This window comes from Elgaria multicarinata, chromosome 3, assembly GCF_023053635.1.
Source record: "Elgaria multicarinata webbii isolate HBS135686 ecotype San Diego chromosome 3, rElgMul1.1.pri, whole genome shotgun sequence".
NCBI classification, from domain to species: Eukaryota; Metazoa; Chordata; class Lepidosauria; order Squamata; family Anguidae; genus Elgaria; species Elgaria multicarinata.
In genome coordinates, this window is record NC_086173.1 from 80,355,025 (window position 1) to 80,499,203 (window position 144,179).

The following is a 144,179-nucleotide window of genomic DNA, read 5'->3' on the forward strand; positions in this document are numbered from 1 at the left end:
AGTTCTGCTACATCTTTGGAAGGAGCCCATTTCCTGTAGGGTAATACTTATACTCTGTGCCAAATGATATCTAAAGGCATGTAATTAGCCCCATGAGGGACAGTTATGTGACTCTAGAGGTTTACCTAGAGAATAGAGAATTCAGGAAGAGCAACTGCTTTGCATATGCAATATTTTGTTGTTGCTGTGATTGAAAAATCATTATGTTTTTTGGTTCCCAATGAAGAAAATACTTGATCATCAATTTCTTCAAAGTCTGTTTTGGATGAACAGAGCTGTGATGAATTATGATACAATATTAAGGAAGTTACATAGTAGTGGTAAGCAGAAATTGTCATTCTAAGTCCTTTAGCTAATTCAGAAATCCTTATTCTAAGGGAGTGATTCAATAACCACATGAGTCCAAAGGGAGTACATGCAGAATACACCACCACAAGTGGTCACTGTATCATTTCCTGAACATTACATCACATATACTTACACACCAACCATTCATTTCGCACATTGGCTGGGACAGCTAAGGGGGCAGGGAGGAGGATCTATGGAGAAATTAATAGTTGTAGCAATTGCCCTGTATGGCAAATAATTACCAGTTTATATCTAATATAAGATGGTTGACTTATACTAAATATGTATGGCACAAAGAGGTTGAATTATATTAAGCTTTTTGCACAAGCCTGTTAATTAGCTATTAATTGGATGTATCTACTTTTAGTTTCATCCCAGAATTGTGATAAGAGCACTACATGAAGAGCGTTTCCTTTCCTGCTACATAACCGCTAGGTGGAACTGTGATATAGCAGAATAGTACAAATACACAAATGAAAAAAAAAGGTTTCTTTCAGTTTTATAATGAATAAAGGCCGCATTTCCCCTGCTCTAAAAAAACTCGCCAAAAGTGCTTGTTAGATAGAAAAGCAAAACTGGAGGGTCACATGGTTGACTAAAGAACCCATAAATAATGGTGTGTAAGGAATGAAGAGTGCATGATAAATGCCTCGTGTAGAAAAGTCCATTACGTACACCAAAGGCTTTGTGCCATTTCAGTTCCTTCAGAAGCTGTTCTCACCACCAAATTTGTTTAGTGCTCACTACTATGCATATTTAGACAAAAAAAGCATAGGATTGTGCCCTTAAACTACTCTGTGCATAACTTCAAGGAGAAAAGAGGAAGGGGTGCTGAAATTACAATGAATGAAACCCCTTAGACATGCTCACATAATAGGCCCTGCTGGTTATCTAGTGGTTTCCTGGGGCCGATCTACACCAAGCAGGATATAACACTTTAAAAATGTTATGAAAATGGTATATGTAGTGTGTCCTGGGCCTGAACAGTTGTCATAACCATTATAAACCGTTATAAGCAGTAGTGTAGATCCTGCCATGGTGAGATATGCAACACAGCCTCTTCTGTTCCAACTCACTGTTAGCAGCAACCAAACTCCAGCTAAATGACTGGCAGGTGTGCAAGACTCTTTGGAGAAACATGTCTAAAAATGTTAGGAAAGAGCAAGAACCAACATTTCCAAGTTCCAGATGCTCTTTGCTATGTGTGAGATAGCATGATTTGTACTTGTTTATACTCTTTGGACCACCTATCATGTTAATAGCTTCTCTGTGCAATGTCCTGCCCTCTGCTCCTTTCAGATTGTGTTTGTGGTTTTCAGAATGCTGATTCCGGTCATGACAACATGGGCAGGAAACAGAAGCTAGCTGATCACATCTGGATGCCTTTTGTTCTTTATTGCCACAAAAGAAAAATGGAAACACATACTTTTAAGGCATGAACAAACAATGCTTTTCTAATTCCAGCAAAAACAAATGCCCTGATCCAGCTAAAGAGAACAGTTCATGTAAGCTGGCTTCTGCATATATAACTCCTGGATCAGGAACTCAGCAAGTACATTCTACGTGTATGCAAAAGTACGCCAGAATGCACATCTGAGTACATATGTCACTTGCGCATCATCCCATCACATGCCCATGCATATTCTGTCACAACCAGTCACATGCAAATACCTTTCTAAGCATAACTAGAATTAAACCTGGATAACTGACAGTAAATACTAAATCTAGCAGAATGTTTTACTAATATATTAATTATTGCCACCAATTTGTTCTATGCAATGAATAATGCAGCAGGGAAAAGTGTGTGTGTGTGGGTTGATCCTCTCAAATTCTAGCCAGATCTCGTGGCCTGCAGAATTTTACAGACAAGTAACCGAGGCTTCAGGCATGCAGTTACCACATCCCAAGCCATGGTTTTTTGGTTGTGTTGTCTAAATGTTGGATGTGACAAATGCATATCCAGGAGACTGGAGCAGGCAGAGACCGTCAGAGCCTGCTTCAGTTGGACCACCCCACCACCACAAGGCTAACACCTTCACCCTGTGGGGAAGAAGAAGGAGCTGTTGATCTGCCCCTCCATTGGGAGATGAGAGGACAGAGTAGGGCCTTCCCACCAGCCTGAACAGTCTCCTTAATTTCTTTTTATTTTCTCCCTCTTCCCTCCCCAACCCCTTTTCCTTGTGTGTAATGTCTTTTTTTTTTTTTAGAATGTAAGCCTGAGGGCAGGGACTGTCTTCTTTACTGATCAAGTGTAAGCCGCTCTGAGAGCCTTTTTGGCTGAGGTGCGGGATAAAAATACTCTAAATAAATAATAAATAAAAATATCCAAAGCAACTGCAGGCTTTAATAGGAACATTAATAAGAACATGCGAACTGCCTATGCTGGGTCAGACCAAGGGACCTTCTATTTCAGCACTCTGCCTCCAATAGGGGCCAAAGAGATATCTCTGAGAGCTCACAAGCAGCATGAGATGGGCATAGTCACGCCCTCTTGCTTGCTTCCAAGTGGAAATGAAAAGTTAATTGTGCCTGGAATGCTGTGGGCACTCCTTTAACATACAGCCATACCAAAATTATGGTGTGTGATAGAATTATGGAGAATGAAGGCGGGAGAGGGAGAAAAGCAGAGCAATTGTACAATCCTTTGCCCGTTGGCAGCATTAACAATAACGTCATAGCAACAAACCAGTGAAACACAGCCTGAAAAGAGTTTGTTTCTACAAAGTCTCCTCAGAATCCTTCTTTGTGAATTTTTAATGTCAATTAGTCTCCGTACAGCCTCTGCAGGAGCATCTATTCTCAGAGTAGGTCCCTAGACCAAATCATCTCTTTTGGTTTCAAATTGTACGGACTGCAAAACTATGTGCTGATAGGAAGATGTGCCCCTAGTGGCTGAAGGTTTTATGGCAAGCTTCAGCCACATGGACACATTTAAATTTATATATATATATGTATGTGTGTGTGTGTGTGTTGGGCTGGAATGACCCCTTTATGTTAAAAAATAATAATGCTAAAAACAGTGCCGTGTGTTAGAAATACTTGAGAACAATATTTTAGGATTAAAACCCTTGCAATATTATATCACTATTAACCCAATAACTCCAGTCCTTGCACTGGATGGACAGACACACATCTTTCACTACTAAAGGTGCTACAGTAAAAACAACAACAACCCTACTCCATCTGGGATGGGTATGGATTTCCAGCCTGAAATGCATCTCAAGTCACTTTAAAGGCCAATCTAGTTTAATTCCTCCCTCATATCGTCTTCAAGCCCAAACTCAGCACTTCATTGCACGCTGACGCTTTGTGCTCCATTGACTTGATGGCAGATTCATTTCACGCTTACATGTTTAAAAACTGAGAATATACATTTCCCACACAAAGTTAAAATCAAACTCGCATGATCAGCTCACGTTTTGCATAATATGCCAAGTCAGCCGCCCAGATTTGGGGAAATGGAACATGGCAACTCTGCACTCAACTGCTCAAATTTATAGCAGGCCTGGCCAATCCGGAAGCTTCAAATTCTGTGCTGGAGCAATCCCACTGTGAGGCCAAATGGAAACTACTTCCCTGCTCAGGCTTCTATTTTCTGTCTGGCCATTCCCAGGAGACGCAGTCCATAGTCTAACCTTTTGGGTCGTCTTCCCTTTTTTGGCATCTTGTCCTCCTGGCTGCCCTTAGGAAGCTGTTCCACATTCCCCAGAGTCAACAACAATGGCAAAAAATAGTAAATGGGTGGTGACAGAGCCTGAGACAGCACAATGTAGTCAGCCAAACATGAAGCGATAACAGGACGGCTAAGAAATTCATGCCTTTTTATGCAAAGCACGTCCTCCCCTCGAGGGGCGGCTGCAACAATGTACCCAGGGTATGTAGAAGGGAACTGGGGTGAGGGTGGAAGGGAAAGCACAGCACAAAAGTTTCTATGATGTAATTTACCTCGAGGTCCTGGGAACAAAAACAACAACAACAAAAAGGGAATGCTGGAAAAAGTCCCAAGTGGAAGCGAAACTGTTCTCGAGGCTAACCCAGCAGTCACAGCGATGTGCCAAGTGCAGCTGATCCCCTTTGAAAGCTTATTAGTTGCATCAGATAATTGCTTTGAAGCCAACAATGGCATGTGCATTCCCAGTAGGGCAGTAAAAAGCAAGCGGGACCTTTCGGTTGGCTCAACTCCCCAGCCAGTACCAGGCCTTGGCAAGCAGTCCTGGCATGGCAGGACGAAGGACAAACAGCCAGTCTTGCATCTCTGCTCCCAGCTGCCGGTTGCTATCGGGACTTTATGAACTTGTTCCAGTGTCTGGAACAGGGGCTTATTATATTAGAGAGACAGCTCATTAAATCAAAGGGTGTTTTTCACAGGAGAGGCTTATGTACTTTTTGTGCCGCTGCCTCCTGTAATGTGATTATTTGCTACAATGTACCATCGCATTCTGTGTTCTCGGTTCCCTACAGCAGGGGTGGGGAACTGAGGGCCCGAGGGCCAAATCCAACCTTCCTGTGGTCCTAATCCAAGGTTCCCCAGATGGCCACACAGCCTTCCACTGCCCTTGTTTCACCAAATACTGATAGTTTGTTGTTTTCCCAGCTTCTGTGCAGTTTCCCTCCATCATTCTAAAAAGCTGAAATGTCTCCCTTAAAGCTTAGTCACTGGCAATATAAGAGCTTTAAGCTACAATATGCTGGCATTTTTTATTTTTATTTTTTGTATTTTTGGCCTCAGCTCTTTTGCCTTTGGCCCACCAACCACTAGAATGTGGCCCTCGAGAGCTTTTCCGAAATTGTATTCCGCCATTGGGCTGAAAGAGGTTCCAGACCTACAGCCTTCATGATGATTGCACATGATCCAAATACCACAAGAAAGGTTCAGGTTTGTTGCGAAAATAGTCACAAAGCTAAACAAACAAACAAATCCCAAATTGCTTAGCAATTTACTGTTACTATTTCGAATTTATTGAGCTGTGCACTAGATAACGTAAAGAATCACCATGTGATGTATTGCCAGATTTTGCATTGGAGGACAAACTCTACTGTTGCAGTTTTGCAAGTTGAGATCTATCCAAAGATTTCATGAGCAGCAAATTTTCTACTCATCTCTAATGCACAGATACTGCAGAAGATTGTTACCACTAAATGAACTATATATATATATATATATATATATATATATATATATATATATATTGAATGGAAACATGTGCGGAAACAGTGAATGAGGCACGTACTGTAAAATAAGCACATGAAAGGAGCCATAATGCTCATTTGGAGCAGAGCACCTGGAAGTCTTACGTTGTGGACAACTGCTATAAATATCAGATTGTGCTCTAGTTATCAGTGCAGTTTCAAAAGCTCAAACTATAACCCATTTTAAGAGCTTTTCCAGACCATCAAGTTTATACCACCAAAATAGGCAGTTATTATTCATATATTTCACAGGATTCAGAAGTTTTCCCTCACATGAATAGCGTGTTTTCTCAGCATTGATACAGCAGTATGTTGTCACTAGGAATTTGCGGCTATTTTCCCCAAGGTAGTTCATCCATTCCTGTTGCAAGCACTGTGAAATGCTGTTGTCCTGCCCCCTATTGTATAGTACCTAGAACCTCACAAAAATGAGTATAACAGAAATGGCCATGTGCTTTTATGATCATTCTCTCTCTTTTTCTGCCCTTGATTGATGGAGGAAGCACTCAACGGTAACCAAAAAGCCTTTTCTTTTATTGTACTGGCAGAGGCATGTAAAATGGCATTCTGGTTTTAATAATTTGTTACAAGAAAAGTCCAGTACAGGACAAAGATTACATTTAGGAAAAAAATCCACTTTGCTACAGGATATTGGGCAAAGTGGCTCTATTTTAAGTGCCTTGGGTAAATCGAGTGAGCTGTCATCTCAATAATAATAATAAAAAAAAATAGCCAGGAGAGAAGTTTGTAGAAATTCTGATTCCTAAGAACTTGCGTGTAAGGCATGGAACATTTTGCTCCCTTGCCAGTATTGCTGTTAGTATAATAACTGAAAAAGATCAGTGAAGAATACCCACACAAGCAGTTATATGTGATTTATAATGTCAGCACTCAGCGGTAATGAAACCATTTATGCATTTCCAAAATGTACCATATGTTTTAGTATTATTGCAACTTATCTAAGATAGACAGTGGACACCTAGAGAGTGAAAAATGCCCTTTGAAATGAAGCTGAATAGGAGACAAAAAGCACTGTAAAGTGATCTATGGTCTCATGGCATCATAGAAGAAAAGACTGGTTACTTCAAGCTTGTGATGCATTCTTCAATCCAGATGTAGCTGGACTTCTTTGGTTTACACATTACTCTTCCACTAGGCTTTCTATTTAAGGTCAAGCAGCTATTTGATTGTTATTACACAGGCTGGCATATGGGCCTTTTAGCTCTCATGCTCTATTGCAGCAAATACTTGAAAAACAGGGAAGTATGTAGATGAAAGTGAGTTATATGATAAGCTTTTGTAGCTTTTAAACAGATAATTAAAATATGCAAGAAGGAAAAGTAGGAACAGGGTCTACATGTTTAGACTAGAGAAGATAAGATTGAGGGGAGACATAGGCCATGGCTAGACCAGGCCTATATCCCGGGATCATCCCAGGATCATCCCTGTGCATCCAAATGACACACAGGGCATCCTGGGAGCAGGTAGGGACAACCCCTCCATTTGCCTGGGATAATCCTTAGGTCTAGCTAAGGCCATAATAGCACTCTTCAAATACTTAAAAGGTTGTCACACAGAGGAGGGTCAGGAACTCTTCTCAATCATCCCAGAGTGCAGAACACGGAATAATGGGCTCAAGTTACAGGAAGCCAGATTCAGGCTGGACATCAGGAAAAACTTCCTCACTGTCAAAGTAGTACAACAATGGAACCAGTTACCTAGGGAGGTTGTGGCCTCTCCCACACTAGAGGCCTTCAAGAGACAGCTGGACAACCATCTGTCAGGGATGCTTTAGGGTGGATTCCTGCATTGAGCAGGGGGTTGGACTCAATGGCCTTATGGGCCCCTTCCAACTCTACTATTCTATGATTCTATGATAATTGAAGCAAATATGGTTATGTCACATAACATATGGGACCATGCTGTGAATTCCTTTAAGAAAGAATTTTTCCAAGTGGGAGGAAGGGAATCAAGCTTTGATGAAAGAGAAACAATTTTTGATTGAATCTTGTACTTGATTAAAAACAATACTGTCATTTCTGTATTGGCACTCAAAAAATTATTTCAAGGCATATTTCAAGGCATGTGAGTGAAATGGCCTCCCACCAACTCCTGTAAAATTGCATTTTTGCTATCATACTGACAGAAAATAGGACAACTAGATGTTTCAAGAGGTTTGCTCAAAGGACCACAGGCAGGCAGTCTGCAGCAGGGTGGGAATATTCCTGTCTACAGACAAAGTCCTATTTATAGTGAATAATGAGCATTTTGATATTATTTTCAATGGATTTTATATAATAACATCTAGCTCTCATGGTTATTGTTTAACAAGTTTGCTTTCTAATGTCACAGAGTAGTGTCCTTTGTTAGTCCTGTGTACAGTAAACCCATTGAAATTAATGAGACTGAAGTTAGTTCAATGCTAGTTCTAAATAGAACTAGCACTGATATTACCCAAAGAATAAAAGCTGCAAGATAAACTATAAAAGCAATCCTAGAATATGTGAATTATCAGGTATCTTTCAAGGTAAAGTGCAAGATGCATCTCTTTTTGAAGAGATTTTATAGAATTTGTAAAATTTCAGGTTCATATATTAATTACCAATGTGATTTACATGGAAACCACAAAACAGCATGATTGTGCCTGGGCCCTTGACCAAATTAAAATGAGTATCAGTGGCCATTGCAAAATAAAAATTCTCTGTATTAGGAGCCAGTTTCTAGATTATTATTATTATTATTATTATTATTATTATTATTATTATTATTTATTGATAAACTGCAATTATTTATATGTTTTCAGAGGATTGGTACTGATATGTCTCCATCCACACACAAAAAAACTAGGCTAGAAAAATTAGTGGCAAAGCTACTTCTTTTATACTGAAACAGTGAAATGTTGACAACAGTTTTGAGCTGGAATGTGAATACTTTTCATGATGGCGGATTTCCTTAGGAGACATAATGTGAACATATTTAGGGTTGTAATTGGTTAGACTATATTTTGGTCTGGCCCTCCTGGTGTTCTAATCTGGCCCTCCAAGGGTCCTCTGACAGCCATGCCCCTTTCCGCTGACCCCTCCTCCTTTTCCAACAGCCATCAATCATTTGGTGGTTTCCCAATCTTTGTGAAGTTTTCTCTAATTCTTACAGGTTGAAATGCCACCCCTAGGCCTTGGTTACTGTCAGTACAAAATTCAAGAATAATATAGTAGTATTTTGGGGGGATTTTTTTTCTCTCTACTTTTTTTGTCTTTGGTCCCACTCCCTTTGCCTTCAGCTCTGTCTACCACTGGAATGCAACCCCTGAGAGCTTCTCTAAAATTGAATTTAGCCTTTGGGCTGAAAGAGGTTCCCCACCCTTGATCTAGTTGTGGTCAATCCGCTTTAGATTGCTCTGTCAATTATTTTTACTACATGCACTAATAGCAACTGGAGATTACAAGTACTATCTTATAAGAGGCATCTCTCTTTTTTTTTAGAAGGAATGGCCTTTCTGAACATGAATTCTGTTTTGACAGATTTCTGTTCTGACTTCATTGAAACACAAAGTAGGTTGTGTTTCAGCCTCACCATTTGGGGTGAGTCCTCATTTAAGTGTTTCAGGCAGAAACTTATACAGTGGAGATCTGGGAAGAGCACTTCCTCCTTAGGAAGTGCTACCAAATCCCTGAAACCCAGCTTGATGAGAGGCTTTTTTGTATTTCAGCTGCATAGCACTTATGATGTGTTACCATATCATGACTTGGGAGAAAGTTGGCCACTGAACTGGAGCTAGTTCTTTGCCAATGCCATACTAACCATGCCAATAGCCCTCTGCTTCTAGAGAGTTGCCACATTTCCTAGGATGTACCCCACTCCTGCTATTAAAAAAAAGCCATAGAAACTCTTGCCAAAAAGCAATTGAGTCCTGAAGGTTTAAATATATAAAGTTTATTTCTTTCCCTTTACAATTCGGACTTAGCAACTTAGCTGTCCAAAGCAATGATTGTTTCCGAGTATGCTAAGGTCACTGAGTATTTAAATCTCTAAAAAATACATCTCACATCTGTTTTATTTTTTAATATATATAATTGACTTCAGATATTGACTTCAGTAAGATCTCAGTCATACCCTTTAAGTCACAAGCTGCAATGTTTTTGGGTAGCTCCATAATTAATCATGATTGGCAATGACATAATTCCTCTAAAGAAACAAACTATTCTTGTTCATCATAACAATTCAAAACTGACAAATGATTAACACATATGCAATTGTTGTGCTATATCATGATTGCCTGGATAAGTCTTTAGGTCTTGAAGCCTCATCCCAAAACGTATCTGCAAAGAATTCTTTTTCTTTTTCAACCTAGGCTGAATTCTAGTATTCTGTACATAGAGCTGAATACTCCAGGGCTGCTTCCAAATGAGGCTTTTATCATGCAATCACTCTTGCTCATTCATGGACATTTATGGAGTGGTGGTGGTGTCCAGATGTCATCAACCTTCTTCCATCTTTTTTTAACCACAAAATATTTGTTAAGGAGGGAAATCTATACAATGTCTTTGAATGGTAGCACTAGGAACCTTTTGTCTGCAAGCACCCTAAATCAGCTTCACTGTATCTCGAAGGAGTTTTCAGTAATGTGTCTAGTGCTGGAGTGTTCAAAGAGAAGAATGAAAAAAGACAAGAAGTGTAGGTGTCTGGATGATTCAGTATCAGAGAATATCCATAAGATAAGCCATGGTATCTCAAATAAAAGAAAAGGGAATCCACATAATGTATGAAAGGATTCTGTAATATACCAGATTCTTTGCAGTAAGTATACATTCGGGGCACATCAGTGGTTTACATACTTACAGTATTCTAAGCTATCCCTTCTCTGCCCCATTGGAATTTATATTAGGAACCTCTTGATCTTAACACAAGTGTATGCATTACATGCCCTGGAAAGACCCAAGATACATAACAGGTTCTGTATCATCATCAGTCTCCTTAGTATTATCAGCTAACTGGTGACCGAACATCCATGGGGCTTCCAATAATGTTTTCTTTAGGACAGCAAGAAGGGCAGTGTTGGGGAATGAACCCCAGTGCACAGCTTCAGCTGCTGCTGCTGCTGCTGCCATACATCACCAGAATGACAAAAAATGTTCATGAACATTCTTAGAAGGACTATATAATAGTGTTTGAAAACTGCAAGTAGGGCATCATTTTCCTAAGCAGTATATAGAAATGTATCAAAAAGGCAGCAATTTTAGAAACAACATTTTTTTTAAAAAAAGGATTTACTTGAGTCTTTAGGAGTCATTTCCCCAGGTTTACTGTAAAAAATCCTCTATCCAGATATATATTTAAAATTACATTAAATGTGGTCTCCACGTTCTATCACCCGAAAGCCACAAAGCAATGGCATACTTGTGTTACTGACAAAAGAAAAAAGATAATGCAATGCTTTAAAATGTCATTTTCATTTCCTTAAAGTGCCTTATTTCCTTTGAGCTTTTAAACTGTCCTCTTTATATTTTAAAATGAAACGGAATAAAAGAATACTGATTTAATATGAAACTATGCTTTTAAAAAGTATCCATATTTACACAGATTTTGGATTGGGCTCCGACCAAAACTATCTGCAGTAAAAAACAAAAAACCACCCTAAAGAACAACAACCAAATCCACCCACCCCACCCCAAACCCAAACAGCAACACAGCAACTCAAAAGCGAAGTGTCAAAAGGGAAAAAAAACCCTTTTCAGAGGCTTTCAGCACTATCCCCTTGAGATCCCAAGTGTAAACTGTTTTATCTCTGAAAAGGCATTTTACTGAGACTGGAGTAATCGGAGCTTGATTACAGCCATACATTAAAACAGAGCCTGTGCCTGTGGGTGGGTGTGCCACCTTTTGACCTCTCCGGGAAATAAGAGTATCTATTTAGACAAGTTCAACTTTAGCATTGGGATAAACAGCTACCACATCATATCCTTCTGGTGGCTTAACCCTTTCCTTGGCATGCGTTTCACAGTACAGCTGTTCCTCAATGAAGAAGTAGCCCCTTTGCTTCAGGTTGAGGCCGCAGTCATCACACATGAAACATTCCGGATGGTAGAGCTTGTCACGGGCTTTCACTATTGTGCCACTATCAGAATGCAGAAAAGAAGATAAGATTAGAAATTTAAATATTAAAAGTTACAAATACTTGCTGCAGGTTATATTAGTGGCTTGCCTTTTATGAGTCCCCCCCCCAAGGGATTGCTACAACCCCCCATCTCCATATCCCATTCACACACCACCTCTTTTCTTTTGCCACAAATAACCTGCCTTAAAGTGGTCTGGGACAGTGTAATTCAACGTGGGTTTAAAACAACAACGATCCAACTTTCCTCACTCACATAATTGTATTTCAGCGAGGCACACCTCTTTCTGAGGCTAAGAACTGTGCAAAGTCTATGGGGCTCTGTTGTACACTGAAGCTCAGCATGAGCAGGAGCGCCGAACTTTGGAATAAAAAAAACTATGTGTGAAGCACTACCTAACATACAAGTGAACAGAGACGTTCTTTCTAGTATGGAGCTCCATATGCGCTTTGGAGCTACCAAAGAACTTTGGATCAAGGCAATAACATACAGTATATTCATATCAAAACTCTGTGAAAGATGTAGTCATTCTACCTTGATATTTTCGCCCTGTATGTAACACCACCTTATGGTATACATTACGATGATATTTTAAAGTGAAGCAGATGGCATGTTCATTATTTAGCTTTTTCCAAAGAGTACATTAAACATTAAGGCTCTTGGGGGAGATTCATGTACTTACACAATTCCATTGCCACATCTGGTGCACTCAGGAAGCATCTGTAAGCCAGACATGGCCCCACCCAGTTTCGATACTGGAGATTTAACATGTCTTGGACTAGCCAGTCGGTCATGTTTTTCACCTGCCAAGAATTTAAGGCAATATTTTGGAGTTATCTATTTAAGGCATGTGGGATATTCCTAATATGAAAACATCTTAACTGATGAAATAATTTATTCTGAAATTCTACAGGTAAAAGTAGGTTGATAGAGCTATCGTGGAATTCCCCTCCCACATGGATTTCTACATCCGTTCCCACTGGAGAGATGAAAAAGTTCTAAAGCTGCACTCAGGAAGTATACTTACTTGGAAGTAAATCCCCTAGAAATCAATGGAATTTATTTCAGAGTAAACATGGTTAGGATGGGACTGTAAATGTGATGATAGATCACCTGGCTCTATGTGATAATAACATATCCACTTGAAAAATGGTGGCATGGCAATAAAAATAATAAAGCAATGAGAACATCTGGGCCATATGTGAAGTGGATTGATTTAATGGATTAAAACCAGAGCTTGACCTTTTGGGAAATGTAAATGGGAAATATTCCAAGAAAAGAAAGAACACTGGTAAGAAACAAAGACATGTATGAAACCATAGAAGAACAAAAGGCATTACGTGGCTTAATTAGATGTTTATATATGATCAACCCAATAGAAAAAAGCATAAACCTTTTTACTGAGCAAGGGAAATAAAGCCCAGCTTTAACACTATTAAAGTGCATTTTTACTAGTGTGGGGATTTATTTCTTTTATTGTATGTCATGGCTCAAGAAGGCCTTTGAGGGTCTGTAACATAAGTCAGATAGCATGTTAGAAGCTGGCTCTTTTTTGATGTTAGGTATGTATGTATCCATAACCGATCAAGGGGAAAGAGAAGCAACAAAAAGATCATATACAAGATATTAATGTATCCTGTAATGCTTAAGTATATGCAACCATACAAGTGCCCGTGTCCTGTTCACACAGATACACGACTTGGTGGGTACACATTTTATGACCAACATGCATCTAAGGGGGGCTTTAGTCAGAAGTGTGGTGTGTGCAGAGCTGATATATGCACTATGCTTTATTAAAACGGGGGAATATCTGCTTCTAAATCGCTCAAATGCTCATTAAAGTCCAAAAGCACAGACTTTATTTTTTTAACAGATTTTTACTCTTGAAACACATGCATACACATTAATTGCAGAAGAGAAAAATAGATTGGTTATTATACCTCCAAGCACACGGAGGTATAATAACTAGTTCATATACTAGTTCAAAGAGGCTTAACTAAGAAGAGATAACATGCTTTTCTACATGAGGCTTTTAACCTGTCACTTTATAAGGCTTCTGCTTCTGGATTCTTTGTGGGATTAAGATCAGCTCCTTTACACATTCCCATCCCCTGGTGGTTTTCTTTCTCTGCCATTCTATATGTTCCATTAAGCAGCCACTAGGTAGTGCTGTGATATAGCAGAACTGCACAAATACACTAGGGTTTCATGCTGCCATTTTATGGATATACCATTAACAGATAGCCCTCGTTAGAAAAAAAATCCCTGCTAAAATAGTTGGAAAGAACAGGAGAGGCCCTGGAGGATGACAACGATGTGTAAACTACCCACAAACTACTGTGTTACAGGAAACATGAGCTCACAATAAATGACTTGTGTAGAAAGGTTCAAAGAAATATGAAAACTGGGTACATTAGCATATTCCAAATAAGGGGTGGGATGTGGCACTATGAAAATGGCACAGCAGAAGATTAGAATGCTATGTGACCAAGGAAGCTCAGGTGCTGGTGGCAATGGTGGACCCCAAGTGTGGAAACATTAGGTTTAGGAGAAAAGGAAAACAAATGATTACTTGACTTCAGGGGAAGGGGAAACCAAAGGACTTTAGTCCCTTGGCTTTCTCAGCTTTAATTTCAAATTCAAAAAAGAGACAGTAGCTTCAAGTCAGTTAGGCACTACTGAATACCCTGTTGTCCAAAAAGAGTCAAAAGAATGGCTTCTGGATGGGTGAGGTTGGGGAGATCAAAGAGAGACCAAGCCATTTTTAAGGACTCCAGAGCATCCACAAAAACATATTTAGATGTGAGAACCTTGCCAATGGGACTTATCCTTCAAATTTCCGAATTCGGAATTCAGAGATTAAGAAAATACGTGTTCAGCTAAAGATTTTTTGGTAGCTGTTTCCTAGTGCCCGAGGTTACTTTTTTACCACATCCCTTGGACTCAAAGCTGTCAGTTCACATAGCGACTGCAGAGTGCCTTCATGGTTTCCTAGGTGATACTGAACTTCCTAGATCATACTGAACACATAGTTTTGGGTCTCAGTAGGTGCTTTACTCTCTGGGTCAGTTTACACATCATGGTAAATCATCCTGAAAATAAGCTATGGTGGGTTGTTTGTTTGTTTGCTAACCCACATTACTCCTGACTCTGTGGCTTGCTGTGTTTCCCACTTAGTCCTCCTGCCTGCTCCTGGCATATATCCCATAGACCTATGTGCTACAATCTTAGTAGTTTATTGCACTACTTGTCTAATAAGTGCAAATGCACTAATTAGTGGAGCAGACTTTTTTTTATAGATCTTTTTCACCTCCAAAGAAATTTGCACATATTTAAGGTAAATGTTTTAAACTTCATGAGATTTACACATATTTAAACTTCTTCCACCTTCAGGAAGATTTGCAAAAATTATTTTTTAAAAAATAATCAGGGAGATTTGTGCAAATTCACTAAAGCACCATAACTACTGTGAATAATTTGTGCAAATCTCCCCAAAAGTTAAACAAAACAGTCTGGGATATATAGTGTGAGGGGGGAAAACTAATATCGAGGTATACCTTAGAATACAGAATAGTGTTCTGAAAAGGAAGACTATGAAAATGAAGACATCTGCAAAAGTCTTCATTGGAACGCCAGTAAGAAAAAGCAATTCAAGTAATATTTTAGTGTTTCATTTGGTGAAGGACACTTTTTGCCTTTTCTTCAGTAAAATCAGTTGACTATTTTGATTTAGGTATGTGTGGGGTGGGATGGGGTGGAAAAGGTCAGTTGAAATAAACAAATATTGTGTGTGTGTGTTCAGTAAGAAGGTCTTCAAAATGGCACACAAACTACAACATTTAGAGGAAAGTGTTTCTCTAAAGAGAGAGCGAGGTTCAAAAGTTATGCTGGAATTAACTGCATTCATGGCGGTTTTTCTCCTCTGTTTCTGCATGCCCATGGCTCCCACCCCAAATTTATGTCCCTCAACTAGGCAGCTACATAACTTTGTAAAAAAAGACAGGAAAAAAGACTGAACATTCTTTTCTCTGCTTTGTGGTTTGAGGGCTCATCTTTCATGGTTCAGGGGCACCTACTGAGGTAACTGTTATGTTTCTTTACAAATTCTGTCAGATTCACTGCAGGAAACATAGCTTATTAGAGACTCAGTGTGTTGCTGATCATAAAAAAGAAAAACGAAAAACTAAAGCTCCTGAGAATAAAAGTATTTCGTAGAATCCTGTTTTCAGTGCAATGTGAACGTAAAAGAAGGAGATGCTTAACATTTTAGAGATTATGCACTGGTGCTTCACAGGTGACTTTGTATTTGAGTGCTGAGTGAATGAATGGAAGGTTTAGTTTTGAAGCAACAGAAATGGAAATCCATTTAAGAAAGTAAATTTAAATTGGTCCATTTAAGTGCAAACACTGCATGGGGTGTCATGACTCCAGAAAGCTTCCCGTCCACCATATTACAAGCAAGATCTTCTTTTTAACCAATCCTTTTAAAACTCCTGGTATATAGCTGGACTTGTAACTCACATTTCTATAGTAGGTTTAGTGCTACACTGGCCCTGGAAATGTGGGGTTAGGCATCACAGTGAAGCAGGGAGTTGTGCTTGGGAAGGACCATGAGGAACAATTTTTGAAGCCAAGCAGATTCCGAGTGAGCTGAGCTAAGGCCCACATGTGTGAAGGAAGCAAAAAGGAAGAAAAAAAGGCTGGTGCCCAAACTCCAGGGCAGCTATGGGCTTCAGAACAAAGAGTACAAAGAATTCAATGGCTCTGAACTCAGGGTGGATCAGAACAAAGGGAGCAATAGTTTGACTTAGGAGCGTTCAGGGACATTCTTTACTACTTCACTGAGTTTATGTTAGCTGGCTTATACTACAAGATCTTTACAGTGAGAGATGATTAACTATTGGTATTAAAAAAAAAAGTATCATGAGGAGTGCCCAAGTGGTACCTAAACCTGTTGATCTCTCGAGAGGGTAGGAACAGTTCAGGGCTGGCCCAAATTGGTCTAGATTGGCCAATTTAAAGACATCCTCATTGAATAGCTGGCAAAATGGTGACTTGGCAGTCAGGTAGGTACCCATTTTCTTAACCCCAAATGTCCTAGATAAAATGTCATTTGGGGGCAGGGGAAAGTTAATGGCAACTGCTGTTCTGATTTAGCCATACCAGGTATCCAGGAGATTAGCTGGGCAGGGGAGTAGTTCAGCACCATGGAAAGTTCTAAGGGAGCAACTTGGTTTCTCCAACAAAGGCGTAAGGTGAACTGAGGCCTTATGAAGAGTGTGAATCCTGAAGAGTGTGAATCCTTAAAGAGCCAAACCCCTGGCCTGCAGGTCAGTGTGTGGCCCATTGTGTTCTCTTTCGAGTCCTACAAAGAAGGGTTGATACCCTCATTGTCTCAAGCTGATGCCGCTTATGTTTACGTGAAACCGACTCCATAATGAATCAAGGATTGTGTTTCCCTGTTTGACCTCTCTCCTTTTTTTTCATAACATGATTGTAACATTGGAGACAGCCAGAAAATAGCAAGGCCATGCTGTTTTGCTAACTGCTGCCTGTAAGCCTCCAACAATCAATGCCTAGTCAAAACATGAATCTTATCTCTAGACGAGAGAATAGACTAGTTGCCTGGAAACTGAGGGGCAGACTGACCCTTTTGGAAATTATAAGAGGAAAATGAGAAGGACTGCAGGAAATGTTTTTGCCTGCCACCGGGGTGGGGGGAGACTTGTGCCTGCCTTTTTTTGCTGGGGCAACTTGTTTGTCTCTAAGTTTTGTGCTAGAGAGATTTGAATAGAGAGCGATGGACAATATCTGATTCATTTGTTATATTTATTACCTTTTCTTTATATTCCCCCTCTACAGGTTTTGGGAGATAGGTTAATCAGGCTGTTGATCAGTCTGTGTTCAGAAGAAATTCTAATTTACAACAGGACTTCCTGCAGCGGAGAAGAAAGTACTGTACTCTTCAGGTGAATTGGGCTTGGTTGTCCATAAACGGCCTCCATGAGGCCTCCATGAGGGACCTATCTCAGGTTACACAGTTTCTAGATCACTGTCCAGATTGATATCAGCAACCCTATCCAGTTCCTCAGTTGGGAGTACAGCAGCCCCAGATCTGGCTGGTCCACTCTTTTTTGGCCCCTGCGCTCAAGGCTAGGTTTGTGATACCTGCTATAAAACCATGCCAGTCACCACAGGTGACCACCATGTCTTTGAAGCATGTGGCATGTTTTTCCGACAAAACAAAACAAAAATCCATTTTTCCTCCCCTCCGCAAAAAAAATTATCAGGTGGTATCAGTCATGTCCCCCCCCACCCCAACACACACACACACACACACAGACACTTTCCTGGAATGACACTGTTTCCTAGTTATTTGGAGGTTAGAAAATGGCTAGGAGGCCGAGAGTGGAGCAGCACTGCTGGCACCAGCAGAAACAAGAAAAACAGAAGAAGCCACCCGGTCCCCAGCACATAAGAAAAGTCCTTCCACCCTGTCAAGCAATGTTCAATGCAAACTACTAAAAAACCCAGTGTTTTCATGCCCCTTGTTTGGGAGCCTAACTTAGGGTGACCATATTTGGGAAACCAAAAAAGAGGACACCTAGTGTGTGTGTGTGGAAGCAGCTTTCTGAGTCCTGCAGAAAGTACGTTATTCCCCCGCCACCTTAAAGAACCCGATTGGAGTAGAGGAGGGGAAAGGATTTCATTCTGCACCACCACCATCCACTCCAATTGGGGCCATTTCTATAATGTCCACGAATGACCCACTTTCCCCTTTAAGACCTCAATTGGAGCTTGGAGTGGGGGAATGTTGTGCCTCAAGAAAGCATGTCATTCCCTCCTGCCATGCTAATGGCAGCCTTAAAGAGGAAGGTGTGTCATTCCAGGACATTATTGAAAATTATAGAAAATATCCCCTGACACCATGGAAAGAACAAAAACCAGGACAAATCCGGGGAAATCCTGACAGTTGGTCACCCTAGCCTAACTTCTCTCCCCCACCCACAATGATCATCCAAACGATAACTTCAGTTGATCCGTATTCCATCCCTGCTGACTACCCTGGCGTATTAGACTTTATTGTTGGATGTAATCAAATTTCATGCTACGCCAATTGTAAGCCACGTTGAATTTTAAGATAAAGTGGGATAGTGCTTCTTTTTTTTTTAACATGTTTTTAAAAACAGGAATGGTTTATTTCTTACCATTCTCTCCAGCTTCCAACATGCCCTGTAGGTATCGGAAGGATCCTGACTGTTTAGGTTCTGAAACTGGCTTTTCATAATCCTGCAGCATTTTGTACACATCTGAGTCCATATCAATTCCGTTTCTGTTTCTTGGTAGGGACCTTGAAGGGTCAGCACTATTTAAATACAAAAGAGAGGCCAACTAACATCTGCACACACCAGAGAGGAACCAAGTCAAGAATTCAACAAAGAAAGAGAATCCTTTGTAAACTGTGAGGTTTTTAATCAACATTTTCTAGTACTTTTGTTTCACAAAACATTGAGTTTGATCATTACAGTTCACCCATAAACAAACCCTATGTTTATTTTAATGGGGATTCACTTAAGCATGGCTTCTTTTCCTGCATGAGGCTTTTCTTCCCATACATAGCCTACTATGCAGAAAGAATTGAACAAACTATGGAAGGCAAAGTGGTATGCTCCCCACTTCATTTGCTACTGTGCAACAGGGCTTAAGAGTGACCAATGAACATTTGCATTACAGACAGGGCAGCTGCTGCCACAATTCATTATGACTTATTGTGCCACACATGGATGATATTTTTTTTTAAAAAAAAATGCATTAAATTAAATTACTGAAGGTCTTGGAAGTCTTCCATCCATTGAAAAATATCTGGCATTTGTGCCACTGTTTGCTGTTGCCAAACATGGTCCCAAGTGTGCATGTTAAAAAATCTAAAACACTTCCATACAACCCAGTTCTGAAGTATCTATCATACATATTTTAGAAAAAGCCTCAAGGTTTAAACAATGCTGAAACACTAGATATAAATGATAACCATATGAGGCTTAAGAAGCCAGCCTCAAAACTAAAGCTAAACTGAAATCTCATTTTACCATCCCATTTGTGGGTGGTAAAATGTGTGTGTGTGTGTGTGTGTGTGTGTGTGTGTCATATCTTTGAATCTGGGAGGCTGAGGCCAAAATTCATGGGCATTTACCCCCTAGAGCCACTATACTGCCACCACCCGAAGACCCCAGAGTGACACTATTTGATGATACAGTATCACTCAGAGGGTCTTGGGGGGGAGGAATTGTCAACTGATAACTGGTGGCTACTGGGTAAGGGGCTTCAATGGTGATGAATCTGACAATCTTTCACCCCATGGTCCTGAAACGTGCTGGGCAATTTTTGCTCCCAAACTGATTATCACAAAAGGACACACATTTTATTGCCAATTTTTGGAACTACCATATCTATATTGCCCCTGAATTAGCTAATATTTAAATGGACTGTTTTGAGCAGGAAGGTAATATTTTTATAGAAAGAACTGTATTGGATCCATTCCTTGAAGACTAAATTTCCAGTAGGTCTAAATGAGAAGATGGACTGGATAGTTATATGCTAAAACAAAGTATTAATAACAATGCTGTGAATATTGTTTGAAAAACTTATAGGTGTTTAGCCATTATGTGTAATGTAGCATTTATAAAAACTTGTGAAATTGTTGTAATAGTTTGAAGTTATAGTTTTCTAGCAAATAGGCTTGCTGTTGTTAGCATGGAGGGAGGAAATGCGCAATTTCCCCAGCCTTGGGGAAGTCTCGCATTTCTCCCCACCAGCTGATGGGGGCTTCAAAGGCCCTATTAATGCAAGTGTTAATAGGGTCTTTAAGGCCCTCATCAGCTCTGTGGGAGGGGGGAACATGCAAAGCTGGGGAAATTGCTGCCATTAATGCAGTGGGGGGAAAGGGTGCAATCTGGAAGCCAGGGCAGACCTGTGCCCATGTGTTCTTGGGGGTTCACGAGCACTCAGGCACAGGTCCATCCCAGCACCAGGTGAGTCTGCCTGGGCCCATGAGGGCCGGACGCAGGGGGATCTGCTGCCTTTGAGGACCTGGGTGGACTTTCCTACTTCCAATTGACAGGATTGAACCCTAGATATATGATACCTTTGCACTTGCATCTTATTGTTGGCTTGGCAAGCTCCATGACTATGAGCTTGAATTGGTTGAATCACTGAAGTGGTTTACATTGTGAATATGTGTGAGACAAGTTTGTGTGTGTGTGTGTGTGTGTGTGTCTGCTTTAAAATAACACAGAAATAATTAAAATTGGCCCTGTGTAAAGTTGGTGTTGTGTTATAATACTGCCACTAGATGGCGATGTTTGATTGACATGAATGGAGCACACAAAGAGAGGAAGCATTCAAATGTAATGTCGCTGATCGTAATGCCAGAAAGAAAACGGAAGCAGAACCCTCAGTAAGGTAGTGAGCTTTTTTAAAAAGTAGACATGCTGTTAGTCTTGAAAGATAAAGACCCTATTTTGACAACACATTAAGCATTTGGAGCTAAACATTATGGCTTAGCGTGTCATGTGAGCCATGATTTATCACGTTGTGTGAACCATTCCTAACCATGGTGGCAACATAGCCACGGTTTGAACATGCTCACTAACCATTTGCTGCAAAAGTCTTAGCAGCCTAACCATGGCTTATCAGGTTGTCTGAACAGGCCCAAAGTTGCATTATTAGGCTTTTGGATATTGTACATATTTACTAGTTTACTTATTCCAACTGATTTACCGGTTTACTTATTCCATCTGGGGTTGAGGTGTATTTCCTGTTCTGTCTGGACAAACATCTAGGACCACAGTAATGTTCTTCACATGGTAGGAGTTAGGACAGAACTTCGAGTATGCATGCCTGGTACCCCACATGATTTCTGCACCTTGAAAATAGTGGTGTGTAAGTTAAACATGTGATTTGCCTCATCTTTGTGATCTTTCCATTCTTTTGTTTTTGAATTTCTCTGTTTCACACAAGATGGTATTTGTGTGATGCTCAGTGTTCAGTGTGCACACTTCTGTACTTGGTCCCAGTCTATTGCCATGTGAAGGATGTTACCATAGGCCAAAATGTCTAACTGGATCTATGCAGAACAGGTCGGTTTCACTTTCAAGCCTGAATATTCACTTATTTCAACAATATATGTCTTCTGCTATTTTAAAATAATTTCCCTATGTCCATTCTTAAAATGTGAAGATTTAGCATTCTTTTTGCAATTCTAGTTCATGTCAATTCTTTCACGTGGAAAGAATTTTTTACCTTTTAGAAAGCCCTTTGGCATGTTATTTTAGCTGTTCTAACACAGCCTTCCTCAACCTGACACCCTTCAGGTGTTTTGGAGTTCAGTTCCCATTAGCCCCAGGCAGCATGGCCAGTGGTCAGGAATACTGGGAGATGTAGTCCAAAAAATATCTGGATGGCCCCATGTTGGAGAAGGCTGTTCTAACAGCTTAAACAGGTTGTTTCCTTTAAACAAAATATGCAAGTATTTGCATGATTGGGTCTGTTGTGATATCAGAGTGGGAGTACTGGGAACACGATATGTTTCTAGTATACATGCATATCAGCTTCTTTCCTGCTGCTTTTTGAATTGAAGCAATAACAGCTTTGGTGTATGAGTGGGAGAGTGGATGAAAAGAAAGAAGAGTAACCGGGATATATAATTTGGAAAATAGAGCATGGGAAAGGATTAACACCTTTGCCCCCACAGTGTGGTCCTGCCAACCCCCATGACAGATATTTCTAAAAGCATCTCCATTGTCATGTCTAGTTTGGCCCTCCTACCTTGGGGAAGTTGTGATATGGAGGCCACTCATTTGTGAAGGTAAACTGGAGTCTGCATTGTTTGCATACAGTCGTGTAGGGTTATTGTACTGCAGGTTTGATATCTGCTTGTTGTCTGTTGGACTTCCTCCAGGAGAAAAGGTTGCTTGTCGTCTGTTTGGAACAGACCCATTATCCTAAGCAGAGAAAGAAACAGAAGTTTTGAAACATAGTTAGCATTGCCAACGTTAAGCAACCTCTCCTGTTAAATGTCACGCCTGTAACAGCAGTTTGTGTGCAGTCTCTCAACTGCTAACAAAACTTCTTTAAAATTATGTAGCCTGCTATCGGTAAAGAACCGCCAAAGAGAGTTTTGTTAGAATAAACAAGGAAATACAAGCTTGAGGAATACAGGACAGCTCTTGTGGAATGTCTGCTGCTATTTGCTTGAGTTGTGCTGCATTTCATTTAGGCTTTGACTGATGTAAATAGTCAAGATTTTTGCAGCAAGTGTCTTAGGTTAATCAGACCAGATCCAAATGGGATAAATTGAATACTTCAGGAATACGGGAAAGCCCCCCTCAGAAAACGTAGATACTTGTCAGTGTTGCTGTGAGACACCACCATGGCTTTAACTATGGTGGTTAAGGGAGAAAGCCAGGTCGTCTTCAGAAGCCACCTTAAACCACAGCTTTAACCACTGTGAATAAGCCTTTTGCTTTATTCACCATGGTTAAAGCCATGGTTTAAGATGTCTTCTGAACCCAGCCCTGCTTTCTGGCTTAACCACCATGGTTAAAGCCATAGTTTAAGGTGGCTTCTGAATGAGGCCAAAATTGTGCTGTTGTACAATGTTAACTACGTTCCTTCAGATTTGATGTGTAGAGAAGAGAGAACCTCTTCCTCTCACTTCTCTCCTTCCAACATACCCAGCTCCCTCTTCTGAATGTTCTAGTTCCTTCCTCCCATCTCAGTTGCAGAGATCTACAACACAGTTGCAGCTCGAGGAGCTCTCGCTGGCCACAGAAGTGGCTGCAATCACACTTTGTTTCCCCCACTCCCCCAGCCATCCACAAATCAATGGTCTGAGCAAGGGCGAGTAGGGAGGAAGACTCCCTAAGTTGCTTTGCTTCTCCCAGCTGCCCAGGTTGTTGGGACATGGTCTCTGCCCTGCCCCTAGCTTTGCTTGGCCTAAAGTGAGGGGGAAGTCAGGCTGCATCCTGCGTGCTCTGGTCTATGTTGCTCAGAGTTCTAGGTGAGAAAGGGGCATGAGAGAGGAAATAGTCACCTTCTTCCAATCCTCCCTTTCCCTAACACCACTTCTGTTATGCTTCAGCTCTAGCATGCAATGAGTCGGAAGTGGTAAACTGCAAGTTATGTATGTAGGTAGGTATGTACATATATAGAGAGAAGGATGGATAGAAATATAGTGGTTTAACATGTATTAAAATAATGTGTCATTTGATTAATTTAAACATCCAGTTTCCTATCATCAATGTTTCAGGGCAATCCAACCCAGAGTAGTCTTATAAGTTCTGAAGCATATTTAAAAATACCTAAGAGAAATAATGCAAGTAAAATGGTACAAACAAAAGGGATCCTAGAGTAGCCATTGTTGCAGTGATTTGGGTATTTATGTTCGCAGTTATATTTTAGTATACGAGTTGCATTTCCATCCATTTGGGCACAACTGGGATGAGCATTAGAGGTTGGCAATGTCAGGTGTTTGCCAAGGCCCCAACACCCCAACAGAGAACCCACTGCTGGGCTTCCGGAACCTGTTCCTCCTCCTCGTCTCCCTTGCTGTGTTGCTGCCTGTTCACCCAGCCACTCCAAGCATGAGGAATAAAAGGAGCAAGGAGAGAGAGCAGCAGGCCTCACCTGCCTTGGCTCCTCCCTGTGGGTAGTGGTAGGCAGAGGGCAAGCAAATGGGCAGTGGTGACAGTGGCAGGGAGGTGGTCTCACTCAGAAAAAAAGGGGCACTTTGGGAATCCCAGAATATAGAATATACAATACACAAATAGGGGAAACCTGTCTACAGAAAACTGCCGTGTGTATTTATTTATTTTTATTTTTTTTAAAAACTGCTGTGAGTATCTATTTTCTACAGGCTAGGTTACAGCTTCCCTCTCAACCCAAACTAGACTGAGAACCCTCCATACCTCCTTGACGAAGTGATGAAGAAAACAAAGTTGATCATTCTTTACCTCCTTTTTGGCTCCTCTTTGTTTTAAATAACCCAGAGGGCCACATTCTCCATGGTGACACTTAATCCTAGGCATTTTGTAAACCACTTAGTATTGAACAAAATGAATTCTAAATACACACTGAATTATTCTACAAAGCTGTAGTTTTTGCCTCAGTGCTTTACTGATAGGAGAAGACGGCATCAGGATGTTAAAGTAAAGTTAACATTAGACTGTTGAGATTCTTTTGGAGTCTTTGCTCAAATGTGCTACGTTGTGGCATTTTTGAAATATTTATCCATAAAGACATCCTAGGCTTGTTTTTCAAGAGATGGGTTCCCAGGGATGGTTTTTGTTTGAGAATGAAAAAGCAGACGTTTTGTAACTTTGTGGACCCTAAAGGAGCATTTCCTCCCAGCAGACATGACCAGCAATTTTACATCACATCCCAAATTTTATTTATTTATTAAAACATTTGTATCCTTCCCTATTTCATTGGGATCTCAGGGTGGCGTACAGATAAAATCAATTCAAGCAGTATAAAACAATAAATAATCTGCACAGCTAAAAGGTATTAAACCATTAACAAAGTAATACCAGCAGAAAATGTAAAACAATTAAAACTATGTGCAACTTTAGGCAAATTTTCGCCCTCAAAGGCTTTGATAAAAAGCCACATTTTAACTTGGTGCCAAAACCAAGCCATCGTCTGTGCCAGTCGGGCATCCAAGGGGAGGCCATTCCACAACCAGGGTGCCACAACAGAGATTGTTCGTCTAAGTCTGGCAAAAAATGTCATCATATGGTATCACACAATTGCTCTACCTGCTTATTGAAGTTTGCTCTGCCCATTATGCAGGAAAACTAACACTCTATGAGAAGTGAAACATTTTTCAAAGTGATCAGGATTGCCTTCCTGCTTATTGGGGTGGGATTGAACTGCTAGGACTAAGGCGTTCATAGAGTCCATCCAAACCAACTGCCCTGTGATGAAGAGAATAAGCAGCCAGCCAAGCAAAATGTCACCATTGCCACTTCTCTAAAGAGGCTATTTAAAGGCCACATGCACTTTTTACTATGCAATGTTTTGTAATTGTTTTTATTGAACTTATGGAAGTCTCTCTAAGAGCTGTATCGACTGAAGAGCTGGGTTAAAATTTTACTTATTTTATTTATTAAAAACATTTGTATCCCTCCCTATATCATTGAGGTCTCAGGGTGGAGAACTGATAAAATTAATTCAAACAGTATAAAACAATAAATATTTTCCGCAGCTAAAAACATATTAAATTATTAACAAGCTAAAATCAGTAGAAAATTTAAAAGCAATAAAACAATTAAAACTATGTGCAGCTTTTAGGCAAATTTAGCCCTCAAAGGCTTTGATAAAAAGCCACATTTTAACTTGGTACCAAAACGAGGCCAACGTTGGTGCCAGTCAGGCCTCCAAGGGGAGGGCATCCCACAACAGGGGTGCCACAACAGAGAAAGCCCTCTCCCGTGTCGCCATAATGTATGTCTCATGTTGGCGGGACACAGAGGAGGGCTCCTCCAACATTTCTCAAACCTCAGGCAGGCATATGTAGGGAGAGGCGCTCCCTCAAGTATCAAGGTCCTAAGCTATTTAGGGCTTTAAATGTCATCGCCTTGAATTCAGACCGGAAGTGGATGGGCAGCCAGTGCAATTCCTTTAAGACTGGTATAATATGCTCTTTACATGATGTTCTGGACAGCAGTCTAGCTGTTGCATTTTACACTAGCTGCAGCCTGCAACTTCCTTGTCATCTTTAAGGGCAGCCCCATGTAGAGGGCATTGCAGCAGTCTAATCAGGAAGTTAACAGCACATGCACTACTGTGGCTAGTTTGTCCCTGTCCAGGAAATGGATGGATGGATGGATGGATGGATGGATGGATAGATAGATAGATAGATAGATAGATAGGCAAATATGTGAGTGAGGGCCTTGCTAGACCTACCAGTTAATGCGGAGAGGAGAAGGAGCGAGGCTGTGCTGCAGCTAGTGTGGGCCGTCGTCCTTTTCTACATGTAAGACGCAACGGGGAAAGGAAAGCCCCATCGCATCCTGCATTTTAAAAAAACCTTAAAGGGCCATGTGCGCAGGAGTGCACCAATGAAAAGGTAAGTCCTTGTTTTTTTTAAAAAAAAAAAAGCGTTCCCGCTCCCCCCTGCCCCTGATTTCCCCCCAATGTATGATGCCCCCCGCTCGCCCATCCGTCCGCTCGCCCCCCACTCGCTCACTCGCCCATCCACCCCCCGCTCGCTATGTCCACCCCCCGCTTACCATGTCCACCCCCTGCTCGCTCGCCCACTCGCCATGTCCGATGCCCCCTCCGCCCCCCCCGTGATCTCCCCCCAGCCCGATGGGCACAGTGCAGAACGCTGTGCCCAGTGCGCGGCTTCTCCTGGCTACTTGCGAGTAAGCAAGCAGCCAGGAAAAGCCACGGAAGTAACTAGACCTTCTACAGCCCCGGGCTCAGCCCGGGGCTGCGGAAAAACCGGGCCATAAGCAGATCTGGTTATCCCGGGTCAATGGAGGGTTTAGCCTGGCCTTACCCTGGGATCCCCTGTGCGTTGTCTGCATGCACAGCAGGGAGCCCGGGCCTCGCTCCAGGCTAAACCCTCATCTAGCAATGGCCTTAGTTGCCTTTCCCAAACAGTTGCCATAAGCAATCATATAAAAAGTATTAGTTTTGCTATCAGTAGGCTCAGCTGAAATAATTTTGGTGGGAGGGAATAGCATATGGTGGTGCACCTATGAGAACTGATATAATTTGATTGTTTATCTTCCAGACTTGGAGGTGTGGATTTCAAGATCACATTTGGCCCCTTCTATCAGAAATATCCATTTTTTTTATCCTTTTCCCCATGGGTTCTGGCTTCCAAACCTACCATAGTCTTTTGGTGGTTCTCCTCTAACCTAACTCCATCTGTATACATTTCCTGTTCTTTGCCCCTATGATATTGCAGAGGATCAGGGAGGGGGAGTGGAAAGACATTGCAGAAGATGTGGCTTCTGATTATGGCCAAGTGCAAAGCTGGGTACACAAAGGAAAAATAAAATTATAATCTTTTCAAATGTTTGGGACAGGCCAATTTGCCCAGAAAAACTGGGGTTGTTCAAGGACCCTCCCCCAAATAAATCAGGTATTAAAGTATTCTTCTTGTATGGTTTACTTAGCCTTTGCTGAATGTTATAAAGCATGTATACAGATTTATTTCCTCCGAAGAAAACCTTTCTGATTTGTTATCGTATTTCCTGCTGAGTCATGTCAAATAGCACACAGGGCCTTTATAACTGCAATAGCTTTGCCAGATATTTTGCTTCTCAAAGGAGAGTTAATTTTTTTTTACTATAAAGCCAAATTAAGAGACTTTGTTTTCCCCTTGTCTTCCTCTTGACATCAACACTGACCTGATAATGCAACTGTTGAGATTCATGTAATTTTAGGTGCTGTGTAATTTTTTAAAATTGCATTTTTAAAATCTCACCTTTCTTTAAAAGATAACTGAATGGGGTTTACAACCAATACTTATAACTGCAAACACAGCGGTATGGTTAAAACTTATGCAACACATTATAAAACAACCCAAAGCCTGCTCTAATGGTGTTGTGCAAAAGGCTAACAGTCTCTTCTAATAGCAAAGGCAGGCTCCTTAGAGAGTGAAGCCCCTAACAATGAGGCCAGTATTAAATAAGGTCCAGTTCCGTGTTCTGGCTAATTTGGCTGGAAGGATCTTAGAGCAGGGTCTTTCCCTTGGAATCTTAAAGGTCGGGAGGATTCAGACACTTCCACTTGCTTTTTCAACTGCCTCTGAGGCTCTGCAAGACAGTTACAAGTCCATTGGTGAAAATTATGTTTCCCAGCTATTACTGCAGGTTACATATGTCATACTTTCTCCAGTATTGTTGAAAAGAACCAGTCCCCTCTATGCAATTCTTCATGAGCAGCAGGGCCAGTGTCAAGGGTAGGCACTGTTTGGGCACATGCCAAGGGCCCACATCCCAGCAGGGGCCGACTGACAAGAACCCCTGGACCTGTTCCTCTTCTTCATCATTGCAACCTGTTTGTTCCTTTGGCTCTTGCCCTGGCCCAGCCAATGGTGGGGATGAGACGGAGGAGCAGTAGATGCCACTGTCAGTTTGCTCCCTGGCCCTCTGCCTGTCAAGCAAGCAAGTGAGAGCAATAATGAAAAAGAGAATGAGCATGAGCAATACCAGGTGGGGATGATATCAGTGAGAAAGTAGCTTCTCTGAGAGGGAGGGGCTGCTGAGAGTGTCTCGCCCAAGGGCCCACAAAATCCTGGAGCTGGCATTGATTGCCAATTTGAAGCCTTTTTCATACCAGATCTCCACAACCTGATAAAACTAAGCACCAGTATATGATAGTGGAAATATTAAGGGGAAAATAATATTCTTTTAATACCCTTAGTGGAGTTCCCCACCCCTACCCCTACAATAGTCTGCAAGAGAAGTTGCTGAAGTTTTATCATGAGGAATAGAAGGAGATATTTTTCTAGGAAATGTGGTTTGTTAAAATACCTACCATCCTGTGAATACCTCCTCTTGGAACAGATTTGGGAGTGAGTGGGAAGGGAAAGGCAAAACCAGACAGACAGTGTTCAAGTCTGTACGATATGAAGCTGTATAATCTCATGGAACTTTATCAAATTTCATTTTATGTAAACTACTTTCTCACAGGCAGCAAGAGATAACATCTCTAGTACCCATTGTTCCATGTTCAGCCAAACCGGAATTGTACAGGCTTGAAGAATGAGGTGGTTGGCCACATGCCCCATCTTGGATAGACTACAAAACATCAATATTCCAGTCGAGCCCTTCCCAGAATCAGCTGCCTGGGCGTGTGGAAACAGACTGGTGGTTAGTGGTAGCCCGGGACACAGGCCCTAGTTGACCGTAGCATCAAAATTGTCATTCTCCAAGTAGAAGAGATACTGCTAGCAAAATATAAGTTACCTGTCATCTCCTCCCCACCCAACATCCTCTACACATTGAACTGGCTCCACAGTTCTGGAACTCCCACCCAGTTGACTTGTGCTTAGCTGCTTCAGTACAGACCATTCAGAAAGCCTTGAAAACCTGTCTCTTTACTGCAGCATTTCCTTTATACTGTGAATGATTTGTGGGATTGACAGCAATTTGCCTCTTAGTACATCTATCTGATCTTGTATCATTCTTCTTTGTACATCACTTTGTATGGGCTTGATCCTAAAAAAATCTTATAAATACTTTGAATAAAAAAATAAATAGTACCACTGGGGTCAAAATCATGATCATGAGGTATAAAGGCCTTCTTCACATTTAACATTAAGGGACACTATCCCATCATAAAAACAAAACCCAGTTACTCACAGGATTAAAAAAAACCCTACGGAATTCACACACTTCACACACAGAGGAATGCTCTTAAAATGTTCCTCTTAAAAGCATTCACATGATATGTTAGTCTATTCTGTACTAAATGGAAGTTTTTGGTAAACTGCTGAACCAAGGGGTTGTAAGCTGGAATGCAATATTCCTAAATGTTCCCATATGTGCCCCATAAGGTATTATTATCACCTAAAGTTTTGAAGGCATTAAATTAGGCAGGTCCAGAAGGGAACTTCTGGACCTCCAGTTATTTTGTTCTAGGCTAAAATTCACATCATCCCTCACCAATGGCTGAGCTGGTTTGGGCTGAATGGAATTGTAGGACAAAATGTCAGACAGGACACAAATTGTCCACCTCTGCTTTAAATGAGTATTACTAGCTTTCTTGTTTCATCACCAGGAGTACCAGGATGTGTAGTGTTTTAGAGTGTTCAACTGGGACTCGGGAGATCCAGGTTCCCCACTCATCCATGAAGCTGATTGAGTGACTTTGGGCCACTCACTGACTCTCAGCCTAATCTACCTCACAGGGTTGTTGTTGTTAGGACAAAATGAAGAGGAGGAGGACAGTATAAGCCACCTTGATTTCCCTGCAAGAGGAAAAAAGGTGGGATATATCACGTAATAATAATCACTAGCTAGCTGTCATTTGTATGCATACAGCACCTGGTGAAATTCCCTCTTCTTCACAACAGTTAAAGCTGCAGGAGCCCTGCCCACTTTTGTATCTGGCTCCTGCACCTTTAATACCTTGCTATTTACTGTGTAATCTGTACAGCACCATGTACATTGATGGCGCTATATAAATTAATAATAATAATAATAATAATAATAATAACTGTTGTGATGAAGAGGGAATTTCACCAGGTGCTGCATGTATGACACCTGCTGAAATTTCCTTTTCAATACAACTGCTAAAGATACAGGAGCCCTGTCCTTCTTTTCATATGGTCACCCTAGCCAGTGTGAGCAAAGGACCTGTCACTTTGCTCTCCCCCACCCCCTTTGGATTGCTCTCTAATTCATTATAGAAGACTACAATAGATACAACCTATTTCTCTTTGTTTGGTTTTTTGTTTGTTTGTTTTAAAAAAGAATAGAGGCCCTACTGCTTTTGGCAGTGCACAACAGAAGACAAAGTATATGCAGATTATAGTAACAGTAACATTGGCAGCAAGTAGGTCATTATATCAAAAGCTGAGTTAAGTGCTATCTCTGGAGAGGCATTTTAAATTGCCTGGTGTATTTGAAGCTACTGGATTTCCTTCCAATAAATCCTTTCATTAAGGCCTATGTTTTGCAAGATTTACACATGTTCAGCAGCATCTTGCTTCAAAATGTGGTAGGTTTCCAAAAGGCGGGGGGGGGGGGGAGGGAATTGGCACACATTTGCTTAGCCTCATTTCTGTTTGAAGTGAAAAAGGATTTGGGTATATAAATGTAATTTCCTTTCCTGTTAGAATTAGTGAGGTCATCTAACATCATATTACAATAATCTACAGAAAAGAAATAAAACAAAGAATGAATAAAGCACTGATAAAGGGATGTTTCAAAGGGTTCAGATATATGGGTAAATTGAAAAAACCTAATCTTTTGAACTTTTGTCTGAATTTTGTACAGTTAGTGGGAATTATTTCTATGTTAAAATGCATAGGATTGGGCTGCACAACCTTTAATTTTGCAGGGAAAGAATTGTGAGTGAAAAGCAGTATTTGTATTACATTTATATCTAATACAATATGTATTAGATATAAATAAATATTTAATAATATTGTATTAAATATATATAAATAAATATATACTTATTGGTAACTGTTCAGCACCAGTTTCTGCAGGTGTATATATCATCAGTAAGAGCATTCATTTCATTGATACCTGTAACTTTCTAGAGCACAGCTCAAACAAACCAGTTTAAGTAATTTATTTAAGTGCAAACAAAGGCTGTGTTTTGTTTGTAGGCGAATTAACCATTTAAAAGAAAGAAAATGTACAAAATTATGCATGGTGCAGAAAAAGTGGCCACGGAGACATTTCTCTCCCTCTCTTATAATATTTCATCCCTCTCTCATAATACTTCATCCCATGAAGTGATTGGTGGGAGATTCAGGACTAATAAAAGGAAGCACTTCTTCACCAGCACATAGTTAAACTATGGAATTCGCTTCCACAAGATGTAGTGATGGCCACCAATTTGAATGGCTTTAAAGGGAGTTAGACAAATTCATGGAGGAGAAGACTATCAATGACTACTAGACCTGATGACTATATGCTACCTCTAGTATCACAGGCAGTAAGCCGATGTACACCAGTTTCTGGGGAACACGGCTGGGAGGGTGCTGTTGCACTTATGACCTGCTTGTGGATTTCACGTGGGTGGCTGGATGGCCACTGTGTGAACAGAATGCTGGAATGGATGAACCCTTGGTCTGATCCAGCAGGGTTCTTCTTATGTTCTTATATTCTTATAAGTGAGTGGTTCAGGATTCTGTTCTGACCTATGTTGTTTATATTTATTGGATTGGGTCCAGTATTGTGTGAACTCCACAAACTGTATGGTCCTGGAGGTGGGAGAGGGGGGAGGTGATTTTTGCTGATTCCCTTCCTTCCCTGAAGATCTATGTACTTCTAAAAATCTGCTATGGAGGCCCTCCAATATTGTGTATGAGGTGATGCTGGGGACTGTAGGGGAATCGAAGAATCAGCAGAAATTTCTGTCCTTCCCCCGCTTTTTCCAGCAGGGAATGTCCACTAGATTCTTATTCCCTCTGCCAGTGGAAGGGGCCCGTCCATTCACAGGCCCTTTCTACACCTAAGGATTATCCCAGGCAAATGGAGGGATCATCCCTGCCTGCTCCCGGGATCCCCTGTGTGTCATTTCCATGCACAGGGATGATCCCAGGATGATCCCTGGAAAAAAGGCAGGTGTAGAAACGGCCACAGACAGGCAAATTTGGATCCATCCTGTTGTATTTCTAAACAAAAACAAGAAGAAAACTATATATTGAGCAAACATGATGATACACCCCCCAATGACAGTTCTGGAGATTCAGAGCATCTCTCATTCTGTATAGTATGCAAACATTTACCAAAGAAACAACTCTCATAAAGCGTCTGTTAAGGGTTGCTGTATCCCTCAGAAAGTTAGAATATAAAGCCTGAAGTGTATTCAAAATGTGTTTTGACAGTTGATCAATGGAAAAATCAAATAACCAGAAAGGAACTTTGGCTGCAGTCATACTATTTAGCCTCAAGAATTTTCTTTGTTAACGTAAAACTTTCTCAAATAGTGGCTTAGCAAAATACCTCATTTCCTTAAAATGGAAAGTCTTAAACCTTGATACAAAAAGTTCTGCTTTATGAGTGTTCAGGTTTGATGTATATTTATTTAATACTTTTAAAAGAGATTAAATGTTTCCTATAATTGATATATGGCAAATGCTTTAGCCACAGACTCAAGTTTAAGATTAATTATTACTACTCTTTTGTAAGTATTTGACCTCAGCACTCTGCGAGGTGATAGTGAGCTTTTCCACATGAGTGATTTATTGCATGCTCATGATTGGTTGCTCACAGAAATTTGTGGGTCCTTTTCATGGTGTCGTCAGCCTCCAATACCTCTCCCACCGTTTTCAAGCAGGAATCCACCATTTTATAAAAGCCTGAAAATACTGTAGTAAATCGAAATTACGTAATACAGCAGCGTTGTCTGCTGGTGTAGTGTTATAACTGAAACATATGGCAAGGAACTGGCAAAAATGGTGTGTGTAGCGGGGTGGAGAGCACATGTATTGTGCTGATTGTTAAACCTGCGAAGACTCTAGAAGACAAAGCTGCAGTATGGCTGCAGGATCTTAGCTAAATGTGGAGAAGCCCAGTATGTAATAAAACATGGTTTGATAACAGAATAAATAAAGATGCATAGGAGAGGGTTAAAAATGCCAAAGAGAATATAATCTGGCTCTTATTATATCCTGAAACACAAATCCAAGAGGAATATGCATTTGGCTTTTTATTAGAATATTTAAGAGTTTTACAATGACCTGTAACACAACTGGATGAATGAGGCAATGATATAGTTAGTAAGCCTAAGAATGCCTAATTACCATATGAAATCTAATCTTTAAGTAAAGCACTTGCATCAGGCAACAGTTTCATTATTAATATCTGGATCTCATAATACGGAAAAATATGCAAACTGCAAGGAATGTTGGAAAGAAGTAGAAAATATTTTTCTCTTACACACTTTGAAAATGGAGTATTTACTAGTTTTGTCTTATTTATGTAGAATCACTTATTTTTAAACTTTAATGTGTTTTATATTATAAAACACATTCAAGATTAAAAATAAGGAAAACAGAGAACATAAGACTAGAATACTGTCTGTCCAGGGGGAATCCTGTTGGATTCAAGATTTCAGAAGGTCTTAAGTCAGGGATTTGCATATAAATCCTTTTCTTGGCAAACTCAGGCCATAGCTAGACCTAAGGTTTATCCCTGGATCATCCAGGGGTCAAACCTGTTCACCTAGGTGACACACAGGGGGTCCAGTGCTCAGGCAGGGGTGAACCCTGGATGATCCCAGGATAAACCTTAGGTCTAGCTGTGGCTTCAGACGCTCTGTCCTCCTAGTTACGTTACTAACAATGAGATTTGGAGAGTGCCAGCATTGTGTCTGTATTCTCTTTCTTATCACGTTTCTAAACTCTTAGAGCTGTCAGGTGTATGTTTCCTTTCCCCAGAGGGATTCATACTTGGTTACTGTTTCTAAAATATTAGGATTAATAAGGAGCACTTTGTTTTCTGTCCTCCCAAATGTAAATCAATACACATAGAACTTTGTGAAGCAGAGCAGTCTTTTAAATATCTCATTACTTTGCTGTCTGTTGCTTTCTCAGACCTTCCATTTTCATTTCTACAACTTGTTTAGCATAAGTTGTTTATCTTCAAAGACATGTTCAGTTAGGGATTCACAATAATAGGCAAGGGGTTTGCTACTCAGCAAAATATTTAAGAGCAGTTTTATCATACCTTGATTGGAAATCTACTTATCTACTGTCTTTAGACTCTACTGTAGGGGTGAGGAATGTGTGGCCCTCCAGACTGCAACTCCCATCAGCAGAGCCAATAATGAAGGATGATGGGACTTGCTGTCCAACAACATCTGGAGAGTCACATGCTCCCCACCCTGCTCCCGTGGCTGTTGCGCTGAACATATCATTGTTAAGGCCATTTTGCATGAAGTCATTTTGGTTGAATGAAAAAAAGCTGCAACCTGGATAATATGTTTAGCCAACTTCCTGTTCTCCAACTCAGCCAAACTTGTGCCCAGGTCTTCCCATAGTGCACCAGTAGACTGCATATTTTCCTTGTAAGCTTTGTTCTCATTGAGTACAAGAAACCAGGCTTAAAGTAAAAACACAATACATGCCTCATCCTTCTATCTTGTTATATGTCTTCTTTTTTCCTTTGTCTAGCTCTTGCTGTTTAGTCCTTCTATGTGCTTTTGTTCCTGCTTTCATTTATAATCCCAGTCCTGCTTCCCCCTTCTTCCTTTTATTTGCTTGCATTACTTCTTTGACACCCCTTCCTTGGATTATCTCCTGGCTTGTATAAATTTTAACCAGGGAATTTGGTTATGTCCTGGCTTTGATGCTCTGTGTATGATGCCTTTGCAACTTGACCTGAACTAACCTTGACCCTGAGCATCCTTCCTACATAGCCTGCCTGATGACCTGCTCATGACAAGGCACTTGGGCTTAAAAAAACACAGAGATTATGAAACTGCAAGTTCCTTTTTAAGAAATGGACAGGCAGTGTCATAAAGCAGGCAGTGACATAAGAAAACAGACATTGCCTTCTAGATGTATGCATAAAACTGTTACCAATGAAGTATGGATTTAGAAGAAGAGAGATAAGTTTAAAACAATTCTGTTTTTAACATTTCCTTTCTTATCTCTTTCTTGAAGGGGTTCTCCCTTTTCTTAATCTGTTTTATCTCCCCTTCTCTCTTTCCAATTTATAAGCAGCTGCAAGGTTGGACATTTTGAAAGTGCATTGAGCAACAATTTTGTTTTCCTCTTCTTTTGTTTGTAGAAATACAATGCCCAGCCCTAATACCATTCTTATACCATTCTTTAACCATTATTGCTCCCTTATGCCATTTTCTGGTTCTTCACGATTATTCACAATAAAACAAATTTGTGACATTAACTTCTATATGAAAATCTTATTATATTCGGTCATTTTGTATCAATAAACCAATTAATTTGTTTTAATTAACATCTTCAGTCTCTTGCCTTTTACACTGGTTCTGCTTTACCTTCTGACCAAAAGGGTTGCAAAAGTGCAAATTCAAACTCAGATTAGACTACCAAATTAATACTGCATCATTTATTACCCAGTTCAGGAAGTTTTAAGTTTCTTGTATAATGCCTTTGCAAGTTGACCAGAGAATTAGTCCTGTGTGCCTTTCCTATAGACTGTGTAAATTTTAACTATGGTTTGTTTGAAACAAGCCACCTTCAAACTATGGGTTATGAAACCAGCCATAGTTAAGATTAACCACAGTTTAGGATTCAGATGTAAGGCTAAATAATCTAAAATGGGAGTGAAAGCTTCCAATCTCCACAGGAATTTGAGGATTTGAAACTAGCTACTTGGTGGAGTAAATATGCTGCTTTTCACACCTGGCTTACACGTTTCTTTTCTTCTGTCCACCACTGCCCCATTTGCTTCTGCCTCTGACCCCTCTTCCCTATTGTTCCCTGTCAGCTGTAACTTATCCTTCTGGCTATATTGCTAGTGCACATGTGTCTTCAACAACCATTACACCAGTCAGCTACCCTCAGTGCAAATCTTTTTGTTCTTTTCCTTAGGCCAGCCTTCCCCAGCATGATGCTCTTCAGATGTTCAAAGGTTGCCTTAGGGCAGTTGAGAGTAAGAGTTGCTGTAATTGCTACTGTCACAAAAGCCCTGTTCCCCCTAAAGCTTGGGGAAACAGCGGCCATGGCTAGACTTACCGTGTCTAGTGCTACGGATGGGGGAAGATCTTGTGATAGAATCACGAGATCTCCCCCACTGTCTACAGGCGGCGGTGTCCCAGGAGGAATAGGACGTCACACCTGCCATTTTGTTTTGTTTTGTTTTTTTAAAGGAGAAGGAGCACATGAGCGTTCGAACACAAAACGTAAGTTTTTTTTTAATAAAAAAATTCTCCACTCCCCCCACCCTTGATGGGCAAAGAGCTCCTGAGGAGCTCTGTGCCCCATGCCCGGGTCCCAGCTCTTCACGGTTACTCGCAAGTAGCTGGGACAACCTGCAACGCCCGGCCACATGTTCTGCAGTCTCGGGATCATCCTGAGACCATGGGAAAAGTGGGCTAAAAGGGTAGGACGATATCCCGGGCCAAGGGAGGGATCATCCCTCCCTGCTCCCAGAATCGCCTGTGTGTCATGTGAACGCACAGGGATGATCCTGGGGTGATCCCCGGGATATCGCCCCATCTAGCCATGCCCAGGGTCATAACCTTACCTTCCCATTCAGCTCTCAGACAGTAAGGCTGGTTTGGTTGGGAGGGGAGGAGCACACTTTGTTGCAGAGGCTTAGGTAGGAATTTTCATTCTATATTACAAATTATAGATCTTATAGAGATTGCACAGCAATAAACTTGATTGCATCAATCTTTTACCAAACAATTTTGAATTGTGGTTACATAAAATCAGAACAAAAATCCTAGCTCAGAAAAATTCAGTTCAATTTAACTCACTGTTAGGGAATTAACTACATACATTTCTGCTCAGGGAAACATCCCTATAAGTGACAAAATTGGAGAAAGAAAACTACAACAATGTGAACAAAATCAGAAATAATATACACTCCCCCTGCCTTTGCAGAGATTAATTAAAACCTTAGAAGCTTTCCCTCAGGCACTCGTAAAACAAAAATATCCCAAATTAAAACAATATATGTTTGATCCCCCAAACAGAGAAAACAATAACTAGGAGGAAAACAATTTCCATATGGTTTAGAGAAGTTTTCCTTCATGTCTCTTGAAATTAATGTAGTTCAATTGTGGGATTCTTCCAAAGCATTTGCACTCTAAACAACTGTATACAGAAATAAAGTGTCCTATAACTTTTTAGAAACAAGACTGTCCTGGATATCTCTGCCTTGGGTTACTCATTCTTCACATTCTCCCATCCACAATACTATGTCCACTGAGAAAACCATGAAAAACTGAAATGCTCCAGATACCCACATCAAAACATTTTTAGCTGAAACAGCCTCAAAATGCATTTATAGAATCTTGAACAGTAAAGCCAGATACATAAGGCTTACATTTTGTAAAAAGAGTATATAAACACTGTGAGTTAAATCTTGGCTGAAGAATTTGATTTGGGATATTGGGATTTCCCTGTTTAGGCTGGTGTGAAAGTTATGAAATACATTTTTCAGTAATCTGTGGTTTCATCCATGAAACTGAAACCTGCAATGCAACCTTATGTTTGCTGTCCAGCAGCTCAATTGTAACAAAAGCACAGTGTGTTTCTGCACAGTTGCATGCTGGCAGCCAGGATATTAGCAGATCAGGTAAAAGTTTGAGAAGAAGCTGTATCACAAGACTATTCTTCGGAAGGACTGCCCTTGTGGGAAAGATGTATCCTGAATTTGGAAACAGAGTGAAACTAGCTTATCTCAATCTTTGTTTAAAACACTCTAGTTATTTATATAAATGAGTACCATCATCTTCTCTTTTGCTTGAGACAATCTCTGCTAAATGCTCCATCCAACGAACGTTTTATTGCACGCTCGTTACTGGGCACTCACGGAGTTTGCTCAGGTCCCTCACCTGACGTCATCTGCCTTCTGCCCCTTCTGGCCTTCCTTGTGTGACAAAAAAACCCTCTCATTAAGTCAGATTTTTTTTAAACTTGGAATCGCTGCTCTCTCCTGCTGTGTGCAGGAGAAGTAGCACCACTAGAACAGCGGACTCAATGGGCCTCATGCTCGTTCTGTACTTCCTCTTTTGAAAAGAAGTAACTGAGGAAGGAAAACATAGGCGGAAAAGCGAGATAGGGAGCATGTGATGGAGCTCTAAGAACACAACAACAACAAAACCCAAAACCCACTAAAAGCTCCATCACACCGGGGTTAATACACTCCCTACCTTCGCTTCTCTGTCCGTGTTTCCAGAGGTGTTTTTTTTAGAATAAACCTGGATGATAATTGTGAAAGTGGGTCTTCCTGTGTGTGTGTGTGTACTTTTTATCCTTTAGTGTAAAATCCTGTAGAATCAAGCATCTTATCTTTGAAAATAACAACAAATAAAACATATTGAAACAAAACAACATGTGTAGTGATATGTATGTTTGGTAAATCTGTCAATTTCAGTTTCTCATTTTTCTGACCTTCTGTTCATTCTGTCCTGCTTCCCTTTAAAAAAAAAAAATGTTTGCACTTCAGTTTGTACACCTTTCATATGCATTTCTCCTAATTTTTGTACACAGTTTTTATCATATTTCCCTTCATAATGCTTTTTTGTATCTGTGGAAATACAGGAATACATGCATTTTTGTACAGACTTTCCTCTAATATGTGCATTTTTCTATGGAGAACCACATTGCAAAATCCAGAGAAGTATAATAACAAAGGACAACTGCATTCCAGTTTACATATTGTTTCAGAAATTGCAAGTTTGATAAGTTCATACCAAAATCCACTCCTAGTGATATGTAATATAGAGAGAATCAAAGTAAAAACAAAGAATCAAAGAACAAAACTTGATGTGGAGGAGATCTGTGAATAGAATATCCCAAAATGTGTCTGGGAGAATGGAGTGTTGTCTCTCTCTCTCTCTCTCTCTCTCTCTCTCTCTCTGTGTGTGTGTGTGTGTGTGTGTGTGTGTGAGAGAGAGAGAGAGAGAGAGAGAGAGAGAGAGAGAGAGAGAGAGAGAGAATTTCTTCCTTACATTGTTTTTTTCTGATTCTACTTATATACTTTGATTATACTAATCAAAGTGCTATTTGTCCTGCAGGGCAAAACATAGTACATACAGGTACCTTACATGTACATGTATGTTTGCCCCTGTATGTTTTGTCTTGCAGTACAAATAGCACCTTTGGTGAAGGGTAATTGCCTTCTTGAGCAAACAATAGTTAAGGGAACCAAATTTAATTGGCATGGGGAAAGGTTGAAACCCTCATCCACCAGCACTGCAGGCTCTATCTAAATCACTCCCTGTCTGCCTCCAGCACACTTAATATGAAACTTAATATGGCAAAGGCTGAATTGCTTGTTTTTCCTCCTAAACCCTCTCCTCATCTCTCATTCTCTCTTACTTTCAATGATGTTACGCTTACTCCGGTCAAGGAAGCTCGTAGTCTTGGCTTTATATTTGATTCCTCGCTCTCCTTTATTCCTCATATTGAGGCAGTAGCTAAATCCTGTCGTTTTTTCCTGTATAATATTGCCAGGATTCAATCATTTTTGTCTGTCTCTCCTGCCAAGACTCTTGTTCATGCATTGGTTATTTCTCGGTTGGACTACTGCAACCTTCTTCTCACTGGCCTTCCTTCTTCTCACATCAGTCCGTTGGTTTCTGTTCACCACTCTGCTGCTAAGATCATCTTCTTGGCTCGCCGCTCTGACCATGTAACTCCACTTCTGAAATCTCTTCATTGGCTTCCAATTCACTTCAGAATCCAATATAAACTTCTCCTGTTGACCTACAAAGCTTTTCACTGTCTAGCTCCTTCCTATCTCTCCTCTCTCATCTCACACTATTGCCCCGCTCGTGCTCTTCGCTCCTCTGATGTCATGTTTCTCGCCTGCCCAAGGGTCTCTACTTCCCTTGCTCGGCTTCGTCCATTTTCTTCTGCTGCCCCTTATGCCTGGAACGCTCTTCCAGAACATTTGAGAACTACAAGTTCAACCACAGCTTTTCTTTTTCCTAAAGCTTTTAAAACTTGATTTTGTTCTGACTTTATACTGTTAGTTTTACCCTACCCAGTGCCTGTTTACCCTACCCTGTGCCTGTTTGCATTCTCTTCCCCTCCTTATTGTTTTATTATGACTTTATTAGAATGTGAGCCTATGCGGCAGGGTCTTGCTATTTACTGTTTTACTCTGTACAGCACCATGTACATTGATGGTGCTATATAAATAAATAAATAAATAAATAAATAAATAAATAATAATAATGCCCCCCCTGCCCGATCGCCCGCCCGCCTGCCATGCCCGCCAGATCACCCGCCCGCAATGTCCGATGCCCCCTCCGCCCCCCCGTCCGTGTTCTCCCCACCCTGGCTCCGCTCTTCCCCCCATCTCTCCCGCCACGTCCACTCTTTCCCCCCGGCCCCCATCTTCCCCCCATGATTCCCCCCCCCAGCCTGATGGGCACAGTGCTTCTATGGAGCACTGCAGCCTGTCCACTGCTTTTCCTGGGTACTCACGCATAAGTGCAGTAGCCAAGAAAAGCAGCGGACCCATCCACACACCCGCGGTCCCAGCCTCAGCCCGACCTGAGGCCGGGACCACAGGAAGAACCGCACTACAAGCGGTTCTGGTTAGCACGGTGCCAGGGCGGCTCGAGCCCTGGCTGAGGCCAGGATCCCCTGTGCATAATCTGGACGCACAGGGACGAGCACGGGACGAGCACCGCGCTAACCCGTGGTCTAGCAACTACCCCAGTGTCACAAATGTCATGGCAGAACCGAGTTCAAATACAAATTGAGGCAAGGAAGTATTCTGAAAACGTTGTAGTCAGCAAAGGCTCTTAAGCCTGTACATTCGTTTAAATATAGGGAAAGGCTTTCTAGAACCCCTCTTCTGACAATCTATCTTGATTGAGAAATCTATCCCATAAATGAGAACAATGCTGAACAGTCTGTCTCTGTTCCACCCTTTTGAGTTGCTGTCTCATCCTGGGTGACACCCCTGAAATCACTTCCCCTGCAAAGTCTTGTTCCTGCCCAGTTCCCACATCCTCAGGCTGTAAATCAGAGGGCTGATTCAAAGTCTTATCTTGCAGCTGTAGTTGAAAAGAAGTCCCATCCTCCCTCATATGGGAGGCTAGGCAGAGCCATACTTTCAGGTCCTAAACTTCCCACAACTCTACTGGATTCTAAATCATCCTGGTCTGATTTCCAAACCTTGGTTCCAAAGTTGTAGGGCCCACAGTGGAACTTGGGCTAGGCCCAACACATGCTGATTCATCAGGATAACTCAGAGTTTTAAAACATTGTGGGTTGCCATGGTGTGCCAACCAGGCCAAAAAGACTGGGCAATAGTCCACACTGCAATTTTAAAACTTTGCTTTCTCACAAGACATAGATTAAGATTTTTCAGGTTTCCAGATTCACAGTAAAATTCTGAATAAAATGGGCTTGATGTTTGGTATTCCATTTATATTTATTTATTTATTTATTTATTTATTTATTTTAATGCAATATGACTACAGCATTTATTATATCTTAAGAACAGATTGCCTACTGGCCCATTGTGAAGCTTGAAATTTGGGCATTTCATTTAGCAGCTGTCAGAATTTTATTATGTTAGTAGATTGATGGATCCAGATAGAGAGCAGAAAGAGCTCAAAGTACTAGGATTAGGAATGTATGGATCTGTCAGATGTCTTTCATTATGTCGTTTGGTCATTCACAGAATCAGATTTTTTTAATGCACAATTCCAGTAACGTGCACTTGTACATTTGCACAAATCCCCCCCAAACTAAACAACCAGTCCATAAGTAAACACGACTTGGAAAATTCCAATCCACTGCAGAATCCAAATATCAGATTCATGGAAATCTGAACTCATTTGAGACTGTTTGAGCTGAAAACTAAATTTGGTAGGAAATATACTTTAGAATAGGGATCAGCAACTAGATTTGTCCGGAAAGCCAAATCTGGGCCCCAGAGAAATACCAGCTGGTCCCTCAGTTCACAATACAGAGGCAATACATGTTTGTGGAGGAGACAGAGGCAGTGGCTGTGGCAATAGAACTTTCTGGCAGTCTACCTTGGGTGGGGAGGTCAGGCCTGGTGCACCACCTGCCTTCATCTCCTACTAAAGCTGCCCCACTTGTAAAAGTAGCCCTGGTCAGCCACTATAAACAGTTAGCTCAATTTCAAGGAAGGAAGAAGGTTCTGAAGCTTCCTGGTGACATGAAACCTTCCCCCCAAGATGAAATGCTCTGTTAGTAAATAGATGTTGAAAGTACAGCTTTGGAATAGCTACCGTTTTGTTTTTGTTATTTGTCTTCAGTTTGACTTGGCATGTCATGTTCCTGAAAGGATAACCAGACAACATCCAGAGCAGTGCTTGTGAGGCATGCAATATTTGGCAGAACGCTGTGCATTTGAAAACTAACAATGAGTCCAGGAGGGGATCTACACTAGTCAAGTTAGAATATATCTTACCATTTTTAAGTGTGTGTTTGGTAGTATTTCACCACGTGACGTATAGTTTGTGACGTTTTATTGTTGTCCGTTCTCTGGTTTTTATTTTGAACTTCTCTGAAATAAGTCGTTCTATTTCTTATGATGTGGCCAATTTCATCGTATTAAATGGGTTTCCTGTAGTTCTTAATTAGCCAATCACATTCCTGGGGGTGGGGGCATGTTTATGTAATTTCTGCGCCCAAAGTTGGAGCCTTTTTTTCCTTCAAGACACTTTTTTGCAGCCACTTCCAGTTTCACATTTGGGAGGCTGCTAGCTGGATTGTTTGTAGGTGGAGGATTGTCTCAGAGAGAAGAGGAAGTGGGAGGGGAAATTGGCAGAATGGAACAAAGGGATTTATTTTCTTAGTGTGGCCAAAAGGAATGCATTCCCATGGAAAGAGAAAAGTAAGTAAATGTTTTAAAAATTGCTACGTTTTAAATCGTTCAAAAACAAAACATTCAATGACTGTAAAAACATTTCATATACTAGTGTAGATCCCCTCCAGGTCTGCTTGGATGTCATAATGCTGATATAACATTGTAGCCTTTCGTTGTAGAGATGATGGGTGCCTACAAGTGGCTAGTCTAATGTTAGAGTTGAGGGGCAAGAGATAGTCTTATGCTTATGATGCTGCTTATGCTTGATAACATTAAATACCTGAAGTGGAGAGAAAACAATTTAGGAAATATTTCCTTATTCAACACTGTTGCATAAACCAAACCTTTTTCACTATCTTGATTTTTAGCATCTTTGTGTTTACTCAGTGACTGTCAGGATTATACGTTATTTTTTTCTGCAATTTTCCCGTGATTGTAGGCTCAGTGCAGAAAGAAATTGGCTTAGTTTGGACATACATATCATGGCTTAATAAATCAAGAAATGCACAAGCACTGTGCCACATGCTTTATCATGTGGCCCCTTTCCTCTTCTCATCTAGGCATGCCATAAATAACCCAGAAAGTCTTCAATTAACCATAGTTTCCTGTTCCACCCAAATAGGGGAAAACATGGTTACCAGAATTGAAACAGGCCAGATTCTTAAACAACAATTTAAAGGTGATTTGTTTCTGGCTTGTTCTGATCTTGGTAATCATATAGTTTCCTAGTTTGGATGTAACGGGAAATGATGGTTATTGAATATTTTCTTGCATACCAAGATTTATATATTTATCTATAAAATTGTAAATAAATGGGCCTCCAAAGTAGCTTACAATTTTTTTTAAAAAAAACTAATCTTTAAAACACTATCACAATAAACAGATTCAGAGCAAGGGAAACCCAACTTTTAAGAATAGAGTAGAATTAATTACATTTAACACCACCCAAAAGTTGTATGGTACAAAGGTGTTATTGGCCTGCCTAAGACTAAAGGAAAGATAAAGCCAGTCAAACCTATCTTAGGGAGGGTGTTCTATAATCAGGGTGCAGCCACAAGAAAAAAAAATCCCTATCCCATGTTTCCACCACTCTAACCTCTTTTGGTGATGGTGGGAAATACAGCATGGCCTCTAGTGCAGATCTTAAAATATGGGTAGGTTCATATGGGAGGTGGCAGTATTTAACGTTACATATCCCAGCCCCAAACCACTCAGGGATTTAGAACAAGCATCTTGAATGACACCCAGAAACAAAATGGAAGCCAGTGCACTTGGTACAAATCCAGTGTAATTTAGTGCAAGTACAACTTCATATTTTTATTCATTTTCATTTCATTTATTACATTTCTATACTGCCCAATAGCCAAAGCTCTCTGGTCAGTTTACAAAGGTTAAAAACCTTAAAAATACAACATTGTGCACCTCGTAGTGTTGACTACTACACTTAATAATATGGACCTAGTTAACTAGTAATCAGATGGCCATGCCTATAAAACCTTCCATGAGAACAGCTTTTCTCACCTGGGACACCAAACAAATTATTCCTCTGTATTATTAATAGACAAGTTATGTCCATACATAACAGGATTTTCCGAATGATTCAGTGCCACATAAAAAGAAATTGACAATGTTTGTTACACTTAGGACATGCATTTTCCCTGAAAAGGAACCAAAGAATTTCACTGTGATCAGAATTATTTACCTACAGTATTGGTTGCTTGGTTACAAATGGAGCTATATTAAAATTGTATGAAATGATTGCAGAGTGATTTATTCACAGGAAGTTACTATGTGGAAAAGACAGACATCAACTGAGGCATTAACAGAAACATTGTTAACTTTCCCATGGGCTTCAGTTACATAGGTAAAGCACAGCAAAACTAAGGATATGGATTACACATGAGTTTTAAACTCTTGTCTCAAGATGTATTTTCAAGTGGTGTAATAGTTAGGACAGTTGTGGATAGAATCAGGGCTGTTTGAGCATCTCTATACCTCTTCCTGCAACTAAGTGGAAGTTTGCTACATATTTGTTGAGATAAGTCTTGTAGAAGAAGGATATAAGGGAGACCTAGGGAGACCACTGAGTTTCTCATATGTGTCAGCTCTTAGATCTGTTGACCAAAGTTACTTATTCTGGGGAAATATGTTTTAGTCAATCTCACACAGAATGATAGCTTCTGGTTGCCCAATCGCATGAATGAATACCTATTTATCTATAAATTCAAATTATCAGATCCCATTTTCTATTTTGCACAAGTAATAGAAACATACGTGATGTAATCCAGCAAACCTATTAGAATTTTGTGTTTCCAAGCCCACATTCTCCTGATTTTTAGAATTGAATAGAAGAGAAAACTAAACTAGATGTGGCTTTGCTCATTATACCATTACTTGTCAGGGTCTGAGCTTGGCACTCATGAATAGTATGCTCAGCACCAAGGAGTGGAATACTCAGGAACAACTATTTTTATGGCAAACCATTACATTTGTAAACTGCCCAGAGAGCTTCAGCTATGGGGCGGTAAATAAATGTAATAAATAAATAAAAATAAATAAATACTTTGTAAGGAGACTGCCAATTTTGGGAACCTCAATACATTCCTGAACCGAATCCACGGATCTGTATGCATTCTACTGCTTCACTGGACTGAGACCTAAGTCCTCAGGTCAGAGGAATGACTAAGAAGACATCCTTGCTGAAAATATGTCTTTCCTAATTTAAATATTATATTACTTAAATATAGTAGTTATTTGGCATTAAGATAGCTGATTTAATAGAAATCATTATAAAACTACCATTTAGTATATTAGGAAATGATTAAGCCATAGACCATGCAAATTTACTGTACTAGGGTTTTGCAAATAAAAACTGAACATGCATGAGATTCCTGTATCCTATCCTAACCTCACTTCATTTGTGGAGAATTTAAATTATGACTAAACAGAATTGAACAATTTATGATTATGGATTGTTAAATCACCCTGGGATGGGTCTGGAAATAATCTAGCCTCACAGATTATTTTTTATGAATATTCACTGGAAATCAGGAAACTCTCCAATAGAACTGGCTGATTAAGTACTAGAGGGCCATAAAGTTAGGATGATGTGCCAATCAATAAAGTCATTGACAAGCACAGGTTTGTTAGATCCTGTGCACCATGGCTGCTGCCACCAACTTTACTGAGTAGGAAAGAGTTCACTCTCTCCCTTCTTTTAGATAATAGTGGTGGTTAAGGCAGAGATAGCACTCTGGACTACCGGTATGGGTCCTCGAATCTTTCAGTCTAGAAAGTAGTCCCAATACATCTTTCCCAAATGTGCAAAGTAGGCTCTAGGATCTGCTGATGGATGATGATGATGATAATGATTTCTGTGACATTTCTACTTGTGATATATGTTCATAGAAACATAATGCTCAAGTGAAATACAAACTCTGATGCACATATTACTGAGATAAAATACAGTTTTTTCAGTAATGTCAATTACAGATGTTGGAAGAATCCATTGGGGTGGGGTAGAACTCCTTTGGGGGTTAGAGTTTTCACCATCTTGGCCTCCTGGGCTGCATCTCGCTCCTCTTTGAGCTGGCCTGACTTGTCATGAGATGAGTTGGGCCAGCTTGCAGTTTTTCCAGGGGTGGTGGTGGTGGTATTTGCAACTTGCAACTAGTGCAAAATCACAGCTATAAATATTTACGAAAATCACAATTTGCTCAAAATTGCCACCATTAACTAAATTTGTGCAAAATTGTGGGTGTAAGTAGTCTAATCAGACTATTTTCGCCTGCAATTTTGTGCAAATTGCACTATTTATGGCTGTGATTTTGTGCAAAGCACAATATCTGTAAATAGTTACAGCTGTGATTTTGCACAAATCATGATGTGCAAATAAAAGATAAAAAAGGAAAAGCTGGCTAAGTCCCCAAGTTTCAGAAACTGACCTGACACTCAGCTTGTAAATGCACGTCAAGTCAGGGGTTCTATGGGGATCCATCAGACCCCAAAATGGAAGATTTCCCTGTGACAGCTATCCTTAGTTTCAATAGATTCACCTAAACTGCATCATTGGCATTAATTTTGTGGTCTTGCCAGATCACATTATTGTACCATTTTTCCTACTTTGACAATAAGCACAATATTTAATATGATTTACCATTGTGAGGAAGGAGCAAAAATCTATCAAGGGTGGGTTTTTTTGTAACAATTTGATCTGCAGGAATTAGTTGTCTCCAAAATAGTAATGCCATTTGAATGGGTGGGGGATTGGAGAACTCTGAACAAATTCTTTCCATTCATGGCTGATTTGAATAGCAGTAGCTGTAAGGCTTCTGCATGTTTCTAACATTAAATCAGCCCTCAGTCAAGCCTGCAGTTCCCGTGTGATGGGGAATCTAAAATTGTTCCAGGGTGTTATCTCAGTATTTGTTTTCTCAAAAGTGTGAAAACTATTTCCCCATTTTATGATTCACTTTGTTAAAACCACTTAGCAGTTTTATACACCAAATGCTGCTTTTGCATCGATACCTTATAGTTCCAATAAATATTCATTACGAATACTATGACTTTTTCCAACTTGTATCTTTCCTATGAAAAATGAAAGGTCACTGTAACAGAGAAAATTCCATCTGCTCAGAAGGACTTAGTACAGCTAATATCAATTCAAGCTGATGATAATGTATGTCCCAATTCCCATAGTGGTGAGAAGGGCATATAACGGGGGTTTAGTATTCTTCGGAAGAGGAAGCACTGGAGACTGAAATTATTATATATATATATATATATATATATATATATATATATATTGTCTGTATGTGTATTATTTGTTTATATGTTTTATGCAATTGTTTTTGGGACTTTGTATAATGTATTTTAATGGTTTTAAATTTTTGGGAGCCACCCAGAGAGCTTCGGCTATGGGGCAGTATAGATACATAATAAATGAAATGAAATGAGACTTCTGTTGTCTTTGCAATATCAGTTTTATTTACAAATATACAAATACAATATACTAGAAGTGAATAGACCCTTGCTGCAGGCAGCACATCAATTGATCCTGCCATGGATTTTTGGAGAGCTATTGTTTCAGACAGCACGAACTAAAATCTCACTGCTCTCTCTGCTCGCTGTGTGATTCTGTCTCCATCTGTCCCCAAAAGTGTCCCAGGGGCTGTCTTAACATTGTCTCTGCTCTGGGGTGACTCTGGAACTGCGCTGCATCAGTTATATGATGCAGCCACTCAGAGCAGAAGACTCGCAGCAGAAAAGTTTGGGACTTACCCCAACTTTTCTGGCTGAGTGAGGTCAGTGCGGTCCTTCCCCATCTGTCCTCGCTCAGAGTGGCAAACAGCACATAGGATAAAATAATAATAATAATAATAATAATAATAATAATAATAATAATTCAAAATACTATTTTTTAAAAGAAACAGAGTTCTGATAAAACTGTGCCTGGTAACTCATGGAAAGTTTCCTGAAATAATGTTTTCAGGAGGTGCCAGAAGCAACACAATGTTGGTGCCTGCCTGACCGCCAAAGGCAGGGAATTCTATAGGAAGGGGGCCACCACACTGGAGGCTCTTCTCCTGATGGACTCCAATCCGGCCATAGGTCCATGTAGAACCACCAGGAGCATATTTAGGATGTGTGTTTTTTCAGTTACAGGCAAAAAACAAACAAACAGATCCTGTGTGTGCAAGTTGATTACAGTGAGCTGAAAGAAACCAAATATGCACAGCAATTTCAAGTGCCTACCATGCCTCCAGCTGGTAAAGTAAATCAGCCCGAAAGTGCTATGAGAAATGGTTTAAAACTGGCTGTATGTTAAAGCCCTGCTTTTAAAAATATGCTCACTACATATGTAACCAATTACAGTCAGCAAAGCCGAGTGAAACAGATGTTTGAGTAAATAAAGCCCCCTGATGTAGTATTGTAAGTGCTTGTTTTCATATGAAATGCAAGGATAATTAGGCTTGCTCAATTTTCATGAGTGAAGCAGGAATTTGTTTTTAAAATGGTTCTGTGGCGTCTCCTAACCTGCCTTTTATTTCAAAAATGTCATAGCTCATTTATAACTCTTTTTTGATTAACTTCTATTTTAACAATATCAGTATTGAAAACATGCTGCAATGTCTTCTCTCAAAATTAAACACTATTTCTTCTTTGTCTGTGTAAGGCTAAAACTTGGAGCTCCATTCATAAAAAACAACTAATATTAAACTTTATGATTCCTTGTGCTTCCATAAGGGAATTCTGTCCAACAGGAAATAAACATGGGTAAATGTTATATTAGACTAGAAGAATGACACTAATGCTATAATTACTGTCATCTAGGACTTCAAAAGGGCAAATGAAAAGGCTCTAAATTTATGTTTTATGTGGGTGGTATGGCTGGCTCAACAAAAGGTTAACTGTTTATATCTTCAAGAACCTAGAGTGATGTGGACTTTATGTAAATAGGACAAGGCTTCCTGCACTGGTTTTGGGACCTCAGGGCCTTCCTGATAAAGCTGTAATCAACAGCATCGGCTAGCTAAAAGCCAGATTCCAATGGCTGGTTTATGTATGACCATGGATCTTTGACCACAGAGACCTAAGGCTGAATTCACCAGAAACCTTTGATCACTGTTATTCTGGACTAGAAATGAACCAATGACCTTACTGTGAAAGGCTCTGCAGTGTATTGTGAAACCCTTTGCTCCCCTGTTCCCCTTTCTGCTTCATGAATTTCCACAAAGCTGCCAATGTCCATTTTGCAAAAAACTTTTTTTCTCTCCTTCCCCCTAATGACCAGAAATCTGCAACTACTGTCAATTAACAAGAGCAGAATTTGACCTCGCACACTGAAACATGAGTTTCCAATATCTGCTTTGCCAGCAAGCTGTCAAATCCGGCAGTATGCAAATGGTCAAGAAAGCAAACATCCTATTCTTTTATTGGCAACATACGGCTGTATTTTGACTAAAAATTTATAAGAGACAAAGCACGGGAAAATTTATACTAATGAATTCCTTTCTTCAGTGGCATGGGGCACTATTCTAGAGAAGGAAAAATGGCTCTCCTTTGGAGTGTGTGTGTGTGTGTGTGTATGTTTAAAGACAACTTATAGAACAGATAGTGAAACAAATAACAATAGTGGCATTATGTGCTTTCGAATGTTTGAAGCACTTTACATACATTATTACAACACCCCTGTCAGGTCGGTCAGTATTATCATCCCTATATTGATGATTTGGAGTTGGGGCTTTGGCTGAGAGTGTAGTGGCTTTTCTAAGTCCATGACACTGCCTGGTTTATAAGCTCAGTTTCTTAGGTGCTGCAGAATGGTAGCTCTTCAATAGTAAGCTAGAAACACAACTTTCTTCAGATACCTAAGGATAAGACCGTTGTTGTTGTGAATATCAACAAAACAGAACAGAAAATACATCGTGGAAATGAAAGCAAAACAAAACCCATGAGACCTTTAAAAAACAACAACTGTAGTTGGAAGTATGTGTGCAATGGAAGGTTGTAGATATTTCTGGTGTATCTTTTTAATTCCCTGTATAAGGAATTCTTATTATAGCTATACAATGAGCAACATCAGCATGACTCATATTGTTAATGCTCAGATAATAATAACCTCCACAAAATCTGTATGTGCTTGAGGCAACCTATAGATAGAAGCTAGATTAATAATGAATAGCTCACAAGGAATAACAGGGAATGGCTTGTTTTCGTATTGCCCTTTGCTCTTACTTGCTTTCTGTACTGGTAGCTAACCATCATTGATCACTGTTGGTGCCATCGTGCTGGATAAAAGGAATTACTGATCAGGGCACAAATGAGATACAACAAAGCAATATTCAAACAAAAGTATGAAAATGGATTTTTTTTGCTGGAGATCAGAAAAAGCTGAATGAAAAATAGAAGACCTATTTACTAGGGTTTAATGAAAGCCCCTCCTGTAATTGACTATCTACTTCAACATTTTTTCATGTAAACATAACTATTTCATTAAAGAGGTACTGGTTTGAACACATGTCTCAAGTTGTCCCCACTGCTGTCTGTTATTTCAATATCATTTTCTTATTTTAATGTCATCACCCTTTTATTTAAAAAAAAATCAAGTCAATTTTGCACAAGTCAGAGTAAGCTAAACAAGTAAGCTAATTGTTCAAACACAGTCACCATACTGAAACGTCCACATGGTAGATGGTAATAGTGCCAGTTCAATGCCATGTTGAGGAATCTGAAGCCCAGGCAATGTCCTAGAAAAGGGCATGCACTGACCCACTGGACTGAGAGCAAGAAGTCTTACGTATCCCAAAGAGGGAAAACAACCTGGGACTTATCTGGATCTAAGATGAAAATGTGTTCTCAGGAATAAGCCAGAATGGCTATAATATGAGGGTGTAAAAGAAAAAGTTGAACTAGGAACTAGCAGTAGTCAAAATTGCATTAAAGATTCATCAGTTGGCCTACATGAAGAATCTTTGATGTTAATATTTAAATATATATCCCTCTCCTGGAAATGTTGTAGTTGAAAATGTTGAAAATTAACCATTTTGTACTAACTTTAAAAACATCTGTTAGCTTTTAATTTTTGCTGAAAAGATTTGTTTATGTCACAAGATAGTTTCATGAAACCACACTTACTGTTGAGTAGTGCTTCTCTAGTTCCAAGTGTGCTGTCACCGTAAAATAAAAGAAGTATACATTCTCACACAGTGGTTTAAGAATGACACATAGCTAATAAGACATGTTAGTTGAATTTGGTAGATCAATGGCTATTATATTTAAAATGCCAGGAACATACACCATGGATAAAGAGTAGGTAATAGAAAACTGCAATACTGCCCTGACTGTTATAAATTTCCTCTAAATCAGGGGTGGGCAACTTGTGGCCCTCCAAAGATTTTGGCCTGTAGCTCACATTATCTCTCACCATTGGTTGTGCTGGCTAAAGCTGATGGAAGTTGTGGGTCACAGTTGCCCACCCCTCCTCTAAAGCAGCCAGACCATTTGATCATGGAGGCTAAAATGGCTGTTGGTCATGCTGGCTGTGGATGATGGGAACTATAGTCCAACCCACGTGGACAGCACCAGGCTGGGGAAGAATGGTGTAGATGGAATTTGAAGGACCATGGCTTAGTTGTAGAGCACATACTTTGCATGCAGAAGGATGCAGATTCAATTCCCAACATCTCCAGGTAGGGATGGAAAAACTCCTTCCTGAAACCCTGGGGAGCTGCTGCTCATCAGTGAAAACAGTATTGGGCTACAAGTGTCAACTCAGTGTCAGGCAGCTTCCTATATTCCTATGCATGTTGTTCTGACCTGTCAGGGTTTTATTGCGCTTTAGTATAACAGTGCAATTCAGAAATGCACTTGAAGTGCACTTGAAGAAGCAGGTGTGACTGAGAACTTCATGTCTCCACCACCCACCCAGAAGCCTACTAGGATTCTCCCTTTCCAGTGATCCTGTCATGATGCATCTGGTTCTACTGCCAAACTGTACATCGCTTGCTTCCAGCCAGAGCTTTGCCCCTGTAAGATTTGTCCAGGTGGCAGCTGGGAATGAGACAGAGGTAACTATCAGGTGCTCCCAATGCTCACTTCAGCCCTGACTTTTGTGGGATCAATATCAAGCTTGTCCAGATTATCTAGTACCTCTAATACTTTGCAGTAAGGATGCATGAGGAATTTAATCCATATGGATTCCTATATGGAGATTCACCTGGTGCCTATGATGTGCCCTTTCTGGCACCAGGTGAAGACCTTTTTATTTTCCCAGGCGTTTTAGCATTTTAGCATTGTAGTCTTTTAGTTCTGCTGTTGTAAATTTGTCTCTGTATTTTAAATATCTGCATTGCTACTAGGTTTTATTATGGTTGTACTTTTATACCGTAGTTTTAAGCTTTTACGTTAGTTTTTATGCTGTACTTGTGATTTTAATTTTTGTGAACCGCCCAGGGAGCTTTGGCTATTGGGCGGCATAAAAATGCAATAAATAAATAAAATAATTAAATAAATAAATAAATAACCTGATCTGCACCTCTTGGACTAATATGTAAGAATTTTTAAAATTGTAAAAAAATAATAATGTAGAAAGCAAACAGCCTTATCGGTAAAAACATGAAAAGTGACACAGACCAGAAACAGAGATTTGCCCACCCTTCCCTGCAGCCAGTTTTTGCTATTTCTCAGAGTTTGTTACTCAGGTCCCATAACTCCAGAGATATTCAATACACTCCAGCTCCTATTGCTAACCATTTCCCACCCACCCACCCCACAACCCTACAGATCGTTCACACTCTCTAGGTCCATGGCAGGTTGCACTGTAGGCTCCTCATGTAAAGTCATACTAGAGAACATATTAAGCGGAAAATGTGTTGTGAAGGAGCTAGATGACAAATAGGACTTCGAGGCAGATAGTCTGTGTCCACCCCCACAAAAATTCTAAGGGGTGTGTGTGGGATAAGACTCCACCACACAGAGAATGTTCATGAACTTAAAACTGCCTCCTAATTCGAAAACCAATCCCTGAACTCCCAATTCTCACTCATGTCAGCAAATCTGAAAGCACCTCAAAAACAGGAATTAAGAATATTCACCTCTGATCCTTCTATCTGTCAGAAATGGACTGGCGTATGCCCTCTTCCCCTCCTTTGGGTCACCACCCTTTGGGACTGCTCCCTGGTGGTGGCCCAATGCCCATACTATGGTGGCAAGATATACACCCCTTTCTTAGGTACATGGCAAAAAAGGCATTTGAAACTGTCCCCTGTGGGGAGGTTTCCGCTTCTGGTTGATAACACTGCTGGCAACTTTCCCCTCTCCCTCAAAAAACCAAATAACAAAGTGCAGGGAAAGGATGTAAAGAGTTTTCATCTCCTCCTTTCTCACTTAGCTGCTACATTTCTGCTGTGTTGCCTTTTCTCTTCTTGCCACACTAGGCTGAATCAATATATACAAAGCCAAATGAAACTGACTTTGAATGACAAGTGCACAACGACACTGAAAATATCTAAAGTGAGTTACTTTGTGGATTGCTGCAACTGTGGGCAAAGTCTCTATGCCACTGCTGCTATGGTTGTGAAGCCATTTCAGATGTGGACTGGCATGAAATGTGTAGACCAGCCCTTGACATACTATCCAAAGCAGAGATTTAGATGCTGTGGATCAAATAGGAGGTCAAGAAGAGTTTGTAGCCCACAGTTTTGTTTTGTTTCTTCAGAATTCTAAAAGTTTTCCTAAGGATCTCATAGATATCTCAAATTCCATGCAAATGGTTTCAGATGAAGAGGGCATAGTTCAAATCCTCACTTGTCTATGAAGCTGTCTAGATAATCTTGGACAGATCACAAGCTACATTTACTCTTCTTCAAAATGCTGCAGTGAAAATAAATAACATACAATTTATGAAGCATTTTGTACATTGAAAAATGTTATAGACAGGCTTTTTTTTCAAATGTTCATATTATGCACCCTATATTTATTGTTCAACTAAACAGGCAGTATCGAATCCTTCTCTTAGCAATGGGAAACTAGTAGTTCCAGGAGCAGCCAGAACGAATGGAAACACTCATTTCTGAAACGGGGAAGGTCAGCGGTATTTGCAAAAGGAAGTGCCACTGTCCTGTCCCAATCTGGAAACAAGTATTTCTGCTTGCTTCTGGGGTTGTGTTTTGAATTGTTAGTTTTCTGTTTGTGTGAGCAGTGGGTTCTGCGTACACAACAGAAAATCAAGCAACATTACGCAGATTGAGCAGCAGTGCAGTGGCAGCATTGGATATTGCCCATCAGTGTTTTATATTGTGAAGGAAGTAATAAAATAACAAAAATGGTATGGAGTGGAAAGGTCACATACCTGTGCTTCTGGTTCTACATTGACCCGATAAGCTTGTGCTCTTCCATCTTCTAAAACGTTAGGGGACCAAACCTTGCTTTCTGCCCTGCAATGAGAAATCCAAAATAGCATGCTTACTATACAACAATATAGCTTGTTGCTACCTATCCTCAGTAAAGTTGAAGTTGAACTTAGATATGATTTTATATCAGTAAGTCAATCAGATGGAGCAAAAGCCAATGGGGTAATTAACCCTGTGATTTCTTTCTGCCCCACTGATCCCCTTCCGCAAGCAGCAGGTCCCACCAATTCTGTTGCACAAGTGTGACCCACTGCTTATGCAAGGGAGATTGAGGGCGTTGCTAGACCAGGCCTTAGCGCGCCTTCCAACCCGGTTTCCCTGCTGTGCGTCCAGATGACGCACAGGGGAATCCGGCGGCAGGCCGCAGTGAGGCCTGGTCTAGTGCGCCATAAGCAAAGTCACTTATGGCGCGCTTTTTCCCCAGCTCCGGCTTCAGGCCAGGGCTGGGGGAAGTGTGGAGACTTCTGCAGCTTTTCGCGGCTCCTCGTTTACTCGCGAGGAGCCGCGAAAAGCCGCGGACCGGCCTGGCACAGCGCTCGTATGAGCGCTGTGCCCATCGGCCAGGGGGCGGGGGGGAAAGAGAGGGGAGGGGGGAGGATGGCAGGGTGGGTGGCAAGGGGGGGCGGGTGACAGAGGGAGCGCCGCGCGCCACCGCCACCGCTTGCAAGCAGGTGAGCGGCGCTTGCCCGGGCAATGCCCAGGCATTGCCCGGGCAAGCGCCACTCACCTGCTTGGGAGCGGCAGCGGCGGCGCGCGGCGCTCCCTCTGTCACCCGCCCCCCCTTGCCACCCACCCTGCCATCCTCCCCCCCGTTTTTTTTAAAAAAACCCTTACCTTCCTGGTGTCTTCGGGCCACCCGCAGCCCCTTTAAACAAACAAACAAACAAAAAATGGCGGACGCCGCAGGGCTTCCGTCCTCCCTGCGGCTCCGCCGTCTGGAAGTGTGGGGGAGGCGTGCTAACGTTAGCGCGCCTCAGCCCCGCCTCCCTGCCGGCATAAGCCGGCACGTCTAGCAAGGCCCTTAGTGTTTCCTATGACAAGCCTTCAAACTAGCAGAAATGCTCATTTCCGGAAGGAGGCAGGTGGGTGGAGCTTCCTTATAGGAGTTCCACTGACCTGCCTCCTTCCATAAACAAGTGTTACCTCTTTTTTTCTGGTTGCCCCAGAAGTTCTAAATTAACCACAGTTAATGCACAAGTGGTGGGCGGCTCCTTGAGCAATATAATTGGCCGAGTGGAAGAGTCAGTAGGGTGGAAGTGCTCCATTGGATTCTGCCACTATTCTTCAACTGGGCTCCTTTTATTTTGAACTAGTAATATGCTTTCTCTGACACTAACAATGGCTCAAGTTTCTTTGTCTCAAGAATTAAAACTCCATGGTGTAGTTCACATTCTGTATTTCTCAGTTTGGGCATGATAATGAATTTAGGGAAGAACTGAGACGTTTCTGTGCACAGCATGGAACTTTCTATTCAACCTTAGGAGACCTATGCATGTCATTTTGAAAAATGTTCAGAATCTTCTTCTTCCTGGTAGGTACAGCTAATCATTACAACCTAGAATCTTTTATTTTGATTTGACTCCAGATCTGCCAAACATTAGAGCTAAATGAAATCAAATTGTTGGCATTTATAAAATAGTAATATACAACATGCAAGCATTTGGATTTATGAGATTTTTCTGTTGAAAATTAATATTGTTTTGTTTAACTTTAATAATAATAATAATAATAATAATAATAATAATAATAATAATAATAATATTTCTTACCCGCCTCTCCATCTGGATCGAGGCGGGGAACAACAACAAGTATGAAATACATAAAACTTAATTAAAAACATAGTATACATTATTAAAACATCCTAAAAACATCCTAAGAACCGTGAAATACTTAAAACTCTCTGAGACTAAAGCAAAAGCTATTGAAACAAATGGGAAAGATTGTGCTGCTATAAAACATCTCGAACCAAGCCTAACATGGTTACATTTTTAATTTTGTACTTTATTTAACTGGAATAGATTGAGTGTTTTATCACTGTTCATATTTAAGGTCTGAATATTAACATTTCAGACTGCTGTTTTCATAGAGACTTGCTTGGGGAACAAATCCTCCAAGTTATAGGTTGGATGTGTTTATATTTCCTGTTTGTAATGTTCTGGTCCAATCAGAACTTAAACTATAGATTAGAGTTACATTATGAGCTTCGGATTCATGCATTTCTCTTTTCCTTTTCTTCATTTCACTTTCCATTTTCAGTTAACTGTAGTTTATAATTACATCAATTGTTATTGGGCTGTATGGAAAAGTTGAAAATAAATAAATGTATATATAAATACATAAATAAATGTTCAAACCTTAAATTGTGGTTAATTTTAACTATGGTTTAGGAAAACAAGCCAGGAACATAAACCATGGGTTGAAGTTGGCTTGTTTCCCTAAACCATAGTTAAGGTAAAGCCACAGTTTCAGTTTATTATTATGTCTGAAATCGAACAAAGTATAGTAACTTTACCTGGATTCAGACATAATGATAAACTGTAGTTTGTTAAAAATGGAAACAAAAGCTTCCAACCTCCTTCTTGCAGCTGCATTGGAGGAGGGGAGCCGAAGCACATGAATCTGAGATTCAAGCACATAAGGCTAACCAGGGTAGGCAATTATTTCAGGTCATGGGCATATTTGATGATTTCAGAACCTGTCCTGGGCACCACCACAAAACGATTACCATGGGAGGCATGGCAAAGGACAAGTAGCCTGCCCAAAAGACTATGTTTAGCCCAATGTGTCCTCATACACCTTTCTGGGCATCCATCAAGGTGCCCTATCTGTCCCACTTAAAGACAAACAAACATTTTCTTATCAGCACCTATGTTTGGTGTAAAATAGGTTTCTGATGGTGTTGAAATTTGTGGTTTCAAATGAATTGTTTAGTGTGTTGGAGCTCAGACCCCACCTCTCATGTTGCATCCTAATAAAGCCAATCAGTTTTTCACTTGCTTCCTACCAAAGACATGAATCAAACCTCTTCCTCGGATAGGTACTGCAATGATTTTTTTTTTTAAAAAAAGGAACAATCCTGAAATAACTTGCCAGTAAGTAGGACAGGAAATCATTCTTGCCATAGCTGCATGAAGAATGCTGCCCCTGTTAGTGGTCCACAATTCTGTGCCCTTGGAAGCAAGTCCATTGTGATCAAATAAATGTATTTCAAATTGTGGTTTAAAGCCAGGAGAGTAGACCTGTTACTGAAATTTAGTTGACACACTTCCTCCCTGTCAACATTACTTAGAAACATTTGGTGGGGTAAGGAAGAGCCCAATGAAAAAGAGGACAATGCTTCTGAGATTTTTCTCTTTTTTGGCCACACAACTGCCTGAAATAAGCTGTAGTGAGCCAAATCCTGATCTCAATTTGATTGTAAAGCTCTTGGAAAAAATATTCTGAATTACACACAGCATAAAAGAAAACAAGGAGACACTCTCTGGAGAACAACCATGAAAATTCTTCGGATCAGACACATCTGAATCACCAGAGATATGCATTACTTCAACTTAATTCTATTCCAGTGTGAGGCCAAACTATGCGAGGTCTGCCAGCAACCGCACATCAGTGGGGCTGGGCACTGAGATCCTTTCTGCCCATTTCAGCAGTCCAAGAAAATAATAGGCACATCTGTAGTTCACATTCACATATATGGCATCCAACCTACACAGCTGGCATACACAGACCAGGGAGAGGGGGGTGCCATCTGGTCTCTGGAATGGATATGATTCCCCACCCCTGTTCTTGAAGAAAATGGTTGATAACTGCAGTGGAGCCTGGTGACTCCTTGTCAGCTCCTTTACAGTTCTGACTGAAACCTGGAGTGGATTTACCTCCCCGCTGACATTGGAACCACCAGCCTCCATTGGATAGCTGCCTATCCTTCTCTTGAACTATCAAATGCATAATTAATGAACAAGCAAGCAAGCAAACTAGGCTCACTGAAGAACAAAAGTGATTTACTTTCTCAGTGGCATCCTCTTTGGAAACTTGAGATTATGATATATAGTAACACTTTCCATAGTCAGCATACAGCAAACATGCATAGGGCATCACTGCCAAGGAACCTTGTCATACCCAGATATGCTGCAAACAAACTGCATAAATAAATGGATTCTGCCTGTGGATTTAAAATGCCATGAAATGGGACTGGTTTCTGGCTCCTGCCCAGCCACCCCTCCCACATGCCCCTTCTGCAAGGAAGTGGGCTGGCAGGGGCACATTGCACAATGCCACATTCCCCCCAGCCATCCCAGTGGAAAAAAACATGGCTCTCACACACTGCAATCCTTCTTGACACACAACACATTATTATCCTGTACCTGATGTGTCCTTTAGAGTGCTTCAGCCTATAGAAATCTGGAGGGGCATTTTCCCAAACCATATTGTTTCCATTCTGTATGTTAAATCATGCATTCTTAACTGAGTTGGGGATAATTTTCTTTATTGAGGAAAACAGCTTCAAGTTCTCTATAAAGCTGACAGACAAGAAGAATTATATAAAAATAATTATTTAAGTCTCCTGAATGCATTGTTAACAGCGAAACAGCAAATATCTCTACTCTGTATTTCTTTGAAACATAATTCATACAGAACCACAATAAAAGTTAATAGAATGCTTTCCTTAAACATCTGCTATAAACATGCTATTTTAGTCCCCTTTGGACACATCAGGATAATAAATGAAACTCATATCATTCTACACTGACTCAAGGAAGACACAAAAGCCCATATGTTGATTTAAAACGTAAATAGCTCTCTAAACCCCAATCACTTACTTTCTCTCTCTCACATAAAATGGACATTGAGTACTACTCCTACTGTACCTCCTTGATTTCCTGCCCTTGTTTCTGAAGGCCCTTAGCCCTAACATCTGTGATCTTTGATGGGAATGTCTAGGCAATTTCTCATATGTTACATCAGCGACCAGAAATGAGTCACTTCCATACACTGTCCACATTTGGAATTGGTCAGAATTTCTGCTGCCTCCTGTCTAAACAAATGGGCTACTGTCTTAGTCCCACCACCCAAGACAGTAGGTGTTCTCACATATCCATGGCTTAATCCTTATTCCTTGAAGGTCAGTGGATGTCTGGCCCTTGGCCATGTCACACATTTAGGAGTATATTTAAGATACTTTAAGTGAAAAGAGTTCAACAAGCTTTCCCTGCTTGGTTACAAAAATTTTGTTCAACCCCCTCCTGGAAAAGGGTTATCAGTGGCTTTCACATTTCTAGGGACGTATCCTCCTTTCCTTGAACAGCTACATTGGCTACACAAACAAATCTTCTTACTATGAATGTAAAGAATGTAAAGGGTCCTTATATCAAAGCAGCATCAGGCTCAAATATACAGCTCTGTATCATTAGATGATTTGGTGTGGTTGTAAAGCTTGCATTGAAAAAGGCTCCTATTGAAAACTTTGTTTTCTACTAACAACAGTCATATATATATATATATATATATATATATATATATATATATATATGAGAGACTATATTTGAGACATGTCTATATTCGAAATCGTACATTTAATATGCTTAGTAAAAGCAGTTGAAGTATAAACACTTGGGGCAGGGGGTATAGAAATCTGGCCCTCTGGAAGTCATAAATTTACCCTCTGGGATTCTCTCCAAAGGCTCTATCCCCTTTCCCAGTCCCTGTTCTGATTCCCTCAGCCATTGGTTATTTGGTGGATTTATTTAAAATATTCATATTCTACATTTCAGCTTTCTACACTCAAGACAGCATGCTATCTGTGGGCCCCTCTGGGGCAGAGATAGCCTGGGCTCCATTATCCATGTTTTGGTAACAAATCCATTTATATTACTGCAAGGCACTGTATATGGGACTGCCTTTAGAGACTGCAGTTGGTTCAAAATAAGTAGCTACCTGTTTGACCAAGCACAAAGAACCATTTCTTACCTGTTTCAAAACAGCTGCTCTGGCTCCCAGTCCATTTCCAAATACATTTTGCTGTCTCAGGCACTGCAGCAAATGCCCTCCATGCAAAGTCAAGGGACATAGTACCCAAGGCTGGTAAAGTTATTTTGGCACCTGAGGCAGAAAATCCCACACATGTCTCTTCCCTTTCCCGATAATAAAAATGCAATAATAATTAATTTAATAAGTATTAAGTGCCTTGTCATGGCACCCAAAATCAGCTGCCTGAAGCAGCTGCCTTATTCTGTGTGATGGTAGGGCTGGCTTGTCACAATTCAACAATAACAAAAGAATGTTTATTGCTTATAGACATAGGCTGTTGCAAATAGTACAAAAATAAATTTTAAAATATCTAAAGGTTGAGGAATTCAAAGTGCTAGTTTTAACCTGAAGCCTAATATAGTTTGGGACTGAGATACCTTAAGGGCTACTTTCTCCCATATGAACTTGCCCATATATCATGATCATCCTCAGATACCCTTCTCTGGCTCCCACTACCGCCAAGTATGGGGAACAGAGATAGGGCCTTTTCAGCTGTGGTGACCTGATTATACAATTCTCTTCCCAGGGAGGCTTACCTGGTGCCAAGCCTGATATCTTTTTGTTGCTAGCTCTTTTCATTTTTTCTTTTAGATTTATGAAAAAAAGAGAATTTTAAGGACTATACTGAATCAGTCCAAGAGTCTATCTAGTCCAGTATTCGGTTCACACAGTGGCCAATCATCTGCCTCTTCGATGTCCTCCAGTTAGGACATGAGTGCAATGGCATTTTCCTGCTCATATACCAGTTGTATACAAGCAACAATTGGTATATACAGCTGCATACTGCCTCTGATACTGCAGGTAATATATACCCATTATCACTAGGAGCCATTGATAGCCTTATCCTCCATGAATGTATTAGTCTTAAGTCTCTCTTATGCTGCATTCTCTCTGACTTGCTGTTAATTAATCTTGTTGTTAATTTTATTAGTTTTTATTATTCACAGATTTATTTATTTATTTATTGTGAGCCTCTCTGGGTATCCTTGTTGAGTTGAAGACTGAACATATATGAATAAATAAAACAGAATGTTATTCTATGTCTATCGACTGAAATAACTAAAAGCATACTTCTGGAATTACAACAATAATGCTGGTGTCTAACACTTTTAAAGCCTAAATCGTTCTCTTAATGGCAACATGGAAATATTCTGTCACTGTAATTTTTCCAACTGAACTTTCCAGTGGGAGTGAAAGGGCATTGGCTGAACACAATCTGAAAGGGGAAAATCTTCTTATATAATATAATGGGAATAATTCATTGAACAAAGGGTAGTAGATGGAAAAACAATTGTCAGAAGATGAAAGATGTTCATTGAGACGTGTCCTTTCTCTTGCCATGACCATTAATCACACGGCCATAGTTGAGTGTCCATGGAACCTTATTTGGCAAAGAGAGCGCAGCACCAAATTCCACGAGGATTCACTCAGCAGATATAAACAGAAACAAAATAATAAACAACTTAGCTATTTCAATCAGCTTTCAGTCCTTCCCCCACTAGCACACGCACACACTTTCCCCCCTTAACTTTCAGTAAATGGAAAATAATAGAAGTGTTGTTGTTGTTTTCAAGAAGTCAGTTTTGTGATATACTCATTTCTCCCCTTTCTGTCTGGTGGAAAATAAATGGAGAAAAGAAAGTAGAACATGTCAAGGACACAAACAGGAAAGCAGCTATATCATTCATTGATAGGAATGCATGAGTGTGAAAACACAGTTGCCTTGAAACTACAAGAATGACTTATCTAAACTGTGAAGAATGACCAGAGCCTGCCTCTCTCTCTCTCTCTCTCTCTCTCTCTCTCTGTTTGTGTGTGTGTATGTGTATGTTTAGAAGTTTAGTTTGAATTCAAAACTAAAAGCTAGGTATGCAATCAGTAAAAACGTTAGGACCAACTAAGCTATCCTGATATTTGCCAGCTGAGAATTTGACCTACAGTACTGGCCTTTTAAAACACACACACACAATTCATCCTTCTGAACTGTAGAAACAAAGGCACCATAAAGAGGATATTTCCGTACTTCCAACTCTTAATAACGCAAATGTAATTGAAAGTCTCTAAAGATTTGCCATCTAAAAAAATAAGATCCCCCCTCCAAAAAAAACCTAAGAGGCAATAAGGATCATGATAATCTGTTCTGTGAAGAACTATGGACCTGCACTTTACTTCATTAAAGTGTGTCCATTAAATTCTTTAGGGCATGATATTAAAACATAAGCAGCAATCTTTTTAAAAATGATTCTTGGGATCATTGAACGTAAATGGCAACTAATATTTAACAGCATTTAACAACATGAGCTGAGTTTGTTTTTAACGGACCCCAGAATAGCTGTTTTTATAAGGATACTGTTGTTTTTATGCTTTTTATGTTTTTAAACTTTGTATATTTGTTTTTAATATTTACTGTTTTTAACTTTTGTAAACCGCCCAGAGAGCTTTGGCTATGGGGCGGTATATAAATAACTGAAAATATAAAATTGAATGATCCTAAAACAGTAGCATTCTATCTGTAGGTAGTGAATGTTTGTTCATCCAATGCTCAAGGTTTGCATAGAAAACAGTACTAAACCTTGAAAACCAAAATACTTACAGGTTTTATTCACTTTAGAGATGCTCAGGCTAGGCCTTCAATAATTTCTGACAACACAGTTATATGATCAGCATCTGCCCAGTAATGAAAGTTCTCTGGGTGGATTCTATAAAGCACCATTTTCATACCAGTATGCCAAAACGTTCTTATTCCTTGTAAGCATCTAGCAAATGAATTAGCTCAATGTAAATGCTAAATCAATGCTATATAATACAGAAAATTATCAGTGAACTCTGAGATTTTCTGAAAGCCAGAAAATTAAAGTAAATGCATCCTGAGCCTCTTCTGATCTCCAAACACCACAATTCAGCACACACATTTATATCTAAATAAATAAATGGAGTGTGTGTAAAACATGTTGGGTTTATAGGAGTTGAATGTGAGAGGTCTAGATTAATTATCACAAGCGTAGTTTCCTGATTAAATTGGCTTCACACTTCTTTTCAGAATGCTGCTCTGAAAGAATGACTCATTTTCAGTGAAAAAATAAGCCTGGATCTGGTTTGAGCAGTGACTAACTTTTATTGGCCAGACAGAACGACTTGGAACTCAGCAGAATGCTTAGGGCTGAGTTGAAAAATATAAAAAATCACATCACCCAGATGTTTAATTTAGTCCAGGCTAAAAACAGAACTAATGAACGTGTTACTGTAGTTACTTTTCCTACTGCACAAAATAAACAACTTGATTTTTCCCATTAGGAGAGACATTGCTTTTTTTTTTTTTTAAATGCAGTTGTAAAATTTTGGAGGCAGATATATTTCAGATTAAAATTCTTCAGAATTGTTTAACTTATAAAGTTAATAAATGCACCACAGGCCTGACATATGGAGAAGTAAATGGTCCAAAAAATCCTGAATCTTCCAGTAATGTTAATATGTTCTGGACAGTAGTCAAATCCCTAAGAGTAATAGCCCAGTACAACTGTCAGGAGTTGTGGAGAAGCTATATGTTGATACAGAGGCTGTCTTGATGGCACTGGGTTACCCCTGCTTTTATGGGAGGGGGAACACGTGGTTTTGCTGCTGCAGGGTGGCGTTGGGTAATCCTGACACAGCAGGCAGTGTAGGCTTTCAGGTGGCCATTCATCTTGCTGGGCCAAATAAGCCATTGTGGTTTTTTTTAAAAAAAATCCAACAGATCACACAATAACCCATGATAACTTAAATAAGTCATCATGGCTTATTTAACCCATCATAGGTTATCAGGATGTCCAAACCAGACACAATCTGTGGGGTGCAAGCTGTTTGCAAAACTCAGGAAGGAATCCAATGGAGCTCTTTTTTGCCCTGCTGATTCCTTTCCGCAAACAGTGGGTCCCACCAATTGTGTTGTGCAGGCAGGACCCACTGCTTACACAAGGGAGATTTAGCACTTCCTAGCCCTGAAATGAGCATAATAACTCATTTTAAAAAGTAGACAGGCCAGCGGAGCTCCAGAAATGAACATTTCTGCTCGTTTTGGGTTGCTCTAGATGTGCTAAATTGCCATTCACAATGGTAGGAGTCACCTGCACAGTGGGATGGAAGAAAATCAGTGGGGACACAAGTGCCCATTGGATTCTGCCCTCAATTCCACAGTTCAGCTCAGTTTTCATGAAAACTGCAGAAATCTACTTTGACCACAGTAGAGTTTTTTCTGGTTCAGAAATGTGCTAGTTAAAGCTATGCGAAAACACATGTAGTGCTGAAAGCATTACAACATATTGTCTTTGAACAATGTAGTCTGGGCCAATCACAGTTATCTGAGAACTGCTGTACTAAAGTTAAACACCCCTGCATATCCAAATGTTTTAGAATATGGTCTTAGCTAGGCCTAAGGTTTATCCCGGGATCGTCCCGGGGTCATCCCTGTTCATGTAAATGACACACAGGATATCCCGGGAGCAGGCTGGGACGACCTCGGGACGATCCCAGGATAAACCTTAGGTCTAGCTAAGGCCTATGAAAATGATAATGTGAAAAAGGGAACCTGAAGGATAATCTAGCTGTATACATCTATAATTCAAATATTTAAATTAACTGAAATTGATAATTATTCAGCATGTAGTTTAAATCCTCTCTGTTCAGAGTATGTTCTACTCTTAAACTGTGCTAGAACTCAGAAGCTGCCTCGTCACCTCCAGACTGTCCAGACTATTCTCTGCCTCGTCACCTCCAGACTGTTACTACATTTCTACAAAGTTTCCTTCCAAGACAGATGCCCACAGGATCTTCTGGGCCCAATATTCATGTCCTTTCTCTGGAGGTTCAATCCTTGGCCATAATATTAAATGTTGTATTTATTTATTTAACATGAATACCACTACTGGAAAGGCCCTTGTACTCATAGGTACCTACTGTGACAGAGGCACTTGAAGAAGACCCTCTGAAAATTATCTCAGGTAAGTACATGTGGGAAGAGATAATGCTGAGGTCCCAAGCCTTGAAGGGGCTTAAAGATTAACATCAGCACTTTGAATTGGGCCTAAAAACAGCTGGGGGCAGTGAAGATAAATCTTGCAGCCACATTCTGTACCCACTGAAGTCCCTGAATCATTTTCAAAATTGAAGTAGCCAGATCATTTTCATATATAGTACTCCAAACAGAAGCAAGGCTATCTGTGCCCATGTAGAATTGTCACTAGCATGCTCACTTAGGCATAGAAGGTATTCAAAGCTACAGAAGTACTTGGGACTCTAGTGACAAAGATAGATCAATGAGCACATCCAACCTATAAACCTGACCATTTAGGGGGAGTGCAAGCCCCTCCAGAACAGACTGAACACCACTCCACTGTTTGGACAAACCACACGCTAACTGTACCTCTGCCTTGTTTGGATTGAGTCTGTTTATTGGCCCTTGTCCAGTCCATTACAACAGTAACGCATTGATATACCACTTTCACTGTCTCACCTGCCGAAAAGCAATAAAGACAATTTATTCCAAAGATGTCTATAACAATTTATCAGCTTTGGTTAGAATGCTAAATGTAAAATCTAATCATATGAAATCTTCTGTTACAGTCTTTATATGTATGCTATGTTTAGTTTCTATCAAAGGTGATGACGAGAAGCTTCTGCTTGACATATAAATGGATATTGTGGAGTCCTTTGGGACTATTATTCCATGTATGGTGGAGTAAAAGCTCTCATTGGCTTTGATGTATTTTGGTAGAAGTTTTACATGCAATGAAGCTTTGCACAAGGATACTTCCCACATTTCAATAAGTTTACACAAAATGTGATGGTGCCAGAATTTCACTCCCATGTCAAAAATCTTATAATGGAATCTGGTAAATGTTAAATCATAAGTCTATTTCTGAGGAAGAATAAGGAGTCTAAGGCTTTTCTTTAGAGTCAACACTGGCCAGTATCAGAGATAGAAATTAGATTTCATAAAGCAATGGTGAGATCCATTAGAATGGTTGAATGTGTTTAACCTTGATATTAATTGTATTTCATTTATATGAACCTATGCTATAAAGTAATAAGTATTCTAGAAAATGGTTATGGGTTTTTTATATATTAAAAACAATAACTTAGGTTTCAAACAGTTTTCAAGGACATAAAGTCTAACACTTTTTAAGATGAAGTGTAAACAGAAAGTGGTAGTTCTTTGTATATGAAAATGTAATTTTAGCTCAGTTTGGAAAATCTTATAAACACATCTGAATCTATTAATAATAACATTAGCCTTATAAAGATAACTTATTTTGGCAGGACTATAAAAATAATTTGTGCTTCACTTCAACATTTTTGGACATAGAATTAGTTCCACTGAGGGGGAGGGAGAAATAAAAGAAAAATCAATTTACATGATATATAAATTGATTTACATCAATTTATATGAATACTTGGTTCTACTTTGAATCTTCTTGGAAAAGCTGAAGCAAAATAATTACAAGACCATCTGTTTTCAACAACAATTCAACAACCATGTACATTGATGGTGCTATATAAATAATAATAATAATAATAATAATAATAATAATAACAACAACAACAACAACAACAACAACAACAACAACAACAGATAGTGCTGGCAACCCTCATCTCCCCCCAAAATATACAGTCATTTTGCCACATTAATAATATTACCCACTTACTTGTCTTTAAATCTGCTTTCTCCAAAAAAACAACAACAACCAACCAAAAACACTTTACTATATGGTGATGCCCTTCCTATATAAATGATTGGCAATATATCATCATAACATTCTACAGGTTTCCTTGTGGTGCTACTTCTAAACCTTTTTTTTTTCTAGAATGATAAGCCAAATCACTGGGACACATTACAATATGACTTTGCCTTTCTTTACCATGCCAGCCATTGACATACATTTGAATAACAGTAAGAAACATCTACACTAGTTGTAAAAGCTTCTCTGCTATGTCTTCTGTGGTCGAAATTATGAAGGAGTGTAATTGAGGCCTGTTCACATGACAATGCTTGATTGGGTCCATGAGATGACTTTGAACTAGAGAGGAGAAAAGCCTTCTTGTCTCAGGAATCAACCTAGGGCTCATCTTCATCTGAGGGTATAGAGGGAGGGAGGGGGAAGGACTGCAGACTTACCTGCTTCCGTGATCCTCCTCCAGTGTCTAGACGGCTGTGCAACATCCCGGAAGGGAAGAGGAACATTGCAGGCACCTTTTTTTTTTTTTTAAGAGGAGCTTGTCGTGTGGCCCCGATCCGGGGGAAAAGACAGGTAAAAAAACAAAAAAAACAAAAACCCTGCACCCCCCACCATCCCAGGGATGGCAAAATTGCTACCCCCTGTCCCTGAAAGGCATGGAGCCCCCCTGAATAGCTCTGTGCCCGTTTTGATAGATGTGGTTACTCGCAAGGAGGTGGGAAACCGGGACGGGTGCCCCCAGCCCCACGGAGCTCAGGATCTTCCCAAGACTACAGGAAAAATCAGGATAACCACGGTCTTGGTTATCCCAGGGAAATTCTCTGCCTGTCCCTGATTAACCCTGGGATCCCATGTATGTCATTTAGATGCACAAGGATGACCTCAGGATGACCCCAGGGGAAAAGGCTGGTGTAGACATGCCCCTAGTTTTCTGAGCTTTTTCAAAAGACTTTTTTCATGAACTAGTTTTCTGAGATTTTTCTGACAGTTCTCTAAAATTTCAGAAAGACTGATGCTCAGAACTATCCAGTCTTTCCAGTGGCCTCTGACTCCCCTGCTACTGTTTCACCTCTTTCACATTTCCCCAAATTTACCTTGCAACGAGGAGGGAAAGTGGTAGCAGGAGAGGCTGAGCTCAGCCGAGGACTATCTTTCACTTCCCAATATTCTCAGCCTCAAGATGTGTGTGTGTGTGTGTGTGTGTGTGTGTGTGTGTGTGTGTATGTTGTGGGGAGGAGGGGAGGATTTCAAGCATATTCATAAGCCTCTAATGCCACTGAGAATGGTGGGATCTGTCACTTTTAAATTTTCCTTGCTAAATAAATGGAGTCAGAAGGAATTACTACCTGGTAAAAATCACATGTGACCCCATATTGATAATAACATGGTAATGTATGAATTTACCATAAGGAGATTTTTCAAAGGATAACAACAACAAGTACAACCACCATCACCACCTTTTCGACTAATGGTCACTTTTATGTACCAAAAGAAACGATGCTTAAGTGCTAAGGGAACAATAAAAGAATAGGCCAGTGCACAAATTTGCAAAAGTGTGTATAGTGAACATGGGATAGGCAATGAGCACCTGGCTGTGCCCTGTCAAACACAGCATACATTCAATCTGACCAAATGTTCAGTGCACACAGTTGGTCAATGTACGCAGAGACCCAGTGTGTCAGCATGAAAAGGCAAATGCAGACAGTTACCTGTTCACAGACAGTGTCAGCTGATCCAGACAAGCTTTGATCTTGTTTTGTGCTTCTAGATGTGTCATGTTTTCTGTGCTCTCACCATTAATTGACAGGATGACATCACCTGGACAAAGGTTGGCAAGAGCAGCTTTACTTCCAGGATTAATCTGCATGAGAAAAAGAAAAGGAAAATTACTGACTGGGATGTTTGATACTGAGAGACTCAGATTTGTTCCTCACAGGACTTGTGGGAGGAGAAACCAAAGGCTTACAGTGGAGCAGCCATGGGGCCAAAGCCCCAGTGGCCTCACCCCCACCCCACCCCCATGACTTCCCAGAGAGCAGCAGGTGATGAGAGCATAAAGCAGCAGAACTAAACTCCATTTTATTCCTATAAACACAATTGTGCTATGATTTAAGAGAGTTTAAAATGCAAAAGTGGATGTGCTCAGAATTTCATTTTGTTTTAAAATCAGGCTTGACAAACAGTTTTGTTTTTGACATTGTTCTAATACATCAAGAATGTAGAAGCACTTGTAAAGCATGGGATTGTGGTTCAGGGGTGGGGGTGGACAGAGAAATGTTACTTAGAATCATAGAATAGTAGAGTTTGAAGGGGCCTATAAGGCCATCAAGTCCACCCCCCCTGCTCATTGCAGGAATCTACCTTAAAGCAAGGCTGTCCAGCTGTGTGTGCGTCATAACTGAAGTAATGCACATGACCATCTAAAGCCCGCCCCCCACTAAGATGATTAAGTCCAGGGTCCAAAGTTACCTAGCTGCACCATTGCTTGTTTATTATTCTTTTTGGGAGTTGTGGAAGTGAGGGGGGGAAGTAGATACTGGATATGCCAGGAGGGCCAATAGACTACATTAGAGATTGTCTGACTGAATAGCTTTGAACTGAGACAGCCAGCATGTTTGTTTTGTTTTTTTCTACCAAGAAAACTGCTGGCTCATTTAGAATGGTCAAACTTTCTTCCAAACAACTTCCAGCTTATAAAGCTTATAAGGTTCATAGACATAGACATAAACATCCCTCTCTCTCTCTCTCTCTCTCTCTCTCTGTGTGTGTGTGTGTGTCTGCAAAGTTCAATCTATAATATGGTCCGAATCATACCTGACTTTCTTAACTCAGGTTCCCATTTAGATTTGTTTAGGCTAGTAGTGGAGAGTGATCTTGAAACCCGGCTGTGATCCTACACACAATGATTCGGAAGTCAAATTTACTGAAGTCAAGGACAGATTTCCATGTTAATATGCTTACGAGCAGGAATGCTTACAATATCTGTTTCTGCTGCAGTTCATATTTCCTTTTCTGTCAGTAAATGCATCAAAAGTAAATAAAAAGAAGAAATCTCCTATCCAAAGGCAGATTTTTTAAATCACAGTAGTGAAATAGTACAATTGTCCAATTTTGGGCACATGCCGAAAATCTGTTCTGACACTTCAAAATCTAGAAGTCCTGCAGGAGTTCAAGCAGAACAGAATCAAATTGATGTTGGAATCTCAGAACAATTGCATAATGAAACTAAGAAAAACTGCTCAAACTTAATTTATGAGCAGGATGTAAGAAAGACTACAACCCACAGGATATACGAGAGTAAGAAAAGAAAGTCCTACATTTTCCAAAGAAATCTTGATATTGGGATTTTGAAGCTGACACACCTATTTGCAGAGTTGGTTTTCAAAACAGGGAAGTAACAAAATACAATAACCCTAGGGAATTCAGTTTAAACCTTCCAGAAAACACTAAAACTGAGCAGGTAGGTAGAAATGATAGACTAAGGGCCTTGTTAGTCCAGGGGTTAGCCTGGGCTAACTCCCGGGCTTGCCCCTGTGCGTCCAGATGATGCACAGGGGCTCCCAGGCTCAGGCAGGGGTCAACCCTGCCTGGGCCTGGGGTATCTGACTACAGTTGTAGCCCGATATTTCCTGTGGTCTTGGGCTGAGGCCGAGACTGCGAGCGTATAGCCCGTTCCGCCGCTTTTCCCGGCTACCGCAATTACACATGAGTAGCCGGGAAAAGCGGTGGACAGGGCCCATCGGAGCCGGGGGGAGATGGGGGGGGAAGATCGGAGCCGGGAGAGATGGGGGAGAAGATAGGAGCTGGGGGGAGCTGGGGGGGAAAGATAGGAGCCGGGGGGAGCTGGGGGGGAATTAGAGCTGGGGGGAGCTGGGGGGGAGATCGAAGCCGGGGGGGGGAGATGGGGGGAAGATCAGAGCCAGAGGGAGATGGGGGGAAAGATTGGAGCCGGGGGGGGGGAATCGGAGCAAGGGGGGAGCGGGGAACCGTTTTTTTAAAAAAAACTCACTTACCTTAAGCAGTGGTGCGCTCCTGCGCATCCATCCTCTTTAAAAAAAAATTAAAAATGGAGGATACGACAGGGCTTTTGTGCAGCCTGTCGCATCTGACATGTGGAAAGGAGCAACAGCCTGTGCTACTTGTAGCGCGGGCTGGCCGCTCCTCACCACCGGATTATGCAGTAGGTCTAGCAAGGCCCTTCCAGAGTGGCTTATCAGATTCCCTCTCTTTGTCCCAACTGTATATGTCAGGAGTGGGCAACTTATAGCCTACAGCCCTAGCCATTATGTCCAATGATGATGGATGATACGAGTTGTAAATCAAAACATCTGGAGGGCCACAAGTTGACAAACCCTAGTATAGGAAAACCTCCAAATGGTTTTGGAAGGGAACTTCCCTCTTTCTTTCTTTCTTTCTTTCTTTCTTTCTTTCTTTCTTTCTTTCTTCAGATGGAAGGGAGACTAGAGCACTCTGATTCATACAATTTATTCTGATTCCTCAATAGTTAAGAGTCTCTGGTACTTGGCAGACAAGCTTTGACCAATACAGGATTTGTACCCACACTCACACAGAGTTCCATGGTCTACTGAATAACTACCATAGAATAGTGGTTACACAATACTTCACATTGGGAGAAGGATGTACTAGAAGAGATATGATAAAGTGCCCTCATCTCATCTGTCCAGTATAGATATAGATGTTCGGTATTTGGGGCATTCCAGCTCCCGATGACAACACTGGGAATATAACTTACACACTTCTAAATAGTGATATTCTGGACATTTGTTACAATGTAAACTCAATCAGAAACCAAATTAACCCAAGTCCTCTAGCTCAAAGTTCACTGTGATGAAGCTGTAAATGCCTTTGGCCTGTGGAAACCCCCAGCTTTAATTTCCAAGTTTCACTGTTTTGTAACATACTTGGTTGGGATTAGTTGCTTGAGATCAAGGTACAAATGAGAAATTATTCCTAGAATTAAAAGAAGCAGTCAACACTGCAGCAACTATTCAAATAGCTTCCTGCAGAGGTGTTATCTTCCATAACAGATTTCCCTGACTGCTGTTCAAATTACCTGTCACTTTCCAGTCATGCATGAAATAAAATGCTGTTTATTAAATCTCCATAGCTTTTTCGCCCTGCTGTTTTTGTATTAATGCCAAAATCTTGAAAAGCTTGTAACTCCCTTTGAGGGAGGCTAATGACACATCCTGGTAACATCTGTAGTTTGAATTAAAAAAGAAGAAGCTACATTCCAAAATGAAACAAAGTTTTCCTTGTAATCACAGCCTGTTATACTTGTATCAGAACAATTACACTTTCTCCAACAAGATTAATCTATAATGATGTAATATAAGCAGATCAATGGCCAATAAATGTGTGCATAATTTAACCCAATAGTTTCCTTTTAGTTTCCTTAACACTCATTCATAGCATCTGTTACTGCTTCCACACACATGACAACATTTTCTGATTATTTGATTAATCATATCTGCTACATTAGGAGATAATTTTTATTGCAATGACTATGATTTCTCAAGGGATGGGTAGCCTTTTTAAAAAAGCTTTACTTATCTTCTCTGATATTATTTTTCTTACAAATAAGAACATGCTGATCTAATAAGTTCTGTCATCTGTGATCCATATTGGTATTTATTTATTTTACCATAGTATTTGTGTGTATGTGTGTGTATATATCCTTTCAGTTAATGCACAGAAAGAAGTTTTCAATTAAAAAAAAACATTTTAAAAATAAATAGCAGAATGCTCTGAGGGTAGTGGTGAACTTTTCAGGATCTGCTGGGAATAACCTATCTGGATTGGCTTTTTTTCTTGGCCTTCCTTACATTGTAATATCATAATAGTATTAGTTAATGTAGCTGATGTCGTAGCTAAGTGTGTGAGCAGAGCAGTTTCCTGATTCAAAACTATCTCAGTCATGAAATCCACAAGAAGATAACCTTCTCCCCCACCCATTTCTTTCTTTCTTTTTTAGTATCAATGAGTCTGAAAAACAGTTTGGGAATAAAGGCATTAATATCTCTTTCAGAATATCCATTCATGGATGTTATCCTACAGGTGTCACAAGTTACAGCTTAACATATGTTACTTTATAATGATATACATTACTAAGATACCGCATGTGAACTGCTTTGATATCTGTAGTAAATGTCTGCCTATGGACTAAGAATCAATGGATTTAAGTGAACAAAGAACCATAATTCTGTCCTAAACTAAAAATACAGGACTTTTTCAGATGTTAGTTTTTCAGATATTATTATTATTATTATTATTATTATTATTATTATTATTATTATTATTTGTAATTCATAGAGGCTAGTCCTGATTGCTATGAACTGGAAATAAACTGAATGGACAACTGGGATCCTCAACACACTGTTGCAGTGGATGGCTCCTGTTCAGTGTTCCCAACCAGCCATGTCATCTACCAGGAGACTACATTCTATTCCCAGGTTTTCTGTCAGCCCACCCACAAGACATAGTCAGAATTCAGTGGTCACTGAGCATGCTCAGTAGGCTGCCCCCTTCAGTTTATTTCCTAGTGTTCTTTTTTAGTCCAGTAAGCCTTGGGGTTTCCCTAGTATTCTGATACCTCCTCCCTCTTGTTTCTCAGCAGCCTTGTTTTGACTCCATACTGAATCACTTTGTGAGTTGACACAATTGGTAATTCATTCCATTGCTTTGCATTAAATATCTTATAGGCCAGTTCCTTTCAAAGCTCAGATGAGGGGAGTAGTAGGATTTGAAGGAATAGTATACTGCTGAAGTCTATATAAAGAAAATCCATATAAAGAGCACAAAGACAAAACTGATCCATTATTGGAAAGTTTTATTAAGCTCAGAAATGTCCTAACTGGTTACTAGCATTCTCTTAAGACAGAGATCACTAAAATAAGCATTTTATTTTAACAAGGTTCAATGAATGGTTTGTATTAAAAGAATACAGAAGAGTTAATTTTAATAGATTATAACTACCACTGACTGTAATGGATCACAATAAACTAATATCACCATAAGTTGTTTTAGAAAGGATCAGTCAAGCTGCTTTGACAATTATGTGAATAAAGTCCTTTGGGATGGAGGGTGGGGGAAGGAAAACTACTTCAACTCTGTAAAGGAAGACTTAAGAAGGACTTTAACATAATATTAAATAAAGTGACTCAGTACAGAGACCTTGGATGCTCCGGTTTGTTATTTCTTTTGTCTAGACTAGAAAATTTCCCAAACGTGGAAGCTCTCTGTTGTGTTTTACAGAGAGCTGAGTAAAGCAGCAGTGTTTCAGAGACAATGGTACCCTCATGTCTGCTTTTATCACAGGATCACAGAGCTGAAAGAGATGCCAGGCATCATCCAGTCTAATCCTTTGCTTTTTATGTGTTTGTATAATCACTACAACTAGACTGCTGCATCAGGCAATGAGATAGTGACCTCAAAAGACATGTCTATGTTTTACCTGGTTTTGTGTAGTGCAACCTTTCCCAACCTGGTGCTGGATTGCAATTCCCATAATTCCCAGCCAGCATGGGAATGCACTGCAGGAATGCACTTAAATATGATCATGCAAAAATGAGCTGCAAAGTCCTGCAGTAGCATCCCTTATTTCCTGGGGGCAGTCTACAAGCTTCATCACACCAGGGTTATACTGTGCAATCACTGCGAATTCCGTGCAAAGGACTCTGAAGTTTTCCAGTTTATAATCTGCTTTGACTGTGAAGTACTCCCATGCATCCTGCTTTAATTGTGCTTCAAAGCCAAAAAAACCCGACCTATTTTGGTACTACTTTTGGAGCGAATCATTTGTTGTTTTCCAAGTGGCCACTGGGGGTGCAGGAGGAAGATTTGACATGTTTAAAGTACAATTAAACAAATGCTTACATCTGTGTAAGTTTTAAAGATAAAAGCATCAAAATTGGCACAGTAATAGAAATTAAGGAGAGCTTTAAGCACACCAAATTTGAATTGGATTGGGTCATCCATTGATTTTTTAAATGATTTTTTACATTTCCCCCCTTAAACTCTTTTCCTGGTATTCAAAGGATCTTAGGAGTGCTGCCGCCCGGGGTGTGATTTAGCTAGCAACAACAACAACTAAATGCCATAGGGGATAATTCAAGGGAAATAGGTATGTGGGATGAAGCCCTAAATGAGTGGTTTGGTGCGAAGGGGGAGCAGTTTGAGGTCCTTTGTGACACATGATGTGGTCACCAATCCACAGCCGACCAGCCACTTCCCTTTTGAAAAACTGCATTTTCTGAAAGTCCTTTTATTCCATCTTTTTTACTTCAAGTGGCTCTTAGGCGGTTCCCCTGCAGTATACCCCATCCCTCCGCATTAAATCCTGGGCGTGCGTCTGTGACCCAGCAGTGATGTGGTCCAAGCATTGTCCTAACATTGCCCTAGAAAGCACTAGTTACATTGCAAAGCCTTGGTTTATGTTAGGGCAACATCATTAAACCTAGAGCCAGGGCACAGTTGATACTATCCAAGGTCCCCTGCAGGATGCAAAATAGTCCACAGGGATACAATGGATTGCATCCAATTTTATTTTCCTTATGAGTGAGGCTTTTAGTAACTCAGTATAAGTGGGAAATAGCAGATTTAGACCCTATCACAACGGTGTTTAAAAGTGCAGCATTTTACTTTTTGCATAGGAGAAAAGCTGAGGCAGTGGTACTGTTCCATCTCAAGGGCTCTGGCTAAGAAATAAGGCTAACACGGAAATTCAATAAAACTCAATTAAATGAGAATTAGGTGATTTTTATTGATTAGTCCCATCAATAAAAAAACACAATTCAAATAATAAACATTTTTGTGTAATGAAACCTTACAAACTATCTTTAAAAACAGTTTACTTTTGTTTTTAAATAACCCTTTTCTAAGCTTAACATGTACCTCATGTGCAATAACTTTATCTTGGTGAACCTTACAAATACAAAGTAAGAAAAGTTAAGGCTCTGAATCTAAAATCCACAGCACCACTGCTGTAGCAGGAATTACTGCCATTGCAAAAACTTAAAACAGTCACATCCTTTCCCATTCAGATAGGTGCAATGGATGGAATATGAATGTATACAAAGTGGCCTAAAAATGGTGCATTGAAGTGTGGAGAAAAAAGGGAAACCCAATACACAGTTGCCCTGTACTCATTTATCACAATGAGTACCTTTCTGCCATGTGATAAACAAATCTTGTTGGCTCTTTCTCTCATAAATATTTTCAATATTCCAGCTCCTTTTCTGGCTTCATTCTCTGTTTTCCCTAGCAATTGCTGGGCCCTGCTTAAATCAGCCTGACTTCAATGGTCATATGATCTATACTATTGTCTTAGGTGCTAATTTGTGTATTTTGTAAAATGAAAAACATTCCCTCTACCTCTTTCCTGCAAAATACAGGACAGAGTCTTGAGTAAATAATATTTTGTTAATATTTGTGTAGATGATATGACAGCTTCTGCTAGAGTAGGAAAAAGGCCAATAAGTGCAATATATATTTCCAATAAATTGTGCTAGCTCAGTTAAGTAAAGGTGAGGGTTATGATATTTGTAAAAGGTCTTTTACTCCCAACTCTTCTCCAGCCTTCTGTAAAGTACCACCCACGACTTCTCACCAAGCCAGGAATCTAGAAGAACAGAAATCAATGACTGTCTTTGTAAGGGCTGCCTCCAGCTGCTGATGTGTGGAGTACTTAGCTCTGTCCCCTAGAGACTGACACATTTCCTGCACATTCACAATATAAAACTATTCTCTCCAGAGAGTGCAAGAGCCTGCAGCTAAAATGTATGGTCCTAGTTATGAATACTGTTGCCAGCCAAGAAGAGCAGAATAATCCCATGAGTGAAGGAAAGGTAAAGGAAAACACCACAGTGCTTAGCTTATCCATCAGTGTCATCATTTAATGACAAAACTTTTCCTCCACCAGAAACTCACTTGGCTTCTGTGCTAATTGGACAAAAAGAGGCTTCTCTTTCTCTCAGCACAGACTGGAAGTACAGCAACCTTCAAGGGGAGCAACAGAGTGATTTTGTACCTCTACCAGCAGCTCACGGCTTCTGGACCGAGAGGGGAGAAAGACAAGCTTCTTTGCCCCCTGCCTAGCATGGAAATCAAGGGAGCTGCCAGAGCAGGGACAGGGTTGGGCCCCCCCAATCCTCTTACGGTTATAGGAATTGTATGGCTTCCAGAAAAAGCAGCACCCCCACATTTCTTTAACCTTCCTTCCCCAGTAACATCTTGGAATACAACACATTTGATGTGACATCACCATGCTGGGAATTTCCCTACCCTTGAAACTGACAGCCAAGTGGAGCGTAGATGGGGAAATACTCAGCACAGTGACATCATCCCACACATTTTGTGCCAAGGATTATAGGATAGGAGGAGGAGACCCAGGGCTGGTGCTTTTGGTGGCATCTACACAACTTCCAGAATGTCTGCTTTTGTTCTAGAGCCATGACCAGCTCAACGTTTGAGGGGTCATCAGCAAAGTGCCCTCTGGTGGGTCCTCTCCTATATGAAGCCCCTTCAGCAGAGGTCCCCCTCCTAAATGGATGGGTTTACTTTGTGATGTTTGCAGCAGCAGCTCTTTAATCAGCACAAGGTGGCCAGGAGCCACCATTTAAATTTTTTGTAATGCTCCTGATAATAGTGCCACTCTGATGCATTGTGGGAAATTAAAATGGAGGCCCCTAGTACAGAGTGCTGAGATATATTTTTTAAAAAGAGGAACCCAAGCCAGGCATCAGCTGGTGCCATGTGCTGATGTTGTATCTGATAGATTCCAAATATAACTGATTTTATTTGTTTATTAAAAGTACTTTTAAACCACTCTTCGTTCTAAGGTATTCCAAAGCAGTACACAAGAGGCATGAAAAGACGAAAACATACATGTAGTCCAATAAATAAATAAGGCCAATGCACTTTCCTAATTCAATAAAGCCAATCTCCTGCCTCATTTCTTAATCAAGAAAACCCTCCTCTAAAGTCATGAAATCAGGTCTTCTCAATGCAGACACTCAGATGTGTCTAACAACAGAAGTATATTGATGGTTCTTGTGTATTTTGCCATAGAAATTATGTATTACATTGAACTAGATCACATATAACACTAACCCGTGGATTATTTAAGCCATGGGTTGTTGAATTCAGGGTTGTCATGATATTCAAAAGCAGCTATGCTAACAAACCAGAATTTGTTGTTAGATTGTGAACTCTGAATTATTTAAATCATGGCTTGTTGTTACATGTGAACTCAGAGCCTACATGCCTGTGCTAGAGGGCCACAAAGGCATTTGGAATAAAGGAAGGGAGTGGGTGAAGGAGGAGAGAAACAAACAACCCAAATGATTGAGAAAGCAAGCCAAGGTTTGTTTGATCATCTGCCAGACAAACCCTGAGTAAGTCAACAAAGCATGGGTTAACCATGGGTTCATATTATGAACCTGACTTAACATGTGTACCATGTCATTACGTTAGTCCTTTTATTTTTTTAGTGCAATTTCCACAATTACCTGCTCCTTTACAACAAAAAGGCTGGTATAGCAATGATCCTTTTCAATTTTTTATTTTAAATAACAATAAGCATAATAGCTAAATTGATTACTATACCAAGCTATTAAATTTACATAATGTAGGCACAATTATATCTTATGAAATATGAATGTTGTGAACTGGGAACCTGATTCTTTTCCCATTTTATTCCAGATATAAGATTTGGGGCTTTCTGTTTTAAATTGTTTTGCTATTTAAAATGTCAAATTGCTACAGTAGACTTGAGAAATGAAGTGGCTTAGAAAGTTCAAAGTATGCTCCTTGGTATTTGCATATATTTCCACAGTAATTCTAAACACCTATGTCAGGAGAACAATAGTTCAAATTTTGATTGAAAAATATTGATGTCATCATATTAACATTGCAAAACGGCTGTAAATCCCCTGCATTAGGCTAATGGCTTTGTTTTGTTTTGTCCAGCCTGGCAAAGACTGGAAGTTGTTAGGGTGGGCGAGGTTCATTTTGTTTAGCCTCCACCAAGGTCAGACCTTGAATGAATGGAACAACATGAATCATTCTGTCCGCCTGATTTTCTGTCCTGGATTATCAGTATGGCTGATTAATGAAAGTAATTTATATTAGGCACTAATTCAAGACTATTCTATTCTCAGTGGGGGTGGAGGGAAGCACTATTACATGCATAAACTAAGGGTAGTTTAGAAAGCTATCAAAAAACACGGAAACTGAAAACTGAGCCATTCCTGCCCTCAAAGTTAGCAAAAGGGAACTAGATTATATACAGCAAATCAATAAACCATTAATAGCTTTGGCTATTGGGTGGTGTAAAAATGTAATAATTCATCTGTCCATTCATTATTCATTCACCAGGGGGCTGTCTTCACGGCGTAGGGTTGGTGCTGCCTCCCTCTCAAACCCTGTGCTTTTCCTCTCCTGGGGTGGCACTGAGTAATTCTGATGCCAACGAGGGAAAGCGGGGTTTCTGGGCGGCCATTGGTGTCCTGGAGATAGAAGGCAACCAATCGCTGGTGGTCTTCCACCAGGCTCCGCCCTTGAGTTTACCTCAGATTGGCCCCGGGGTGATGCCAGATGCCAGAAGCGGGGTAAATCCCTGACTTCTTCAAACTGCAGCTGTGAAGGTGCGCCTACATCATCTAATTGATGTGGTACAGATCCACAGCTACTGCAGGGCTTTCCAAGTGTGTAGAAAGCCCCCAGGAGCCAACTGCTGTTCAGTGGAGGAAATTACAACCACTAATGCAGCCCTATTGGTCAGAAGCCCCTCTCATGATGCATCAAATGATTAAATTAAACACATACACTGCAGGACAGCACAGGTAGGCCAGTGAGCATGGTGCAGTTCTTCAGCAATAAGACCCACAGGCCGTGTTTGGCATCTTAAATATTTAGTGATAGGTAAACAAACCTTAGGCTTGTGCTCCCCCTACTCTTCTCCTTCAGCATGGACAGGCAGGGCTATCTTAACACATGGGCACGCTGGGCAGTTGTCCGGGCTCCCCACGAGCATAGGGGCCCCATGCTAATCTATGCACAGACCAGAATTTAACACTAATTTTTGTTTTTCAAGTTCAGAGCTCATGTTATATTGTCCAAACGTTTGTATTGATTAATCTTTGCTGTACAGCATTTTTTTTAATGTCAAAACACTGATTTTGTTGGAGGTACCAATAAATATAAGTTTATTTTATCAATAATTTACATTTTATTCCTGTGAGTGGTTGTGTAGGCAGTGCCCAGTGCACTGCTTTGCCCGGGGACCTATAATACTGTTAAGACGGCCCTGTGGACAGGAGGAGGAGATAAGTTTGTAATTGGCCTGGTTTGCACACAATTGGCCTAGTTGTCACAACACAGCAGTGTGCTGGTGCATGCTGCCCAAACGCTCCTGCTGGAAACAGGAGTGGGTAAGCAACCAATGGATGCTCTGTGTCCAAACCCAGACCTCTGGCTTGTCTTTCTCCCAACAAGCCCATGGTTTGTTTTAGGATGCAATGCTAAACAATGCAGGAATGAAGTGTTCCTGGGTTGTTTAGGCACTCCTGTTCACAGCAGCTGCATATGTTGCTGCATGCATTAAAATTGCATAAGAACAAGGTCAATGTGTCTGAAATGGGACAGGCTGTTGTTAGTAATGATGGTTACCCTAAAAACCCAAACTAAATGTTTTACAAGATAAAATCCCACAACTTTATCGGGGCTTCTCCTTCCGGATTCCTTGCGGGATTACGATAATGTGTTTTTTCCCTTTCTTGGAAAGTACTGTATGTTTCATTATAAAGCCACTAGTTGGTGCTGTGATACTGCTGTGATAAACGCCATTTCACTAGTACTATTCCGGCAGGCCTATCCAGTGAAATTTTAGAATGTCTTAAAGATGTTTTAATGTTTTAAAGATGTTTTAATCATGTATGGTATGTTTTTAATCAGTTTTTAATGTGTATTTTATATCATATTTTTATACTGTTTGTTTTATACTTTGAATGGTTTTAGTTTTTGTGAACTAAAACTAGGGAGCTTTGGCTGTTGGGCGGTATAAAAATGCAATAAATAAATAAATAAATAAATAAATAAATAAAAATAATACACCATAGATTTACTACAGTTCATAGCAGGAAGATGGAAAATTCAGAATTTCAATGCCATTTTAAAAAAAAAGCGTTAAAGTTTGCAAAGAGTGGAAGGATGATGTATCTGGGACCCACAAACTTCCATGAGTGACCAATCACAAGACCAATTACCAATTTATGTAGAAATGGCCTTAGACTGCATTCTTATGTGTGTTCTTAGGAGTAAATCTAATTTACTCAGTGGGGCTTACTTCTGAGTAAACCTGTAAAAGATTGCACTTATGGCTGCAGTCCTATACCTGGGAGTAAGTGTCATTGAACTCAATTGGACTTACTTCTGAGTAGACCTTCATGACAGTGTGCTGTAAGGCTGAAATCCAATGCACTCTTATATGGAAGCAAGCCTTACTGAACACAGTGAGACTTATTTCTGAGTGAACAAGAACATGATTCCATGGAAAGATGCTTAAGAGATGATTAAGTACCTAACTGATGCTTCTCTAGATGAGATTAATGCCATCAAGAAGAGACAAAAGTGTGGCAAGGAAAACAAGACAGCGGCTAGCAGAGTTTCTAAAATAAACAAAATGTGTTGATGCCTAGAGACCAGTTTCTTCCCCTCTGGGCATATCTATTATGTGCATGTTTAACAGATGCCTGCATTATTTTACTCACTCTTCATCAGTACTTTGTCACATGTTTGTTGCCTGCTACCACAGTGTCTGTGTTATTAAAATCTCCTCATAAAACAATGAAATTTAAGGTGTTGGGGGGGGGGGGGAAACCTACCCAAATTAGGATGAATATGTAGCTAAATATATTGAATGTTACAAATATAACCATTTTGAGAAGTTGCAAGTTTGCCTGTCTTTGTAATTTTCTTCTAGGATTTTTGCTGCGATTCTCATTTACTGCAGTGAATTCTTTATACTGTATGAATTCTGCAGCCTGTGTGTGGGAAAACACCTTTTAACAGCTGTTTCTCCTTGCAATGTCTGTGACAGGTTTATGAGCCGTTATGTATACCTATCCCAAAGACAAATGGCTACAAAAACGATATAAACAAAGCAAGTTACCCATTTAACTTCAAAGAGTCTCATTCCTTTAAGATACTGAGAGATCCAAAGTTCACAAACTTTTGCTATGAAAAGACAAAGAAGCCCAGTACTCCAACACACCAAATCAGAAGGGACTCAAAGGAATGGTGTAAGTAGGACAGGATCATGTTTGCTCATTAGTTTATATATACAAAGTTTGGTATTTTTTTATGTCAAAATACTGGAAAATATTGTTTAACTACTGCATAGAGGAGTAAAAGAGAGAAACTTTCAAAATATTTCTTTTCAACAGCATTTTAAACAGTAGTGATTATCTAATTCACCCATCAACCAGCCTAAAGGAGACATGGGTAACAGTTTATTGTAGGATTTCTTTATCTTTGAAGTAAAGATTAAATGTTCACAGCATCTGTGGGACAGTACTTGGTTGTATGAAGAAAATAACTTTAGGCATTTACAGTGCAATCCTATGCATATTAACTCAAAAGTAAGCCCCATCAAGTTCAATGGGATTTACTCCCAGGTAAGTGTGTATGGAATTGCAGCCACAGAATAGCTTAGCTTTAGCTTTTTAAAAGACCATTTTCTTGCTGAAGATGGAGGATTCAGAGTATTTATTATTATTATTATTATTATTATTATTAAAGACTAAAATATTTGTTTTAAAATTTTGTATATTAATTTTTAATGTTTAATGTTTTAATCATTTGTAAACGGCCCAAAGAGCTTTGGCTATGGGGCTGTATAGAAATGTAATAAATAATAATAATAGTAATCATATTAATAATAATAATATCATAATCTCAGAAGAAGTTGCTTCAAAAGACTTATTTGAAAGGCAAAATGCAACACTACTCTTTAATTACTAACAATTGTTGGGTTAAAATCATAGCAAGGTTAGCTTTGTATTAACAAGCCTGTAGCCGTCAACGTGCCAAATTCTGCCCTGCTTCCTATCCCTGAAACTCAGTTGAACAAAAACAAGATTTCTAAAGTGTTGCTACAGGCAGAATCTAGTCCCACACTGGAAGGTTGCTGCCCAGGTTGTCACATTTCACTTTCGCTATGTTTCCAGGTGAATAAGAAATAGTAAATCAATTGTTTTCTTATCAGTTGATAATACTGTACTTTTTCTTTTCTCATGCTAAGAAAAAAAGGAGACTTCTTAATATATTTTTAAAACTTATTGCTAACATTAAAAAAACCCTTTGTTTTGCATTGCAAAGCACTCATTGATCCCCCCCCTTTATACCATGGAAAACCCTGTCAAAATAAAAATCAGGCTGATAGGGCTGGCAAAAGATGGTACTACTAAGCAGGAGGCCACCACAGCCCATGAAAAGTTGTCAGGATCTGTCCAGGATCCTCTTATCATTTTTGGGAGGGCTCCAAGAGAAATCTAGAAAGCTGCCCAATAATGTTGGCCATCTTCCTAAATTCCTAAGGGAATTGTTCTTCCATGCACCTAAGAAGTTGGGTAGGCTTTGAGTTCAAGAGGGTTTGCAAATCCTGATAATCCACTGATTGGCAGGATGGGTCATCCCGTTTCAAAGTGCTGAGAGCTGGAGCTGCATAGCCTAGGGTGACCATATGAAAAGGAGGACAGGGCTCCTGTATCTTTAACAGTTGCATAGACAAGGGAATTTCAGCAGATGTCATTTGTACATATGGAGAACCTGGTGAAATTCTGTCTTTATCACAACAGTTAAAGGTGCAGGAGCTATACTAGAGTGACCAGATTTAAAAGAGGACAGGGCACCTGCAGCTTTAACTGGTGTGATGAAGAGGAAATTTCACCAGGTTCCCCATATATGCAAATGACACCTGCTGAAATTTCCTTTTCAATACAACTGTTAAAGATACAGGAGCCCTGTCCTCCTTTTCATATGGTCACCCTACATAACCTCATCTTCAGAACTTTGTTCCTCTTATCCTGTGCAATGTTGGCATCAGCTGTTGCTGGTCTTATCACATGGGCTTCTGCTTTCTAGCACTGTGCAGTCATCTTTGTGATAAGGCAGCATTACTTTGTTTTGTTTTGAGGGTTCCCTTCATGCTTTATTATTTTCTTCTTACTGGTTCCTGGCTGAGAGCTATCATCAACGTCCTCCTAACTGAAATGTCCAATGTTCAAAATTCTCATTTGTATTCTGTTCTTCCCTCATGTCAGAACTTAATCTGCTTCAAGACAGAATGCTTAGGAATTCACACATGGTTATTTCAATAAAATGAAGCCATATCTTGGGCACCTCTAATTACTATGCTTCTGTGACATCACAGCAGTTCAACTCAAGGTGAAAAGGTCTATCAACAGCTAGTACCTATGTTCAAATGCAGTATTCCTCTAGAGTGCCAGATCTTAGAACAACTAATAGAAGATGTCTATCATCTTCATATCAGCTAGTGTGTGAGAACTGGGCTTATGAATGTTAAGTAGTGAGTGAAAAGGGAAAACGAAACCCACATATTTACATGAGATTCATGTAAATATGTGGGTTTCATTTTCCCTTTTCACTCAGTACTCAACATTTGTACATATCAAATTTGAAATGCTGATAATATTTGCAGCATTTTGATTTTACATTTACATCCAGATCCTAAGTATGTTTACCCAGAAATAAGTCTAACTTTGTTCAATGGGATTTACTTTCCAAGTAAGCGTGTATAGGATTCCAGTCAAGGTATGATTTAAGGGGTGGAGGGAAATCACAGATGTTCTGTAGTATCTAAATATGTGCTCTCTCTGTTACAGGAAACTGCATCTTTTGAAGTAAGCATTTCAAAAATTTCCAGAGGCAAGGACATATTGCCAGCTGCCAGGCTTCTCCTGGAAGCAGCTGGCTCAGTTCTTTCACTCACTATGGTCCTATGAAACACAAATGTACCTATATCCACATCTGAGGAATTGGAGATATACCAGCTGTATGTCACTCACAGGACATTTTTCATGATTTACAAAAGAAAAGAGAAATGCCATTTTCACTGCAAAGAAAATTCAACGATCTCATACCTAGCAACACAATCTTTATGTTATCATATATGCAGGAATGCTTCAGGGCAGGAGTTCCAAAATATCCTGAAGGTATGTATAAATGTGATAGCTGAAGAGTACTTGTGGCAATGACACTAAAGTGAGACCCTGTGCCAGGCAAATGGAACATAGCAGGAACAAGTCTGTGCTATTTAATACCAGGAATGCAGCCATAGATATTTTCATGGTGACAAAAAAAAAATTGTCACCATGAAATTTATATTTTCAAAATTATAAATTTTATATTTTCAAAAATCAGATATTTTTTTTCCTTTTCATGCTTTCAGCCATCCTGGGAGCAGCACCAAGTCCAACCTGTAACCATCACATGACCTATCAGAACCTAATTTGGCTGCCTGCATACCTCTCCTCCCCCACTTCATCTTGAGATTGTGCAGACCACATGACTACCCCCCATTTCCCTCCCTTTCTTTTTGTAACATCTTGACTGGTGGTGATGGTGGTGATGGTGATGAAGAAGATGATGATTCTGATGAAGAAATCTGGAGGTCTCCAAAGCTTACACATTTTTGTGACCTTTTGGCTGGCCTAATAAAAGTATTACACTACTATGGGCGTGGGTAGTGTTTTTAATGGCTAACATGGTTACTTTTGCTTACATGTTGCTATCCCTCCCTCTTTTTACAAAAACAGATTTTTTGCTAGCAGCTAGGATTGCTGTGAAATAGGTTTCTGTTGGTACTGAAAACTGTGGTTTCAGAGTTGTTTAGTGTGTCAGGTCTTAGACCCATCTCTGCCTTGTACTTGGTCTTTTGGATGGGATTCTTGTCCTGTCGTGCCTTCCATGACAGCCTTTTTGTGCTGGTATCAGGACAGTTTCTCCAATTGCCAAATGTGCCTGTTGTCCAAGGAAGCTGTCTCCCCTTGGCCTGATAAGTATGTGTAGGACTGCAAGTTTAGACTATCAAGCCAACCCTAAACATGTTTACTTAGCATGTTTACAAATACTTCCAAGTAAACATACATAGGATCAGCCTGTTAGAGCTTACAGTTGTCCCTCGTATAATTCCATTAAGTTCAGGAGAGTCATTCCTTAGAAGAATGTGGTCCATGAATCACCTTACTCCCACAATTGTCCAAAATGTTGAAGGCAAAGAAGGAGAAGAATGTAAGAGCACAGATACCCTCGATGCTCTAAAGGATGGAGGGTCTCTGCTCTGCACTGGTGTTCCTTATAAACGCATTCACTGGTGGGCAAGCTCAAAATCCACCCAGACCACATTTGCCTCCCTTGAACAGATTTCACAGGGCCCGGCACACTAGTTAAAAAGAAACAAGTGCGCTGTTAAACTATAACCCCATCTTTCCTAGTCACTCTACAGCTCAGCTCTTCTGTTTTTAAAAGATCCTCGTTTCCAGGCTTGGTTCCAAAAAAATAAGTAGCTACCCAGCTTAGCTCATGCCGATCCCAGCTAACAGCACGCCCAGCGCACTCCTTCTCCCGTCATTGTGGCATCCAGAGAGCGAGCCAGAGCCTCCTGAAGTTTGAAACCCACTGGAAACCAAAGCAACTGGACAAATAAGGATCCTGCACAGTCCTGCTACCTTTTAGGATGGCAGTTCGCGCTACTTGTCTTGCTGCTGCATCTGCTCTGAAAGTTTGCAGCAGCAGCAGCAGCAGCAGATAGGCGAACTTGACGCGCGCGCAACAAGTGCCTCTGCGGGCAACGCAGCTCAAGGGAGCCGGTGGCGTCCCCGGAATGTCGCCTCACAGTCTTTGTTCCTCGGTTTGGCAACCCGCCGCGAGCCAGAGGACGGCGGTGCTTCCCAGGTTGCCTCAGACTGATGCAATCCTGATGGCGTTTGAACGTGTGAGGGGAAACAAACATCATTGTCTATCGCCCCGGTAGCTTGCGAGCGCTCTCCGTTGAGAGCCTATTAACAGAGAAGGGCACAAAAGGGTTGCGCGTTTCCTTGGCCCCCAACAACAACAACAACGAGCAACAACAACGAGCAACTGAATGAGTGACCAATGCGGGACCTGGCAGAAATGCCAGTTCCCGCCTCCGTCGCCTGAGGCGCTTCTCAAGCCTCCATCCATCTCTCCCTAGCAAAAAGGGACGCGGTTTCTCTTCAGACTTACCCTGGAAATGGTCAGCGGGGTGCTGAAATCTTTGCCTCCGACCAGCCGGAAGCCCCACGGCGAAGGGCCATTCAAAGCCACTGTCTGGGGCATGGCGGGGCACTTCAGTCCAGCAAGAGAGAAAGAAAGAGAGCGAGCGAGCGAGCGAGCGCCGGCAACCAGGCTGAAGCCGAAGGAGAGAAGCGGCGCCTGCTCCGCCCGCTTCTCTCAGGCTCTGCCGCTTTCTAATCCACTTAAAGCGCCTGCTAATCTCCGGTCCGGCCTGACGTCTCTCTGTTTCTCCACACTGGGGAGAGGAGGAGAGGGGGCAGAGCAGGGGAGAGGCGGGTCCTTTCGCGCTCAGGGCCGGCGGGCGGGCGTCCAACTTCTTCCTGACCCTTCTGTTCAACAAGCCTTTGTGGAAGGATATTTATTTCTGAGGCTTCCTATATACGCCACCAATTTCTTTTCCACAGAAAAGTTACGCGTGCCCTCCCCTGTTGAGTGCTCCTGCTGTTTCTCTCTTCGGGGGCTGGTCGCTCGAATTGTAGGGGAAGGAAGGAGGTCCCCATCCCCAGACGCCCTCCCCAATTTAAGCCAAATCCAAACCATTGAAGGGGGTTGACACAAAAGGTAAGGGAGCTAACCCCAGCAGCGGTTCATTCACACATGCATTGCGTGGTTTCTCTTCACTTGATTTTACAGTGCCTCTTTCAAAAAATAATAATTCAGAATTGGGGTGGGGAGAGACAGAGGATGCTTGCCCCTTACCTTTTGCATGCCCCCTTAGCTACTGTTTTTAGAAGGCAATGGGGGAGGCATAATTTGCCTAAAATTAGGGGAAGCCAGGAACAGGGCTTGTGGAATTCATTAATTCATAATTTGAGCACTGCTCTCTAAGAAACAGTTGGAGGGAGAGTGATATCATGAATACCTGACCTCCATGTGTCCACGTGAATGTCTGGGGGGAGGGGGGAAGCCACACAATTGTGACCCCTGTTTTTCCAGATGCCAGACAAAGTTATACCTGCAAGGGCTCTTTTCAGACTCATAGGGTGCTTTCTGATGGAGGGCACCAAGTGCTAAAAATAATTGTTCAGTTGTGCATCTTTTCTGCCTTAACTATTTCTTGCAAAAATAAATAAATCAATAAGACAGAAGAAGTGATAGGGAAACTCAGAGGGCAACAAATGGAAGAAGTCATCATCCGGACCATATAAAGTTGCATGAATGGGACAGTATGATTTCACCATCAAGGCCTTGCCTGGGACCACCCATAGGTCAGGGGCATAGGTTCCCACAGCAATCCGGTTCATTCCCCATGGATTGCAGAAATGGGCTAAGGTGATGAGAAGTATGTGCATGATTTGTTCCTACTGAAAAACACTGTGTATAACATTATATTAAAGTCCTTTCTATAGTGGTGTATCAGGAATGCTCCATTCACACAGCTTTATGTTGCAGTCATCAAGTGTTGATCATTCATGTGTGAATCAGCAACTAATTCAATATTTGGTCTCCAAGAGGGGCCAGCTAGAACACAAATGCCTCTGAAAAATGTAGCAAGGGAGTTTCCCCTTCTCTGTTTAGTGAAGTATAGAGTTTGTGGTGAGATCTATGTTTCCACATGATTTTTCAATCAACTTAGAGCACACATTGGTGGTTAATAGCATTTGTATTGGGGCTTAGAGCCTAGCAGACATGTTTTCAGTATCCAGAACACATGCAGGGATCCTCTAAACAAGCAATTTATTGCACACTCATGATTGGCCACTCATGGAAGTTTGTGGGTCCAAACCAGGACGTCATCCATAACCCTATGCTATCCCCTGGAAATCCCACTTTTAAAAGAACCACAGAAAAAGTAGGACCTCTCAGTGTGTAAATTCAGAGCTATGCAATAATTCCACCATAAATGGAAGAAGACATCATCTGAACCATGTGAATTTGTATGAATGGGACAGTATGATTTCACCGCCAAGGCCTTGCCTGGAACCACCCATAGGTCAGGGGCATATGTTCCCATAGTGATCCCGTTCTGTCCCTCATAGACTACAGAAATAGGATAAGGTGATCAGAAGTATGTACATGATCTGTTTCTACTGAAAAACACTGTGTATAACATTATATTAAAGTTCTAGTGTTAAACACCTTTAGAGCAGCAGGAATGAGGTACTGTAAAAGAACAAGTTATAGTTTTAGCACTATTTGATGCAGATTGAATTATAAGAACTATGAGCTGCCCAAGAAAAGGAAGAACCTTTAATACCTAAGATTTAAACTATCTGACTTGCTCTACAATCTGGAAATCAGGAGATGGGGGGGGGGAACCAGTCAAATCATTTAGATACAAATTAATCAATGTGGGAGCAAGTGTACAACCCTGAGAGACTCTCTTAGTGGCAGAAATGGAATTAGTTAAATTACCCCTCAGGCTCCAGTATTTATAGAAAATCCTAGGAAGGCATCTAGGCTGCAATTCTATGCACACTTACCTGAGAGTAAGCTCCACGGAACATAGATAAATTACTTCTAAGGAAACATACATAGGATTTAGCAGTAAATCAGAAGACCATCCCATGCTGACAAATGCATAAAATTAATTGAATATTCAAAATAATTCAGTATTTGAAATATTTCTCATTTGCGCCATCCACATACCTCCATTTTTTCCATTGATGATAATCCAGAAATCAAAGAAACAAATGCTATAATTAAATATCAACATATGCTAATAATCCGTCTGCAAGACACAGAAATGCTGTAATCCTATTTAGGGAGCTGGAGATATGTTGCTGCTGGTCTATTTTCCCATGCTGGAATGGGTGGGAGGTAGGGATGGTGAGAATTTCATTTCTGTTTGGTTTTGATAAGAATTTACCAAATTTTGCAAAAATTCTCAATATTTGGGACAAAAAGATTTTGAGGATTAAAAATAACAATGCGTGATTGATAGCATGCTTATTACCGGCCACTCATGGATGTTCATGGGTCATTTTGATGAAGACCTCAGCTTCCTGCGCATCTCCCACTCCTTTTCGCAGTTTTAGCATCACAAAATAAATCTCAGAAAACCTGACTCTTCTGAGCTATGTTGGGGGCTTGTCAGGGTTTCCTGTCGTGTGCAGGTGAGGTTGCCCTATAAAATGCCCACTAGAGGGCACTGTCCCATTGAAATGTACAGGCCACATGGTCGCTTCTCTCATCTTCCTGTAATTCTGCTTGTTTCAAACACGCAAGAGAAGCAGGAAGAGAACCAGAGTAAGGAAATGTGATTTCCCCCATCTGAAATTCCTCTATATCTGGGAGAAATTGACAAATTCATCAAGTGAGGCCCAGGGCTTTGAGTACTGAGCTTTTGAATCCCTGTGTATTCAACCATGTTAGTGTTGATTTAGGGTTGCCCCCCTCTTAACAGGTACATTATCGTCCTCTTCATGCTGGGAACTTTTGGCTGGTGCAGATGGGCAAGAATTGATTCAATTTATTTTTTTTACATTAAAAAAATCACAAAATTCTTTATATTTGGGAGAGCAAGATGTCGAGATTATTATTTTAAAAAAAAATGAATTCAGGAGAACGCAAAACTGACAGATCCACCCATCCCTCTTGGGAGAAGGGCAGCCTATTTGGCCTAGATGATGATGATGATGATGATGATGATGATGATAATAATATATTTATTAATTTATTTGTTACCCGCCTCTCCCTCCAGATCGAGGCGGGGTACAACATAAATGCAAATGCCATAAAATACATATAATTAAAACATTTAAAACTAATACATTATTAAAAGCAGCACATTATTAAAAGGCATCTTAAAATTCAACTGGGTAGTTGGCTGTGGGCTGGCTAATGGGTGATCATGATCATGGGTGGGTGGACACTTCTGGCTCTGCCACTAGTCACCAATAGTTTGTTCAGCCAGCAGGGCCAGGGAAACCTCTCAAGAGCTGTGAGCATCTGAAGGAGTTAGCAGCGAGTGTGAAAGTTGGAGTGCCTCGGCTGTACATGCAAGTAGCAGCAGCACATATAGCTGTTTACAGGCTTGCCTCTTTCCTGACTGCACATGATACCCACACATGTGCCTGAGCCACATCTTAAGCCACTGGCTGCCTTCTGGGCAGCCAACTCTGCATGCATGCACACACAGGGCCTTGCTAGACCAGGCGTTAGTGCGGTGTGAGGCCCGGTTTCCCTCCTGTGCATCCAGATGACGCACAGGGGAATCCGGGGTCAGGCCGCGCTGAAACCTGCCTTAAGCCGGCATAAGCGAATTCGCTTACGGCCCGGCTTTTTTGCAGCCGCGGCTTGAGGTTGGGGCTGCGAAACATCTAGCAGGGTCTGTGGCTTTTTGCAGCTGCTCGCTTACTCACGAGTAGCCGGGAAAAGCCATGGACTGGGCATAGCGCTCATACGAGCGCTGTGCCTATCGGGCCGGGGGGGATCCCGGGGGGAGAGAGAGGGGCGGGGGGGAAGGCCGGACCCGGCATGAGAGGGGGGGGCGAGGGAAGGACAGCCGGGGATGGGATGGGGGCGAGGGAAGGACAGCCGGGGACAGGGCATGGGGGATGGGGGGAGGACGGCCGAGCGGGCGTCAGGAATTGTGGGGGGGATCAGGGGCAGGGAGAGCGGGGGGGCTTAATTTTTTTAAAAAAAACCACTTACCTTGTCCGGTGGCTCTCCGGCGCACATGGCCCTTTAAAAAAATAAAAATGGCCGACGCTACGGGGCTTCCCGTTGCGTTGTGCGTGTAGAAGCTGGCGACGAGGCGCATGCTAGCTCTAGCGCGCCGTCGCCCCTCCTCCCTGCCGGCTTATCCGGCAGGTCTAGCAAGGCCCATAGTCTCAAGGTGGGGGAGCGGCTGTCTGTTGTTTCCTTGTTTACTTCTTCCACCTCCCTCCCTGTCCTCTTTCAGTATTGTAGGTGCAGTTGAAGCAATTGGCTTTTGGCTTTGTGTGCACTCTCTCAAACTGTGGGGAGCCACACTTGTTCCAGTCACTCCATTTACCCTCTCCACCTTCTGCCCTCTGTCACCACACTGCCAAATTCAGAGTTGGTGCAAACTCTCCTGTTGCCTGAGTCAGGAGAGAACAAATGTGCTGCTGGAGCACCCCCCCACACTTTTGCTGCCACCGCATGGCCCATCAACCACCCCTGGCTGCCCACATTGCCTAACATCCCCACATTCCATCTCATATTGTCTGTCACCCCCATCCCTCTCATAATGCCTGGCTCTGAGGGAGGACACCCTTTTCCCAGCCAAGAGAGCTCGCCTGTCCTTTGGTTTGCTTTGAGAAGTTTATCAGGGCAAGCCAGAGGGTGGCTGGCTGCTCCAGAGAGCCCTGTTGCTCTCGCCTGCAGCATTTCCTGCTAGAAGAAGCATGCAAACTGCTGCAGGGAGTGTGCAATGGAGCCAACTCCAGTAAGCAGTGGCAACATGGTAGCATGACCATATGAAAAGAAGGACAGGGCTCCTGTATCTTTAACAGTTGTATTGAAAAGGGAATTTCTGTAGGTGTCATTTGTATATATGGAGAACCTGGGGAAATTCCCTTTTCATCCCAACAGTTAAAGGTGCAGGTGCCCTGCCCTCTTTTAAATATGGTCACTCTAGTATAGCTCCTGCACCTTTAACTGTTGTGATGAAGACAGTATTTCACCAGGTTCTCTCTCTATACAAATGACACCTGCTGAAATTCCCTTTTCTATGCAACTGTTAAAGATACAGGAGCCCTGTCCTCCTTTTCATATGTTCACCCTACAACATGGCCACTTCTGGAAGAACCTGGCTCAGCCAGCTGGCCACTGTTTTTCAATGTTTAATTGAAGTACAGCTGCTGGCAGTAGCTTACTTTGGGCTTGGACTGAAGTGCCAGTCAGTTGGCCCACAGCCACTGACCTTCATTGAAGCAGCCAGCAGAAAGCCACCCACTGTCATTTTCCACAAGCCACAAACCATCCCATAAGAACATAAGAAGAGCCCTGCTGGATCAGACCGATGATCCATCTAGTCCAGCACTCTGTTCACACAGTGGCCAACCAGCTGTCAACCAGGGACCCATAAAGCAGGACACGGTGCAACAGTACCCTCCCACCCATATTCTCCAACAACTGGTATACATAAGCTTACTGCCTCTGATACTGGAAGTAGCAAATGACCATCAGGGCTAGTATCCATTGATAGCGTTTTCCTCCAGGAATTTATTCAACCCCCTTTTAAAGCCATCCAAATTGGTGGCCATCACCACATCTTGTGGCAGTGAATTCCATAGTTTAACTATGCGCTGTGTGAAGAAGTACTTCCTGTTATATTTCTTGAATCTCCCACCAATCAGCTTCATTGGCTGACCCCGAGTTCTAGTATTATGGGGAGTGGGAGGGGAAGGCAGCTGTTGGGAAGGAAGCCTTCCTGTGGGGGCAAGCAAGCAGGCAGAGGGTAGTATGGCCAAGTTGTAGTGATCAAACAGGCAACCAAGTGGCAGTTGGGGTGGCACAGCCTAGTTGCAGCAGGTAGGCAGGGGGTGCTCTCTCTGCCACCCCCACCTCCACCCCAGTGTACCACCTGAGCCTCAGGGCAGGGCCGGCACAGTAATGGTGCAAAGTGCATGTTCGTATCAATAAATAACATGGGCCTAGCTGGGAATGCATATGTCCATGAGTGTCGAAAGGCCCAGCCAGTTAACCTCAATTTGCACAGTTTTCCTCTTCTAGATCAGGTCATGCTGGGATGTTAAAACTTTAGGTTAGAATTGCTTAGATTTTCTTAAAAAGTAGTTCACAATAACTACATGGAGTGGCCGCCTCTTCTCAAATAATTTCTATGAAAAACATGAAGTTCCCTATGTATACTTTTGCAACTGAAAGGCATAATATAAACAGCATTTATTGAGGCTCTTCCCCCCCAATAAAGTACAGGGCATTATATGACCTTCTTTTGAACATTGCCTTGGTGAGTTATACAGATAGGTAATTTGCTGGCACTTGTAACTGTAATTAACAGGAATCATGGAATTATCCTCAACTGAAAATTATGGGAAGGAAATACATTAGCATGCCTGTGAAGTGGAAAATCCCCCCCGTTTCCAGTAAAGTCAGAGACAGGAAAGTCGGCCTTGTAAGGAAGTTTAAACAAAAATTGTCTGTGTTTCAAAACAGAGCCATAGATCAGGGGAAAGGGTGACCATTTGCCAAAAAACCTACCACTGAGTACTTGTTCAAACTTAGGTGTGCAATGTAGGACAATCCACTTATTTGTCCATTAGATTTTTATCATAGCATCTGAATATTTTCATATTCAGATGCTATTACAGCAAAACATGCTGTGTGTGTGTGTGTGTGTGTGTGTGTGTATGTGAGAGAGAGAGAGAGAGAGAGAGAGAGAGAGAGAGAGAGAGAGAGAGAGAGAGAGAGAGAGAGAGAAACCTCAGAATTAATTCAGGAACTCGCATGATTTGGAAATTTAATCAGAAAGCACATTTTCACTACTCAGATGAAGGTATGGGGTTGGATCCAGGCTCAGGCTGTAATCCTATACACAATTTACTTTTCACTGAAGTGAAGGAAACTTATTTCCTCTGTTTGTATATTGGACTAACTCAGCCTTCTCCAACCTGGTGTCCTCCAGATGTGCTAAACTACAACTCCCATAATTCTCAGACTGCATGGGGTGATGGGGATGATGGGAAATTTAGTCTTACACATCTGGAGGGCACCAGTTTGAGGAAGACTGGGATAGCTAGTAAGGTGGTGTTTCAAATTTACACTGCATTTTCCAGTCCCTTCCACTTTCCCCGACTATTTAGAGGAAGATGCAAGCTTTGTAAAGAAGTGATTATGTTTCGTGGTTTGTGGAGAATGGTAACATATAAAATGTTCAGTGTCTGCAGCTTTTTTGAGCAACAGTTTTTCCACTGGCAGTCATCCTGCCTTTCATTACTGAGGTTTTAAGGCAACTCTGTCATTGACACAGGGTAGGGTAGAGCATACTATAAAAATGTCCAGAATAAAATAGAAAAGAAGATAACAGGAGTCAAGACACCTTTAAAAGTCCTCTGAACATAAAATAAAAATTATTAAGATTAGCTAGATTAGAAACTTCTTTCAGGTAATATAACTCAATTGATTGATTGGATTTATAACCAACTCTATCCTAAGAGCCAAAGCTGGGTAACATAAATAATTATGCTACCTTGGGCAAAAGCCTCCACTGATACAGTATTCCTGACACAATCCATCACAGTGACTTCCTAGAAAACACATGGGTGCTTCCAGATGCAGTTTTCATTGTGCAATCACCCTGTCCTATTCATGGAATTTTATAGGAGATGGTGGTGTGTATCCAGACTACATCATCTTTCCCTTGTTAGTCTCCCATGTTTTCCCACCATTTCTTCCATCTTTTTTCTCACCACAAAAGCAACATTAAGGAGGGAAAGATGGAATAGCAGCATCATGGCTTTTGACTAGTAGGACTAAGAGTCTTCCATTGTGGCAGTGAACTACGAAACTAATAAAATATATATTGGGGAATCTGCACACTTCCATGGGCATTCCCACAATTACTATCACAGCTTCAGCAACACTGAGACAGGACACATGCTCAAATGCAATGTTGTGCCTTGTTTCCCAGTGTATTGTATCAAGTTAGTATATGATGTATCCATGGATTTATGATGATAGGCTTTGCATGTGCTGTAAATATGTGGTGGAAACCGATTTACATACATATATACATACATACATACACACACACACATACATACATATACACATATACCCACACATATAAAATGAATGATTGATTGCAAATCTTAATCACCCACATGTTTAGTTTTTAACAGTTTTAATGCTTTATGTGTGTATGTTGTGTGTTTTAGAATTTTAAATTTTATATACTCGTTTTTATCTTAATTTTAGAATTTCTGTAAACCGCCCAGAGAGCCCCGGCTATGGGAGCGGTATATAAGTGAAATAAATAAAATAAATAAAGATAGGTAGCAGAACCCTAATCATGATATCTTATGACAGAGAAATATAAAGTGATATACAAGGGGCTAGCTATATGTCGTCTTTGCCTTGGTGGCTCCGAATCTGTGCTGCGTCAGTTATATTCCCACAATATGGGAATATAGACCTACCTGATAGTCCATGATGGAGGGGGGAAGATCTCGTGTTGCGATTAATGCGAGATCCCTCCTCCGTTTACATGTGAGGCGTGACGACCTCAGGAAGAGAGGCGTTGCACCTGCCATTTTTTATTTTTAAAGGAAGAGGAGCGCACGAACGCTAACGGTAGATGCTTTTTTAAAAAAATAATTTCATTTCCCCACTCCCCCCACCCTACCTCCAATGGGCACAGTACTTCTGAGGAGCGCTGCACCCCATGCGTGGCTCTGAGCCGGGCCACATGTTCCACAAAGTGGAGGGCTCTATCCTGGGGCAAGAGAGGGATTATCCCTCCTTGATCCTGGGATCCCCTGTGCATCCCTGTGGATGCACAGGGATGATCCAGGAGTTCGCCCCGTGATAAAGCCTGGCCGCAGCCACCAATTTGGAGTAACCCCAGAACAAAGAGCTGAAGATGCAGAGCATAAAAGTTGGGGATTTACCCTGACTTTTCTTGCCTGAGTGAGGTCAGTGCGGCTCATCCTGTCTATCCTTGCTAGGGCATTGCTCCAGGGGATGTTCCCAGGAGAAAGACAACTTCCCATTGGTCGCTGGAGGCTGGGGGAGGGGTGGCAGAGAGCCTAGTGGCTGCTCAAAACCTACATTGCTTCCCTCCATCTGCATAACTTGCCGCTCCCCCGCAACAGTGAAACTTCAGAGTTTGGCGGTGGAGCGGCACCCACTTGGTGCCGTGAAGACATCCCACTGAGTATTAGGAAAGAGGGGACACAAACATAATGTTTTGATTAGCCTGAGGTAATGACAGAACTTTACTGTGATTGGGCTTCTTTGCTGAGATGGGATTGGATCGTGGGGTTCCGTTAGCAGTTAAGCCATTTATCTATTTATTTATTTAGTGACAAATCTTTTGTTTAAAGATTTAATTAGTTTTCCAAAACAAAAACAACAAACGGGGGGGGGGGGGGAGAGAGAGAGAGAGAGAGAGAGAGGAAATAGATAGATAACAAGAAATACATTGAATTTAAATCTAATTTTAGACAGGGAGTAGCACCCTTAAGATATATTAATATTTTTCTCTATTACTTTATAATCCAAGACATACATGGAAGCCATGGGCTGTTTAGAAGTTTTCTTTATAATTCTTTTGTATGTCAAATTTATGTTTAGTCTCTTTTCCATAATCTGAGGAAAGCTTTTGATAAATACTGCTGTGTATGTCCATGATCTGTATATAGAATAAAATCCTGCCATGTTTTATAAAAGTCAGATGTTTTGCCTTTGCTAGTTTCAGCTGGTATGTCAGTTTTTCTGCCATGACTATTTGTCATAATTCCATATGCCATGATTTCAGTGTTAAAAGTTCTGCAGTTTTCCAACTTTTGGCTATGACTCTTTGGACAAACATCAGCATGAACTCAATTAAGACCTTAGATATCACTTTTGCATGTTGTTGATAATGCCAACGCTGGTGTAAAATTTATGGTTTGATATATAGTAGTTGCCATTTCTAAAAATAAAACATTCCAAAACTGTGATACAATAGGACATGTATTTGTGGCATTTGTATACCACTGACTATAGAAAATCCCTCAGCAGTTCACAATATTAAAATGCAATATTAAAAACATAACATTAAAAACACTGCATTGAAAAGAGGAACATTAAAACAATTGCAGTAAAAACCATTTAAGAGGCAGCAAAATGGAGCGGCCTGATTAGTTTACTTGTATCAGGGTGAAAAGGTGCATTTTTCGGAGGCATTTGAAAGATGCCACATTTTCTGCCTCCCAAACTACATGGGGGAGGCTTTGGGGGCTGCTACAGGGAAATTCTGCCATGGAAGTTCTTCATGGTGATGTTCCGTTCTTTTTGGAATGACCAGCAAAGCCATTGAAGGGGATAAGCAGTTAGGATAGTTTGAAGCTAAGGCTTGAGAGAATCGGCAGGAATCTTTGTCTATTCTGGTCTGGTTATTTGCTTAGCTTTGTGAGAATAATAAAAGTTGTTCGTAATTTAAAAGGGAAATTAATGATCACATTGAGGCATATCCACTGTGCCTTGAATGAAGTCAATTCCCACACCATTAGAGCTGATAGCTTTCACAGCAGCCACAAAGTTACCTGGGTATACTTAAGGGTAGAGGGTAACAGGATGAAACTTCTCAAGTGGTGGCAGTGGGCTGGTAATAACAATAATAAACCTCTCACTCCCATAAGGTAAGGTGTCATAAAATGGAAGGAAAAATATTGGCAGCAATCCTACATTGCAAGCATTGTGTGAATTCTAAACAGAATGGGTAAGACTCTAGGCAGACAAACCAGTTCCAGATTAGCTAATGCTTGGGTCTGTTTGGAAGAATGATTTCCTTAACAGTAGTGATTCCTTGTTTACACCACCCTTTAGATAGGAATGCAATTTATTAAAGGGATGTGAAACTAATAAAAGTTTGAACCCCCTTTGAAAGATATCTCTTGTCTTTCTTGAGAAGCAATCAACAGAGTGTGAAAATGGTAGGTTCTTATATAATTTAGTGAAATGTAATTGGCTTGCAATGAGTTTAGTTCAATTGTATGTAAGCTGAGTGTAAAAACTCTAACAGCACTTCCACATCACCCACTTATATATATTTTTCGCTACAACCAAAACCAACATTTGTTGACAATGAGTGTGACATATTGTTTCTCTTCTCAGAGTCTTTTATCTTTTGTTTCTCAAGTACTTTGATCAATATTTCTTTCCTGTTCCCCTTTCTTCTAATACGCTATCAGTGGTTTGTTTGAATGCTCCATTCTGCCCTTCTTTTAAAGCACATTTCCCTTTCATCTGTTCATGAAAGGCCTAAGTTGAATACAAAGTCCAAGTTCATTTTTTTTATTTTTAAAGCCAAACTATTTCCATTTGCCTCCCACATTCTGAAAGTAAAAGTTTTCTTATTCCCAGGTGGGTGGCTCAAGATTCAGTGGCATTTACAGCCATTTCCTCTGTTGATAATGATGATTAGGTAAAGCAGTCCACAAACTGATAGCTATTAACTTAAGAAGAAGCAGCTATTGTCCTACCAATGGCATATTCATGTCCCTTTGCCAGCCTTATATAGGTGGGAAGTCAGCCACAAAGTCTGAGGCAACACACTGAGCTCAGAAATTAATCAAGATTAACTGATTTTATAATGTTGTGCTATATCATAGATGTAGTTGCTATATCATTTGGTGCACATAAATTTAATTTTGTGGTGGAAGAAAGGGCAAAAAGGGCAAAAAGGAGGAACCTGGGAACTACAGACCAGTCAGTCTGACATTCATCCCTGGGAAAATTTTGGAGCAGATCATAAAGAAGTCAATCTGTAAGCACCCTGAAAACAATGTAGTGATTACTAGAAGCCAGCATAGATTTGTCAGGAACAAATCCTGTCAGATCTCATTTTTGATCTCATTTTTCAGTCAGGTAACTAACCTCCCTTGTGGACTGTGGGAATGCTGTGGACGTAATATATCTTGACTTCAGCAAAGCTTTTGACAAAGTGTCCCATGATATTCTGATTAACAAACTAGCTAAAAGTGGGCTAGATGGAACAACTATTAGGTGGATTCACAGTTGGCTACAGAATCGGACTCAAAGAGTGCTTATCAACAGTACCTTCTCAAACTGGGGGGAGGTAACAAGTGGAGTACCACAGGGCTCAGTCCTGGGCCCAGTGTTCTTCAACATTTTTATTAATGATTTGGACGAGGAGGTACAGGGAATGCTTATCAATTTGCAGATGAACCAAAATTGGGTGGGATAGCTAATACCCTGGGAGACAGAAATAAACTTCAAAATGATCTTGATAGGCTGGAGTGCTGGGCTGAAAACAACAGAATGAAATTTAATAGGGATAAATGCCAAGTTCTACATCTAGGAAATAGAAACCAAATGCACAGTTACAAGATGGGGGATACTTGGCTCAGTAATACTACAAATGAGAAGGATCTTGGAATTGTTGTAGATCACAAGCTGAATATGAGCCAACAGCGTGATATGGCTGCAAGAAAGGCAAATGCTATTTTGGGCTGCATTAATAGAAGTATAGCTTTCAAATCGCGTGAGGTACTGGTTCCTCTCTATTCGGCCCTGGTTAGGCCTCATCTAGAGTATTGCGTCCAGTTCTGGGCACCACACTTCAAGAAGGACGCAGACAAGCTGGAGCGTGTTCAGAGGAGGGCAACCAGGATGAGCAGGGGTCTGGAAACAAAACCCTATGAAGAGAGACTGAAACAACTGGGCATGTTTAGCCTGGAGAAGAGAAGATTGAGGGGAGACATGATAGCACTCTTCAAATACTTAAAAGGTTGTCACACAGAGGAGGGCCAGGATCTCTTCTTGATCCTCCCAGAGTGCAGGAGACGGAATAACAGGCTCAAGTTACAGGAAGTCAGATTCCGGCTGGACATCAGGAAAAACTTCCTGACTGTTAGAGCAGTATGGCAATGGAACCAGTTACCTAGGGAGGTTGTGGGCTCTCCCACACTAGAGGCATTCAAGAGGCAGCTGGACAACCATCTGTCAGGGATGCTTTAGGGTGGATTCCTACATTGAGCAGGGGGTTGGGCTCGATGGCCTTTTAGGACCCTTCCAACTCTACTATTCTATGATTCTATGAAAATAACCTCTTGCATGTACTTTTGCTCTTGATCTTGTAACTCTACCGCTGGCCCTTTAACCAGTTGGAGGATATTGGGCTAGAGGTAAACAGTAGAACCTGTTTTCCCACCTGGCAAAGCATTCTGGGTATTGCTGCTGGCTCTTCCAGCAATGCTGCTGCCTGGTGAAGTTGGAGATTGCTGGGGTTTGAAAAGCTGTAGGCTTGGATGCAGTGACAGGAACAGCCTGGGCTGGCAGAATTTATTTATTCATTTATATGTGTATTAAGTGCATGAGTCACCCTGTAGCCTAGGCTCCCAGAGTGACGTACCCCATAAAAGCAGAGCTAGGCATGGAGCTTCTGTTTTTGCCAGAAGGAAAGCAGTTGCTACTTCTTTCCAGAGAAGCAGCTGTAACAGTCTGGATGTTTTGCCATGGTGTCACACAGAAAATAAACCTTTAGTTGTTGTTGTTGCTGCTGCTGCTTTTTCAAGGTTATATTCTCTTCCTCTCAAGAAGAGGAATGTACCTGCTCACCTATTTTTTTCTAAATAAAAGTGATCTGGCTACCTCTCACCCCCAGCAAGGCTATCTGTGCAGCACAAATCATCACCACTACCTTTTGTTAGGTGGGGGCAGGTTACAATGCCTTTGAAACCAGCTGAGGCTAGTGTGAGTGTTTAGAAAATAACATAAGTTTTTGTTAAAATCTTTTATCCACAAGCATTGTTTTTCTAAAGATGCTAATAGTACAATGATGATTAATCTTAGCCAGATGAAAGTGGTTTTAAGGTTCTTTCTTTTCTAAAACACACACACAAGTGAGTAGAAGCGTGAGAAGTTGGCATTTTACCAGTGTAGGAGGGGTCTTGCAAACACTTTCTGTTGTAGAATTTTTCTTAGCATATACAAATAAACATTGCAATGTATAGGGTGATCATATGGAAAGGAGGACAGGGCTTCAGTATATTTAATAGCAGGTGCTGCTATTTGTATGCATGCAGCACCTGGTGAAATTCCTTCTTCATCACAACAGTTAAAGCTGCAGGAGCCCTGCTCTCTTGATCAGATACAAAAGAGGACAGGGCTCCTGCAGCTTTAACTGTTGTGGCGAAGGGGGAATTTCACCAGGTGCTGCATGCATACAAATGGCAACACCTGCTGAAATTCCCTTTTCTATACAACAGTGTTAAAGATACAGGAGCCCTATGGTCACCCTAAAAATGAATTGTGGGAAACGATAACTGGTTTGCTATCAATATTTACTCAGGAGGAGGATAGAAGTACAAGATGTAAGTGCCTGTGTGTGTGTATGTTCATATGTACATGTACACACACACACACTTATCATGCCATAGCTAGATAGGGCAAAATCCCGGGGTGTTCCCTGGGATCGTTCCTTGCCCCAGGATCTCGCCTTCCCCTTTAAGCCTGTTTTTCCTGTGGTCTCGGGCTGAGTCCAAGACCCCGGAACGTGTGGCTGGGCGCTGCGGTTTGTCCTGGCTTCTCGCAATTCCTCAAGAGGAGCTGGGACCAGTGCACAGGGTGCAGAGCTCCTCAGGAGCACTGCGCCCATCGGGGGTAGGGTGGGCGGAGTGGGGAATTTTAAAAAAACAAACAAACAAACGTACCTTTTGTGCACGAGCGCTCATGCACATCTTCTCCTTTAAGAAAACAAAAAAATGGCAGACATGGCTCCTCTCCTTCCGAGGCTGTTGCACGCCGTGTGTAAACAGAGGGGGGATCTCGTGATAAAACCATCGCGAGATCTTCACCCCTCTGTTGCGCACTAACAGGTAGGTCTAGGTAAGGCCAGAGAAAGAGAGTGACAGAAGGCAGCCTGAAGGATATCCCCCATATCTAAATAGTCAATCTTTTATCTAAATAAAACTGCTATGTCAGGAAGAGAGATAGGAAGTAGCCCAATCTGCATTCTTCCAGTGGCCCCAGATTTGGAGGGAAGGGGGTTGTATCACCCACAGCACATTTATATCCGTAGGCCCACAGCAGTGGCGAGAAAGGGCAACACTCAAGCCTCCTCATCACAGCCCTTCCTTCTTTCCTTCCTTCTTTTCAAACAGAGCGTGACATGCCGTGCAATTGCTTAGAGGCCCCTGAGTTTGCAATGGGACATCCAAGATCGCTGCAGCCACCAATAGTGGCCCCATTGCCATTGTAATGTTTTTGCTGTCACTAGCTCCCACTTTTGCCTGCCCTGTTTGCTGACAGAAACGGCTTTTGGGAGGCGTTTAGTTCAGGATTGCTAAGGTGTTCCTCATGTCTACCATCCCAGAGTTCAACCCTTGGGCATGTTATTATGAAAGCACATTGACATAGCAGTGACCCTACAGTAGCAGGAAAAATAATCAAGTCAATAAGGAAAGGTTTTGGGAATTGTAAAACAACCCTATTTTTCCATATGATTATCATTCTTCAACTGGATCTGTAATATTTATTTATTTATTGCATTTCTACAGCTGAAGCTCTATTATTTTCCTCTCATGTTTTATTTCATAGATAGTAATTTCCAGAATTTTTGAGAGGTGGGGGGAAGGCAACCTTTCCTGCCATCCTGTTTAATAAGAAAAATAATGTGGGCTGAAAAGTCCCTTTTAAAGTGACATCCATCAAGTACAGTTACTTCACTCAAAGTTTCCAGCTGAATGAGTTTTCTGAAAGAGCTCTTATTGCACTCAGATGTAATGTGGCAAACACCAAACACCAAACTTCATTTAATTTTATCTCTTGAGACATAAAACATTCTGCCTGCAAGCCAAAGGGAAATGGAGAATGGGGGGATATTTTCACAGCCCCCTGCCTTAAGCCTGGCTATTGGCACAAGTGTGTGGTTTTTCTTTCTCCATTGCAACTGCAGTTTTGTATATTTGTGGTTATTATGCAAATGAAATTAAGAACAATGGGGTATATTTAAAAGTAAGTTGCGTAGTTGAAAATATTTTTCAAGAAGTAATAAATGGAATCTGAACTAAAACATGGTCATCGGTCAGATACTTTAAAACTGATTATTAGCTTCATGTTGTTTTGCTCAGTTTAAAACTACCACATTACTATTAGTGGGGGGAAAGCTGCTGCTTAAGCACATGCATTTCATATTGTCCAATGAATAGAAGTGGTGCTGGAGAATAAGGCATGCTACCAAGAAAATCTTTTTCAAGTCCTTTTAAAACCATGCACTTGGCATCTTTAACTCTACTTGAAATAACACAATAGTTTACTTCTGAGCATATTAATCATAAATTACAGGTTTTTAAAAACCTGGTTCTTTGCAAGTCTTTAGGCTTCATGAACTGAAACACAGATCTTCTATTTAGGCTGGGTGCACACTATTATTATAGCAATAACCTACTTGCATTTTAATCTTCTCCAAACAATTCTCAGTCTGAGTTTAATAAAAACAAAAACAAAAACTAGGTTACTTTGATATATGGGAAGACTGCAGTCTTGAAAGGTGACTTAAGAAATGTATTAAGTAATAAAAATAATATACTGTGATATTCAAGGTGACCCAACACAAATCTGGGGCAGTGTGTAACAGGATGTAAGCGCTAATGTAAGATATGTTGTGCAAATTACACTAGTGATAGCATTAGATGGGGCACCAATTTCCCTAGGACATTGGTGCACCAGCTAATGCTATTGGCATTGGGCTAGAGTCGTTTATTGTAGCACAGCATAATTTCACATTACCAGTTGTGTCCTGTTGGTTATTGTAGGTTTGACAGGACTGCCAGATTAATGATTATGCTGCATATATTATAGCTAGGTGTGCTGGAGAAATTCAAAATGGACTAAAATGAGTTCAGGTTTCTAAGAATCCGCTACAGACCAGCCTCCTCAGGCTGTGTGGTGTCCGTGGACTTTCGGATCTTTTTCTTTCTTTCTTTCTTTCTTTCTTTCTTTCTTTCTTTCTTTCTTTCTTTTTTTACATTCCTGAAAATTACACAGATGTATTCATAGGAAAATATGCACATTTCTGCTGGGACTGGAAAGGTATACACAGGGAAAAGTTGAATGAAATGAGGGACAGTATGCTAAATGTTACATATTAAAATAAATTATATAAATTGTTGAGAACCCCCTTACGGAATTATTCGTGTATTTTTCCACATAATGACTTTTTAAAAATCGATCTGTCTGAGAACGGATGCCAGAACAAAACACCACCACACAATCCACAAAACACACCCAGGATGGATTTCACAAAATCTGGCTATCCTTAATTATAGCAAATGGCTACTTCAGAGGAAGAGGTAAGACATTGTGGTTATATCTGACTGACTGTAACCTTTTGCCCTCTGGCACCTCTCTTTTCAGAACTGTCTCCTACAAACGCCATCCTACCTGAGTGATGATGTAAGTTCATTACATAGCAGTATGTAACAGTTCGTAGATGAATTTGCTTGTTCTTTTATTTATTTATTTATTTATTTATTGCATTTTTATACTGCCTAATACCCAAAGCTCTCTCTTTCCTGCCCTTTTTCTTCCTTATGTCTGTTAGATGGCAAGCCATTACAGTTTGGAACTATAGACGGAAGAGGATTTTAAGCTCGTAATTAGGGCTAGGCAAATGTTTTGTTCTAGGAGCTGCAACTGGTTTTGGTTGGGTAACCAAGAGCCATGCATGCACATACAGCCATTTATGCGCATGCATGCATACATATACTGGGGTGAGAGGAGGCTGGGGAGCACTACACTGGGGGAAGGAGGCTTTAACTTTCACCCCATTCCAACAATACTACTCAAGATCGCTGGAATGAGAGGAGGCTGCTTCAGAGTCACTGAAGAAGAGATAGCGTACATGCATGTGCATGTATAACAGTGGCGGGCAACTTGTTGTGGCCCTCCAGATGTTTAGGCCTCAGCCACAGAACATAGCTACCAGGGCAATTGGATATATTTTGCTAAAGTCAAGTAACAGATCAGGAAATAGCACCTGGTTGTTTGAAAGCCCAGGTTAGTTTTCTGTATGAAGGATGCACCATACTTCTTCCTTTGATATAATATATTTTTATTTCTTTGTTAGCCAGTAATCTTCTTTTCCAGTTTATGCTCCCTGTCTGATCAACAATAGCTCTTTGATCACTGCAACAGATCTTTTTAGTATAATTTAGTTCATCCCTATACCCCAGTGACCCAGTCCCAAACTTAGCAGTTTAGCTATAAATTCAGCTTGGATGTATAGCCTGACAATAACTCTTTCAAATTCTGGCATATTTGCAAATGGGTTTGTAGATTTTTTTTATTTTTTTATTTTAAAAATTGGATCTTATTATTTGGACAATGTCCAAACAAACCTGAGCCCAAAGGCAGAAATTTCTTCAGGTTTCAAAAAGATTACTTAATTTATAGGCTTGGCTTTGCAGAACCTCTCAGCGTGGAGTTATTTTGCCTTTTGAAAGGTTTTTGGAACATTCCCATGTGCTGGAAGCCATGGCTGCAAATTGTATCCATTTGTGTGTTCAAAGCATTTATAAAATGCTTATCATAATTTATGTAAGATTGATATACCGCAAATGCCAAGTGGTAATGTAAAACATTAAATAATAGTAAACATTTTCTGTCGCATTAGAATTTCTTCGACTTTAATCATCACCTGCAAGTGGGAGAATGGGATGACAAATGCAAGTGCCCCATAATTCTGCAGGGTAATTGCCATTCTAGATACTTGCAATGAAAAACACTGGCATAGATACTCAGAAATAACTTAGGTTCAGTTAAACAGGAAGGGATAGGTAGATTTGTGCTAATGATGAGAAGATCCTTTGTTGAACTTCTTCAAATAAGCACATAAGAAATATAGATACAGATATGAACTTCTTTTATCTCTTTTGACAACCAGTCATAGTTTTACTCATACTTAATAAAGAACTACACTACACATAATGGAATGATCTAAGATCAGCCTTCTGGTGATGGAAGAGCTTCTGCTTACAGAAAATGCCTCTACTTGATTTTGGGGGATCCTCCCCGTCACACACATACTACAGCTCACCGCGTTCAGCAGGGTCTCCTGACATTCTGTGTGGCATTATCAGTGGGGCTGGTGGGACAGCCATGGGAAGGAGGTCTACTTCCACTAGCCCAGTTGAATGTCCCTAAATCTGGATCCAACCCAAAGAATATACAGTTGGGGGAGGGGTGCCTCAGGCTCCATTAATAACTTTAATTTGGAACCTCCTTCTCCAAACTATTGCAAGGCATTAGATATAAAACGTTGCCCTAAGATATAGGTCACAATTTACCAATTTTATGTCATCATATCATCAGGTTACAGACTTTCAAACAACCTTTAAAAAATAATAATCACAGCTAAAGAAGTGTAGTATGATCATAGGATTTTGGCTTGAGAGGTTTTGATCATCTTCATGAAGGCTCCTCTTCCCTCAAGTGTCACCACCACCAGCCATTCCAGAAGGCTGTACTGAGTGGGGAGAGAAGGGACATGGGGCCATTCCACCAGCCCTGCTGCTGCTGAAAGACTTACTTTTGTTGCCCTCTTCCCTCCCCATTCCTTTTTCCTTGTGTGTCATGTCTTTGTAAATCGTAAGCCTGTGGGCGGGGACTGTCTTGTTTTAAGTCACTCTAGCAGCCCTTTTGGTTGAATAGCAGGATAAAAATACTATGGCCCTTTCTATGCCTGCCTTTCCCCCCTGAGATCATCCCAGGATCATCCCTGTTCGTCCAAATGACACACAGCAGATTCCGAGCAGGCAGCGACAATCTCTCCATTTTCCTGGGATAATCCTTAGGTGTAGAAAGGGCCTATAACTAAATAAATACATAAATGAAAGAACTATAAGCAGGAGGGGCCTTGAAGTTGCCCCATCAACAGTTAGCACGTGGACAGCAGACTGAGCAGACAGGGACACAACTCAGCCTTCTCCACCATGATGAGATGCGCAGCACTTCTATTTAAATTATGGTAATTATTTCTACATTTGCATATATACACTTAAATGAGCATCTGTAAATTTTAGGTGCTAATTTCAAGGACAGGGGGAAAGCATATTAGCTTTACAAAGGCAGAAGGTTTTGACTTGGGGAGAATTGAATAATTCAGTCCCTTGTCTATTTACAACTTCCTAGAACTCCTAGAAGTTCTGGACGTTTATATCATCAATCCACAGTTGATCCATTTGATTCTGAGTATCTCATATCCAATCACAACAGTATATCTACTATGTTCTACTAGTTTTCCAAATGTAAGTCACACGGATCTCTCCTGTGATTGGATATGTGTCCTAAAACAAACCTGGGATGACACACATCTAATGGCTAAGATCTGTAATTTTGACACTTTTTAATTTATTTCAAAGGTGAAATACCTAATGATTTGGATGTCCCACTGAAAAGGACACCCTAATAGGGATGCCTGTTAATGAAAATCTGCACTGAGAAGTTGGGATGGTTTTGTCACTTAACAATAGAACTGGTCCATATTATGAGATATCTCCAGGCCCAGCATCAAATTCAATTATGTGACGAAGTGCATTGCTAGACAATTGCAAGTGCATGGCTAGACATGTGGGAATCATTTTGGATTTTTTTTTAAAAAAAAGGAAAATGAGCACATGAGTGCTCGAATGAAATTGTAAGGTTTTTTTTTAAAAAAACAAACCTTGTGCTTCCCCCCACCCCTCCCCCGATGGGCACAGAGGAGCTCCGTGCCTGGTTCCTGGCTCCTTGTGTTTACTCGCAAGGAGCTGGAACAAAATCACGATGGCAGGCCACACGTCCCACGGTCTTAGGATCATCCCATGGGGAAAATTGGAGTGAAAGGGTAGGGCAATATCCCAGGCCAAGGGAGGGATCGTCCCTCCCTGCTCCCGGGATGCTCTGTGTGTTATGTGGATGCACAGGGACGATCCCGGGATGATCTCCAGGATATTGCCCCATCTAGACATGCCCTGAGCTTACATTGTGGGCCTAGATATCTGTCCATGTTAGCCCTTCCACTTCTCTCTAATCACAACTGTGCTTAAGCACAAGCAATTACTACAAGAGCACAAATAGTTCTCTTCTTTAGGCTAGTTTCCCCCACCCTGGGACTCTTCAGATGGTTTGGATTTCCAATCCCATCAGCCCCAGCCAGCGTAGCCAATGGTCAAGAATGCTGGGAGTCCAAAATGTATGTAGGGCACCAGGTTGAGGCTTTTCAAACTTTCTGATAATAACTAATTGGACACACTTCTGGGCTAGTATAGAAGACTTCTGTCTCCCCAAATGGCCATTAGCCACAGCAGAAGACCTTAAGAAAAAGAAGCATTGGGAAACGACGTAGCTCAAGGCGAAAAAGCAACAACATGTGGTCCTATCTAGTGTCAACTTGATGAATAGCAATGTTTCACATTATTGAGTTTACAAAGCGCCCTCACCCTGAGGCATCTGAACAGTGCACACATAAGTCAAATGAAAGTGAACACAAATATAAAACAGGTGACTAAATACATTTCACTTACCTATCAGCTGACACACCCATACTTTTTTTAAAAAAAGAAAAGTCAAAAGCGATGGGAAGTATACATTTGTTAGGAAAATTTATGTCTTTTCATTAAAAAAAGAAAGCCATTAAATATGTTTAAGTTGACAGTTGCTTCTAAGACATTTTTTGCACAAACATTTAATCTTATGTGCCAGTCAGTGATTTGCATCTTGAAGTATTTAGAATGAAAACTGGTAAAAAAATGTTTTGATTTTTTACAAATTCCACTGAATCTCACTAGAGAAAGCTAAATCCTCTACAAAATGCTTCCTTAAATTTTTGGGCTATAATCCAAAACTGGCTCACCAGAATGTATGTTTGGGTCATGCATGCTTGTGGATTTCATTGTGTTTGCCTGAACATTGACAAAAGTTGGCAAGGTGTGCAGGTCAACAAGGCTTGTAAATGGAGCCCTAACATAGCAATCTTATCCATGTTTGCACACAGTGTCTCACTGGAACTCACACCCAGGAGTTTATTGTATCTAGCCTGAGTCTCCCAAAGGTGAGACAACTTTCTGTGAAACAGGTTTAATCTTATTATTTATTATTGAAATGTATGCACTATGTTTCCACACAATTGTGCCCAAAACAGCTCTAGATGGGGGTATTATTACCACCACCACCACCACCACCACCTCCTCCTCCTCCTCCTCCTCCTCCTCCTCCTTCAACCCCTAGGTGGTTTTCATATAGCAATACTAAAACTGCAGCTTAAAATACACTATTAAAAAGAATTTCAGCTACAATAACATTCTATTGCTCCATTTTACTGCTCCTTTATTGTACTGGAAAGTGTTTTAATGCTGTGTCTCAATACTGTGTTTTATATTCTATTTCAATGTTGTAAACCTCTGAGAGAGTAAAATAAATAAAAATAAATAACTAAACTTCTCTAGCCATTTAATGCCAACAATCAATTACATCTGGTCACTTTCATCTCTTCCATGGTGGGTGGGCAGAAAACTTCAACTGAATAAAGCTGTAGAGAGGGAATTACTGTGTGTGCCAGCAGTGCAAAGTGGGGTGTGGGAGCAAGAACCACACACAGACTGAAGTGGGTTAAAAATGGCCATCACGTTGTTGGTTCCAGCTCACAGAATTTGGTGGGGCATAAGGCAAGAATCCAGTCATCCAGGCTATCAATGGCTACTAGCCCTGATGGATGTGTGCCACCTCCAGTATTTGAGGCAGTAAGCCTGTGTGCACCAGTTGCTTGGGAACATGGGTGGGAGGGTGCTGTTACAGCATGTCCTGCTTTGTTGGTCCCTGGTCAACAGCTGGTTGGCCACTGTGTGAACAGAGTGCTGGACTAGATGGACCCTCGGTCTGATCCAGCAGGGCCCTTCTTATGTTCTTATTGGGCAGCCTGACAGATATCACTATGCCAGCCCACATGCTGCTGTTGATGGGAGCAACAGGAGTCTTGGGCCAACCGTGGCATACGCCACTAAGGAAGGCCTAACCTGTGACCTGGGAGTGTGGCAGGTGTGGCAGCCTCTGAGCTGGGCAGGGAGTTGTAGCAACACCCTGAGATTTTATGGGCGGCACCTCCAACATGGTGCTGGCAGAGACGACTCTTGATTGCATCCAAACTCCCAGCTCCTCTTGATTTTTAATTCATGTCTTGAGATCTATTTTTTAAGAATTGCAAAGCAAAGCATCACCCTCCAGTTCAAATGAGTGATTGGTGTTTTGGAGCTCAGCCCCCATCTCTGCTTCATGTTAGGTTCTTGGGCAAGTTACCTTGCCCAGAGTGGTCAGCTCTCATGAGAGTTTGGGCAGGGATTGTGAGACTATGCTCAGGCTCCTCGCAGCCAGGAAAGAAAGGCAGCAGTGGCCGACAGGTGATGGGGGTGGCAGCTTGTCTCGGGCAGCAAGATAAGTTGGGCCAGGCCTGTTTGTATGCTAAGAAATTAAAAAGAGCATACGTTCATTTGTGTTGCCAAATTTTTCACTTCTATCCTTTTATCTCCTACATATCTCCCTCTTCTCCTTTTTATATGAAGGGTGATGAATGGCTAATAAACATGGATATGTTTTATGACATGTTCTTTCTCCCCCCCTCCCTTTTGTTTCTCTCTTTTGTGGCTTCCTCTCCCCCTTCTTGTTGTTGTTTCATTTGGTATCGTTGTATTTGCAAAACACAAACGAACAAAAGCTTCTACCCATTTCTTATCCACAGTTCCAGTTTTGTTACAGTTCAATAACACAATACATTTACATATCCCATGTCTGCAACGTTTGCATAGAAACCCTCTGCAAAGGACTTTGTCAAAGTCTTAAAGTTCAGTATATAAAGTCTGTCACACTTGTTTGTATCCTTTCTGACATCCAGTGTGAACGTAATTACTTCATTATTGCCTAGAACAGTAAATAACAATGCTGGTACATTCCGAACAAGTTAGAACCCATATAAAAGATAATTACAAGGACTGAGTCTTCGGGTCATCGGGGCACGAGTTACCATGGGAAGGTCAGTCTGGGACAAATGAAAGCACAGCTTGCATTAATTATGCAGATGACCCCTCCCTCCCCAAAGCGCCCCCCCCAGCCAAAAAAATTCTCAAAGTTTGACAATGTAATTATGCTAGTGGCCGGTTTTTCAGGTAACATTAATTACATTAATTATGGGATTTAAGTGATCCATTTCCTGTGAGAAACAGTAGGCTGGGTGAAGAAAATCAAAACCCCAGACGTGATATGAATTGCAAGATTGTTCTTTGCTGAACAATGGTGCTCTGTCTTTGTTTGTGCTATTTCTGTTCCTTACAACTGCTTTAAGAGATAGCTGTTGCTATTGCATTTTGAAAGGAAGCCATTTTCTCTTTCACTATCCAATGGCCAATTACAAAATCTCCAGGAAATTCCTAGCCTATCAGATCTCAGCCCTTTAGCCACACTTTGTACTAATTTTAGAGATGCTTTCAAGGTATTTTGGTGTCCTGGGATTGGACAAATCTTAAAAGATTTGCATGAGTGCACACAAGTGTGCATGTGTGTGTGCATGGATAGGCACACACACACACATCACAGCTACCAGGCTGGGCACCCTTTCTTTAGCCAGCCTTATCTGTCCTATGGCTTAGGGCAGGAGTGGGCAAAACATGGGATGCATGCAAACCCTCTTAGCGTTTTTTGTTTTTTGTTTTAGATCTCCATTTGCCCCGCTGCTGCTGTGCCACTGAAATTCAGAGGCACAGCAGTGAGGGGAAGCTCACCCTAAAAGGGAAGTCAGAGATTGGCAACTGAAATTCAAAGCAAATGTGTCCCTTTTTTGCAGCTGATCGCCACTCCAAACTTGGGGCAGTGGGACAAGTAGGGGCAGGAGTGTTGCCCCTGCTGAGATCCCAGGGGGGAAATGTGCCTCCCCTACCCCCTAGAAATTGTCCACCCTTGACTTATTTATTTATTGCATTTTTATACCGCCCAATAGCCAAAGCTTCCTGGGCGGTTCACAAAAATTAAAACCATGAAGAGCGTAATAAAACAACCAACAATTTAAAAAAACAAATACAAAATACAATATAAAACAATATAAAACAAACAGTATAAAAACATGATGTCAAATACAATATAAAAGCACAACCAGGATAAAATCAGCAGCAGTACAGAAATACAACTTTAAAATACAAATTTAAAACAGCAAAGTTAAAATTAAATTTATAGACTGTTAAAATGCTGAGAGAATAAAAAGATCTTTACTTGGCGTCTGAAAAAATATAGTGTAGGTGCCAGGTGAACCTCCTTAGGGAGCTCATTCCATAGCCATGGTGCCCACAACAGAGAAGGCCCTCCTCCTGGTAGCCACCTGCCTCACTTCCTTTGGCAGGGGCTCACGGAGGAGGACCCCTGAGGATGACCTTAGGGACTGGGCAAGTACATATGGGAGGAGGCATTCCTTCAGATAGCCTGGCCCCAAGCTGTTTAGGGCAGTGGTTCCCAATTGGTGGTCCATGGACCCCAGGGGGTCCGCGTAACCCACCCAGGGGGGTCCGTGGCACCATTCACATATACACCATTAATTTCCGGAGTCCACTGATGACGAATTCCTACCAGAAGTAAAATATAACATCACTGAGCACCTGTGTGATTTAGCGACTAGCTTCAGAGATTACTTCCCTGCACCTAATCCTGAAAACTCATGGATAAGGAATCCTTTTGAATGTGGTGATGTACAACTAACAACTCTATCTTGTTGACGTGACTTGTGATGTTTCATTGAAATCATTTTCCCAAGAATATAGACTGGACCAATTCTGGGTGAAGGTTTTTCCTGATTATAAGAAGTTAAGTGAAAAAGCTTTGAAACATCTAGTTCCCTTTTGTTCCACATATCTTTGTGAACAAACATTTTCAGCATTTTGTTATATGAAGAACAAGCATAGAAATCGGCTCAATGTTCATCGAGATTTGAGATTAAAAGTAGGAAATATTGAACTGGATGTGGAAGGGATTGTATGGGACAAAAAGAAGAATGATTTCTCCCATCACATTTAGATTTAGTAGCTGCTAGACATGTCATAATTTGTTCAATTGTAAACGAGACATTAGTAAAATTAAATTCGTCTTTATATTCCTAACTAAATAATTATCAATTTTGCGTGGTAATATCACAATTATTTATTTATTTATTTATTTGTATCCTGCCTTTTGCCCAATACTGGGCCTCAGGGCAGACTTACAAAGTTTAAAACATACATTGTAAAACCTAGGAAAAGAAAAGAAATGTACCCCCCCCCAAAAAAAGTTTAAAAAATTATGGTCTGTTTTTTAGTATACCTAAAATCCTTTGCTTATTAGAGGCTACCCCTTATTTTCTCCCAAAAATTGCTTCGCACAGGTAACTACCATGGAGATAACAAATTTTTCAAAAGGAAGGGGTCCATGGCTTGGCATTTGAAAAACAAGGGGTCCGCAGTACTTAGCTAATTGGGAACCACTGGTTTAGGGCTTTAAATGACTTAGGGCCACACTGCATGCTACATGCAAATGATTGTCACTGCAGCCTCTAACAGCTTGTTTTGAAGAAGAAAATCTGCTTCCATTGGCAGTGATTTGCACCATGCAAACCTATACATGTCTAGGCAGAAGTCAATTCCATTGAATTCAATGGGTTTTAGTCCCAGGTAAGTGGGTATAGGATTGCAGCCAATGGGAGAAAATCTGCATTAAGCTAGCGGACATCCACATGTCCACTGTGATTACCACCTCTTTGGCTTTCCCCTGCAATCCCCTCTGAGCCTCAGATCTGTACCAGAGAGTTCCCCAATGACCTGGAGCAGAAAGTGAGAGGAGTTGCCGGTGGGAAGGGAAATTCTGGTGATGGAAGACCTTCTATCAATGGGAGTGAGTAAGTTCGACACTGCCATAACGTCTTTACCCGTTTCCTTTTCTCTATTTCCCTGCTCTGCATGGCTCCAAATGGCTTTTCCTGTTGTGGGGTTTCAAATACACATATTGCAACCATTCTGAGCTAGCCATCCCCCTGCTGAAATCATCATTTCTAGGGATGGGAGCACCAGCGATTTTTGAGCTCACCTAAATTGTCATGCTGGTTCACACCTGTTTTCAACATGTTTTTCAGTTTATTCAAACAAGAAAAGTGTGCATTGTAAATGGGAAAAAATGTGCACATTTCTGTATGTATTTTTCAAAAGTGCACACTCCCCCCCATTAATTAAAGTGTGGATGTCAAAGTGAATGCTTTTTTTTTTTTTTTTTTTAAACTTTCATTGATTCAATAGGGTGGAAATAATTACACCAGCAACCAGCAGGCTTGTATAATTACAGGCCAAATGTATGGGCGTGTTGGTTGGATGAACAAGGGGGCTTTGGATTCTGTGGGTCCACAGCCACCCCAACATTTCCCTGGAATGCCTTTTTTTTTACCCCACCCCCACATACTGCCAGTGAAGCTTTCTGCAGGTGTACCTGGATGCCTCTAGCAGTGGACCTCCCATTCTGATTGTAAGAAGAGCCATGCTGGATCAGACCAAGGCCTAGCTAGCTAGCCCAGCATTCTGCTCTACAATGGTCAATCAGCTGCCCATAGGAAAGTTACAAGTAGGACTTCTGTGCAATAGCATCATCCCACTCGTGTCCCCCAGCAACTGGTGTACACAGGCATACTGCCTTTGATAGTAGCATAGAGGCATCAGGACTAGAAGCCATTGTTAGTCTTATCCTCCATGAATTTGTCCAGTCCCCTTTTAAAGCTGTCTGTGTTGGTGGCCGTCATGACATATTGTGGTAGTGAATTCCATATTTTAACTATGCCCCTGTGTGTGAAGAAGTACCAGAGTGGCACACTAATTTCTATGACCCCTCAAACTAGCTAAAATTGGGCTAGATGGAACAACTATTATGTGGGTCCACAGTTGGCTACAGAATTGGACTCAAAGAGTGCTTATCAATGGTACCCTCTCAAACTGGGGGGAGGTAACAAGTGGAGTACCGCAGGGCTCAGTCCTGGGCCCAGTGCTCTTCAACGTTTTTATTAATGATCTGAACGAGGAGGTACAGAGAACGCTTATCAAATTTGCAGATGACACAAAATTGGGTGGGATAGCTAATACCTTGGAAGTCAGAAACAAACTTCAAAGTGATCTTGATAGGCTGGAGCTCTGGGCTGAAAACAACAGAATGAAATTTAATAGGGATAAATGCCAAGTTCTACCTCTAGGAAAAAGAAACCAAATGGGGGATACTTGGCTCAGCAATACTGCAAGTGAGAAGGATCTTGGAATTGTTGTAGAACACAAGCTGAATATCAGCCAACAGTGCAATGTGGTTGCAAAAAAAGCAAATGCTATTTTTAGCTGCATTAATAGAAGTATAGCTTCCAAATAGCGCGAGGTACTGGTTCTCCTCTATTCAACACTGGTTAATTAGGTCTCATCTTGAGTATTGCATCCAGTTCTGGGCACCACACTTCAAGAAGGATGCAGAGAAGCTGGAGCATGTTCAGAGGAGGGGATGAGGATGATCAGGGGTCTGGAAAGAAAACCCTATGCGGAGAGACTGAAAGAACTGGGCATGTTTAGCCTGGAGGAGAGAAGATTGAGGGGATACATAATAGCACTCTTCAAATACTTGAAAGGTTGTCACACAGAGGAGGGCCAGGATCTCTTCTCGAACATCCCAGAATGCAGGGGGGGGATCTACACTACTGCTTTAAAGCGCTTTATAACAGTTTTGACAACTGTTGGGAACCAGGACACACTGCATATACAGGTTTCAAAACGTTTTCAAAGCGCTTTAAAGCGCTTTAAAAGCAGTAGTGTAGATCCCCCGCAGGACAAGGAATGGGCTCAAGTTGCAGGAAGCCAGATTCTGGCTGGACATCAGAAAAAACTTCCTGACTGTTGGAGTAGTACAACAATGGAAACAATTACCTAGGGAGGTTGTGCATTCAAGAGGCAGCTGGACAACCATCTGTCAGGGAAGCTTTAAGGTGGATTCCCGCATTGAGCAGGGGATTGGACTTGATGGCCTTATAGGCCCTTTCCAACTCTACCATTCTATGATTCAGCTAGCCTCCTGATGAATATAGGATTGCTCCCTAACTTAAATTAATTTATGATCCAAGCCTTTGTGAATAATTGAAACTATTTTTTTTTTCATCTCAGTTCATCAAATTCAATGAAGCACTGTTAACTTTGTGTTGGATTGTGGCCTGGATATTTGGAAATGAACAGTCACCATCCAATTTTCAATCTGACAGCCTTTCATAGTCATGAAATCAGAGAGGGGGAAAAAGTAATTAAGTTCTATTTTCCATTTTGGCATAGATTTAAAGAAATCTAGTTTGTAACGTATTAATTTCCATATATATATTCCCTTTTACTCTTCCCCATTTCTGATGTGAAGTTGGATTAAGGGCTTTTGAGACACATACTGATCCTGAAAATGACAACATGTTTAATGCATTAAAGGTGAGAATTGTTCATAAATTAGGAGAGCTGTTAGAACATAAAGAATTCTGTCTATCATTAAACAAACAACTTATGCTTTAGAGAATTGTCTAAATTTTTATATTATTTCTCACTTGAGGCAAAAGAGGAAAAGCTTAGATTTATCCAGCTGTAACTTCATTCCCTCATGGCCCATATAAATCCTAATATTTTAAGCATTTTATATTTGGCTTTTGTGTATATAGATTTGCTAAAATTGAACTATTAAAAAGAAATGTTTCAACACTCCACTATATAACCAGGGATTCTAAAAGTTGAGCACTTTTTAAAACACAGTAACCTAGGCTTGGGCCTAGTTCTCACATAAAGCATATTAGGTGGTAAACCTGTGTCACTGTGGTCTCCAGGTATGAGAAGACCACTGTGGTCTTCTATAAGAAAAATAGTAATCCTACACATAGAAGACTAGCATGCCAGGGAGAATCCTTTCCCCTGTCATGTTATTTTTCTATGTACAGGGATTTCTTTTGTTTGCAAAAGTAGTTAGTCATGTGAGTCCACCTCCCACCCCCAATTTACAATCTTAATTTACAGTCTTAAATAGTACAGTGTAGTCACAGGTTTACAACTTTGAGCATTTCTGCACCAAAAGAAAATCCTACAACTTAACCACAGCTTTCTGGCTTCCATTTTTGTCCCACAATCACAACGTTCTCCCTTTACACATACTTCCCTGTTCCCTCCCCTTTCCCCCTTTTAACCAGGAGTTCTATATGTTTCATTTATCAGCCACAAAATGGCGCTGGTCTGGCTCGTTCTTATGCTTCTTATGATGGATTTCCTCTTTACATGCTGAAACGGAAAGGGGATCTTTTTGTTACTACATTTTTTGCGTTATCAATTATCACCCAGAAATCATGAGACAGGCACGGGAGGATTACTGCATCATGCAACTGATCAGGAAACTTTCATGAGTGGCCAGTCATGAACCTGCTATAAACAGCTCATTTGGAGGAGCTCTTTCTGAGAATTAGGCCTTGGGTTTGGTTCTAGAATCACAGAATAGTAGAGTTGGAAGGGGCCTATAAGGCCATCAAGTCCAATGATACCCCCCCCCCCAGCTCAATGTTGTCTTCCAGCACCTTTGTTTTCTTTGTTTTCATTCCATTTTGCTACTCTGATTAGTCCGAAATCCTCTAGTTCCATCACTGTAGCTGATGTTACACCATCTATTCACTTTCTACTGCAATTTTACATCTTGGTGACTTGTACATAGTATTACTCTAATTATAGGACCAGCTTTAACACTGAGTGGCTGCAGATAATGACGGTGTGCATATTTGGGGTTGTATTGTGTGTATAATTACAGGAGGAGAAATTTCTGGCCTAAGGTGAGTGAGTTTTTCCAGAGGTCACTTGAAGGCTGAACAGTGTAATATGCAGAAGTGCAATGTAGCAGAGGAGAAAGTGTTATCTGCTAATATTCCTGAGGTTTGTCTTATATAAGTAAATCATGTCTTTACTAGGGCTGTGCCCAAAAAAAACCCACTTCCTGGCCCAATCCAGAACTTTTGGATCAGGCCTGAACCGCTTCAGGTCGATCCGACCCTGCACCACTCTGCTCCATGGAGCGAGATCTGGAGGGGCGGATCGAGATTTTGCCCCCCATTCCCAACTTACTTGCCTCCACGGTAGATGGCGGAGGCAGGTAAGTGGGGAAGGGGGGACAAAATGGAGGCCGAATAAGCCCCCTCCACCTGCCCCTTACCTGGCTCCGCTGCCATTGCTGCACGGACTGGCCAGCCCCCTTACCTGGCCCGCCCCCTTACCTGGCTCTGTCGTGGTCTGGTGCAGGCTTCAACTGAGCCCCAGGCCTCAATTGAAGCCTGCGCCAAACCGTGATGGACACAGGTAAGCCCCACTCCCCCCTGCCCCCTTACTTGGCTTCGCCGCCATCGCCACACGGACTGTGGCGCCAGCACCGCCAGGTGAGCCCCCCCCCCTTACCTGCGTTCGGCGCTCCGGATGGAGGTGAACCACTTCGCTTCAATCCGCAGCTCCCCTGACCTAATTCGGATCCACAGCCCTAGTCTTTACGATACCAAATAATAATAATAATAATAATAATAATAATAATAATAATAATAATAATAATAATAAAAAATCAGTGGTGCCTTTAGACCCGGGCCCCTAATAATACTGCATGGCTAGTAGCACTTTCTTCTATATGACCACCTCAACACAATTACCTCATGAGCAGGGCCAACCCAGTCAATTTGCTACCTGAGGTAGAGCAGCAAATGCCCCCTCCCCCTGATCAAGGTGCAAAGTACCTAAGCCAACCAAGTTATTTAGGCACTTGAGGCAGAAAATCTCCCCTTCTCTGACAGTAAAAATACAATAATAATACATTAAGGGCACAATTCTATGCATGTTTAGACAGAAAAAGTCATACATGCTAATTTTTAACTAACTAACAATTTGCTGCTTTTCTGTGACACAGAAAATCTGCTGCCTCAGGCATCCACCTCTCTATCTAATTGTAGGGCTGGCTCATGAGACCTTCAGAGAAGTCCCTGCTTTGGGTATCATGTAATCATGAGGTAGAACCCATGAAGTAACAAACAAGTTCTTTTTACCTTTGTCGCCCCAGTTATGGAATAGTCTGACATATGGGAGACCTATAGAGTCTGACCTTCCAGTATTTTTCCGGTAAATAAAAGCTCATTGTTTAAGAGGACATCTTTGGATATATCTATCTAGGTTGGGCTCCTTCAATTATTTTATTGTGTTTTCTGTATGCTGTTAATGGACAGCATCCAAAATTGTACTTCAGAAATTGAAGCGACTCTTCCATGAGTTCAGGACTTGATCTGTGAATGGAAGCTTCTTCCATTGATGGAGTGACAACTTTGGATGCTTCGGATACTTTACATGATGCTTAAATACATATTTGCATCTAAGATGTCTTTGAAGGAAAAGCAGTATATATTATAACTATATAGACAGCTGCCATGTAGGCCCATATCATATCTTAGAGACATAATTTAGATCATGTAACATGATAAAGAGCTTGTATAATGTTTGCTTGAAAAGCATAAGGTTATTTTAATTTGTCACAGTCAGATTACATTACGATTTCATTCAACAAAAGAGTCCATGTTATGGATACGTTGATTAGAAACTTGGAATTTGTTGGCTATCCTGTGGTTTTTATCTAGCTTTGAGTATCAGTTTTCTCATAATACTGCCATCCACCCCAAGAAAAAAAGGAAGTTATAGAAAAAGTGAGATAGTGACCTAAGAGATCACCAACAGCAATGGAAGACCCTAGTTTAATAAAATTCCAAACATAAGAACACAGAAACAAGCACTTATTTTAAAAGGTGAGCAAATGGTTGTTCTGGGGCTGGCATAGCATCGAGTTTCTATGAGAGGTAAGCAACAAGAGGGTTTTTCACTTGTCATCATCATGTGTATGTAACTTTCTGACCCTTAAATTGGAACCTCTCTTTTTAAGTATGTGATTGGACTGCACTTAGGGTGGCTACTTAAGAATTGCCAAAGGAGAAGAGAAAAAAAGATAGCAATTTGCATACAATTAGTATATTTATAGATATAAATGCAAATTTAGAAATAATTTAAATACAAATACAGCACATCTCACCATAATGTGGAAGATGGTGATTATTATTATTATTATTATTATTATTTATTTATATAGCACCATCAATGTACATGGTGCTGTACAGATAACACAGTAAATAGCAAGACCCTGCCGCATAGGCTTACAATCTAATAAGTTGTAGTAAACAATAAAGAGGGAAGGAGAATGCAAACAGGCACAGGGAAGTGTAAACAGGCACAGGGTAGGGCAAAACCAACAGTGTAGAGTCAGAACAAACTCAATATTTGAAGGCTATAGGGAAAAGAAAAGTTTTGAGCTGAGTCTTAAAAGCAGTGATTGAGTTTGTAGTTCTCAAGTGTTCTGGAAGAGCGTTCCAGGCGTAAGGGGCAGCAGAAGAAAAAGGACGAAGCCGAGTAAGGGAAGTGGAGGTCCTTGGGCAGGCGAGAAGCATGGCATCGGAGGAGCGGAGAGCCCGAGCGGGGCGATAGTGTGAGATGAGAGAGGAGAGATAGGCAGGAGCTAGGCCGTGAAGAGCTTTGAAGGTCAGTAGGATCAGATGATCTATATGTCTGCCTGGTTAGTCTGCTGTGCAGATGCTAACTGTAAAAAGGCTGCAGTTCTTATGATTTTTTAATCTTTAAACTGGATTTGGACAGGACAGCCTTTCAAATAGAGGGCTGTAAAAGAGGACATGAGGTCACCCTAATTGCAGTGGGTTTTAATGCAGGTATTAGCTGCCACCAGGTTTGGGATCACCAAACCATACCTTGAGTTCCTTGGAAGAAACATTGGATATAAATGTAATAAATAAATACATAACAACATTTAATTCAATATTGAATGATGTAATCTCTGATTCACATTGATCTCTTCCTAATACTATTGTACAATGCAAGAGTGGGATTCCTCCCACCCCCAAATCCAGCCACATATCATCTTAGTTTGGTGATGGCATGTGTCAGGGCTGAGTCATAGGCAACAATCTGGCGTGAGCCAGGAGATAGGGTGACCATATGAAAAGGAGGACAGGGTTCCTGTATCTTTAACAGTTGCATGGAAACGGAAATTTCAGCAGGTGTCATTTGTATATATGGAGAATCTGGTGAAATTTCCTCTTCATCACAGCAGTTAAAACTGCAGGAGCTATACTAGAGTGACCAGATTTAAAAGAGGGCAGGGCACCTGCAGCTTTAACTGTTGTGATGAAGAGGAAATATCACCAGGTTTTCCATATATACAAATGACACCTGCAGAAATTCCCTTTTCCATACAACTGTTAAAGACACAGGAGCTCTGTCCTCCTTTTCATATGGTCACCCTACCCAGATACCACTTTCTCCACATATATTTTGCCCTTAGGCCAACAACTGGAGGGAACAAACCAGTTTTGGCCCAGGGACTTCCAGTTGCTGAACTCTGCAATACTTACCTCACTCTGAAAGTTAATCAGAACAAAACAAATGAAAATAAAGTCCCCTTTGAGGTCTAAAATGAGTCTCATGTTGTACTAAATTAAAAATAATTTATAACTTTAAAAAACATAGCTCCCCTTTACTTACTTTGAGTTTTAATCAAATCAGAGTATGTGTGTGTGTGTGTGTGTGTGTGTATGTATGTATGTATGTATGTATATATATATATATATATATATATATATATATATATATATTAAAATTATATCAGTAATGCTTCTGAGCTGACTGAGACCAAAAGTAATTAATTTCTAGCACTTTGAATGGGATCTCAATTCATCAAAATAAATATTGCATTATATCATTAAAATAGGCAACATAACAGATGGTTGCTAAGGGGCAATATTGTATTTTATTATGGTTTACAAATGGTAAGGAGTGGAGGTGTTACAAAGATCAAGCAAACACTAATAATTTTGTGTCTCATAAAATGGCAAGCTAGAATGAGGTAGGTATTTAATTCATCTTGGAGGCTTTGAAGATTAATGTTTCAACATGGCTTTAATGTTCTTCTAAAGATCATGATACCTCCCCCCGCACCCTCACCCGCCCCACTGGCTTTCAGGCATGCTTATGTCAATGTATCATTGGCCTTAATGTTTCTTGGTAGACTCAAATGCCTGCAAACTATTTCGTCATTACATTTGATCCAAATGCTGCAACATCAAACAACTTGGCAATGTCCCATTTTGCCAGTAGCCTGGCGCAATCCGTGGAATGTTTAAAGGTCACCCCAATAAATGAGCGTCATATTTCTCAATGATGCTTAGTTTCCCAACCATTTGGACAGTAATCAATTTTGCTACATATTGAGAGAGGGAAGGAGATGCCAGTTTCTGATATGAACTAAGAACATATGAACATAAGAAGAACCCTGCTGGATCAGACCAAGGGTCCACCTAGTCTAGCACTCCGGCCACACAGTGACCACTCAGCTGTCAACCAGGGATCCACAAAACAGGACACCATACAACAGCACCCTCCCACCCATGTTCCCCAGCAACTGGTGCATATAAGCTTGCTGCCTCTGCTACAGGAGGTAGCACATAGCTATCAAAACTAGTAGCCTTCTCTTCCGGAACTCATCCAATCCCCTGTTAAAGCCATCCAAACTGGTAGCCTTCACTGATCATTCTGTGTCTTGTTGTCTTTTCTTAGGCTCTGACCATCTCAGGAAAAAAGAGTGAATATTTGAACATTTATTCATCCCAAGTTATTTCTCCCCCTCAGGCTTGTATTGATACAATTGGTTACACGGAGAGATTTAAAAGGAATAGTACACAAAGAGCATGAAATCCAATGGGGTAGCCTATATCAGTCCTGAGAAACAAAGGGTTCACACACTATCACTAAATCGAAGGGCTTGTGAAACTAGGTATTTTACTAGCATTATGTATGTTATAAATCAGGGCTACAAAACCTTTCAGTCTGATGCACTAAATTATATTTTGGAGAAGCTTTCAGGGGCTGTATTGCAGTGGTGGGTGGGGCCAAAGGTGAAGGGGGTGGGTCCAAAATACAACCCTCTCCACCCCACCACCAGCATTTGTTAGCTTAAAGCTCTTACTGCCAGTAATGAAGTCTTAGGAGAGACTTTTCGACCTTTTAGAGTGGGGGAAAACTGTGCAAGAGCTGGAAAATCACCAAGTGGTTGGTGTCTGGGGAAAAGGGGCATTGCCATGCCATGTAGTGAATCCCAGTGAGCCAGACTGTGACCCTTGAAGGGCCAGATTTGCCCCCTGGATTTGAAGTTCTGCACCCCTGTTATAAAGCTATAGGTACTACCAGAAATAACCTTTACTCTAAAGGGTGGGGGCATAGATGGATATGGGGAAACTTCCTTGGACTCCCAACTAAACTCCTCTTCCCTGGTCTTCCCCTTCTTTTCTTCTCCCTCCATGGAGGTGGGCACCAAAGTTTACTGCCCATGGGGATCATGGGTTAGATCAGATTTAACCTGGATCATCTGCACTGGACATCCCTCTCCTCCCCATGGCAGCTTCTCCATTCTTCTGTAAATGTTAGACAGGAAGTCAGGAGACCTGCTGAATGGGGTCAGCTGTGATGTGGTGAGGAGGGGTGATCCCCAAAAATCAGGTGGAGGGACCTTCTGCAAGTGGAGCCGTTCCTCTTGCTGACAGCAGTCCCTGGACCCAACCCCATGTGTGCGTAGATGTGCCTGAGGACACCATCCGACGAGCATTTTATTGCACGCTCATTCCTGGGCACTCATGGATTTTTTTCAGGTCCCTCACATGACATCATCTGCCTCCCACTCGCCTTCCGACCCTTCTGGCCTTCCTTGCACAACAAAAAAACCTCTCAAAGTCCAATGTAATTTTAAACCCAGAAGTTGCTGTGCTCTCCTGCTGTGTGCAAGAGAAGCAGCATGATTAGAACAGCCTACTGAATGGGCCTCGTGTAGGGTGACCATATGAAAAGGAGGACAGGGCTCCTGTATCTTTAACAGTTGCATAGAAAAGGGAATTTTAGCAGGTGTCATTTGTATATATGGAGAACCTGGTGAAACTCCCTCTTCAACACAACAGTTAAAGCTGCAGCACCTATTATAGAGTGATCAGATTTAAAAGAGGGCAGGGCACCTGCAACTTTAACTGCTGTGATGAAGAGGAAATTTCCCCAGATTCCCCATACAAATGACACCTGCTGAAATTTCCTTTTCAATACAACAGTTAAAGATACAGGAGCCCTGTCCTCCTTTTCGTATGGTCACCCTAGCCTCGTGCTCATTGTTTACTTCCTGTTTTGAAACAGGAAGTAACTGAGCAATGGAAACAGGAGCGGAGAAGTGACAGTAGGGAGTATTTTCTCACGTGTGGAGCCTTGAGTGTTGGTGTGTGTGTGTGTGTATGTCAGCCTCTTGGGCTGTTTTTACCCATCAGTGAAATCCTCCTAAAAGCACTGTGCACCACAGAAGTGCCCAGGAGAGCCTCACCCCACCTCCACCCTGTTTCCCCCTTCCCTGTCCTACCACTCTGATGAGTTGATGGAAGAATGGTGTGTCCTTTGCATCTGATATCAGCTGTTGCTTATGGAAATGTACTGTTGTGCTGTGGTCACCAGGGCCTCTTTCTTCAGTCTCTCAGACCCCTCTTGGCGTTTCGGAGCTCCTTTGCCTGACCAGTTGCTTTGCTCTCCTTTACTATGGCTTGGGAGCAGCATGGGCTGCACTTCAAAGGTGAGGCCATCTCCCCTTCCCCTTAATCCCTTGTCTACCACAAGTTTGTTTGCTTATTGTATTTTTAATATAATTGCATTCCTTTTGTAATTATGCAATTATTCTAATTTTGTTTAATCCATCCAATAACCACATTTCTCTCTCTCCCTCAACTGAAAATAATTTTCTCAACCCAATCCTTCCATAAGATTGGTGTTGCAGGCAGGAGTGCAGCCAGTTATCCAGGAATACTTTGCATGGAAACCTTCCAATGAGTCACTGTAAATAATAGAAATAAAGATAGGAAACGTGGGTTTCTAAGATATACCATGATGGCTTAGATATATTTTTACGTCACTGGATAATTATCTGTTTGCATAACTGTCTTATGCCATTTCCTTTGTAATTAAGCAATTACGCTATTTATAATTTTCTATGTATATGTATGGAACACATAGGACATATTTCCAGTAGCATCTGAGTATGGATTCTGAGGGTTTGAACTTTCTGGAGAGGGGGAGGAGCAGCATTCTGATATTAAATCACAGTTTGAGATATTCAAGACACAGAAATCTATACAAAACCACAGAGCTGACTTTGGTCTGAACTGAATGCTTGTTCACATCTCCATTTATGGAGTTAGTTTCTTTCAAGATGGATATTGCATTACTTTCTGGCTGTTATAGATGAGAAAAAAATATTTATGATGATCCAATCAAGTTATGAGGCCCATTTCAAACCCCAAATAATCTCTAAGTGCTGGATTTATTATTTGTCTCTTTATGTCGTTTTCCAGCTGGGAGACTACTTAAAGGATCAGATTCTCCACAGTATCAAACCAGGGTAACTTTGTTGGATTCATTGAGTCTGTATTTGTACTACTGGAGGTTCTGTCTTTATCCATTGTGGTTACAGAAATGGTTAACCTCTAACTTTCCTACTTTTCATTGTAAATGCAAAAACAAAGACTACTGGTGGGTGGAACTCTGCCCATGGGACTCCTGCTGTAGTATGGGAGATGGTGCTGGAGCTGTAGGGGGAAGGGGAAATTGGCAAAGCTGCATTCCACCTTCCTCCAGCTTCCACTGGATCCAAGTTCAACTGGAGCTTCCACCAGATCTGTGGGCCTTGAGCAAACATGGAAGAACAAGTTTGTATACAACCCATAGCGCTGAGTGATGTGTGCCACCCACTCACACATATATATCCTGCATTTATTGAGTAGAGTGATGCATTCACATAGCTTTCTAACGGAAGATGAGTGGTGAAGATTTCCAGGTAGGTCCAGCTGATATTACAGGAACTGTGTGGCTGCAACTGAAAGCAGCAGCTTTGTGTCTCTTCTTACTATGTTTCCTGACAGAAACATAGAACAAAATATGTGATATGATATCATCCTGATCTAAGTTTTGGAACCCCTGCAAGAGGCAGAAAATTAAGTGGAACAGGGGCCAGGAAACTCAAGGGACCATCACATCACATAATTTGTTTCACTGTGCTACCCAGGGAGAGGAGATCTTTTAAAACTGGTGTTATTGGAGCATAGCTAGGTGTTCACCAGGTTTGATGTAAGTAACCCCTGAGCTACTCAGAAAAGCTCAGCTGAATTGCTGATTGAGGATGCGACAGATGTGGCAAAGTAAGCCTTCTTTACTGGCTTCACCACCACACTATAGGCATGATTATACACGCCTATGCATGTTTGATCACCTTCATGACAAGCCTTTTTACATCACTTATGCTCCAGCTGTTTTCTGACCTGTTGTTTGGATCTCCCCAGTAACTCAGGGAGCCTTCCAAGCTCCACAGTGTTGAAGAGGGCACTCAGGAGAGATTGTGTCAATGGTCCTTTGCACCTTGCCATTTCATAGTGCAATAAGAGCCTCGATAGAATCGCTGGCTCAGGGTACTGATAAATCCCCCAGAACATCACTTTGATTCCATAAGTCTCCAGGTGTCCTCCACCTCTGCAGGGAGGAACTGGCACCGTGAAACCAAATTTCACTAGGAAGTAGTCTGACCATGACAACATTTAATTTCCACCACCACTTTCATACCAAGTGGCAAAATCCCAGTCAAGGCTATTCCCTGCATTATGTGTTGGGCCAGTGACAAACTGAGACAGCCCCATGGTTGTGTCATGGAGGACATGAAGTCCTGAGCTGGTCTTGAAAATGAATGTTGAAATCTCCCAGGACCAGAATCCTAGGTTTTTCAGCACCACATCCGTGACCGCTTCAGCCAGCTCGGTCAGAAAATCCATTGGGTAATAGGGTGGGCGGTACACCAATACTATTCTCAATCGGTCTATCTGGCCCAACTCAAGGTACAGGCCCTCACAGACTATCCACAGGGTGGAGAGAATTCCTGGTGAGTGAAATTGAATTTCTGTGGGTCACAGTGACTACCCCGCCCCCCGGTCCTCCAGTCTGGTGCAGCACTGAGTAATCAGGTGGTCAAAGCTGGGTCCTGTCTACACTGACCAGCTCACCCATCCAGATCTCTGTGATGCATGCCAGGTCAGCTCCCTCATCCACAAGGATATCATGGATGACTGAGGTCTTGATGTGAACTGACCTGGTATTCAACAACAACAACACTAGGCCAGAGGGTGCAGTAGCCAGACCACCAGGAACTTGTGGGATGGGGATGGGGTCAGAGAGGGAAATGGTTTGTGTGTTTCCTATGGGCAGCTGGTTGGCTACAATGTGAACAGAATGCTGGAGTAGTTGACCTTGGTCTGATCCAGCATGACTCTCCTTAAGTTCTTATAATATGGCTTTTGGCAATAGCCATGCAATTTAAGTATACTTTTAGCACTGGTGTGGGCTTTGTAGGCCATCTAATCCACCTCCCTCCCAAGTTTGATGAGGGCTAGATCTACACTACACTACACTTTTTATCGGTATTGAAATGCACTGATAACTGTTGGGGTACATTATGTATTCTATATACTGTTGTTCTAGTGTAATTTTCCTTTTTTTAATTCCGTATTATCCAAAACACTGCAATAGATGTCATTGTGTGTGCTAATGAGGGATAAATGCACAAGAGGGATATAGCGTCACCATGATGGGATCATATCAGTATGACACGAGGTGCAGATCTGGCCCAGCTCAAATGATCTGATTAGCTTGGCACTGTGCATTAAAAGGTTGGTGACCTTATAAAAGGTTTGCCGTGTCTATTTGACAATAATAAAGGTTGGAAGGAACTAAGACAAGCTTGCTCATGAATGATCAGAACTATTTCTTACCTACACACGGTGGTGGACCAACAGGTCAGACATACAAGGGAATGCATTGAATTCCCTTACTTAATAATTGAACCTTTCCACTAACCTTTCTTCTATCAACTCATGGTCAGAACTTTTTAGAAATCAGAAAAAGAATCTTATGGTGGTCGCACAGGAGTTTAAATTCTCTTTAATCATTTGAGATCTGAGCTAAAAATGCTTTTTTTACCCTGTTACTCCACTTGTAAACTAAAACCTCATGATACCAGCTTATTAAATCCTTCACAATGTTTGCACACTGTGATTACAATCTAGATAAGGTTTAGGGGGTCTGCGTATTTACCTGCGGTAAATATACATACAGTATCTTACGCATACATGGCAAGTGTTGTCTTCTGTTTCCAGTGAAAGGCTCTAAGAAAGCTCCACTAATCTGTGCCAAGCTGTGATTGGTGAAAGGCGATGATATTCAGGGACAGTTATTGGACTCTTTGGGAGAAGGATTTCAGGGTCATATGGCTTTGGTTACTAGTGATTTTGATCATGAAGATAATGAGTTAAATTTCTTTTAATAAGTTCCAGGATTGTGGGTTTCACCAGAGCTGCACCTTATAATTAGATGCTTGAGAAAGAGGTGGTGAAAAGCTGGGAGTGGATGGCCAGGGCATGGCAATGTTACTTAGTGAGGGGTGGTGGTACAGAGCTAAGTGATAGGATTGTTTTGAAAAGGTAGAAAAAGATGTGACTGAGGAAAGACAGGAGAGGAATTTGATCAGTTGTCACTTTAATACAAGCACTTTAATACAAGCACCAATTTTGCACTTTTGAACCACTTTGCAAACTAAAATTCAATTATCTTTCAAAATTCGGAAGTCTCCGAATTTTGCAATTGAGTTCTCCAATCAAAAATGCATATAAAATGTGTATACTGGGAAAAATAAATTTTGAAATACATTATTGTTTGCAAAAAAATGTGTGTTAGGCAAAACTACATTGTCTGCATGTGTTTGGACAATATGGACAAAAATGCTTATTATTATATTTATTTGTATCCCACCTTTTGCCCAATACGCTTATGAATGTTCATGCTGACTGTATAAAAAATTAATTCTCAAATTTGTTTCGTACAAATGGGAATTGCTAGAATATGGTAGAGCAGGGAACTGTGGTACTTGGGCAGGCTCTGTACTGGCAGGGGAATCAAAAATATAGGAAGAGGTGAGGTTGAAGGAAGCTTACGAACAGACTGTTTCTGTGGGGGTAATCTCAAAATACTTTGTAAAACTGAAAAACCCTAGAAATATTATGTCTTGTTTCTTTGCTTTCAAAATTTGAAAGGCTGAGAGTGTTTGTGGATAGGTGGGGGGTAATAAATGAACAAAGATGCTTGTGATGGTGGTGGTAAAGATGATGACACACAGATTCAGATTCAGTGAGGTGCTTCAATTTAAGCTCGGATTTTGAATGGACAACACCAGGAATAGAAAGGGTTAAGTAGCTTGTCCACCCACTTTTCTGTTCCGAATGGCAGCCTCTGAAACTGCTGCAATCGTCTTTGTTGTTGTTATTGATGATGATGATGATGATGATGATGATGATGGAAGAAGAAGAAGAAGAAGAAGAAGAAGAAGAAGAAGAAGAAGAAGAAGAAGAAGAAGAGCAGTTTTGCATGAATTGCCCATTAGATATGGGTTAAAATTCCTGAACGGCCATGAACTCAAGTGTAGCCTTGAGGAAATTTCTTTCTCCTAACCTCAGTTCTCCATCTGTAATAGAAATAATGTCATATTGGCCTAGAGAGCTCCGGCTATTGGGTGGTATAAAAATGTAGTAAATAAATAAATAAATATCTCAGAGTTGTTGTAAGAACAACAATTTAAAATTGGTTGCAAACCAGTTAGTATGTAAAGAGGTGCTTCATAAGTGATTACTAATGCATTTTATTAATTTTTATAGGCACATGTATCTATGGTGTACATCTTCAAAACCAGATTGAAGGCAGAAGTAACTGCTACAGTCAGAGTAAAGTTAATGAGTAGAAATTATAAAATAATAGCTTACACAATAACCATTGGGAAGTTAAAAAGTGGGAGGTTAGAAAGTTTCATTTGTTGAGAAAGTAAAAGACATGCTGAATAAACATCTGCTGTGGGAGGTTTGGGCATAGTGAATTCTGCTTTGCTGCTAGGTGTTTTGGTAAATTACCCCTGACCCTGTTGTATAATTCATTTACTTTTCAAAAATTCAGGAGACATTACTCAGAGTTAAATTCACTGAAGGTTGCAATTTGTTTCCTATTGTATTCAATAATGGTGCATTTATTTATTTAATTGAAATATTTGCAGGGTAGTTAAGGTCAGAGAGTAGATAAAGCATTCTACAATTATAAAGGGGTAATTGGGGGGTGTCATTCTAACATTCATAAAATCAAAAATGTTTCACCAATCTTCCTGAAATTTATTTGTGCCAGAAAGAAATGTTGGTTTTACATACCCTGAAAATATCAAGAAGATTGGTGAAAGATTGAGGGAAGGAGGGCAGTTTAAAGTACAAAAGAAAAAAAAACCTTCTCTGACTCAAAATGGTTCTGATAACTTCCATTGGCGATTTTTTTATCCATGAAATTTGGAGTATTAAACCCCTTACTCATTAATCCAGTGGTGGTGTCTTGTTCCTCCTTTCTTCTAGTTGGTGGAATAGCTTTTCCCTTTGGTTGATTTTTAATTAATATTTATTCATCCTATTAGAGTGAATACAGAGGCCTTCTTCAACCATAGTGCAACACATGCTCAGTACTGTTGCTCTCCCCTTCCTCCTGCCTCAGATAGATTAGAATGTTGAAAATGAAATGGCCGCCTAGCACAGACATTTCCTTAGTAGAATCATCAGTGTCTTCTCAGAAGTAAGTTCCATTGAGCATAATGGTCTTACTCCCAGGTAAGTCTGTAGGGGATTGTAGCATTTTTAAAATTGCATGGAACCTTGGAAGGGGGAGAGTGAGAGATGTTACTGAGAATTTCCTCTCCTTTCAAGCACAATAATCCTACTTGCTTACTGTGTGTGTGTGTGACACTAAAAATTTACTTTAAAAGGTCCATAAATGTATAAAAGTTAATACTACTGATATGTTAAAAATTCATGTTAGTGTCTTATTTTAATTCTTTGTTTTAAAATGAACTTTTACATATTTGTGGGCACCTTCTAATGAAAATGTTTTTATAGTATCTTTTTGTATTTTACTTCTTCGCATTGTAGAGTTGTTGTGTGCTTACCTGTATTGTATCTGTAAAGTTGATATGACCATGATGGTTGAAACAACAAATAAACGATATTGCACTATGAAAGCAGTATATAAGAGGCAGGAGGCATGCCAAGCAGGATATAGTGGTATGAAAGCGGTATATGGTATGTGTCAATGGACCCCAACAGTTGTCAGTGCACGTCAATACTGTTATAAATCAGTAGTGTGTCTTCTGCCTTTTATATACTGCTTTCATACCACTTTCATAGTGCAATATCCTGCTTGGTGTAGATTAGGCCACTGTTTCAATGCAAATCCATGCAGTGAGTACTCTTTGGATGATTAAATTCTCTCTAATAGTTTCAGTAGATTTTTCTTCCATTTCATACTAAAGAGAGAGACAGTACACGTGTTTGCTTTATGACAGTGCACTGGGAACAAAGTAAACAAACATGCTGGTGTTTCCTTTTCCTTTGTATTAAGCTTGGAGGGTAATGTCTTTGCTTTTATAGCAAATTTTATGCAGACTGTTAAAGATATCCATGAAATGGCCTGCAAAAGTCTAGGTTCCTGCCTCTTATTCCTTTGTTTTTAAAACAAGTAGTCTTCCTAGACCACCGCAGGGCAGATGTTATCAAGGAATTTGACAATACAAATAGCAGACACTATCAAATGTCTGCTCTAGGTTCTTCTGGACATCTGGAATGGTTTATATTATAGCAGTGTGTTAGTCCAGTGAGAGCCATGGAGCACTCTCACATGTGTTGACCTTTGAACTTTCAGCTCTGTGTAAATGCTGCATGAGCTTCCTAAAATACTTTGTGTATCAATTACAACAGCGTATCATGTCTCTCTCCTATTAGTACTTCATGGTTGTGTCATCAGCTTCTTTGGGCCTGTCTTTCTTAGTTCTTATCCTGCAGAGCTTGCTTTGGGGGTGGGTGGGGTGGACTTCATCAGATTCCATACCCTTACCAGAAGTTCCATTCCACATAGGGAGAGCAAAGAGAAAAATGCAAAACATTTGGATGGGCTGGGTGTCGTGATTCCAAGCTCTCCCGCCAAAATGTAAGACAATATTCAGTAAATAGACATCTCTTCACACCTGATGGGAGTGTGAATGCTAGGAGCTATCCTCTAAGTTTAATTAGCCTAACAAAGCAAGGCAACTCCCTATCAACTAAATGGACAGTTTCCCACAGTGCCCAACAGGCTTTTACTGAACCTGTCCTTCAAGGATTGAAACTTCTGGCAAGTGGCTAACCTAGTGGACTGCCTCTCACCTCCTCTCTGCCTGCTTGATCATACGGCGGACTCTGGAATCTGTCAACTCCAATGTTTCCTCTCCCTCTGATAAAGACTGAGTTCCCATGGGCAAGGAAGATGACCTCTGAGCCTGGCCAACCTGTTCAATAAGCTCCTGGGAAGATTCCTCCTGGAGAGTCTTCGGCCATTGCTAGACATCGGCCCTGTGCATCCAGATGAAGCACAGGGGATCCCTGGCTCAGGGAGGGATCAACCCTCCCTGGCCCTGGGATATAGCCTACCCCTTTCAGCCTGATTTTTCCCACAGTCTTGGGCTGAGCCCGAGACCGCGAGCATGTAGCCCATTCTGCAGCTTTTCCTGGCTCCGTGCAATTACTCACGTGGAGCCGGGAGAAGCCACGCACGGGGCGCAGTGCTCCCCAGGAGAGCTGCGCCCATTGGGGGCAGGGTGGGGGGAGCGGGAAACTGTTTTTTTTTAAATAAAAAACCACTTACCTGGGTGCCCAAGCGTTTGTGCGCATCATCCCTTTAAACAATAAAAAAGGCGGGCCGACGGCTCTTTTTGTGAGCTTGTCGCGCCTGACGTATAGACTAGCACGACAGCCTGCAATAGTTACATCGTGGCCTCTCCCCTCTTCCGTCGCACTTTTTAAGGTAGGTCTAGCAAAGGCCTTCAAGAGTTTCCTTCCCCACTTCCTATCTTGGCTGGTGTACTTTTTCTTCCAATTCAAGAGTTTGATTCAGGTGCCAAAAACCAGTCTCCCACATTAGGCAGAATGGGCCTGATCCTGACACTGGAGAGGACCCTACTGGAGTATTCTGGAAAGGGGCATGGCTGGCTGGCATCAGAAAAAAAACTCTACATTGCAACATTGGGTTGCACGGGCCACTTGTTTCACCAAATATTCCTTCTAAACAATCAACTCAAAACCTTTATGCTTGCTACAATACATGATTTTTCAGGGCTGTGTTTGATAGTTTGAAAGAAAGGAGCTAATTCCAATGTAGCCTGCTATGCCCTAACAATTATCTTTGTTGATTTGCTACAGAAATCCATTTCCGATCTTGGTCAGCATCTTTTGATGCAACATTGTTATCTTTTTAGCATCAGTTTAATTTTCCTCTTACCTCAAGCATTTGGTACTGTAATGAGGCCATGGATCATCTTTGGCAGGTAGTTTAAAAACTGTTTTTAGATATATGTTGTCTGTATGTGTGTGATCTGCTTATATGTTTTATGTAAATGCTTTTATGTACTTTGTATAAAGCATTTTGCAGGTTTAAAATTTTTGTGAACTGCCCAGAGCTATTGGGTGGTATAAAATATAATGAATGGAATGGAAATGAAATTGTGAGCCAGCCCTTGCTGCTGGAGCAAAATGCAGCATAGAGATACCCAAGAAGCAGAGGAGTGTTAGTTGCATAAAACGGGTTTAATTAGTGAAGATAATGATAACATAATTCCATTACTATTGGGCTGTGTTCACACAGTTGAATTTGCACTTTATTTTCAGCGGCTAGTCATGTGTCTCCTTCCAGCTGCTCTATTTTTCTGGCCTGCTGGGTTGGCTTCTGGATTCGTTTCACTCCACCCTGGAATGAAAGAAAACATGTCCATACATCTCTCAAATCGAAGACTGTGAGCTCTAGCCTGCATTTTCATGGTTACTGCAGCTGGGAAGTTTGGCTTTGGACTTTCTCAAGTGTTTCCCAAAAATGATCAAGCAAGGATTAGGAGAGAGGGCATGTTTTATTAGGTTTTTCTTAAGGCATTTGGGAGCTGTCATCTAAATTAGTCTGTCTCCTCTACCATGAACTAGCAACTGTCAAGGACTCCTTTTTTGTGGCATAAATTCAGTACACAATGTGAGGTTGAGCCAATTTAACTTGGATGAGGTCTGGAAGTACTGAATGACTGCATTGCTCACATTGGTATATTAATTGCACCTATATTATTTTTTGTTATAGCCAAACTAGTCATGTCCAAAATTAAAATTTAATTAACTAAATTAAACTAAATTAAAATTAAAATTTAGTTAAAATTAAACTGCTTTGACTTAGAACATAGGATTAGCATATAATATAGTGACAATCACACATAAATCACAGAAAATGATTTTCTAGAAAAGAAAACCCCAATTGATTAATCAGATTAAGGACCTGTTCAGAAGACACCTTAAACTATGGCTTTAACCATGGTGGTTAAGCCAGAAAGCTGGGCTGTGTTCAAAAGACACCTTAATCCATGGCTTTAACCACAGTGAGTAAGGCTTTTTGCTTTAGTCATTGTGGTTAAAGCCATGGTTTAAGATGTCTTCTGAACACAGTCTGGCTTAACCATTGTGGTTAAAGACGTGGTTTAAGGTGTCTTCTGAATGGGGCCTAAATGAAATGTTGGATTTCATCTCTCTCTGTGTCTGACCCCTTTAAAGCTATTTTTGTTACACTAGGGTTGTCTGCATGACACAGCAGCCCATAGGTTATTTAACCCATGGTGAGGCTGTGGCGCATGTGTCCGCCATTTTGAATATGCAGCTCCGCTCAGTGGTTGTTGTGTTGTGTGAACTTGGTAAGTGTGAGTTATAAGAGGGTTAAACAACCTTCGCATAACCCACACTTGCTGGGTTCGCATGACATAACCCCTGAGAGGGGTTGGATATGCATCCTGTTGTCTGAATCTGGTTACAGTGTGACTCACACAAAAATGCTCTAATTGTTTCCGGGAAAAGCTGATCAGTGCTTACTCTTCCTAATCTTTTTTGACAAGTGTGACACAAATCAAGCCCAAGAATTTCATTCTAATTTCTCATGAAGAGCCACTCTAGCATGCACTGCAATATATAGGCAGCTCCCTATGCCTTGATGTGTCTTTGCCTGTAATCTACTGAGCCAGGGAGGAGGTAGGCAAGGTTGACTCTATAACAGAGCCAGGCCTGCAGATACTTAAAAAAATGAGCAAAAATAAATCTAGTTTGTTATTTATTTATTTATTTATTTATTTATTTATTATAGTACTTTTATCCCACCCTTTAGCCAAAAAGGCTCTCAAGGAGGCTTACAAAAATATTTCTTAAGACAGTCCCTGCCCACAGGCTTACAATCTAAAAAACATGACACACAAAAAAGGGGGATTGGGAGGGAGGAGAGGAAAAAAACATATCTCTTTCTGTCGAGATCTGTTTAAAATTGGCCCTGAAGTGGAAAGATGTGCATTAGTTATAGAAAGGGACTTGCATTATCTTCTGCTTCAATAAATTTTCATGGCTAAATAAGAGCTCATGGATGTGCCCTGGGATTATTCTAGCCATTTCTGGGCTACTGGTGGGCCTTGCACCATTTGGAATTTTTTAGTATTTACCCTGATTAAAATTGCCAGCATGGGTTAAATCCTTGATGGGAAGGCCACAGGACTTTTCTTTCGGTAAACAAGTGAAAAGCCATGGAAACCTCAGAGAATTTGTTTTGGAAATTGTTCTTTGAAACACAGTTGGGACAAATGGTTGCAGTCAAATACTTGGATATATATCCAACAACAGACAAAGCTCCACTGTGCATTTAGATGCAATGGGTGTATTTCCTTACTTCAGCTCTGAGTAGATGCACTCGTAGGGAACCCTAGAATGACACACACACACACACACACACACACACACATATATATATATATATATCCATAATCAATAAAGGATATCATCTAACCCTCTCCTATAGGTCTAGTCCAGCCCTGGCAGGCTAAGGAGAGCTTGAGGTTCAGCATAAACAAAAAGTGTCATGGTGGGAGACAGATCGATTGCACACGTGCTCCAGCTGTTTTAAAGGCTTATGGTGCATGCTCTAAGCAACACCATTTTCAAGTGCAAACAGCACTGTTTATTCAAAAAACCCTCCCCTTGGTGTATTGGCAAAGTCCCCAGGAATGCTAATGGGCATTACATGCACTAGAGAATGAGAACTTAGCTTGAGATAGTTCTTTAGAACTGTGTTTCTGAGCAAATATCATGTAGGACCTTTTTAGACATCACTCCCAATGCCTTCTTTATAGGAGCTCTTTTCCCTTATAAAAGGGAAATGCCCCCCCCCCCATTTTACCACATACCTATACCTGGGAAGATTAAAAGGCGGAGTCAACTAAACGAAAGTATCTGAGCCTGATACAAAGGCGACACTCCCCTGTTTTCTTAACATGGGCCATTCCATCAATTTTATTCTTTCATTAAATGCACAGTTATAGACATTAGCAACCAGTCTAGTAATTCTTGATGTCTCCAAGGGAGAAGGCAGACATAATTGTAATTGTTGCCTTAATCATTACGTTTAAGGCAACAATTAAGATGCTACAAATGAAAGACATATTTGCAGGTAAATCCAACTATTCCATGTACTTATCTGTAACTTTTATTGCGCCAACCTCTTTTACGAAATCTGTCAAGTGAAGCTTTATCTTAATGTGAGCTTGGAAGTTTCGCTCAAGCTCCTCTTTCAGAAAAGCTGGTCAGACCAAAACAGAGCAAACTGCTTCTGCCGAAACAAAGCACTCAAAAAATGCCCCTTTCTCAACCCTGATCATGAATTCTAGTGCACGTTCTCGTCAAATGTTCACGAGTTCCTGAACTTGCATTCGCATTTGCAAAATGTGCACTTTAAAACATTCACTCTTCTAAAAATGCACACATTAAGAAATGAACACTTTTTAAAGCATTTTCATGCTTTAGTTAATGGGGGGAATGCACTTTTGAAAAATCCATACTTTCCTCATTCAAATGAACCAGGGTGCGGGGTGGGTGGGTGGGGATAATTCGGTAATGAGATCGAGAACAAGCCAAACCAAGCTTTAAAGAAAAGTTTGGAGAATTTCAGTAAGCTCCAGTATCCCCGATTCTCCCATCCATAGAGCCAGTTCAAGGCGTTTGAGAGTCGTTGGGCAAGACACTCTCAATGGGTTACCTCTACCTTCTTACCCCCATTGTCACCAGCTGCTATTGCTCTTCCTCCTCCTCCTCTTCCTCATCATTGCTGCCTCTTGCTTGCTTGACAGGCAGAGAGCCAGGGAGCAAGTAGGAAGTGGCATCTCCTCCTCCTTGCCACCACTGTTGTCTGAGCCAGAGTGAAAGGCAGGGGAACAAATGGTGAACAGGAGGCACAAGTCCAGGGAGCTCTTGTTAGTTGGCCCCTGCTAGGGTGTGGACCCTTGGCAGGTGGCTAACCATGCCTACGCTTGACGCTGTTTCTGGTCTAAACAGTTCCTTGGATTCCAGGATTTTCACTTTCCAAGTGAAAGTAGTAGGCTTGTTTTCCCTTGTTCTGGTGTTGCAGCATTATGGGTACTCAGCATCTCTCCCTACCTTCTCCATTCTTCTTCAGCAGGGAGGAGATTCCAGGACATGGAAGATGCAGGAAGAAGTCCAGCAGCTGGACAGCTGTAGTACAAGAAAAGAGAAAATGAAACCCACCCACCTCTTCCTTGCAGAGATGCCCTTGAGTTGCAATCTCCTTGGGGACAAATGATCTTCGTATGTTTGTGTGTCAAATAGGCATACATTCCGAAAGAAACAGTGGATTCTGTTTCATTTTAACTCTGCTTACATAGTGTTGAGAGGGCTGATACAAACCAGGTTTTCTAGGTGAGTAGAATATTCTGTCGCCTGGATTGGTTTAAGATTATAATCATCATGTGGCATTTCTCTTACCAGGTTCCTGAAGACGAAATGAGACGTGCATAAGGAAACAGATGTTCAGCTGGGTTAAGCCAGTTTTGAAGCCAGTGTGTAGCTATGTTAATTTATATTAATGGAAAACATGATCCAGGAATTACGTAAAATGACAGGAATGTTCCAATAGGAAAACAGAGACAATGTAAAGACATCCAACACCCTGCATCACATATACACAACAGAAAAAGAGGGGACAGTGGATAATTTGGCCTCCTTGGAACAGGAAGTAGGGTGGCCATCTGTCCTACATTACACTCCTCTATTTGAAGGACTGTCAGTCTTCCATTTGGAGATGTCCTCTATGTCTAGTCCAAGTCTAATTTGAATCTAAAGAACCATAAGGGAGAGCAGAGCCCTGAAGTAGACCATCAACAGTTAGCACCTGGGCAGCAGATTAAGGGCAGGCACACTGGTGCCCTTGTCACAGCCTTCCCCACATCAGTGGTGTTTGTGGGCAGGTATATCCAACATGATGGAGACTAGAGCAGAACCAAATCCAAAGCATGGGAATGAGGTTAGCAATGGCAAATGCCGCTTTGTTTATTTTGTGCTGATGTGAACTGTCTGACTTGCCACAATCCTACAACAAATGCTTTCTGAAACTAAAGCCCGTTAGTCTGGATCAAATCTGATTATTGTGTGAAACAACCACATTGCTTATGTGCCTTCTGCTAGCTGTTTTGGCAGCCTGGTTCATTTGGAAGGTTGATGCTGAGACAAAATATGGTTTCAGCTGCTCTGAACTATTTGGCATCTTGTCATTGGGTTTCAGGAGAACTTTCGGCCTGAGAATTCTATGCCACAATTATGTAGAAGACAGATGAATGTGTAAAAAAATAAAATGCAGGCAACGAACACCAAGCACCAGCACACACAAACCCCTCCTCGTGTCAGCATATTTTTCAAAACAAAACCCTAATTAGAAAAGCAGCGAAGTAAACACATTCCAAAGGATTGTTATTTCCTGACCTAGTTGTCCACTTTTACAACAATCTTGGATGAGCTTTTATCCCTTGAATGACTCTAGCTCAATCTAAGCAGACAGTAAAGCACATAGACGCAAGGCTGCAGTGTCAACGGATTCACGCCATCTGAAAATTCCCCCCAATCCCGAAATATGAACATGCTGTTGTTGAACCAGAAAGTTCACTTAGAACGCTTGTTCCTGTTTGGCTGAGGGCCACTTTCCATATTCAATGCCTTTGTTGTGCACAATTGCCATGCTCACTGATAGGATTGTAATGGTTGAGGGCTGCACTCATTGCCATTGGCTTTTCTCACATTTCAGCGTTGTTCTCTGAAAACTCCCCTGGGATTTGGGGGTGGGGGAGAGTATCTTCCTGGGAGTACCATGGCCTGAAGCACCAATTAGCTGCCTCTGAAGCAACCTGAGCTGGGAAGTAGGAGAGGGAAGAGTTGCTGATTGCTTTTAACTCTTCTCAAGTGACAACCCTTCTACGCACAAGCGATTAATTGTTCTAATGCATATTGCCCAATGCTGTGGCCTACACTACTTCTATGGACTTACTTTTCTCTCTCTCACAATCCTGAGGAAATTAGCAACCCTGCTTGGAACTAACTTCTTTTACTTTATTTATTTATTATATCTATATATCGCCCCATAGCCAAGTTCTCTGGGCAGTTTACGTTAAAAACAGTGAACATTAAAAACAAACATACAAAAGTTTAAAACCACCAAAAGCATAAAAACAACAATATCCATTTTTCACCTAGGACACCTGGTCAACTGGCATCAGCTCCCTGATCTTGACTTTGCTATCCGGCATAGAGTCTACGCTGTAGTGTAGTGATGGAAAATGCAAGGAAGCATGTGGTTTTGGAACATGGCAAGCCTGAAACAGGTCCAGCCAGTTCCAGGATCAGGCAAAATGATTCAGTAGGGCCACGAGGAGCAGGAACAATATTTTAGTACTCAACCAGAAGGTCAAAATGCCTCCAATTCTGTCTCTGCTAGAAACAAGAGAGAGAAATGTAAGAGCACTTAGGCTTTAATCCAATGCACATTTACCTGGGAGTACATCCCGGGGAAGTCAGAGGGGCTTACTTCTGAGTAGATACATAGATAAAGCTAGTGTGCCAGCTGTGCCCGTTCCTGAATCCTTTTTGTCCCAAACGTCTTACAAGAAAGTGTAAATTGAAAGATTCCATAATGCATGGTGTGGCAGTACAAGGAAGCAAGGCATCAATACCAGACAATGCAATAGACACGGGGTTGGATCCATTTTTAAGGTGGATCAACTGCACGAATGGAAATGGAATTCCCACCTCCTCCTTTCAATGGCCACCCGTCTAGCCCCCTGAAAATTCTACACAGTCAGGAATTCATGATGAGTGGGGTGAACTGTGGTCTGGGGGAAGGGAGGATCCCCAACCATCAGCTAGAGGGATCACCTGCAATTAGAGTCCTTCCTCTTACAGAACACAGATTCTGCATCCCAAGCATGGGATCATTGGGCCTGGGACACTGGCATTTATTTATTTTTAAAATATAAAGTGTTATGTCTGAAACCTTAATTCTTGTCCATTCCAAATGTTTTCATGCCCTGGCCAATGTTAAAGTAAGCCCCCCAAAAACATAATTCATTTAGTATTGGCTTTAGCTTCTCAGATTTCATTTGTATTTGCGGTGAATAGGAACCCAATCAAGGTGTTAGAACCGAAGCAAGGTGGGAGGGTGCTGTTGCACCATGTCCTGTTTGTGGGTCTCTGGTCAACAACTGATTGGCCACTGTGGGAGCAGAGTGCTGGACTAGAAGGACCCTTGGTCTGATCCAGCAGGGCTCTTAATTAAAATCCAGCATTTTATATGCAGATGAGCCCTGCTAACAGTGTATGCCCAGTGAGAATCCAACTCAGCCTTCTCCTGAAGACTTTTCTTTTCTCCAGCATTTAAGATCCCAAACAGAGGCATGCTTGTCTACTCACAGACATGGTGACACAGGTTTCCATTCCAAAGCAGAGTGGAAATTGCATGACCACATGGAAAAACCAAACCAAACCAAGAATGCCCAGTGTCTGTTGCTGTGGGAAGCATATGCCTCACCAAAAATTCGGGAGGGTGGCAGTGAAGAAGGCTGACATCTCATGCAGACCACATAGTGAGCTCTGATCTTGGAAAACAGACTAGCTGTTAAGATGTTCAGTTGGAATGACTAGCTACTGTTTTCATTCACTTGCTTGCCTGTTTCAGTTCATTCTGACCTTTTAATATAAAATGCTCCTCTCATCAACATCTGGCAAACTTTTAACCTGTAGACTGCCATACTTACAGATGCCCTTCTATTGACAAGCTGGACAATGTCCAATACACTGCCTTTTCGGGACTTTGTCTGAAAGAATGCCTTTCTATGGAAAACATGCAGCATATAATGCAATAAATAAATAAAAATACATAAGCAAACAACACTAGGCATGTCTACTCAGAGGTAAGTCCCACTGAGTTCAATGAGGCTTAC

General features: G+C 41.0%; 1 protein-coding gene across 1 annotated transcript; it reads right to left on the bottom strand.

The window, feature by feature from the left end:
• Positions 1 to 10,294: 10,294 nt before the first annotated feature.
• PDLIM4 (PDZ and LIM domain 4) lies at positions 10,295 to 89,124 on the bottom strand. The gene is made up of 7 exons (XM_063120707.1): positions 88,824 to 89,124; positions 70,226 to 70,377; positions 55,719 to 55,803; positions 22,476 to 22,651; positions 18,860 to 19,017; positions 12,334 to 12,454; positions 10,295 to 11,653 (listed from the first exon to the last, which is right to left on the bottom strand). The coding sequence occupies exons 1-7, from the start codon at positions 88,914 to 88,916 to the stop codon at positions 11,449 to 11,451; spliced, it is 990 nt and encodes a 329-aa protein (XP_062976777.1). The 5' UTR covers positions 88,917 to 89,124; the 3' UTR covers positions 10,295 to 11,448.
• Between the last annotated feature and the right edge of the window lie 55,055 nt (positions 89,125 to 144,179).

Excerpts from the sequence above, each read along its gene's own strand:
- PDLIM4 (XM_063120707.1), bottom strand. The coding sequence starts at position 88,916 with ATGCCCCAGACAGTGGCTTTGAATGGCCCTTCGCCGTGGGGCTTCCGG. Across the intron at positions 70,378-88,823 it reads CCCCGCTGACCATTTCCAGG|ATTAATCCTGGAAGTAAAGC; the intron begins GTAAGTCTGAAG and ends TTTCTCATGCAG. Across the intron at positions 55,804-70,225 it reads CTGACACTGTCTGTGAACAG|GGCAGAAAGCAAGGTTTGGT; the intron begins GTAACTGTCTGC and ends TTCTCATTGCAG.